At 45.5% G+C, this 143,537-nt stretch overlaps 2 protein-coding genes, 1 non-coding gene and 1 pseudogene across 21 annotated transcripts in view; 3 read left to right on the top strand and 1 right to left on the bottom strand.

Moving 5' to 3' along the window:
* Window positions 1-20,183: 20,183 nt before the first annotated feature.
* Window positions 20,184-20,399, bottom strand: LOC112610523. Its single transcript, XR_003116408.1, has one exon. It is a non-coding gene; the product is annotated as a small nucleolar RNA U3 (small nucleolar RNA).
* Window positions 20,400-45,161: 24,762 nt separating this feature from the next.
* Window positions 45,162-123,851, top strand: PRPSAP2 (phosphoribosyl pyrophosphate synthetase associated protein 2). 16 transcript variants are annotated; one of them, XM_025362186.1, is made up of 12 exons: window positions 45,162-45,292; window positions 55,450-55,545; window positions 55,783-55,933; window positions 57,241-57,293; window positions 62,231-62,297; window positions 68,348-68,520; window positions 73,527-73,642; window positions 79,557-79,612; window positions 103,858-104,006; window positions 118,540-118,610; window positions 121,103-121,249; window positions 123,120-123,851. In XM_025362186.1, exons 3-12 carry the CDS (start codon window positions 55,815-55,817, stop codon window positions 123,276-123,278), a joined length of 1,110 nt encoding a protein of 369 aa, XP_025217971.1. In that variant the 5' UTR covers window positions 45,162-45,292; window positions 55,450-55,545; window positions 55,783-55,814; the 3' UTR covers window positions 123,279-123,851. The 16 variants fall into 16 exon arrangements, with proteins under 16 accessions (XP_025217971.1, XP_025217975.1, XP_025217967.1 ...); XM_025362190.1 differs by having other exon boundaries at window positions 57,216-57,293; XM_025362182.1 differs by lacking the exon at window positions 55,450-55,545 and adding an exon at window positions 46,613-46,682.
* On the top strand, window positions 94,539-101,779 carry LOC112609219 (annotated as a pseudogene).
* A 17,076-nt stretch (window positions 123,852-140,927) lies between the features above and the next one.
* The window catches only part of SLC5A10 (solute carrier family 5 member 10), a 73,325-nt gene continuing 70,715 nt past the window's right edge, over window positions 140,928-143,537 (top strand). For all 4 annotated transcript variants that reach the window (XM_025363280.1, XM_025363281.1, XM_025363279.1 and 1 more), the window contains exon 1: window positions 140,928-141,073. In XM_025363280.1, the coding sequence (XP_025219065.1) occupies window positions 140,963-141,073 (111 nt within the window). In that variant the 5' untranslated portion in view covers window positions 140,928-140,962. The remainder of the gene's footprint in view (window positions 141,074-143,537) is intronic.

The following is a 143,537-nucleotide window of genomic DNA, read 5'->3' as shown; positions in this document are numbered from 1 at the left end:
CCACAGGAAAATCCTCTGACTATTGTATAATTTGACAAATTGTTGAGAACTCTGTACATGCAGTAGTAATTTGTCTCTGTATTCCGGACTTGATTTAGCTTTATTCTTTTTCTCATAGGCATTCTGAAATATTTATGATGAAGTGCATTGGTAATCTGATGTGGGAGTCCTGTGAGAAACAAAAAGAACTAATTACTAGCAAATTTACAACCACCAGCACATCCTTTCAAATTCTGTGCAACTTTTAAAAGAAGTAAAATAATGGATAAAATAATAATATGAACTTAATAATTTAAAAAATTCTATAATTGTTTTATTTCTCAATTCTTGCACATTTCATCAGTTGATCATTAACCCGATCATGTTAGTTCTGAATTCAAATGTAGTGAACACCTGCTTTGGTTCTAGAGTAATTAATCAAGCAATGTTCAAGATAAGTGGAGTTGGCCTTGATTGCTCAGGTGTTTATGTACAAGGGTTTTCCTGCAAGCATATTTTAGTTGTAACATTCCGGTGAATAATCAGAAGCCAATTTGGGGTAAGTACCTTAGAAATAAATAGCTGTTGAATAAGTATATATGAAATAACATTGTGTATGAGTGTTTAGTAAAGTAAGGAATGGCATTTAAATTTGCTTTGGTGTAAAAATCATTTGAATTTGTTTAATTAACATATCGCTTTTATTCTCCTTAAATGATTTCACTACAAATCAGAAGACCCAGTTCTTATAGGACTATTCATCAGGTTGTTTAGTTCAGCAGTACTTTGTGCTTTCTGATAAGATATGATCCAAAACCCAATGAGGCAAGTGAATTTTTAAAACAGATGTTTGTCTGAGGTTATAATTTATTAAGTGCTTAGAAATTTTCTAGAAAAAATGGACGCTCAAATAATACAAATTTAATTATTAAGATTATTAATAATATTGAGAAGGAAACTCTAATACTGAGATTCTACCGCAAAGAAAAACTTACATTTTTAATAATACTGTTCATTATTCTAATATAAACCAAATATATAAAGCTATATCTAATGTATTTCCACTTGATAACTTAAAAGTACTAATAACATTTTGACTGAGTATCTACAAGCACATATTTTGATCAGAAGTCTTCTGAGAAATTGAATATATTAGAAGATAATGATACATAGACATTTATTTTGCATGTAAAACTTCTCTTACTCACTGGTTTTTAACTATTATTGCACTGTCATTTACAATCTTGTATGCTAAATTAATCCCTAATGAAACATTTGCTTGATATTAATAGCATATGTCTACATCTAAAGTTTACCAACACATTTTCTAACAATTGCCTTGGATTGTTTTTTGAGATTTTTGTCTTTTGCAAATGTATGTCTAAACAAATACAGTTTAACAAAATACATTGAAAGATAATTTGAAATATCTAAATAATAACTCCATAGTTTAGTTTGGAAGAAAATTTGACTATTAGTAATCTTTATATATAAATACAGTTGTTCTTAGGGACTCCTACCCATTTGTGGGTCATGGTGGCCCCCTTAATGATCTGCAAAACACTCTAGAAATATTAAGTCTCTACTTAAGGCTGACAACACACTATTCTGAAGACTTTCATCTTTACCACTAATTAATGGTTACTTTCTGGTAACTTACTGATGGATACGTTTTTAAGGGTTACTAACATGTGTTATTTATAAGGCAAAATTATTGTTACTAAAATTTATGAGGCTTTGGAGTCAGCATTCTACCAAATATGTGGTAGTATTGCAAAACTAATTCTGCTTGAGGTATAATCAAATGGTTGAATTTCCTGCAATTTTAGTGGAGAGCACTTTAATAGGGTATTATTAATCTTGTGAATTGTTTACGGTTTTCAATTACTGCTACTCTTATGTTTGTTAGTATTTTTGTCAATTCTTTGATATTATATTTCATTTATTTATATTTTTTCTTTTACAATTTCAACTTTTATTACAGATTAAAAGGTACATGTGCAGGTTTGCTACATGGGTATATGGCCTGACACTAAGGTATAAATGATCTCATCACCCAGGTAGTGAGCATAGTACTGTATCGTATCGTTTATATTTGATTGCCATTTTGTCTCAAACTTTGCAGGTTTTCTGCATTGCATTTTTCTTCTTTTGGAAAAGCAGGAAGAGGGCTTTGGGTTATTTTGTCCTAAGAAATAAAGAGTGAGGAAAATTGTAAAAAGTTAGCCCGATTACTCAGTTATTTTATAATACATTAATTTTCTAATATTATAGGTCTAAAATCACACTGGAGTAAGTCTGTCTTTATTCCATTTCTCCTCGTGATGTATAAATTACTGTAGAGTAGACTGCACAGAAGGTTTACCTGATGTCAGAGTTACAGTTATCCCACTTAAAAAGCATGAGAAAAGATAGAAAAAACTATTGTATAACTATTTGGAGATTCCATTGCCATTGATAACATTCCGACACTGCAGTGTATTTTTTGATTTTTGTTACAAAGCTACAAGTAAATTTTCTACTGGTTCTTGAAGATATATAAGAAATACCATTAGCACTTGAGCCATTTTTTCTAAACAGATGATACTTAGAAATCTAATTGTATAGAGTTCACTCGTGCTAGTAAGTTCTATTAAGATAGAAAGCTACAATAGGTAGAAAGTTTTCTGTTGAGCTCTCTATGGAAAACTCTATTTTGAAAATGAATCCTTTTTGATTTAAACGATACAGAGGAGTCAAAATGGACACAATCTTGTTGTGGAGTCTCCTATTGCTGTTTTTTGGAAGTCAAGCCTCAAGACGCTCAGCTCAAAAAAATACCAAATTTGCAGTGGATCTTTATCAAGAGCTTTCCTTATCTCATAAGAACAACATTATATTTTCACCCCTTGGAATAACTTTGGTTCTTGAGATGGTACAACTGGGAGCCAAAGGAAAAGCACAGCAGCAGATAAGACAAACCTTAAAACAACAGGAAACCTCAGCTGGTGAGACCCTTACATCTCCTTACTTATACTGGATAAGATAAGGACACATTCATTTTTTAATATTAGAAGTTCAGGATAAAAAGTTTTAATAAGTGAAAATGTAATGAAAAGTAGAAAATTGTAATAAAATGGAGAATTGTAAATATAATTTTCATTTGTTTAGAATTATTTCCTCTAAAAAGTTACAAAAATTATTGAGAAATTGACATCTGTGTAAATGTAAAATTAAGTATATATTTGTACATTTTCTTCTGGTTTGTTTTAGCCAGTTTTAATTACTTGAGATTATATTGGGCGTGCATATGTGTGTGTATGTACTTAGTCATAAAATATACATCTATATACATACATATTATTTCACTATCACTATGTTGTGATCATTTTCCCATGTCATGGAACTGATTCAAAATACAATTTTAATTACTGTATCGTATTAGAAATACCATTACTTATTTAGCCTTTCTTCAGTACGTTGTCTCCAACATTTCTTTTTAAAAAAATGCATCTTATCTGTAACAAGACCAAGAAAAAACATTAATTTGTTCATTTTAAGAGCTTGTTAGTAGTTTTAAAAGGAAAATGGAAAAAAAGGGATTTAAATCATCAGAGGCCTTTGTGCTTGTGAATGCTGGTTGTTTTGTTGCAGTCTCCTCATGGTCTGTCTGGGATAGTGTCTATCCCTCTTACTGGGATACTATGCTTTTGTGCTGGCATCCCATTTGAAAGAATTGTTGCTCGGCTGGCGTGGTGGCTCACACCTGTAATCTCAGCACTTTGGGAGGCTGAGGCGGGTGGATCACTTGAGGTCAGGAGTTCGAGACCAGGTTGGCCAACGTGGTGAAACCTCATCTCTACTAAAAATGCAAAAATTTGCAGGGCATGGTGGCATGTGCCTATAGTCTCAGCTACTCAAGAGACTGAGGCTGGAGAAGTGCTTCAAACCAGGAGGTAGAAGTTGCAGTGAGCTGAGATCGTGCCACTGCACTCCAGCCAGGCAACACAACAGACTCCATCTCAAAAAAAAAAAAAAAAAAAAAAAAAAAAAAGTTGTTGCTCATCTCCTTAGCTATCTCATCCTCTCAGTTTCTGTAGTTGTTTTAATTTTCAACTTTTGGATTACTCTGAGATATTGTGTTCTAAATATAGATTTTTGATTTGGGAATTTAGTTGCTACAACTATAATTTCAGTATATTTTTCTTGTCACAGAGTAGCTGTATTTATAAATTTGCTTTCCTGAAAATACTATTTACAAGATTTTATTTGCTTCATTTTAAATAAAGACAATTTATACAGAAAAGAAGTTGGTGATCGTGAATTGTAAGAATTTTTCTTTGCAAATAGTGCATACTGAAGTCAATGTATTCCAGATTTAACTTGATTAATTTCAGCAAATCCCACTACACCACTCCCAGAAATGTTTAAATCACATGCTATAGCTTTGAAAAAGTAATACAATATTTGTGAAGATACATAAATTAGAGTCTGTGGAAACTAAATGACTTCAAATGGATACATCATATAGAGAAACACGGAAGTTTTAACAAGTGTGAATTGTGAACATGATAATCAAAGTAATAATAATAATGCACTGTCAAAAATACAGATAGCATATCAGCCACTGTTTCACGTGCTTAATGTATATTCTCTCATTTAATATTTATAGTTAGTTTGTTAGGTAAACAACCTTCTAATAAACCTCAGAAAATTGAGGCAAAGAAAGGTTAAATAATTTTCTCAGCACTAATTCCTAAAATAATTCAGTGACAATTAAGAATATAAGAGCAATATATTCTCATTAATACATTAATAAGAATATGAATTATTATATATTATGTAAGACTCTCAGTGTCCTCAGTTGTTCTTCTTTACTTCATTGTCAAAACATCTACTCTGAATTTACTTCCTCTGTTTTGCTGAACATCTGTTAATACTCCCTTTTACTTTACCTCTGATAGTGCTGATGACGAATGAAAGGCAAAATTGAAGGTGCTTCTTTTTTCCACAGGGTTTGAAAAGAGAACGGGACATGAATTCCTGTCCCAGTTCTGCAACTAAATGACCTTGTGATTTGGCACAAGTAATGTCACTTGTGAAGCTTCTTAATCTCTCTGGGCCTCAGATTCCTCATTGTAAAAAGAAAAGTTGAGGTTAGGTAATTTATTTGGACCATCTGGCTGAAATAATCTATAATTCTATGACTACCTTTGTTTTCATCTTTGGATCTCCCATATGCACACAAAATTGGCTTTTAGACTTTTACTAGTAGAAGAGAACATGCACTGAATTTTAGAACATTTTCTGGAGGTCTGGTACAATCAAATCAAGAGCCACATTCACCCATGACCTGTAGGTTATCCATGGCTCTATTTTAGAAAATGAAGGCCCTGGAGGCGGAGCAAGATGGCCGAATAGGAACAGCTCCAGTCTCCAACTCCCAGCGCGAGCGACACAGAAGACCGGTGATTTCTGCATTTTCAACTGAGGTACTGGGTTCATCTCACTGGGGAGTGCTGGACGATCGGTGCTGGTCAGCTGCTGCAGCCCGACCAGCGAGAGCTGAAGCAGGGCGAGGCATTGCCTCACCTGGGAAGCGCAAGGGGGAAGGGAATCCCTTTTCCTAGCCAGGGGAACTGAGACACTCAACACCTGGAAAATCAGGTAACTCCCACCCCAATACTGCGCTTTAAGCAAACAGGCACACCAGGAGATCATATCCCACACCTGGCCGGGAGGGTCCCACGCCCACGGAGCCTCCCTCATTGCTAGCACAGCAGTCTGTGATCTACCGGCAAGGCAGCAGCGAGGCTGGGGGAGGGGCGCCCGCCATTGCTGAGGCTTAAATAGGTAAACAAAGCTGCTGGGAAGCTCGAACTGGGTGGAGCTCACAGCAGCTCAAGAAAACCTGCCTGTCTCTGTAGACTCCACCTCTGGGGACAGGGCACAGTAAACAATAACAAATGCAGCAGAAGCCTCTGCAGACGCAAACGACTCTGTCTGACAGCGTTGAAGAGAGCAGTGGATCTCCCAACACGGAGGTTGAGATCTGAGAAGGGACAGACTCCCTGCTCAAGTGGGTCCCTGACCCCTGAGTAGCCTAACTGGGAGACATCCCCCACTAGGGGCAGTCTGACACCCCACACCTCACAGGGTGGAGTACACCCCTGAGAGGAAGCTTCCAAAGCAAGAATCAGACAGGTACACTCGCTGTTCAGAAATCTTCTATCTTCTGCAGCCTCTGCTGCTGATACCCAGGCAAACAGGGTCTGGAGTGGACCTCAAGCAATCTCCAGCAGACCTACAGCTGAGGGTCCTGACTGTTAGAAGGAAAACTATCAAACAGGAAGGACACCTACACCAAAACCCCATCAGTACATCACCATCATCAAAGACCAGAGGCAGATAAAACCACAAAGATGGGGAAAAAGCAGGGCAGAAAAGCTGGAAATTCAAAAAATAAGAGTGCATCTCCCCCGGCAAAGGAGCGCAGCTCATCGCCAGCAACGGATCAAAGCTTGACGGAGAATGACTTTGACGAGATGAGAGAAGAAGGCTTCAGTCCATCAAATTTCTCAGAGCTAAGGGAGGAATTACGTACCCAGCGCAAAGAAACTAAAAATCTTGAAAAAAAGTGGAAGAATTGATGGCTAGAGTAATTAATGCAGAGAAGGTCATCAACGAAATGAAAGAGATGAAAACCATGACACGAGAAATACGTGACAAATGCACAAGCTTCAGTAACCGACTCGATCAACTGGAAGAAAGAGTATCAGCGATTGAGGATCAAATGAATGAAATGAAGCGAGAAGAGAAACCAAAAGAAAAAAGAAGAAAAAGAAATGACCAAAGCCTGCAAGAAGTATGGGATTATGTAAAAAGACCAAATCTACGTCTGATTGGAGTGCCTGAAAGTGAGGGGGAAAATGGAACCAAGTTGGAAAACACTCTTCAGGATATCATCCAGGAGAACTTCCCCAACCTAGTAGGGCAGGCCAACATTCAAATCCAGGAAATACAGAGAACACCACAAAGATACTCCTCGAGAAGAGCAACTCCAAGACACATAATTGCCAGATTCACCAAAGTTGAAATGAAGGAAAAAATCTTAAGGGCAGCCAGAGAGAAAGGTCGGGTTACGCACAAAGGGAAGCCCATCAGACTAACAGCAGATCTCTCGGCAGAAACTCTACAAGCCAGAAGAGAGTGGGGGCCAATATTCAACATTCTTAAAGAAAAGAATTTTAAACCCAGAATTTCATATCCAGCCAAACTAAGTTTCATAAGTGAAGGAGAAATAAAATCCTTTACAGATAAGCAAATGCTTAGAGATTTTGTCACCACTAGGCCTACCTTACAAGAGACCCTGAAGGAAGCACTAAACATGGAAAGGAACAACCGGTACCAGCCATTGCAAAAACATGCCAAAATGTAAAGACCATCGAGGCTAGGAAGAAACTGCATCAACTAACGAGCAAAATAACCAGTTAATATCATAATGGCAGGATCAAGTTCACACATAACAATCTTAACCTTAAATGTAAATGGACTAAATGCTCCAATTAAAAGACACAGACTGGCAAACTGGATAAAGAGTCAAGACCCATCAGTCTGCTGTATTCAGGAGACCCATCTCACACGCAGAGACATACATAGGCTCAAAATAAAGGGATGGAGGAAGATTTACCAAGCAAATGGAGAACAAAAAAAAGCGGGGGTTGCAATCCTAGTCTCTGATAAAACAGACTTTAAACCATCAAAGATCAAAAGAGACAAAGACGGCCATTACATAATGGTAAAGGGATCAATTCAACAGGAAGAGCTAACTATCCTAAATATATATGCACCCAATACAGGAGCACCCAGATTCATAAAGCAAGTCCTTAGAGACTTACAAAGAGACTTAGACTCCCATACAATAATAATGGGAGACTTCAACACTCCACTGTCAACATTAGACAGATCAATGAGACAAAAGTTAACAAGGATATCCAGGAATTGAACTCATCTCTGCAGCAAGCAGACCTAATAGACATCTATAGAACTCTCCACCCCAAATCAACAGAATATACATTCTTCTCAACACCACATCGTACTTACTCCAAAATTGACCATGTAATTGGAAGTAAAGCACTCCTCAGCAAATGTACAAGAACAGAAATTATAACAAACTGTCTCTCAGACCACAGTGCAATCAAACTAGAACTCAGGACTAAGAAACTCAATCAAAACCGCTCAACTACATGGAAACTGAACAACCTGCTCCTGAATGACTACTGGGTACATCACGAAATGAAGGCAGAAATAAAGATGTTCTTTGAAACCAATGAGAACAAAGATACAACATACCAGAATCTCTGGGACACATTTAAAGCAGTGTGTAGAGGGAAATTTATAGCACTAAATGCCCACAAGAGAAAGCAGGAAAGATCTAAAATTGACACTCTAACATCGCAATTAAAAGAACTAGAGAAGCAAGAGCAAACACATTCAAAAGCTAGCAGAAGGCAAGAAATAACTAAGATCAGAGCAGAACTGAAGGAGATAGAGACACAAAAAACCCTCCAAAAAATAAATGAATCCAGGAGTTGGTTTTTTGAAAAGATCAACAAAATTGACAGCCCACTAGCAAGACTAATAAAGAAGAAAAGAGAGAAGAATCAAATCGACGCAATTAAAAATGATAAAGGGGATATCACCACCGACCCCACAGAAATACAAACTACCATCAGAGAATACTATAAACACCTCTACGCAAATAAACTGGAAAATCTAGAAGAAATGGATAATTTCCTGGACACTTACACTCTTCCAAGACTAAACCAGGAAGAAGTTGAATCCCTGAATAGACCAATAGCAGGCTCTGAAATTGAGGCAATAATTAATAGCCTACCAACCAAAAAAAGTCCAGGACCAGATGGATTCACAGCTGAATTCTACCAGAGGTACAAGGAGGAGTTGGTACCATTCCTTCTGAAACTATTCCAATCAATAGAAAAAGAGGGAATCCTCCCTAACTCATTTTATGAGACCAACATCATCCTGATACCAAAGCCTGGCAGAGACACAACAAAAAAAGAGAATTTGAGACCAATATCCCTGATGAACATCGATGCCAAAATCCTCAATAAGATACTGGCAAACCGGATTCAACAACACATCAAAAAGCTTATCCACCATGATCAAGTGGGCTTCATCCCTGGGATGCAAGGCTGGTTCAACATTCGCAAATCAATAAACATAATCCAGCATATAAACAGAACCAAAGACAAGAACCACATGATTATCTCAATAGATGCAGAAAAGGCTTTTGACAAAATTCAACAGCCCTTCATGCTAAAAACACTCAATAAATTCGGTATTGATGGAACATACCTCAAAATAATAAGAGCTATTTATGACAAACTCACAGACAATATCATACTGAATGGGCAAAAACTGGAAAAATTCCCTTTGAAAACTGGCACAAGACAGGGATGCCCTCTCTCACCACTCCTATTCAACATAGTGTTGGAAGTTCTGGCTAGGGCAATTAGGCAAGAGAAAGAAATCAAGGGTATTCAGTGAGGAAAAGAAGAAGTCAAATTGTCCCTGTTTGCAGATGACATGATTGTATATTTAGAAAACCCCATTGTCTCAGCCCAAAATCTCCTTAAGCTGAGAAGCAACTTCAGCAAAGTCTCAGGATACAATATTAATGTGCAAAAATCACAAGCATTCTTATACACCAGTAACAGACAAACAGAGAGCCAAATCAGGAATGAACTTCCATTCACAATTGCTTCAAAGAGAATCAAATACCTAGGAATCCAACTTACAAGGGATGTAAAGGACCTCTTCAAGGAGAACTACAAACCACTGCTCAGTGAAATAAAAGAGGACACAAACAAATGGAAGAACATACCATGCTCATGGATAGGAAGAATCAATATCATGAAAATGGCCATACTGCCCAAGGTAATTTATAGATTCAATGCCATCCCCATCAAGCTACCAATGAGTTTCTTCACAGAATTGGAAAAAACTGCTTTAAAGTTCATATGGAACCAAAAAAGAGCCCGCATCTCCAAGACAATCCTAAGTCAAAAGAACAAAGCTGGAGGCAACACGCTACCTGACTTCAAACTATACTACAAGGCTACAGTAACCAAAACATCATGGTACTGGTACCAAAACAGAGATATAGACCAATGGAACAGAACAGAGTCCCTAGAAATAATACCACACATCTACAGCCATCTGATCTTTGACAAACCTGNCTGACTGCTCACCCTCCCTCCAGGACAACTCCTTACCTAGACACCATTATGTCCACCCAGGGCCTGCTTGGACACCTGTGCCTGATGTTCACCGGGGGCTGGATGTCCTCCTCAGGCCTGATGTCCACCTAGGGCCTGATGTCTGCCTTGGGCCTATGTCCCTCTTGGGGCCTTGTGTTCTCCTGGTGACTGTATCCAGCTGGGGCCTGATGACTTACTGGGTCTTGTTGTTCACCTAAGGCCTTGTGTCCACCTGGAGTCTGGTGATCACCTGGGCACTGGCCGTGTACCTTGGGTCTAATGCCCACCTGGAGCCTACGTATCTACCTAAGGCGTGGTGTCTGCCTGCGGCCAAATGTCCACAGTGTGGTGTTCAGCATGGGCTTGCTGTCCAACTAGGACCTCATTGTTCATCTGGGGCCTGGTTGTCAACTTGGGGCCTGGTGTATACCTTGAGTCCAGGGCCCACCTGGGGCCTGATGTCTGCCTGGAGGACTGACGTCCTCCTGGGTGAGGTGGGAGCGTCTCTGGAGCTCAAGAGGTCAAGGCTACAGTGAGCTGTGATACGCCACTGCCCTCCAGTCTAGGTGACAGTGAGACCCTGTCTCAAACAAACAAAAAGCCACACAAATTATATAGCTATACAAAAATATTTTCTTTCTTTTTTTTTTTTTTTTGAGATGGAGTCTCATTCTGTCCCCCAGGCTGGAGTGCTTTGGTGCGATCTCGGCGCACTGCAAGCTCTACCTCCCAGGTTCACGCCATTCTCCTGCTATGCCACAAAGCCTGGCTAATTTTTTTTGTATTTTTAGTAGAGATGGGGTTTCACCAGGTTAGCCAGGATGGTCTCGATCTCCTGATCTTGTGATCCATCCGCCTCGGCCTCCCAAAGTGCTGGGATCACAGGTGTGAGCCACCACACCCGACCTAAAAATTAACTGAAGATTTAAATGGAAGACCTCAAAATATAAAAATTCTAGAATAAAACCTAGGAAATACCATTCTTGACATTGGCCTTGCCAAAGAATTTTTGGCTAAGTCCCCAAAAGCAACTGCAATAAAACCAAAAATTGACAAGTGGGATCTAATTAAACTAAGGAGCTTCTGCACAGCAAAAGAAACTATCAGTGGAGTCAACAACTTTCAGAATGAGAGAAAATATTTGCAAACTGTGTATCTAATATCCAGAATTGATAAAGAAAACTTAAATCAACAAGCAAAGAAAAAAAAAAAAAAAACACAAAAAACCCATTAACAAATGAGTAAAGAGCATGAACAGGCACTTCTCAAAAGAGGATATACAAGTGGCCAACAAACACAGAAACAATTCTGATCATCACTAGCCACTAGAGAAATGCAAATCTAAACTTCATTGAGATACCATACCATCTCATACCAGTCAGAACGGCTACTATTAAAAAGTCAAAAAATATGGCCGGGCGCGGTGGCTCAAGCCTGTAATCCCAGCACTTTGGGAGGCCGAGGCGGGTGGATCACGAGGTCAGGAGATCGAGACTATCCTGGCTAACATGGTGAAACCCCGTCTCTACTAAAAATACAAAAAATTAGCCGGGCACGGTGGCGGGCGCCTGTAGTCCCAGCTACTTGGGAGGCTGAGGCGGGAGAATGGCGTGAACCCGGGAGGCGGAGCTTGCAGTGAGCCGAGATCACGCCACTGCACTCCAGCCTGGGAGACACAGTGAGACTCCGTCTCAAAAAAAAAAAAAAAAAAAAAAAGTCAAAAAATAACAGCTGCTGGCGAGGCTGTGGAGCAAAGGTAACACTTATACACTATTGGTAGTGTAAATTAGTTCAGCCACTGTGGGAAGCAGTTTAGAGATTTCTCAAAGAACCTCAAACAGAGTTACCATTCAACCTAGCAATCTTATTCCTCGGTACGTACTCAAAGGAAAATTCTACCAAAAAGAGACATGCATTTGTATATTCATCACATTATTCACCATAGCAAAACTATGGAATTAACCTAGAGGCCCATCGATGGTGGAATGGATAAAGAAAATAAGGTAGATACACACTATGGAATACTACACAGCCATAAAAAAGAAGGAAACCATATCCTCTGCAACAGGATGGACACTGCTGGAGGCCATTATTCTTTTTTTTTTTTTTTTTTTTTGAGACGGAGTCTCGCGCTGNTCCCTCATCCCCAGTCACTTTATTCCATCACTTAGTTGTATTTTCTTCTTCACTGCTTCTCCGAAATTGTCTAATTTCTTTGTTTGTGTGTTTATTTCTTTTTTATTTTTATTTATTTATTTTTTTGAGACAGAGTCTCACTCTGTCGCCTAGGCTGGAGTGCAGTGGCCGGATCTCAGCTCACTGCAAGCTCCGCCTCCCGGGTTTACGCCATTCTCCTGCCTCAGCCTCCCGAGTAACTGGGACTACAGGCGCCCGCCACCTCGCCCGGCTAGTTTTTTTGTATTTTTTTAGTAGAGATGGGGTTTCACCGTGTTAGCCAGGATGGTCTCGATCTCCTGACCTCGTGATCCGCCCGTCTCGGCCTCCCAAAGTGCTGGGATTACAGGCTTGAGCCACCGCGCCCGGCCATTTTTGTGTATTTTTAAGTAGAGACGGGGTTTCACCAAGTTAGCCAGGATAGTCTCCATCTCCTGACCTCATGATCTGCCCGCCTCGGCCTCCCAAAGTGCTGGGATTACAGATGTGAGCCACCGTGCCTGGTGGAGGACATCATTCTAAATGACCAATGCAGGAACAGAAAACCTTACCATGCTTTCTCATTTATAAATGGGAGCTTAATAGTGAGTACATAGAGACACAAAAATAGAAACAATAAACACCGGGAACTCCAAAAGGGGTGAGGAAGGGCGGGGGGACAGGGCCTGAAGAGCTAACCATTAGGTACTATGCTCACTACCTGGGTGATGGGATCAACTGTACCCCAAACCTCAGCATCACACAATATACCACTGTAACAAACCTACACGTGTACCCCTTGAATCTAAAAGTTGTGTGTAGGGGGACGGGGGAGGAGAGAGGCAGAGAGAGAGGAAAACACATAACCTACCATGGTGTACTTCGGTGAGGTAAAAGGAAAGTTCTTTTAAGTAAAATGCACATGGCTACTGGTTTTTCAAAAAGACTATGAACCATCTGACTTTCACCAGTATTTTTTTTTTTTCTTATTTTTTTGGCTTCCTAATTCTGAGAGAACAAGCCTACGACAATCAGGTCTAGACACACAATATTTTGTGAAGAGTGTAAAGCAGACACATATTTACATTTGTAATTTTATAGATTTAATGATGAATGAATATAACTCTTCAGGCGAAATGAGTTTTGGGTTTCCTCAAATGTAAAATGCTTTGCAAACTAATGCAGGATGTTCATAAAAACAAACCAAAAAATCACTCCAACAGGAAATACTATCCTTGTGATCATGACTGGAAACTTCGTGTCTCTTCCCTGCAACCTCATTATGACCAGGTTACGTCATAGAAGGCCACTCCTTCTGAAAATGTGAATTGTCTTTTCATATCCACTCTAACAGCTGCCTCGGTTCATTTCTGTCAGGTGGGGGGCAGCGCAGGTGGCATCAGAGGTGTCATTCTTGAATGACGGCTCTTTTTAACTGCTATCTTCAATTTCCCATTACCATTCCTATCTCCTTTACGCTAAACCTCCTGCAAGCAGCCGCCTCCCTCTGGCTTCTCATTCTTTCCCGTGTCCTCAGCAGCGTGGTTGATGGGGTGGGGGAGGCTGTAACCGAGGGACTTCCTTCATGGCACGGTCCAGTCTCGGAACGGGGTGGGGGCAGAGTGGACAGGGTAGCAGGAAGAACAAACAGGGCTCTCAGGCCAGTTTACGCTTTGGGAGCCTCTATTATTGGTCAGTAGCGTGACAGGTTTTTCTTTAGTTTTTTGGGGACAGGGTCTCCCTCCATCACCCAGACTGGAGTGCAGTGGTGCTATCACGGCTCACTGCAGCCTCAAACTCCTGGGCTCAAGCAAGCCTCCCACCTCAGCCTCCCAGAGTGCTGGGATTCTTTTTCTTTTATAGCATAAACTGAAAAGAAGGTTAAGGCGAAGATACAAGATGTATATACTCTGGGCAGATTCTGGTTTTAAGACATCTGACTGCTGATATGACAGAAACTCCCAGCCCTGCTAATTTACTATCTGGGCTAGGTCTTGGCTGAGGCTAGGTTTTTGTTTTATTCTTTTTGTTTGTTTGTTTGTTTGTTTGTTTTAAGACAGAGTCTCGCGTAGCCGCCCAAGCTGGAGTACAGAGGTGTGATCTCCGCTCACTGCAACCTTCGCCCCCGGGGTTCAAGCGATTTTCCTGCCTCAGTTTCCTGAGTAGTTGGGATTACAGGCACGCACTACCACGCCCAGCTAATTTTTGTATTTTTAGTAGAGACAGGGGTTTCATCATGTTGGCCAGGATGGTCTCAATCTCTTGACCTCCAAAAGTATAAACTTTGAGAGGCTCTCACAGTTTATACTTTGGGAGGCTCCCTAAGTATAAATTTACCTCAGATCCCTGTTGGCTCCACTTTTTCTTTTCCTTCCTTCCTCCCTTCCTTTCTTCCTTTTTCCTTCCTCCCTTCCTTCCTTTTTCCTTCCTTCCTTCCTTTTATTTCCCCACCCATCTCTCTTTCCAATTTTTTTTTTTTTTTGAGACAGGGTCTTACTCTGTCGCCCAGGCTGGAGTGCAGTGACATGATCGCAGCTCACTGTAGCCTCAACCTCCCAGGCTCAGATGATCCTCCCACCTCAGCCTCCAGAGTAGCTAGGGATACAGGTGTGAGCTATTGTGCCCAGCCATTTTCTAGCTTTTCATTAAGGTAACTGACAAAACTGCTTGATTATAAAATTGTGCTTATTATAAAATTTGTGCTGCTTTAAGCTACTAAATTTGTAGAAATTTGTTACAACAGCAGTAAGAAACTAACACAATAGACAAAAGGTTTCAATAAACACTTGAGCAAACAAGATGTGCAGGCAGAAAACAGGACATGAAGAGATGCTCAATCTTATTAGTCATTAGGAAAATGCAAATTGAAACCAAAATGAGACACTACGACACTACATTGACTAGAATGAATAAAATTAAAATGACTGATCACACCAACAGTTGGCAAAAATAAGGAGGAATTGGAACTCTCATACAACTGGTGTGAAGGCACATGGTACAATCCCTTTTAAAGATGGTTTGACAGTTCCTTAAAAAGCTACACTGGGAAACCCCGTCTCTACTAAAAATACAAAAAAATAGCTGGGTGTGGTGGCGGGCGTCTCTAATCCCAGTTACTCAGGAGGCTGAGGCAGGAGAATTGCTTGAACCCAGGAGGCAGAGGTTGCAGTGAGCTGAGATCGCACCACTGCACTCTGGCTGCCTGACAGAGCAGAACTCTGTCTCAAAAAACAAAACAAAAAAGGACGCGTATGATCCAACCATTCCACTCCTAGTATTTACCCAAGAGTAAAGAAAGTTTATATCCTGCCGGGTGCGGTGGCTCATGCCTGTAATCCCAGTACTTTGGGAGGCCGAGGCAGGCAGATCACGAGGTCAGGAGATCGAGAACCATCCTTACTAACACGGTGAAACCTTGTCTCTACTAAAAATACAAAAAAAAAATTAGCTGGGCATGGTGGCGGGCACCTGTAGTCCCAGCTACTCGGGAGGCTGAGACAGAAGAATGGTGTGAACCCAGGAGGCGGAGCTGGCAGTGAGCCGAGATCGGGCCACTGCAATCCAGCCTGGGTGACAGAGCAAGACTTCATCTCAAAAAAAAAAAAAAAAAGTTTATATCCAAAGACATGCATATAAATTTCCATAACAGCTTTATTGGTAATAGCTAAAACCCAGAAACAACATAAATCCAACAGGTAAAGTTGGATAAACAAATTAGGATATAGCCAAAACAATTGAATATAATAATGATTATTACTATAGTTATGTATTTTTATTTCTATACCTTTAGGGGTACAAGTGGTTTTTGGTTACGTGGATGAGTTGAATAGTGGTGGAGTCTGAGATTTTAGTGCAACTGTCACCCAAGGATTGTGCATTGCACCCAATATGTAGTTTTTCATGTTTCACCCTCCTCCCACCCTCCCCCATCTGAGTCTCCAATGCCCATTATAACACTCTGTATGCCTTTGCACACCCCTAGCCTACTTTCTACTTATAAAGGAGAATATATGATATTTAGTTTTCCACTCCTGAGCTACTTCACTTAGACAATGCCCTCCAGTTCCAGCCAAGTTACTGCAAAAAAACATTATTTCATCCCGGGCGTGGTGGCTCACACCTGTAATCCCAGCACTTTGGCAGGCTGAGATGTGTGCATCACCTGAGGTCAGGAGTTTGAGACCAGCCTGACCAATACAGTGAAACCCTGTCTCTTCTAAAAATATAAAAATTAGCTGGGCGTGGTGGCGTGCACCTTAGTCCCAGCTACTCGGGAGGCCGAGATAGAAGAATTGCTTCGGCTGGGCGCGGTGGCTCAAGCCTGTAATCCCAGCACTTTGGGAGGCCGAGACGGGCGGATCACGAGGTCAGGAGATCGAGACCATCCTGGCTAACACGGCGAAACCCCGTCTCTACTAAAAAATACAAAAAACTAGCTGGGCGCAGTGGCGGGCACCTGTAGTCCCAACTACTCGGGAGGCTGAGGCAGGAGAATGGCGTGAACCCGGGAGGCGGAGCTTGCAGTGAGCTGAGATCCGGCCACTGCACTCCAGCCTGGGCGGCAGAGCGAGACTCAGTCTCAAAAAAAAAAAAAAAAAAAAGAATTGCTTCAACCCAGGCAGAGGTTGCAGTGACCCGAGATCGCGTCCCTGCACTCCAGCCTGGGCGACAGAGCAAGACTCCGTCTCAAAACAAAAACAAACAGAAGACAAAAAAACTCCCTATTATTTCATTCTTTTTAATGACTGAGTAGTATTCCATGGTGTGTATATACCATGTTTTCTTTATTGAAGATGACGATGAACATTGATTTATTGAAAATCAATTGATGGGCACTTAGATTGGTTCCTTATCTTTGCAATTGTGAATTGTGCTGTGATAAACATATGCATGCAGGGTTCTTTCTGATATAACAACTTACTTTCCATTGGGCAGATAACCAGTAGTGGGATTGCTAGATTGAATGGTAGATCTACCTTTAGTTCTTTGAGAAATCTCCATACTGTTTTCCATAGAGAAATATTATTTAGCAATGAAAGCAATGAACTACTGATACATGCTACAACATAGCTGAATCTCAAAATATGCTGAATGAAAGCAGACAAAAGGGCAGGTGTGGGGGCTCATGCCTATAATCCAGGACTTTAGGAGGCCGAGGCGGACAGATCGCTTGAGGTTAGGAGCTCAAGATCAGCCTGACCAACATGGTGAAACCCCATCTCTACTAAAAATACAAAAAATTAGCCGGGTGTGGTGGTGCACGCCGGTAATCCCAGCTACTCAGGAGACTGAGGCAGGAGAATCTCTTGAATACAGGAGGCAGAGGTTGTAGCGAGCCAAGATTGCACCACTGCACTCCAGCCTGGGCAACCAAGCAAGACTGAATCTCAAGAAAAAAAAAAAAAAAAAGAAGAAGAGGCCGAGCATGATGCCTTACGCCTGTAATCCCAGGACTTTGGGAGGCCGAGGTGGGTGGATCACGTGTGATCAGGAGTTCGAGACCAGCCTGGCCAACATGGGGAAACCGTCTTCACTAAACATACAAAAATTAGCTGGGTGTGGTGTGCAAGCCTATAGTCCCAGTTACTTGGGGGGCTGAGGCAGGAGAATCGCTTGAACCCGGGAGGCGGAGGTTGCAGTGGGCTGAGATCATGCCACTATACTCCAGACTGGGTGACAGAGTGAGACTCTGTCTCAGAAAAAAAAAAAAAAAAAAAACCACAGACAAAAAAAGAGGACATACGGTATGATTCCCTTGGTATAAAATTACAGAAAATATAACTAATATACAGTGACAGAGTGCAGATAGTAGCCGCCTGAGAATGGGGTGTAGGGGAAAGAGCAGAGGGAGGAATTACAAAGGAGCATGAGGAAACTTGGGGATGATGTATATGCTCATTATCTTACTGGTGCTGATTGTTTCGTGGGTGATACAAATGTCAGAACTTATCAAACTGTACATTGTAAATATGCAGTTTATTATATATCAACTATACCCCAGTAAAGTTTTTTTTAATTTAAAAAATAAATGGGCAAAAGGTGTGACAGACATTCACCAAAGAAATACAGATGGCAAGGCCCGGCATGGTGGTTCATGCCTGTAATCCCAGCACTTTGGGAGGCCGAGGCGGGCAGATCACGAGGTCAGGAGTTCAAGACCAGTCTGGCCAACATGGTGAAACCCCTTCTCTATTAAAAATACAAAAATTAGCCAAGTGTGGTGGTGGGCGCCTGTAATCCCAGCTACTCAGGAGGCTGAGGCTCGAGGATTGCTTGAACCTGGGAGGCAGAGGTTACAGAGCTGAGATCATGCCATTGCACTCCAGCCTGGGCGACAGAGGGAGACTCCATCTCAAAGAAAAAAAAAGGTAAAAGTACATTTTATGTCTATTTTATAACTTCCTCCCTAAAAAAATGTTAAGAGTCAAGATCTCGCTCTGTCTCCCAGGCTGGGGTGCCGTGGGGCGATCAAAGCTCACTGGCTCAAGCGATCAGCCTGTTCACCCTGCTGCGTAGCTGGGACTACAGATGGTGCCACCACGCCCCGTTCATTTTTTATTTTTTATTTTTTTCCCCCTTGGTAGAGATGGGATTCCGCTATACTGCCTAGGCTGGTCTCGAACTCACAGAGTGAGACTCCGTTTCAAAAAGAAAAAGGAAAACGCTAATTTTTTATTTTACAGCTAGGCGTCGTGGCTCATGCCTGTAATCACAGCACTTTGGGAGGCCTGGCCAATACGGCGAAACTCTGTCTCTACTAAAAATATAAAAATCAGCCGGGTGTGGTGGCGGGCTCCCCTAATCCCAGCTACTCGGGAGCCTTAAGCAGGAGAATAATTTGAACCCAGGATGGTGGAGGTTGAAGTGAGCCAAGATCGAGCTACTGCACTCCAGCCTGGGAGCAAGACTCCCGTCTCAAAAGAAAAAAAAAAAAAAAATTTGTTTTACTAAAGAAACATAAAAGAAATAAGCATAGCACCCAAGATTAATTAGGAGAATACTAAATTGCTTTCCTTTGTAACAGGCATGTGCGACCACGCCCACGGAATTTTATATTTTTATTAGAGACAGGGTTTCTCCATGTTGGCCAGGCTGGTCTCGAACACCTCGGCCTCCTAAAGTGCTGGGATTACAGGCGTGAGCCACTGCGCCCTGCCGAGAGTCTATTCCAGCTGCTAGAAGGCACCTGAGGCTGGGCGTGGTGGGTCACGCCTGTAATCCTAGCACTTTGGAAGGCCAATCCCTTGAGCTCACGAGCTTGAGATCAGCCTGGGCAATATGGGAAGACCCTGTCTCTAAAAAAATAAGACAGGGCACAGCGGTTCACGCCTGCAATCCTAGCACTTTTGGAGGACGAGGCGGGCGGATCCCCTGAGGTCAGAAGTTCGAGACCAACCTGGCTAACACGGTGACACCCTGTTTCTACAAAAAAAAAAAAAAAAAAAAAGCCTGGCGTGGCGTGCGCCTTGAGAGGACTTAGGCAGGAAAATCGCTTGAGCCCGCGAGACGGACATTGCTACGTCAGACAAAACAGACCCCGTCTGGGGGTGGGGTGGCGGGCGTGAAACGACGTTAAAAGAAGCAGCGGGAAAGTGAAAAAAGGCAGACAATAGCACCACAAAATCATCTCCGCTAAAACTAAAACTGAAAAACCACCCACACCGAACACACGATATATCGTAGACGATCTGGAAAGTAACACTTTCTCTACAACATCACAAACAAAGAAACACAAACGCCAAATTAAACACCCCGCAACAGTCTATCATTACACCACCAAAACAGAAAACCACTCAGACCGTGTTCTCTCCCTCTTACTCCCCAAAACGGAGAGAAGAACGATCATCAATGGCAAATGGCGGTTGCAGGGAAGCAACACCAAACGCCAGCTTCACGCTCAGGAAAGAACACTACGTCTCTTCCTCGTGGTTTTCGGTGCTCTACACATTCAGAGAAACTTCTCTAGTAACAAACTATAGAAATGATCCCTGAAAGTATAGTCTTAACGTTTAATTCGCAGCGTCTGCTGGGTCTACATCTGCTGCTAACTTTTAACTGATGGCGAGATACTTTCGCTATTCCCGATACCATTAGGAAACAAATAGAAAAATAATTTGCCAACAACATCTTTTCGAATATTATCACTTGACAAATTTTAACGTTTTAGGCGGAAACGTGATTTTAAAAAATTGTTTTAAGAAGTTTAAAAAACAGGCATGCTTAATTAGCATAATACCGAATGACAGCCAATCACAGCCTGAATTTTTAAAGCGAGAAGTGTGTGCTCCTGGTGTGCTGCGGCCGCCTGTAATCCGGTAATCCCAGCGTTTTGAAAACCCACACTGAGGCCCAGTAGGGAAGATCCTTTGTTCTATGAGTTCGAGATCAGTCTAGGCAATCTAGCCTAGGGATCTCGTCTCTACCAAGGGGAAAAAAGGAAAAAATAAATAAAAAATGAGCTGAGTGTGGTGGCACCGCCTACAGGCCCAGCTACTCCGGAGGCTGAAGCGAGATGATTGCTTGAGCTAGGGAAGCTGGCTGAGTCCGAAACTGCAGTGCCCTTTGACAGACAAGAGTGAGATCTTGACTCTTTTTTTTTTGTTTTTGTTTTGTTTTGTTTTGTTTTGAGACAGAGTCTCACTCTGTTGCCCAGGCTGGAGTGCAGTGGCGCGATCTCGGCTCCCTGCAAGCTCCGCTTCCCGAGTTCACGCCATTCTCCTGCCTCAGCCTCCCGAGTAGCTGGGACGACAGGCGCCCACCACTGCGTCCGGCTAATTTTTTGTATTTTTAGTAGAGACAGGTTTTCACAGTGTTAGCCAGGATGGTCTTGATCTCCTGACCTCGTGATCCGCCCACCTCCGTCTCCCAAAGTGCTGGGATTACAGGCGTGAGCCACCGCGCCGGACGAGATCTTGACTCTTAAAATCATTTTTTTGGGGGGATGGTACAAAAGAGACATAAAATGTACTTTTTTTTTTTTTTTTTTTTTTTTTTTTTTTAAGATGCAGTCTCGCTCTGTCGCCCAGGCTGCAGTTTGCAGTGGTGCGATCTCCGCTCACTGCAACCTCCAACTCCCAGGTTCAAGCAATTCTCCTGCCTCAGCCTCCCGAGTAGGTGGGACTACAGATGTGCACCGCCACGCCTTGCTAATTTTTGTATTTTTAATAGAGACGGGGCTTCACCATGTTAGCCAGGATGGTCTCTACCTGTTGACCTCGTGATCTGCCCGCCTTGGCCTCCCAAAGTGCTGGGATTACAGGCTTGAGCCACCATGCCCGGCAAAGTGTATCATTTTAACCACTTTTCACATATACAATTCAGTGGCATTAAGTACATTCATGTAACCAATGGCATGTAACCATCACCATTATTTATCTCCAGAACTTTTTCAACATCCCAAACTGAAACTCTACCCATAAAACAAACTTCCCTTTCCTCCCTCTGCCCAGACCCTTTTAAGCACTATTCTACTTTCTGTTTCTATGAATTTGATTCTTGTAGGTATCTCTATAAGTGGAAACATGCAATATTGTCCTTTTGTATCTGGTTTATTTCACTTAGAATTATGTTTTCAGGCCGGGTGCAGTGGCTCAGGCTTATAATCCCAGCACTTTGGGAGGCCGAGGTGGGCAGATCATCTGAGGCTGGCAGTTCAAGACTAGCCTGACCAACATGGAGAAACTCTGTCTCTACTAAAAATAAAAAATTAGCCGGGCATGGTGGCGCATGTCTGTAATCGCAGTTACTTGGGAGGCTGAGGCAGGAGAATCGCTTGAACCCAGGAGGCAGAGGTTTGTGGTGAGCCGAGATTGTGCCATTGCACTCCAGCCTGGGCAACAAGAACAAAACTCCATCTCAAAAAAAAAAAAAAGAGAAGAAATTATGTTTTCAAAGTTCATGTTGTAACATGTTGCAGAATTTCACTCCTTTTTCAGGCTGGAGTGCAATGATTCATGACAGCTCACTGCAGCCTTGACCTCCAATGCTCAGGTGATTCTCCCATATCAGCCTCCTGAGTAGCTGGGAATACAGACACATGCCATCACAACTGGCTAATTTTGTTTTTTTTGGTTTTTGTTTTTTGTTTTGTAGGGAGAGGATTTCACCACATCGCCCAGGCTGGTCTTGAACTTCTGGGCTCAAGGGAACCACCCCCCTAGGCCTCTCAAAGTGGTGGGACTACAGGTGTGAGCCACCACACTCAGCTGTTTTCTTTTTTTCTTTTTCTTTTTTTTGAGATGGAGTCTCACTCTGTCACCAGGCTGGAGTGCAGTGGCATGATCTTGGCTCACTGCAACCTCCGCCTTCATGGTTCAGGTGATTCTCCTGCCTCAGCCTGCCTGAGCTGGGACTACAGGTGCACGCCACCACGCCCAGCTAATTTTTGTATTTTTAATAGAGATGGGTTTTCACCATGTTGGCCAGGCTTGTCTCGAACTTCTGACCTCAGGTGATCCGCCCACCTCGGCCTCCCAAAGTGCTGGGATTATAGACATGAGCCACTGTGCCCGACTCCAGCTGTTTTCTTAATTACATTTTTGAATTGTTCCATAATTGGACCTGGTGCGGTGGCTCAGGTCTATAATCCCAGCACGTTGGGAGGCTGAGGTGGGCGGATCACCTGAGGTCAGGAGTTTGAGACCAGCCTGGTCAATATGATGAAATCCCATCTCTACTAAAAATACAAAATATAAAAATTACCCGTGCTTGGTGGTGGGTGCCTGTAATCCCAGCTACCTGGGAGGCTGAGGCAGGAGAATCTGTACTTCAGCCTGGGCAACAAGAGTAAAACTCTTCAAAAAATAAATAAATAAATAAATAAATAATAAGAAAACCCTCAACTGGTTTTGGTGAGTTGATCTTTTGTTCTGAAACTTTGCTGAATTTGCTTATTAGCTCTAGTAATTTTTGTATGTGTGTTATTTGGGATTTTCTATATTTATAGAGATAGTTTTGTTTCTTCTTTCCCAATTTGGTGCCTCTTATTGCTTTTTCTTACCTAAAGGCTTTGGCTACAACTTCTAGTAAGATGTTGACTAGCAGTGGTAAAAGTGAACCTCTGTGTCTTGTTCCTGATCTTAGGGGGCGTATGATGATAACTATGGGTTTTTCGCAAATACCTTTTATTTTACTTATTTATTTTTTTCTTTTGAGACGGAGTTTCGCTCCTGTTGCCCAGGCTGGAGTGCCATGGCACCATCTCGGCTCACCGCAACCTCTGCCTCCTGGGTTCAGGCGATTCTCCTACCTCAGCCTCCCAAGTAGCTTGGATTACAGGCATGTGCCACCACGCCTGGCTAATTTTGTATTTTTAGTAGATACATGGTTTCTCATGTTGGTCAGGCTGGTCTCAAACTCCCGACCTCAGGTGATCCACCCACCTCGGCCTTCCAAAGTGCTGGTATTATAGGCACAAATCACCACGCCCAGCCTAATTTCTGTTCGTTTTCTTTCTTTCTTTCTTTTTTTTTTTTTGAGATGGAGTTTCACTTTTGTTGTCCAGGCTGGAGTACAATGGCACCATCTCGGCTCACCACAACCTCCGCCTCCTGGGTTCAGACGATTCTTCTACCTGGGCCTCCCAAATAGCTTGGATTACAGGCATGTGCCATCGTGCCCAGCTAGTTTTGTATTTTTATTAGAGTCGGTGTTTCTCCATGTTGGTCAGGCTGGTCTCGAACTCCTGACCTCTGGTGATCCACCCGCCTTGGGCTCCCAAAGTATTGGGATTACAGGCGTGAGCCACCGCACCCGGCCTAATTTCTTTTCTTTTAAGCCACCTAGTTTGTGGGACTTTGTTACAGCAGCTCTAAAAAGTTAATGCAAGCACCTCCTATGTGCTAGACACTGCACCAAACACTGGAGACTTTAGTGGTAAAGAAGATGGCTAAGACTCTAGTCCTTAAGAGTGCTTAGGCCGGGCGCAGTGGCTCGCACCTGTAATCCCAGCACTCTGGGAGGCCGAGGCGGGTGGATCACGAGGTCAGGAGATTGAGACCATCCTGCCTAACACGGTGAAACCCCGTCTCTACTAAAAAAAAATACAAAAAATTAGCCGGGCGTGGTGGCGGGCGCCTGTAGTTCCAGCTAATGGGGAGGCTGAGGCAGGAGAATGGCATGAACTCGGGAGGCGGAGCTTGCAGTGAGCCGAGATCGCACCACTGCACTCCAGCCTGGGCCACAGAGCGAGACTCCATCTCAAAAAAAAAAAAAAGAAAAGCAAAAAAAAGGAGTGCTCAGTCCAGTGAGAGAGGCAGACTTGTCTTTCGCTGTCTTTGCTATGAAAAGAATTCTGCTTTTCCCAGACGCTGCCTGGACAGATCTTAGCTCGGCATTTAAGGCCCATCCTGACCACCCTTCCAGCCTCTCCACTTTCACATTCCTCTAACCACTGTTTGCAGTTAACGTTTTGGAAACGATGAACTCTTTCTGGTTCACCAAACAGGCAACGTTGTTCTGTGCCTCCTCTGACTCACAATGAGCCAGTCACTTGTCTGTCTCCCCTCTAGATTGCAAGGATAGGTCTTATGGATTTTTTATTTTATTTTTTTGAGACGGAATCTTGTTGTCACCCTGGCTGGAGTGCAGTGGTGTGATCTCAGCTCACTGCAACCTCTGCCTTGCAGGCTCAAGTGATTCTTGTGCCCCAGCCTCCTGAGTAGCTGGGATTACAGGCGCACACCACCATGCCCGGCTAATATTTTGTATTTTTAGTAGAGATGGGGTTTCACCATCTTGGCTAGGCTGGTCTTGAACTCTTGACCTCAAGTGATCTGCCCACCTCAGTCTCCCAAAGTGCTGGGATTACAGACGTCAGCCACCGCGCCCAGCCAGATCTTATGAATTTGTAAAATCACTCATATTGCTTACCAAACTGCCTGGCACAAAGTGTTCAAAGGCTGTTGAAGAAAATGAGATTAAAACAAATCTAAAATGAGCACAAGAAATCTTTTTGAGGTCACGGTAATGTTCTAAAATTGGATAGCGGTGGTGGTTGCACAACAGTTTAAATTTACTAAACGTTATTGAAGTCTATGTATAAAAAGAGGTGAATTTTATACTATGTAAATCACACCTAAATAAAGCTGTTAAACAAAGTCAAGCCTAGGCCGGGCATGGTGGCTCATGCCTGTAATCTCAGCAGTTTGGGAGGTTGAGGCAGGCGAAACCCCCCTGGGCTGAAACGATCCTCTCACCTCTGCCTCCTGAGTAGCTGGGACCACAGGTAAGTGCCACCACACTTGCGTACTTTTAAAATTTTTTGTAGAGATCCCTCTGTTGCCCAGGCTGGTCTTGAACCCCTTGGCTCAAGTAGTCCTCTAACCTCAGCCTCTCAAAGTGCTGGGATTACGGGCATGAGCCACCACATCTGGCTGTGATACCCATATTTTTACTGTACCCTTTCCATTTTTAGTTATGTTCAGATACACAAATATTTAGCATTACATTACACTTGCCTGCAGTACTCAGGACAGCAACAAGCTGTGCTAGTTTGTAGCCTAGAAGCAATAGGCTATACAGTACAGCACAGGTCTGCAGTAGGTTACACCATTCAGGTTTGTGATGTTTGCACAATGAAGGAATTGCCTCACAGCACATGTCTCAGAACATGACTGTATCTGAGGGTTCCACATCTGTGGATTCAACCAACTGAGGATGGAAAATATTTCGGAGAAAAAAAAATAAAAAGAAACAATACAAGGCAGGGCATGGCAGCTCACATCTGTAATTCCAGCACTTTGGGAGACTGAGGCAGGAGGATCACTTGAGCCCAGGAGGTCCAGGCTGCAATGAGCCATAATCACACCACTGCACACTCCAAGCTGGACGACAGAACAGGACCTTGTTTCAAAATAAAAATAAAAAGAAGGGAAAAAAGAAAATTCATAGAATGAACATTTAAGATTCGCTTTTCCATATACTGTTTTTAATATACACCAGTTTCCATATACACCAGTTTTTAAAATGTGCAAAGAACGAAGACGAGTTTCTTGCTTCTCCGGCTCCTCCCCGTGGTCACTCCGTGAACTACAATAGCTACCTAGGGCTGGCTCCAGACACCTGCTGCTAAGCGTGAGGCGAGGGACCCAGGTTAATTAATGCCTTTGGCGAGATGATAAATGCAGCCAACCAGCCTAGCCCTTTCAGTACCTATCACTTTTGGGGACTTCAGAATACAGAATACAAACAGTCCTCAGAATTAAGTTAGACCCGGATGTTCCTCGAAGTGAATTGGGAAGAGGTCACCAACCAAGTCACCTCCCTCTGATTATCATCTCTCACAACCGTCCCAAATCTCATCCTTCAAAGTCCTGCCACACCCAGATCCCTCTACCCATGCTGACACCACCCCGGATGGGGTATAGAGCCTGTGACTCAGAACAGGCCAATCAGTGCTGACGTTCCCTGGCTAAGTGATTGGTTCAAGGGTGGGCATGTGACTAAACCTGTCCCATCACAGTGAGCCCTGGGATTTTTCCTGAGAATGCTGGGAAAAAGGCTGTCAAATGTCCTGGAAGGAGACAGCTCCAGAAGCTGTCGGCCACCATCTAATGATTTGTCTGTAAATGGACGCAACACCGAGGAAGAATCACCAAGGATGGGGAGATAAAATAGGAGCCTGGGCTGGGCGCGGTGGCTCACACCTGTAATCCCAGCACTTTGGGAGGCCTGGGCAGGTAGATCACGAGGTCAGGAGTTCAAGACCAGCCTGGCCAACGTAGTGAAACCCCATCTCTACTAAAAATACAAAATTTAGCCGGGTATGGTGGTGCACACCTGTAGTCCCAGCTACTTGGGAGGCTGAGGCAGGAGAATCACTTGAACCCGGGAGTCAGAGGTTGTGGTAAGCCGAGATCACACACTGCACTCCAGCCTGGGCAACAAAGCCAGACTCCGTCTCAAAGAAAAAGAAAAAAGAAAAAGAAAAAGAAAAAGAAAAAAAAAGCCGGGCGCGGTGGCTCACGCCTGTAATCCTAGCACTTTGGGAGGCCGAGGCAGGCGGATCACGAGGTCCGCAGATCGAGACCATCCTGGCTAACACAGCGAAACCCCGTCTCTACTAAAAATACAAAAAATTAGCTGGGCGTGGTGGCGGGCGCCTGTAGTCCCAGCCACTTGGGAGGCTGAGGCGGGAGAATGGCGGGAACCCGGAAGGCGGAGCTTGTAGTGAACGGAGATCGCGCCACTACACTCCAACCTGCGAAACAGAGCGAGACTCCGCCTTAAAAAAAAAAAAAAAAAAAAAAAAAAGAGCCTGGTCTCATCATTTGATCTCTGGATCAATACTTGCCTGAACTGAATCCAGAACTATTTGGTTTTGTGAAAAAAAGTTCCCCTCGTCCTCTCCTCACTCCATCCTTCTTCCTCTCCTTCTTCTCCACTTCTTCCTTCTCCTCCTCCACTGCCTCCTCCTCCTCCTTCTCCTCCTCCTCCTCCTCCTTTCACCTTTCTCCTTTCTCTTTTCCTTTCCCCTTTTTGACTTAAGGTAGTTTGTGTTGATTCTTATTCTTATCCTGCAATTGAAGGAGGCCACCAGAGTGTCAGATGGCATGTGCTTCCAGAAGAATGGGCACTTGATTGGAAGGAGAGATGGATCAAGAAGGCAGGACTGCATGGAACAGTAGGACTTTATATTTTGATTTGAAGGCAGGTAGATTTTTTTTTCTTAGACAGAATCTCGTTCTGTCACCCAGGCTGGAGTGCAGTGGGCCGTCTCAGCTCACTGCAATCTCCGCCTCCTGGGTTCAAGCAATTCTGCTGCCTCAGCCTCCCAAATAGCTGGGATTACAGGTGCCCGCCACCACGCCCGGCTCACTTCTGTATTTTTTTTTTCTTTTAGTAGAGACGTGGTTTTGCCATGTTGGCCAGGCTGGTCTGGAACTCCTGACCTCAGGTGATCCGTCCACCTCTGCCTCCCAAAGTGTTGGGATTACAGGCATGAGCCACCGCGCCTGGCCTGAAGACAGGTAGATTTAAACAGGTGGAATGAACTGGCCAGTATATCATATAGGAAATAAAAGCAAAAGATGGATTTCTCCATTTCAGATTTTTTCTTCAATTTCCTATAATGAAAAGTTTCAAACACAAAGGTCGGAAGAACAGTTCAATAAACATTCACTTTCCCACCTCCTAGATTAAACGGTCATTAGCATTATTTACTTACCTTTTTGGTGAAACCACTTCAAAATAAGTTGCAGACATCATGACTGGAGGGAAAGCTTTCCCGGCTGGACTGCAAATACCTCCTCCAACCTCAAGATCTGATTTGGGCTCTGAATTTAGATGGGACTCCTGCAGGATCTGTGGTGTGGTGTTAAACCAGCCCAAGAATGCCCCTTGGCCTACTGCTCTTTTTTTTTTTTTTTTTTTTGAGACAGAGTCTCGCTCTGCCACCCAGGCTGGAGTGCAGTGGCGTGATCTTGGCTCACTGCAAGCTCCGCCTCCCGGGTTCACGCCATTCTCCTGCCTCAGCCTCCCGAGTAGCTGGGACTACAGGCGCCCGCCACCTCGCCCGGCTAGTTTTTTTGTATTTTTTAGTAGAGACGGGGTTTCACCGTGTCAGCCAGGATGGTCTCGATCTCCTGACCTTGTGATCCACCCGTCTCGGCCTCCCAAAGTGCTGGGATTACAGGCTTGAGCCACCGCGCCCAGCCGGCCTACTGCTCTTGACTTTCAGGGTTAGTGGTGGTATAACTAGTAGCTTATGGAGTGTAGTTCTACTGAAGAATGAGAGCCAGCCACTTACCTTTACAGAGCTGCTTGGCAAGCGGGGGATTTAAGCTGAGTGACCCCAGACCCATTGGCTTCCCGTTGCTGATATTACCAACTAGAGCATGTTCCATAGGCAGTGAGTAAGGATGTCTAAAGCTGTGTCTTGAGGGTCCAAGTTTTTTTTTTGTTTTTTGTTTTTTGAGACAGGGTCTCCCTCTGTCGCCTAGGCTGGAGAGCAGTGTCGTGATCTCAACTCACTGCAACTTTTGTGTCCTGGGTTCAAGCAATTCTCCTGCCTCAGCCTCCCAAGTAGCTGGGATTACAGGCATACACCACTATGCCCGGCTAAATTTTTGTTTTGTTTTCTTTTTTTGGGGGTGGAGTCTCGCTGTGTAGCCCAGGCTGGCATGCAGTGGCATGATCTCAGCTCACTGCAACCTCTGCCTCCCAGGTTCAAGCAATTCTCCTGCCTTGGCCTCCCAAGTAGCTGGGATTACAGGCGTGCGCCACCACACCTGGCTAATTTTTGTATTTTTGGTAGACACAGGGTTTCGCCATGTTGGCCAGGCTGGTCTTGAACTCCTGACCTCAGGAGATCTGCCCGCCTTGGCCTCCCAAAGTGCTGGGATTACAGGCATGAGCCACTCTGCCTGGTCAAAAATGATTTTTTAAAAAATAAACTAATTGTGTGCATTGTAGGATGTTTAGCAAAAAATACATAAAAATAAATAATTAAACAAACTAATCAACCAGGTATGATGTCTCATGCCTGTAATCCCAGAACTTTGGGTTTTTTCTTTCTTTCACTTTTTTAGGGGAGCCCTACCTCCTGCAAATCCCAGCACTTTGGGGAGGCTGGGGCAAGAGGATTGTTTGCACCCAGAAGTTCAAAACTAGCCTGGGCAACAAAGTGAGAGCCTCTCTCTACTATTAAAAAAAAAATTAGCTGAGTGTGATGGCCTGTGCCTGTAGTCCTTGGGAGTCTGAGGCAGAAGGATTGCTTTATCCCAGAACGCAAGACTACAGTGAGCCGTGATCCAGCCACTGCACTCCAACCTGGGCAACAGAGTGAAACACTGTCTCAAAAAAGAAACAAGAAACAAAAAAACTTCCTAATTAACGTTTATGCCTAAAATGCCTGTTAAATGAAATTTATGGGAAGCCATTGATTTGAACTGAGCTCATGCTCTAGGTCCCAACAGACAAGACCAAACCAGAATGGAGTTACTTGTGCTAAGTGCCACATATCAAACTGAACTTTGAAATGGACCAGTTTTTCAAAAAATAGGAAACTCACTGCAACCAATTAGAAGGGGCCCAGTTTACTTGAGCCGTTGTGATAAGGAAATTCTCCCTACTTTAACCCTGTAAGGAAAGTTCCTTTTTTTTTTTTTTTTTTTTTTTTTTTGAGATGAAGTTTCACTCTTGTCGCCCAGGCTGGAGTGCAGTGGTGCCATCTTGGCTCACTGAAACCTCCGCCTCCTGGGTTCAAGCGATTCTCCTGCCTCAGCCTCCCAAGCAGCTGGGATTACAGGCACCCACCACCATGCCCAGCTAATTTTTGTATTTTTAGTAGAGATGGGGTTTCGTCATGTTGGCCAGGCTGATCTCAAACTCCTGACCTCAGGTGATCCACAAGCCTCAGCCTCCCAAAGTGCTGGGATTACATACAGTCATAAGCCACCTCATCCAGCCTGAAAGTAACTTTGAAAACCAATTCGCTCCCCTACCCCGTTTCTGCTTCTTCCGCTTTTTTCTACCTTTAAAGCCCATCTCCTCTGCTCAGCCCATGGGAGCACCTTTTCTGTGGCATAGATGAGCAGCTGCCTGATTCATGAATCACTAAGGGAAGCCAATTCAATCTTTAAATTTGTTGAAATTTTGCTTTTTTTTTTTGAGACAGAGTCTCACTCTGTCGCCCAGGCTGGGGTGCAATGGCGCAATCTTGGCTCACTGTAACCTCTGCCTGCCAGGTTCAAGCAATTCTTGTGCCTCAGCCTCCCAAGTAGCTGGGATTACGGCATGCACTGCCACGCCCAGCTAATTTTTGTGTTTTAGTAGAGACAGGATTTCTCCAGCCAGGTCTCGAACTCCTGGCCTCAAGGGATCCACCTGCCTCAACCTCTCAAAGTGCTGGGGTTACAGGCATGAGCCACTCTGCCTGGCAGAAATTTTGCTTTTTGACATGATTTTAGAATGTGAGGCAGATGATGTTCATCTTATACAAACAGGCTGCCCCAAGAGAGAGTCCATGATTCCACCCCACCCCTGGACATTCCACACTGCCCTGAGGAATGAGGATGTAGGTCAGAACTGTCTCCCACCAGGAACAAATGGATGAAGAAGTTAAGGGTGTGTTAGGGAGAAGGGATTCCCTTCTTCCTGGATCGGCCACTTCCCGACTCTGTACCTTAGGCAAGTACTTCCTCCCTGCTCTCCAATACGTGATCACCCTGAGAAGAATGGATAAGATGTCTGTGTTAGGTGGCAGGTTTACTTTACCAGCCGTTACCTCTGATTTTCCTCTCAGAGGCCAGTGGTGGAGGGTTGCATTGTCATTACAGCATGCACTGCCACTTTCTGGAGGAGGACTGTCCTCCCTGCTCCATCAGCATCACGCTCGGCCACATGCTGTGGTTTAAATGTGTCCCCTAAAGTTCATATGTCGGAAACTTGATCCCCAATGTGACAATATTAGGAGGTCGGACCTTTAAGAAGTGAAGAGGCATGAGGGCTCTGCCTTCATGAATGGACTGACATTATTATCACAGGAGTGGGTTCCTTATACACGGATCAGTTTGGTCTCCTCTTGCTGTCTGTCTCTCATCCTCTCTTTGCCCTTTTGTCATGGGATGACGCAGCAAGAAGCCTTGGGCTAGATGCCAGCTCCTTAATCTTGGACTTGCCACCCTCCAGAACCGTGAGCCAATAAATTTCTGTTCATGATAAGCTGCCCAGTCTGTGGAATTCTGTTACGGCAGCACAAAATGGGCTAACACACCATATGACTTCCTCCGGCCAGTGCCTGTGTTAAAAAAGAGAGATTCGGCCAGGTGCAGTGGCTCACACCTTTAATTCTCGCACTTTGGGAGGCTGAGGTGGGCGGATTGCCTGAGCTCAGGAATTCGAGACCAGCCTGGGCAACATGGTGAAACCCAGTCTCTACTAAAAATACAAAAAATTAGCTAGGCGTAGTGGTGCACGCCTGTAATCCCAGCTATTCGGGAGGCTAAGGCATGAGAATCACTTGAACCTGGGAGGCAGAGGTTACAGTGAGCTGAGATCGTGCCACTGCACTCCAGCCTGGGTGACAGAGTGAGACTCTGTCTCAAACAAACAAACAAAAAAGGCCTGGTGTGGTGGCTCATGCCTGTAATCCCAGCACTTTGGGAGGCTGAGGTGGGCAGATCACAAGGTCAGGAGATCGAGACCATCCCGGCCAACACGGTGAAACACCATCTCTACTAAAAATACAAAAAAAATTAGCCGGGTATGCTGGCACATGCCTGTAATCCCAGCTACTTGGGAGGCTGAGGCAAGAGAATCGCTTGAACCCGGGAGTCGGAGGTTGTAGTGAGCCAAGAATGCCACTGCACTTCAGCGTGGCAACAAAACGAGACTCGGTCTCAAGAAAAAAAAAAAAAAGAGAGAGAGATTCATTCTGACACTTGTTAAACCACAGTAAGGCATACAATCTGAGCTATGTGATCAGGAAAAACATAAAGGATATTAAGGCAGACTTTATTCAAGGGAGACCATGATGGTAGGTGTGGGGACCACTGCGATGGGGTCTTGCAGTGGAGGAGAGTGATCGGGCTCAACTCTAAATGCAACATGGAAAAGTGGGTATTTATAGCCAAGGAACAGGGTTGAGCTCAGTAGATGGAAAATTACCCAGAGGAAACATTAGGGTAGGAGAGATTCTGGCTAAGCTGACATAACAGGACTCTTGCTGAAGACAGGCCAGGGTGACCACACATTAGCCGGAGGATGAGGAACCTGATCAGATATTGAGAGTGATTGAGCATGGGAGATTCTGGCTAACCTGACTTAGCAGAATCCTTGTGACAAATTGGACGATACAGATATAAACACAGAAGTACAAAAGTCAAGGCCTTGTTGAAAAAGAGTTCAGAGGAGTCTGAGTAGAGTTTGGTCAAGGAGAGAATCATTGTCCGATATGAACAGAAGTGACACAGGTCACTTCCCAGCAGAAGCTTTAAGGGTTGATGCATAATTGGCAAAAGTTCTCTTTTCTGTCTGCTGTGAGAAGGGCAGTGTCGCACTTAGGGGCACAGAGTGCAGGTGTGGTGGACCAGAGCCCTGGCTAACCCAGAATGGACCCATTGTTTGAGAAGTAATTTTTTGTGGTGTGAGCCAACGATGATTTGGGGTTCATTCGTCCCTGAAGCAGAACCATGCCCATCCTGACCAATAGCGAAATATGTATTCCTATCCACAGTGATGTCTTCCTAGACAGGACAGGCCTTCTGCGGGTGGCTCTGACAGCTTCCTAAGGCTGAGATGAAGTCTGTTTCCCTGCAGTCTCTGAATTGTCCCTGGCTCCTTCTTGGTGTTGAGCAGGGCCCAGCTGCTCCCTCTCACTGGACAGCCCCACAGTGATGTGTGGGTGGAGAAGCCTCTGCAGGGTCCGCGCCCCTGCCTTCCGGGAAGAGCTCTGCTTTATTTGTCACCAAGCTTACAGCTTATGACTGTTTCAAAGGCCTTCATTTAGGGGCGGAGACTGGTGGCTTATGCCTGAAATCCCAACACTTTGGGAGGCTGAGGCAGGTGGATCACCTGAGGTCAGGAGTTCGAGACCAGCCTGGCTAACATGCTGAAACTGTCTCTACTAAAAATACAAAAAATTTAGCCAGGCGTGGTGGTGTGCGCTTGTAATCCCAGCTACTTGGGAGGCTGAGGCAGGAGAATTGCTTGAACCTGGGAGGCCTAGGTTGCAGTGAGCCGAGATCACGCTGCTGCACTCCAGCCTGGGCAACAAGAGTAAAACTCTGCCTCAAACAACCACCACCACCAACGACAAAAAAACAGGGCCTTCATTTATATTTGAGACCTAAAGCAATTTTATTACATCTAAAATAGTTTTTAAGCCCTGCAAAATAAAAACTCATAAATGTTTAACCAAATGCCCACAAAATACAACTTTTTTTTTTTTTTTTTCCGAGACAGAGTCTCACTCTGTTGCCCAGGCCGGAGCACAGTGGCATGATCTTGTCTCACTGCAACCTCTGTCTCCCGGATTCAAGCGATTCTCCTGCCTCAGCCACTGGAGTAGCTGGGACTACAGGTGCCCGCCACCATGCCCGGCTAATTTTTTGTAATTTTAGTAGAGATGGAGTTTCACCCTGTTAGCCAGGATGGTCTTGATCTCCCGACCTCATGATCTGACTGCCTCAGCCTCCCAAAGGGCTGGGATTACACGCATGAGCCACCATGCCCAGCCTATAACATTATACACGATTTCTTCATCGTTAAATCTGATGCTTATAAACTTTTCAGGACAGTGGAAAACATGTGGCCTAAATTTTCTCACATTGCCGGAATTCCCCATGAAGCAAGATAAAAGGATTGCATGAAACCACAGTTGATCATAAAAAGTTGAGTGAATCATTTGTAGCCAAATGATTTCAGAAACAAAATCCTTTCAAATTTTATTTTACAGCAGAGTTTCGTTTTCTGCGCTATGTGGGTGTGTTTTTATACATTTGATAGGAGATGCATAGCGAGCATCCAGTGGCAAGGCTGGAAGGAATGTCTTCACGCTGTCTGTGGACCTTTGTGGGACATGGTTTGGGTCTCCTCCCTGTCTGTGATAGAGATGACTAGTACCTCCCTAACATCCACTCTCTCCTCCATCCTTAGAGACAGGGTTCCTAGGGCTGGGCGTGGTGGCTAACATCTGTAATCCGTGTAGCACTTTGGGAGGTTGAGGCAGGAGGATTGCTTTGAGCCCAGGAGTTTGAGGGAGCCTGGGCAACAGAGCAAGACCTCATCTCTACAAAAAAAAAAAATAGAAAAATTAGCCAGGTGTGGTACCACATGCCTGTGAATCCAGCTACTCTGGAGGCTGAGGTGGGAGGATTGCTTGAGCCCAGGGGCTTGAGACTGCAGTGACCTGTGATTGTGCCGCTGCACTCCAGCCTGGACAACAGAGCAAGACCCTGTCTCAAAGAAAACAAACAAACAGAGCTTCTAGACAGTGGTTCTCAAAGTGTGACCCTTGGACAGCAGCAGCCCCTGGGAACTTAACGGAAATGCAAGTTGTCAGGTTCCACTCCAGCTCTGCTGAATCGGAAACTCTGGCATTCGGCCCAGCATGCAATGGTTTAGCTGGTGATGATTCCCGCTCAAGTTTAAGAACCACTACCCATACTCTCTGAGGGCGGCAAAGTAATTCATGTCCCAGCCTCTCCTGCAGCAAGGTGTGGCCACTGCACTAAGTTTTGACAAGTGGGATGTAAGCAGACATGTTGGGACTTCCAAGGAAGGTGCCTTAAAATGAAGAAGCCCTTCAGCAGGACGTGGTGCCTCACGCCTATAATCTCAGCACTTTGGGAGGCTGAGGTGGGTGCATTGCTTGAGCTCAGGAGTTCGAGACCAGCCTGGACAACACAGTGAAACCCTGTCTCTACCAAAAATATGAAAATTAGTCAGGTGTGGTGGTGTGCAGCTGTAGTCTCAGCTACCTGGGAGGCTGAGGTGGGAGGATGGCTTGAGCCCAGGAGGTGGAAGTTGCAGTGAGCCCAGATTGCGCCGCTGCGCTCCAGCCTGGGTGACAGAGCCAGACCCTGTTTCAAAAATAAAAATAAAAATAAGATAAGCCCTTCTTTGGCCTTGTCCTCCAGCTGCTGACCTGGAATACAAATATGTAATGACTGGAGCTCAGGCAGCTGTTTTGAATCACGAGGATGAAGCCTAATCTTGAGGGTTGATGAACTGGAAAACTAATAAAAGCCCAAATTCCCGAGACTTCGTGGCATTGCCATGAATAAGAAAGCAATAACCTTTTTTTTTTTTTTTTTTTTTTTTTTTTTTTAAGACAGAGCCTCACTGGAGTACAGTGGTGCAATTTTGGCTCACTGCCCCCTCCATCTCCCAAGTTCAAGAGATTCTCCCACCTCAACCTCCTGAGTAGCTGAGATTACAGGCACCCACCACCATGCCTGACAAACTTTTGTATTTTTAATTAATTAATTATTTATTTATCGAGATGGAGTCTCACTCTGTCACCCAGGCTAGAGTGCAGTAGCATGAACTCGGCTCACTGCAACCTCTGCCTCCCAAGTTCAAGTGATTCTCCTGCCTCAGCCTCCCAAGTAGCTGGGATTACAGGCACCTGCCATCACACCTGACTAATTTTTGTATTTTTAGTAGAGATAGGGTTTCACCAAGTTGGCCAGGCTGGTCTTGAACTCCTGATCTCAGGTGATCCTCCCACCTCGGCCTCCCAAAGAACTGGGATTACAGGCATGAGTCACTGTGCCCGACCTGCATTTTATTTTTATTTTTATTTCTTTATTTTTTTTATTTTTTTATTTTTTTTTTTTGAGACAAAGTCTGGCTCTGTCACCCAGGCTGGAGTGCAGTGGCGCAATCTCAGCTCACTGCAACCTCTGCCTCTCGGGTTCACACCATTCTCCTGCCTCAGCCTCTCAAGTAGCTGGGACTACAGGTGCCCACCACCACGCCCGGCTAATTTTTTGTATTTTTAGTAGAAATGGAGTTTCACCGTGTTCTCCAGGATGGTCTTGATCTCCTGACCTTGTGATCTGCCCACCTCGGCCTCCCAAAGTGCTGGGATTACAAGCATGAGCCACCACGCCCGGCCTATTTTTATTTTTGAAGATGCAGTTTCGCTCTTGTTGCCCAGGCTGGAGTTCAGTAGTACCATCTCTGCTCACTGCAAACTCCGCCTCTTGGCTTCAAGCAATTCTCCTGCCTCAGCCTCCCAAGTAGCTGGGATTACAGGTGCCCATCACCACGCCTGGCTAATTTTTTGTATTTTTAGTACAGACGAGGTTTCACCATGTTGGCCAGGTCTTGAACTCCTGAACTCAGGTGATCCACCCGCCTCAGCCTCCCAAAGTGCTGGGATTACAGGTATGAGCCACCGCGCCCGGCCTGACTGTTTGTATTTTCAGTAGTGATGGAGTTTCGTCATATTGGCCGGGTTAGTCTCGAATGCCTGACCTCAAATGATCCACCTACCTTGGCCTCCCAAAGTGCTGGGATTACAGGTGTGAGCCACTGCGCCTGGCCTGTAATTGTTATTTTGTTTTCTGTTATATGCAGCCATCTCCTGATATATGATCTGGGCCGCCCTCTTAGATTTGAAGGCAGAATCAACAGGACCCTGATCTAACTGTTCTGAGCCCTGGAGCCTGAGCCCAGGCCTGTCTCCTCGGCTTCCTCCTGGATGGTGGGCTGCGACGGCAGTTACAGCATTGTCCATCCATGTCCCCAGCTCTGAGTCCCTCACCTTCCAGCCTCTCCTCAGCTGTCACCAACTGTTTGAGTTAGTTTCCCCAGGCCTCTCAGCTCTAAATGCCAGCAAAGGAGTGCAGTCACACACCGGGAAAGCCTGTGGGGGGTGGAAGTTTCCCAGAGCAGGGCCTCAGTGGAGACAGGATTTCTGCAAGCAGAGAAGGGAAAACCAGCACAGGCAGAGCTGCAGAGGTAGCAGACGGACTGGAGGGCAGCTGCACCGAGGGCAGGTGCCCAGAGGGAGTGGGAGGGAAGTCAAGACAGACAGTCCACAGGGACTGCGAGCAGGGCAGACGACCTGTCCTTCAGGCAGGCAGGTTTTAAAAAACAAACTTTAAGCCAGGTGCAGGGGCACATGTCTGTAGTCCCAAGCACTTGGGAGGCTGAGGCAGCAGGATCACTTGAGTCCAGGAGGCTGGGGCTGCAGTGAGCTATGATCACACCCCTGCACTCCAGCCTGGGCGACAGAGCAAGACTCCGTCTCAAAAAAAAAAAAATTAAAAATGAGTTATTTCTGTCTTCTGGATATATGTCCTTTGTCATCAGATATATGTAGTGTGAATATTTTCTCCCAATCTGTGGCTTTCGATATGCGCAGTTAAAAAAAAAAACCTGAATGTATTTAATCCTTTCAAAGGCTCTACAGCATTTTGGGAGAATGAGAGGGCTTCAATCTGTTACACACAGACTTAGAGTGATATGTCGCAGAATTACATCTAGGTAAGAAGCAATGTGATGCTGGGCGTGGTGGCTCACACCTGTAATCCCAGCATTTTGGGAGGTCAAAGCAGGCGGATCATCTGAGGTCGGGAGTTCGAGACCAGCCTGACCAACGTGGAGAAACTCTGTCTCTACTAAAAATATAACATTAGCCAGGCATGGTGGTGCATGCCTGTAATCTCCACTACTTGGGAGGCTGAGGCAGAAGAATCGCTTGAACCTGGGAGGCGGAGGTTCCAGTGAGCTGAGATTGCACCACTGCACTCCAGCCTGGGCGATAGAGTGAGACTCCGTCTCACAAAAAAAAAAAAAAGAAGAAGCGATGTGTTAGGTAAGAGGTAGGTGTGTTCCTGAAAAACATGGCATATCAACTAAATCTGGGTGAGTTAGCCCTCTAAGGGTGGCCATTTGCAAGTCTGTAACAGCTAAAGGACAGAGGTTTTTTTTTGTTTTTTTTTTGTTTTTTTCTGAGACAAGGTCTGGCCCTGCTGCCCAGGCTGGAGTGCAATGGTGCAGTCTCAGCTCACTGCAAGCTCCACTTCTCAGGCTCAAGCCACCCTCCCCCAGCCATCCTCCTGGTACTACTGATGACACTGTGCTGAGTCACAGCAGCGCTCCACCCACCAGGACTCGTTTTTCATTTCCATAATTGGAAAGTGCAGAATCAGGGGCAGATGAGTAGCTGGAACTACAGGCATGTGCCACCACGCCTGGCTAATTTTTTTGTATTTTTTGTAGAGATAAGAGTTTCACCACGTTGCCCAGGCTAGTCTTGAACTCGTGAGCTCAAGAGATCTGCCTGACTCAGCCTCCCAAAGTGCTGGGATTACAGGCGTGAGCCACCGTGCCCAGCCATGTGTGAATGTTGAGTCACACCTATGTGAGAGACAGCTGGGTGTGTGTGTGATGTATGAGTGTGTGTGATTCATGAATGTATGTGCCATCCACATGGGGAACATTTGAGTGTGAGTGATGTCTGCATGTATGTGTGAGATGCCTGTGTGTACGTATGACATCAGAGTCCTTCACTGGACATTGCAAAGGACCCTGGTGGGGCAGGGCCTCTTTCTTACTGAGTTCACAGAACGAAGTGTTATAGGGGCCTCCAAGTGCTGGTGGCCCTGTTGGCATGACTGGGTAGAGCTTGCCTGAGAATAAAATCACCAAAGAAAGACACAACCCTGGAGATAGTGGAGCACTGGATCTAGCCATATGAAGCTGTCCCCCAGGCTTTTTAGCTGTGGAAGTCAGCCTTGTCCCTCCTCAGTTAGCCCCTTTCCCTTTCCATTTAGCTGGTTCAAGCTGGGTTTCATTGCAAAAGTCCTGACTAATACAAACACTTATGATAGAATGTGAATGGGGAAATCTTCCATTTACTATGATTTCAAGCAAATGCCAGATTTGAATGCTCCAGAAGCAGGTACACCAGCCTTACCCCCTGGAGGCCCCAGGAAGCAAAGCCACCAAGGCAGGCCTCAGCACCAGCAGGCCTCCCTAGGAGGGGCTCCCAGTGAAGGGGAAGGAAAAACTGCTTGCAGGATGCTGGCATGCGGCCTCTCCAGCTGCGGCAGGGCCGTGCAGGTAGGGGAGAAGGTCAGCGGGCCCGAAGTTTGGCTTAGGGATTTAAAGAGGCCGAGCCAGAGATACAAGGTTTGGAGAGTGTTTGTTGTGATTCGGGCTAGAGGCCTGGGCGATGCCTGTCTTTGGCAGGGAGAGACCCAATCAAGTTGAGTTGGGGGGTACTTTACCGGGGATCATCAGCCCGATTCTGCACTTTCCAATTACGGAAATGAAAAAAAAATTCCTGGTGGGTTGGGTGCTGCTGGGAGCCAGCAGTGTCACCAGTAGTGCCCCGGAGAAAGCTGTTGAGAGTAGGGTGTCGGCAACGGGCTCAAAGCCCAGGTCTTGGCTAGGTGCTGCCACCAGGAGGAGGCGGCTGCCACAGAGGCCTGTGTGTGGGCTGTGCCAACCTTGCTGTGGCTTTGGTTTATTGACATTACCATAAATATGTTATTCTACTCCATCCACCTCAACAGTGACGTGAGGTAGGTGGCATTAGCCCATTTACAGATGAGGAAACTGACAGAGAGAAATGACTTCTAAGGTCTTACAACTAAAATGGTAATGCTAATGCTAACATGTGATATTATCACATATGACAATACTTCTTTATTTTTATTTTTTTAGATGGAGTCTCGCTCTGTTGCCCAGGCTGGAGTGGCAGGATCTTGGCTCAGCTCACTGCAGCCTCCACCTCCCCAGTTCTAGTGATACTCCTGCCTCAGCCTCCCGGGTAGCTGAGATTATAGGCCTGTGCCACCACGCCTGGCTAATTTTTGTATTTTTAGTAGAAACAGCGTTTTACCATGTTGGCCAGGGTGGTCTCAAACTCCTGACCCCAGGTGATCTGCCTGCCTCAGCCTCCTAGAGTGCTAGGATCATAGGCGTGAGCCACCGCGCCAGGTCTACAAAACTCCTTCTTTTTCTTGAGACCAAGTTTCACTCTTGTTGCCCAGGCTGGAGTGCAATGGCGCGATCTCACCGCAACCTCTGCCTCCCACGTTCAAGCAATTCTGCCTCAGCCTCCCGAGTAGCTGGGATTACAGGCATGTGCCACCACGCCCAGCTAATTTTGTATTTTTAGTAGAGACGAGGTTTCTCCATGTTTGTCAGGCTGGTCTCGAACTCCCGACCTGAGGTGATCCACCAGCCTCGGCCTCCCAAAGTGCTGGGATTTACAGTCATGAGCCATTGTGCCCGGCCCAAAACTCCCTCTTATATATTCAGAGAGCATGTATATTATAAATATTTAACCTACCTATTATAGCTTATTGGATACTAAAGCAGGACTTTGTTAAACTCTTAGCATGCAGTGGATCATCTACTGTGGTCACTGTATGAGGTGGGTGCTTTGCCATTCCCAGCTGTAGCCCCAGCCCTCAGCACTGGGCCTGGCATAAGTTAAGTACTTTATTGATATTTTTTGAGTGAATGAATGGAGGTGAAAGTCAGCAAGCAGGGCAGCCTGATTTGGACAAGTAATTTTATTTTATTTTTATTTTATTTATTTATTTTTTTTTGAGACAGAGTTTCACTTTTGTCACCCAGGCTGGAGTGCAATGGTGCGATCTCAGCTCACTGCAACTCCGCCTCTTGGGTTCAAGCGATTTTCCTGCCTCAGCCTCCTCAGTAGCGGGGATTACAGGCACCCGCCACCACACCCAGCTAATTTTTTTATATTTTTAGTAGAGACGGGGTTTCCCCATGTTGGCCAGGCTGGTCTTGAACTCCTGACCCCAGGTGATCTGCCTGCCTCGGCCTCCCAAAGTGCTGGCATGACAGGTGTGAGCCACCGCGCCTGGCTCGTGGACAAGTAATTTTAAAAGCCCAGAAGACACTGACTATTCACTTGGACAAGCTAAAAATAATGGATGGTGCCTGGTGTTGGGGAGGATGAAGAGACGTGGATGCTCTTCCACCTTCCTGGTGAGACTCCAAATTGGTACAAAATTTCAGGGAACAAAATTTTAAAAGGGCATATCCTTTGACCAAACAAGCTTACTTCTAGAAATTTAACACGAGGAAATATTTGGGCAAAGGTAGAAAGACAGGTTATGTATTAACAGCAGAAAGTGCCCAGAATGAGGGATTAGTTAAGAGAAAATAATGGTTCATCCATATCACAATAGCTCATAATCCCTGTGGCTAATAGAAAGTGGTTGTCAACTGTGTGCCAGATAACTCACGTGGCCATCAAGATACCCCTAAGACGTAGATGCTGTTATTATTCCTATTTTGTAGATGAGGAAACAGATATAGAGAGATTAAAAAACTTGTTGAGGTCACACAGCTGGTGAGGAGAGAAGGAATTTGATCTAGCTGCTGGTTCCCAAGTCTACAGTCTTTCATTCACGGCTCATATCATGATGATGTCAACCTGAATTCATCAACAGGGAATCGTGCCTGCAATAAATTGTTACAGGGAAAAGGCGTATTGGAAAATTCCAAGAGTGGCTACCTCTCCACATGGGATAATGGCAAATATCTTGTTAATTTTTTCTTCTTTCTCATTTGAATTTTTCTTACAACGTGTAAATATTATTATGCTTACAAAAGACAATGAAGTTCTTAGTCCCAGCTGCTGGGGAGCCCGAAGCAGGAGAACTGCTTGAACCCAGAAGGCAGAGGTTGCAGTGATCTGAGATTGCGCCACAGCACTCAAGCCTGGATGACAGAGTGAGACTCAGCCTCAGGGGAAAAAAAAAAAAAAAAAAAAGACAATGAAGTTCTTTTCATTTGGGGGGAAAATAGAAAAAGGAGAAAAGAGGCCAGGCACAGTGGCTCACGCCTGTATTCCCAGCACTTTGGGAGGCCAAGATGGGTGGATCACTTGAGGTCAGGAGTTCAAGACCAGCCTGGCCAACATGGCAAAACCCGTCTCCAGTAAAATTACAAAAATTAGCTGAGTGTGGTGGCGCACACTGTAGTCCCAGCTACTTGGGAAGCTGAGGCAGGAGAATAGCCTAAACCCGGAAGGTGGAGGTTGCAGTGAGTCGAGATTGCACCACTGTATTCCAGTCTGGACAACAGAGCAAGACTCCGTCTCAAAAAAAGAAAAGAAAAAGGAGAAAAGCTGGACGATGCAGGAAAGGACTCGATAGAAACTTCCAAGGCCTCCTTGGCTGTTGACCTGGCCTTGGCCTCCGCTGCTTCCTACAGCCAGGCCAGCTGCCATCCTCCTCCACTGGGGAAAAAGGGGCGTCTTGTTTTTCTTCCCTGATGACCAGACAGGCGAGGGCAGAGAGGCAGCTGCAAAAGCTTCCTCATTGTCTCATACTCATGGGCTCCATCTAAAGGTTACTCCTCACCCCTAACCATCATATGGCTGCTAATATTAGTGCTCATTTTTCCACTGAGGAAACAGAAACTTAGAGAGGTGGAGGGATCTGTCCAAGGTCATTTCCGCAATGAGGAGAGGAGGCAGGAAGCAGGCTCCATCCTAGTGATGGACAGCTAAGTCCCTGTTTTTTCATTTGCACAACCATTTGAAGGAGAATCCTGTGTTTTTTGTTACGCCATACTGCTGAAAAATTTCTATCAAACTATAGCAAAGATTCCTTTCTTTCCTTTAAAAAATGTTGAAGGAAAATGTCTTAGACTTGAGCGTCTTGATTTACAGTCAATATGCTGCAGTTTAGCCCTTGAATATGGCCGATGATGTGTTGCAGCAAGCTGAGCACTTCTATTACAAGCAAAGATTCTGACTACAAACCTCCAAGTGGGCAAGGGATTATCAAGTTTAGCAATGGACTAACCAAAAACTGCATTTGTGTAACTGACCACAGGCTTTACATTATGCTTTTGTTCCTTTCTTGCTCATAATCCATTGTATAACAAAATATGCCCAAACTTGGGCTTTAATAAAAAATTTCTTAGCTCTCAATTTTTTTGTGGTTTGATTGGGCTTAGCTAGGTGGCTCTTGCTTGGGGTCCTTCATAAAGTTGCAGTCAGGTGGTGGCTGGGGCTGCAGTCACCTGGTGGGTCATCTTGGCTGAACACCTACCATGGCACACTCCTATGACCTAAACCCCAAAAATAAAGAGAATGAGAGATTTGACATCAGTCTACAAGGGATTTCAATAGTCCTTGGAGAATGGATGGCGGATGGAAGAGTGGTATTGCTATAACAGAACAAACGAAACTACAAACTAAGTGCCACAGTGTGGGAAACTATTGAGGGGCAAGTCACCCCACTGCAGAACCCTGGATGTAGTGATACACTGGAGCTAGCTCATTCTGGTTAATGAGAGTGGATTTAAAAAAATTCAAGGCCGGGTGTGGTGGCTCATGACTGTAATCCCAGCGCTTTGGAGGTTGAGGTGGGAGGATCACTTGAGCCCAGTTCGAGGCGGCAGTGAGCTATGATTGCACCACTGCACTCCAGCCTGGGCAACAGAGCAAGACTCTGTCTCTTAGAAAAGTTTTGGTTTTTTTTTTCCAGTAATATCCTTGTATGGTGCAAACACTATATAATGCTGTGCTACTGCCCATTTTCTTTCCAGCAAGGAAAAGGCCTTCAATTTTCCAGACATTTCTTGAGTACCATACTTGTGCCAGGCCCTGGGAAACAGTGATCAGCAGGAGGAACAAAGAGCCTACCCTCATGGGGCTTACAGTGTACAGGGGCTTAGGTGGTGATATTTGTCCAATAACCACCCAAACACTTAATTAGAAATTGTGATAAGCCCAATGAAAGAAAAGTATATGAAACTTAATTGGGAAGGGGGTGGTTTAGGGAAGACTCGAAAGTGACAATGGAGCTATCAAGTTCAAGAAGGAGTTAGTTGGGGAGGGGGCTGCAGGAAGAAGTGCACGCCTGGAGGCAGGAACAGCATGTGTCCCAGTAGTTCAGGGTGCGGGGCCCGGGCTGGTGAGAAAGGGCAATGGAGAAGGAAGCAGAGGAGACCGTGCAGACACTGCAAGTGCTAGAAACCCGATCCATGCTGGCTTCAGAGAGTGGAGGGGAGGTTCTTCTTGGCTTCCATAATAGCAATGTCCAGCGACCTACCGACTTCAGATTCAACGCAAACGCATCTGGGCCTGGTCTGTATCCCTCCCTCTCTCTTCTCTCAGCATCTTCCTTAGGCGGTTCCCCTCCTGGCATCCCAACAACTGCAGCATCAGCAGGAGACAGTGAGCCTACTTCCACAGTCCTGGCGCAGGGATGGAGAAGATGTTTCGTGGGCTCCGATTGGCTCAGTAGCCTATCTTTGGAGCGAATCAGCGAGCGGAGAGGGATGAACTGCTCTGATTGGCCAGATCCAGTCACATGCCAACATGTGACGCGTGGAATCTACGCCAGCCGCAGCAGAGGGGTGGGGGTTGTGACCCGAGTTAGATCCCAGCGCAGAAGGGACGTGAGCCCAGCCGAGGTACCGCAGAAGAGGAATCAATTTTGGTATGCAGATAATCACTGCATGGGCCTTGCTCTTTGCGAAGAGGTGTGTCCCTGTAAAGTTGTCAGGCAAACGAAATGTTTCAAACGACTCCATTTCACGAAGTCTCAATTAATTTATGATTCGTTAGTTGAGATGTTTGTATTCTTCCTTTCTAAAATAAGATGTTGGACTGTAAAGACTCTAGCTAGCTCTGCAACCTCTGATGAATGATTTCATGCCTCATTATTGTCAAAAATCCAAAGCAGAATTGGAGAGATGATGTGGTATAGGGATTAGGTAAGTGAAGACTGGTGCAAAGCCTCTTGGGTCGAAATTCTGTCCATTGCTTTGTCATTGGAAAAGTTATTTAACGTCATCGTCTCAGTTCCCACAACTATTAAAACGCAGAGGATAACAACACCTACATTATGCTCTTGTGAGGATTAAATAAGTTACCGTTAATATATGTAAAGCACTTAAAAGAGGACCCATGTGATTGCTATTATTATGTTATCCATACAATAGAGAGTAAACATTACCTAAGTTGTAAAGAACTTAGGCAATGGATACCAAAAGCATTGTAATAATTTTATAATAAAAGAAAAAGCTCACGCCAGTAACCGCAGCACTTTGGGAGGCTGAGGCAGTCGAATCACTTGAGGTCAGGAGTTTGAGAACAGCCTGGCCAACATGGTGAAACCCTGTCTCTACTAAAAATACAAAAAATTAGCCGGGCGTGGTGGCGCACACCTGTTATCCCAGCTACTTGGGAGGCTGAGACAGGAGAATCGCTTGAACGCAGGAGACGAAGTTTGCAGTGAGCTGAGATCGCGCCAATGCACTCCATCCAGCCTGGACAACAGAGTGAAACTCCGTCTCAAAACAAAAAACAAACCAACCAAAAACATTTATAATAAATGTGTAATCATTTATTATACACCCAGAACTGTGCTACGAGCACTGTGTTGTCTTTTTTTTTTTTTTTTTTTTTTGAGATGGAGTCTTGCTCTGTCACCCAGGCTGGAGTGCAGTGGTGTGATCTCAGCTCACTGCAACCTCTGCCTCCAGGGTTCGAGCGATTCTCCTGCCTCAGCCTCCTGAGTAGCTGGGATTACAGGCACGCGCCACCACACCCGGCTAATATTTTTTGTATTTTTAGTAGAGTGAGTTTCACCATGTTGGTCAGGCTGGTCTCAAACTCATGACCTCGTGATCCGCCTGCCTCAGCCTCGCGAAGTGCTGGAATTACAGGCGTGAACCACCGTGCCTGGCCGTGTTGTCTCATTTAATTCTCACAACAGTCTTGTGGAATGGGTGCCGCTATCATGCTTGTTTTTCAGATAAGGAAACAAGCTCAGAGAGGTGAAATGACTTGTCCAAGGTTACAGGCCAGGGGAGGCTTGAACCCAGGTATTTGTAATTCCAAATGTCATACTCTGTCCACACTCCTTGTAACCTGCCTGGGCTGTCACATTTGGTGTGGGGCTCGCAGCTCTCCAGGGACCAGAACAGGCGCATCCCCGCCCACCGCCCCGCCCATCGTGCCAGCCCGACTCCACCCCTGTGGCTACGCCCACTGCCTCGCGCCTTCCCCATGGGTGGGCCACGCCCACAGCCCGCAGCCAGGTGCCTCCACTGTCCGGGCTCTAGCCCCGCCCCGCCCCGCCCCCGCCCCGCCCACCGGCCTCGCAGTCGCCGCGGACGCCGATCTTGTGCATGGAGTCGCCATTTTGCTCTTAGAGACGCCGCCAGGAGACCCAGCGCTTTCTTCCTTCTGCAGCCGAGGCTGCGGCGGGGCCGGGGCTGGGGTCGGGGCCAGGTAGGCGGGCGGGAGCCAGTGGCGAGCGGCGGCGAGGGTTGGCTGGCTCCAGCATTGCGGGGCACAGGTGCACGGGGCGGGGAGCCCGCGGCGCCGGCAGGCAGACGGGTCGGGGTCCCGGGGTGGTGGCTGCTTGGGGGCTCACGGGGGCGACCTCGCGCCCGCGGCCCTTCCATTTTTCTCTCTCTTCTTCCTCTTCCGTCAGGGGTCGGCGGGGGCCGGGCCGGGCGTTCGGTGTCTGGGCTCTCTCTGCTCCCTGAGGCGCCGCTGGGGAGTCGAACCCTGATGATGAGACCTGTGGTGAGCAGCTCTGAAAGCAAGCCCAGACCCAGCCATTCTCCGTCCCTAACCTGACACGGAGCCCGTGATTTTAATTTACCTGATTTTGCTCGTCACGAATATATCTCTCACCCCCTAAAGGATGATTTTGTCCAACTCAGAACTCACCCCAGCAGAGATTGAGGGGGAACCGTGATGAAATTTTTAAGTATTCTGCTCGATAATTTTTCTCTTACTTTAATATTGGCTCCGTTTGGGTGTTGAGCTTTTGAAAGGGATATGAAAATGCGGAATGGGGCTTTGGGGTTTGAGGAGGTGTGATCTCTAGTGTTTAAAAAATTTAATTGCACAAATAGAAATAATTCACCCACATTATTGAACCTCACTAAAGCATACCCTTCTTGTCCATATTCCTTTCCTGCTGCCCTGGTGTGTACCATTATTACTTAGTTGTGATTTGAGCTCTTTCCACTTAAAAGTCATTCATAGGTACTTTTGCGCAGTCATTTATTGAATTTCTATTCTGTGTTTTCCTTAATTACTTCGTTATGGAACCTTTACACAGGTCTGGTGTACTTGCTCTTTAAAAAGTCTTATGTTGGCTATCATCACTGAGCATATAGCTTTTTCCTTATTTTTTTAGGATAATTACCAGAAGCGGAAATACCAAATCAAACTTCTGTGTTCTTTCTTTGGCACTATTATATAAATTGTTTTCCAAACAAGGCATGTTTACAATAGACATTTTTCCAGATCTGGGTATTCGGCCGATTTTGCTCTCGGTATGCAGAATTCAGCGGAGTGCCAAGTCGTTTTCTGTGTGGGTTGAGAGACAGGCTGTGCAGCCCAGTGTTGCATACGACTAACTACTACAAATCATGCTGAGACTGAGCTATTTCTGCTGCTTAGAGGGTTTGCAGCCTTGAGTAAGTTTCTTCATCTGGAAACCTAGCTTCCCCTGTCTAAAATGAGTCTCATTCTAGTACTTCCTTCACTGGGTTGTCATAAGCATTGTGAACACTCAGAAGATGTTAGGCATGAGGAAACATTCTGTTGGAGAGGTAAGCAGAGCCTGGAATCATAGAGGAGTGGAAGAGTAATTTGGTTTAGAATTTGCCCTTCAGGTTCTCATCAGTATTGATATTAAAGACAGATTTTCTTGGAGTGAGGCACATCACTAATAAGCATACATAATAAGGTGTTTTGTTTTGTTTTGTTTTGTTTTATGCAGAGTCTCACTCTGTCGTCCAGCCTGGAGTGCAGTGGTGCAATCTCAGCTCACTGCAACCTCTGCCTTCTGGATTCAAGTGATTCTCCTGCCTCAGCCTCCTGAGTAGCTGGGATTACAGGTGCGTGCCACCACGCCCGGCTAATTTTTTGTATTTTTAGTAGAGACAGGGTTTCACCATGTTTGTCAGGTTGGTCTCAAACTCCTGACCTCGTGATCTGCCCACCTGGGCCTCCCCAAGTGCTGGGATTACATGCATGAGCCACCATGCCCGGCCAATAAACATAATACATTTTTATGCTTTTTTATTTTTTGAGACGGAGTCTTGCTCTGTTGCCCAGGCTGGAGTGCAGTAGCACGGTCTCCGCTCACTGCAACCACCGCCTCCCGAGTTAAGTGATTCTCCTGCCTCAGCCGCCCGAGTAGCTGGGGTTACAGGTGCATGCCATCACGCCCAGCTCATTTTTGTATTTTTTAGTAGGGGTTTCACCATGTTGGCCAGGCTGGTCTTGAACTCCTGACCTCAGGTGATCCACCCACTTTGGCCTCCCAAAGTGCTGGGATTACAGGTGTGAGGCACTGCGCCTGGCCGGTTTTTATATGTTATGATGCCTTTTAGTTCATCTTTCAATTTCATTTGTTAGTCATTGTGACTTATTGAGGTCAGGCATTATTCAGCGATAGTTAGTTTAACCTCTACTGTGTGGCAGCTGCACAGGGTATACAGCAGAGAATATCATGGTAAAAAAAAATCTCTGCTACCTGGTCCTTAAATTCTGATGGGGAAAGCTTTTTACCAAGGTTATATCTCTGTTGTCTGAAAGGTAAAGGCTGAGGCCCAGCAAGGACAAGTGATGTCCACACAGCCTAGTAACTGGAAGGCAAACCCAACTCTTCACACTTCTACTTCAGCCATCTTTAAGTAGAAGGTATTTATACAGTAAATGCTTTAGAGGGAAGACAACATAGTTCCATGTGAGTCTTCCTCATCTGAAATGTGGGTGAGTGGTTTTGAAATGACTGCTAGTCTGTCCAAAGGAAATGATCTCTCAGTGTGGCTTCTTCATTCATGAGACTTAACAGATTCTCAAATCTTATTCAGAAGAGGAGTGTGATTTGCTCTTTAAAAGGTGTTAAGATTCTCTGAAAACGGTGTGTTTTCATACATGTTATAAATCTCACACATTCTAGAGTAAATTTAGAATAAACATAAAGCAGTTATAGCTCATGGGGAAAATAAGGGAATGTTCTCATTTCACACTAAAACCTTGTGCTAACAAGCCTCCTGCCAGCCCCATCTTGATGATTATCATGTTTTTGAGGATAGTCTTTATAACTCTTTTCTGGAAACTTGGTAAAGAACACAGCCTTCATTACCTACAGGAGAAAGGAGAACTAAAACTACAAACAGGCCTTATGGCCGGATGCGGTGGCTCACTCCTGTAATCCTAGCACTTTAGGAGGCCGAGGCAGGTGGATTACCTGAGGTCGGGAGTTTGAGACCAGCCTGACCAACATGGAGAAACCCTGTCTCTACTAAAAATACAAAATTAGATGGGCGTGGTGGCGCATGCTACTCAGGAGGCTGAGGCAGGAGAACTGCTTCAACCAGGGAGGCGGAGGTTGTAGTGAGCCAAAATTGCGCCATTGCACTCTAGCCTGGGCAACAAGAATGAAACTCCATCTTAAAAAAAAAAAAGAAAAACAGCCCTTATGTTTGAATAACTTGTGAAATGAATAGTCACAAAACATGACTATGTTGATAGTCATTTCCAAATGGATGCTCCCCAGTCCACCCCACCGATGTCATTTTGAGGGTGGTCTTTGGTGAGGATTCTATATAGAAGCCTATATCTGAAGCCTAGAACATCAGAGACCATATGCAGGATGTTGCAGGCCATTTTAAACCATGAGAGATAAGGAAATACTTCAAGAAATATCCTGGAAAAAATACACAAACGCAGGAGAGCTATCTTGAAATAATTTGCAGGCTGTCCTGTGGAAAAGGACTTTGATGTTTCCCATAAATCTCTAAGGAGAGGCTAAGAACCACTGGGCAGAAGCTACAGGGAGAGGAATCTCCGCATGTTCTTTTTTTTGTTTGTTTGGTTTTTTTTTTGAGACTGAGTCTTGCTCTGTCACCCAGGCTGGAGTGCAGTGGTGCAATCTCCGCTCACTGCAACCTCCACCTCCCGGGTTCAAGCAATTCACCTGCCTCAGCCTCCTGAGTAGCTGGGACTACAGGTGTGTGCCAGCAGGCCTAGCTAATTTTTGCATTTTTAGTAGAAATGAGGTTTCACCATGTTGGCCAGACTGGTCTTGAACTTCTGACCAGGTAATCCGCCTGCCTCGCCCTCCCAAAGTGCTGGAATTATAGGCGTGAGCCACTGCGCCCGGCCACAGCATGTTCTAAGGAAGAATTCGGAATGATGGGCCCTCAGTGGATGTGGGCATCAGACCCTGGGGCTGTTCAAGCTTCTGTTGAGTGGTTCCTTGGCAGGATTCCTAGAGATGGGCTTTGAACAAAAGATTTAGGAGGAATGGGCTGAACTACCTCTAAGATATCTTCCTACCTCTAAAATGCTTTCATTCTAAGTATTCCGACTCCTATCAGGAATCCTGCTGTACTTTAAGGAGCTTCTTATTTGAAGGTTGGGGGGTGTAAAAAAAAGCCCCTCCCCCCATGTCTATTACTGTACTTACATGGTAGATGATCAAGATATTAGAAGTCAGTTCATAGATAGCATGTCTGATATGCAGGGCACTGTGTTAGTGCCTGGCAGAAATTTTACAGTCACCTGTGGGGTCAGTTTTCAGTGTTTTGGATGGCAGAACTGAGGCTAAGAAATTTCAAGTATCAGATGACTTATGCAAGTCCTCACTGTGAGTTTAGGGGAAATAGTTCAAGATGCAAACTTGAGCTTGACTCCAAATCCTGTATTTACAACTGCAGGAAGATTAGTTTGTTTTTGTTTCCTTTCATGGACCTGTAACACCCTTTTATTTATTTATTTATTTATTTATTTATTTGAGACCAGGTCTCACTCCCATCTTCCAGGCAGGAGTGCAGTAAAGTGGTGCAATCATGGCTCGTGGCAGCCCTGACCACCTGGGCTTAAGTGATCTTCTCGCCTCATTTTTTGATTTTTTTATAGAGATTAGGTCTCACTATGTAGCCGAGGCTGGTCTCAAACTCTTGGGCTCAAGCAATCAGCCCACCTTGGCCTCACAAAGTGCTGGGATTAGCAGCGTGAGTTGCTGTGTCTGGCCATACCTTTTGTTCTTAAACACAGATGTTGATTGGTTGAGAGATGGCTTTAGAAGTATTTAAGATCCCTTCCAGAATGTTGATGATTAAACGTATTATTTCTTTCATTTATACCAGCCACTCTGCTAGTAGCCTTTGCAGATGCTACATTGTCCTGTAAAAGGCGTTAGCAAACTTTTTCTGTAAAGGACCAGATAATAAATATTTCAGGCTTTGTGAGACATACTCAGTGCTATTGTTGTTATCTAGAGACAATTTGTAAACAAATGAGTGTGGCTGTGTTACAGCCTGTGTTACAGAAATATGCTTTTGAGGGACCTGATTTGGCCTGTAGGCTGTAATTTGCTGATCTCTGCCCCAAAGCCACTTCCATGGTAGATACCACTGTCCACCTTAGTCACTTTAGGGCTTTGGTTAGTTGTGTATACATTTCTGTTTATAAGCCATAGGTAAATGTAAGGTAAATTGCATTGTAGTCTGCCATATTTCCCATTGCAGATTCCTGGGTTTTGCCAGCTGGAATGCCTCTGCAGGAAGTGCTAGTGGGACTGTGCAAAATAGGTCTCTATTATAATTTCTTCTTGTGTTTTGTTGTTGTTGTTGTTTGTTTTGGATACCGGGTCTCAGTCTGTCCCCCAGGCTGGAGTGCAGTGATGTGAACACAGCTCACAGCTTTGGCCTCCAGGGCTCAAGTCATACTCCCACTTCAGCCTCCCAAGTAGGTGAGATAATAGGCATGCACTACCATGCTTGGCTAGTTTTAAAATTTTTTGTAGAGGTGGTAATGTCTCACCACATTACCCAGGCCGGTCGCAAACTCCTGGGCTCAAGTTATCCTCTGGCCTTGGCCTCCCAAAGTGCTGGGGATACAGGCATGAGCCACTGTGCCTGGCCAAGTCTGTATCTTCTAACCCAGATTGCCAAAATAGACTGGTTGGTGAAAAAGCAAGTTATAGATACAGTTGCACAATGACATCGTTTTTGTTTGAAACATCATATGTATATATATACACACACACACGTGTATATATATATTTTTTAAATTTTTCTTTTAAAAAAATAATTTTTCTTTTTATTTGAGACAGAGTCTTACTCTGTGGCCCAGGCTGGAGTGCAATGGCGCAATCTTGGCTCACTGCAACCTCTGCCTCCCAGGTTCAAGCAATTCTCCTGCCTCAGCCTCCCAAGTAGCTGGGACTACAGGCACGCGCCACCACACCCAGCTAATTTTTTGTATTTTTAGTGGAGACAGGGTTTCGCCATGTTGGCCAGGCTGGTCTCGAACCCCTGACCTCAGGTGATCCACCCACTTCGGCCTCCCAAAGTGCTGGGATTACAGGTGTGAGCCACTGTGCCTGGCCTTTTTTTATTTTTTTATTTTTTAGATGGAGTTTTGCTCTCGTTGCCCAGGCTGGAGTGCAATGGTGTGACCTTGGCTCACTGCAACCTCTGCTTCCTGGGTTCAAGCGATTCTCCTGCCTCAGCCTCACGAGTAGCTGGGATTACAGGCATGTACCACCATGCCTGGCTTATTTATTTATTTATTTATTTATTGTATTTTTAGTAGAGATGGGGTTTTGCCATGTTGGTCAGGCTGGTCTCGAACTCCTGGCCTCAAGTGATCTGCCTGCCTTGGCCTCCCAAAGTGCTAGGATTACAGGCATGAGCCACTGCGCCTGGCCTTTTTTTTTTATATGGAGTTTTGCCCTCTTCACCCAGGCTGGAGTGAAATGGTGCAATCTCTGCTCACTGCAACCTCTGCCTCCTGGATTCAAGTGATTCTCCTGCCTCAGCCTCATGAGTAGCTGGGATTACAGGCAGGTACCCCCATGCCTGACTTATTTTTATTTTTATTTTTTGTATTTTTAGTAGAGATGGAGTTTCACCATGTTAGTCAGACTGGTCTCAAACTCCTGGCCTCAAGTGGTCTGCCACCTTGACCTCCCAAAGTGCTAGGATTACAGGCATGAGCCGCTGCGCCCAGCCATATATATTTTTTATGGAGGTCACATGTATAAATGCATAGAAAAGGTCTGATGTCCCTACCAAACTGATAAGAACCCTCACTTCTGGGGAGGACCCGGGATCGAGGCTGGTGATTTTATCCTTAACTATCATGTTTCAGGTTTTTTTGGGGGAATGGAGTCTCGCTCTGTCATGCAGGCTGGAGTGCAATGGTGCAATCTCGGCTCACTTCAACCTCTGCCTCCTGAGTTCAAGCGATTCTCAAGCCTCAGCCCCCAGAGTAGCTGGGACTACAGGCACCTGCCACCATGCCTAGCTCATTTTTGTATTTTCAGTAGAGACAGGTTTCATCCTATTGGCCAGGCTGTTCTCGAACTCCTGATCTTGTGATCTGCCTGCCTTGGCCTCCCAAAGTGCTGGGATTACAGGTGTGAGCCACCGCGCCCGGCCATGTTTCAGGTGTTTATAGGGAGCATGTGTTTGTGTTTTACTTGTATAATTAACATTTGAGAATAATGAGGCCGGGCACGGTGGCTCATGCCTGTAATCAATCCCAGCACTTTGGGAGCCTGAGGCGGGCAGATCACGAGATCAGGAGATCGAGACCATCCTGGCTAACATGGTGAAAGCCTGTCTCTAGTAAAAATACAAAAAAATTAGCCAGGCATGGTGGGGGGCGCCTGTAGTCCCACCTACTCGGGAGGCTGAGGCAGGAGAATGGCGTGAACCTGGGAGGCAGAGCTTGCAGTGAGCCGAGGTCACGCCACTGCACTCCAGCCTGGGTGACAGAACAAGACTCTGTCTCAAAAAAAAAATAATAATAATAATGAAAAAGATTAGCTTAGTTTCAGCTCATTGATGATCTCCACCAGCCTTCCCAGAGGTCCCAGGTGAACATACAACTGTGGAAATGCAGTGGGCTTGCTGAGAAAGGGCCCCCCTGCCCACAGCCTGCTGGGTTGTTGCTGTTCCTCCCATCTAGCACCTCCATTACGTGATGAGGACACTCAGCCCTGATGACTTCTTTTTTGATTTTTGAGACAGAGTCTTGCTCTGTTGCCAGGCTGGAGTGCAGTGGCACGATCTCAGCTCACTGCAACCTGTGCCTCCCAGGTTCACATCATTCTCCTGCCTCAGCCTCCCAAGTAGCTGGGACTGCAGGTGCGTGCCACCACGCCTGGCTATTTTTTGTATTTTTAGTAGAGTCGGGGTTTCACCATGTTAGCCAGGGTGGTCTCAATCTCTTGATCTTGTGATCCACCTGCCTTGGCTTCCCAAAGTGCTAGGATTACAGGCGTGGGCCACTGCACCTGGTCAGCAGTGATGACTTCTAAGCGAGGGACCTTTTTATTTGTGGCCCACTGCCTGTCATTTGGGTGGTCACTTAAGTGTCCTTCAAGGTGATTATCTAGTCAGCCCGTGTTCCACTTGAGGAAAATGAAGATGAGAGGTCAGTTTTAGACATGACACAGGGCAGCTGAAAGGCCAGGAAAGGTTTTATGGTAAACAAGGATTACAGGAAAAGCTGGGAGTAGATGGGTCATTTATTCTTTGTTTAAGGATTAATCAGTCCTTGTTCTCGCTAATGGCTCTGCCATTTTTCTGTGTGTTAATCCAGGAGGAATTTTGTTGTCAGAGAATAAAAGGAGGTTGTCCATAATTGACTTTAAGCAGCAATCAGTAAAACATTGAGCTCTTCAGCTCCGCCTTTCTTGTAAGTTTATCATTTCTTCTCAGTGCTTGTGAACATCACGTGATAATGTATTTCCATAAATTTGGGACCCTGAAATCCAAGTGAACTTTCTGTTTGTCCATATATATCTAATATTTTAAAAATACTATTAGGATAGAAACTGATTTCCTTCAGCTGAAGTCATTTCCTTTAAAAAAAGTTCATTCAGGTGTATTTCATATCATATGGCAGTTTTTAATATGTGTTATATCCTTCTAGGCTCTGGAAATTGGAAAACCAAGAAGGTTTTGATGTTTTGTGTGACGCCACCTGAATTAGAAACCAAGATGAACGTAACCAAAGGTGGTCTGGTGTTGTTTTCAGCAAACTCAAATTCTTCATGTATGGAGCTCTCAAAGAAAATTGCAGAGTGAGTTATAATTGTACCATTAAAATCTATATTCGTTATGTAATGCTTTAAATTTGATAATCAGATTAGCGGTGATTGTTAAACTTGAAAGCAGGTATTTTATAATTATATGTGTATCTTCTTTTTCATCATGCAAGATGTTCATGTAACATGTCTCATCTGTATATATTAAGGGCTATTCTTTTTATAAACTATCCCATCTCCTACATATTCTTTCAGCAGACATTTATTGAGTGCCTTATAAGTGCCAGGAATTGTTTTAGGTGGTATATATATATAAAATTATTTGAGTATAAAGCACATTGGGGCCGGGCGCGTTGGCTCACGCCTGTAATCCCAGCACTTTGGGAGGCCAAGGCAGGTGGATCACGAGGTCAGGAGATTGAGACCATCCTGGTTAACATGGTGAAACCCCGCGTCTACTAAAAATACAAAAAATTGGCTGGGCGTGGTGGCACACACCTGTAGTCCCAGCTATTTGGGAGGCTGAGGCAGGAGAATAGCTTGAATGTGGAAGGCTGGCAGTGAGCTGAGATTGCACCACTGCACTCAGCCTGGGCAACAGAGTGAGACTCCGTCTCAAAAAAAAAAAAAAAAAAACCTTGACATGTATATTATATGAAATAACTTATAGCTTATAGTTTAGCATAATTTTAGATATTTATTAAACAAATATTGTACCCCTACTGTGTACTAGACCTTGATCTAGATGTTGGGGATTATCAGTGAATCAAGATCCATCCTTTTTATGAAATTGACATTTTAGTAGGAAGCCAAACAGAAATCAAGTCAACAAAACAAACAAGGTAATTTCAGATGAAGATCAATGCTATGAAGAAAACTGTGTGAAACAAATGATGGGGCAGGTTGTTCTGCTTTAGCATGTGTGCTGAAGTGCCTTTAAACTGAGGGGATGGTATGTGAGTTGAGAAACCTGAATGAGCCACCAAGTGAAGATCTGGAGGCGGAGCCCCCCAAGCAGAGGGGACGGAAGATTCCAAGGCCCTGCAGCTTGCAGGAGGGGTCCTTGGTGTGTCTCAGGAACATGGGCTGGAGTGCAGAGTGTCCAAGGAAGATGGCTGGTGAGGCAGGCAGAGAGGGACTGCATAGTCCTTCCTGGGAAAACGTGGGGTTGGGGTGAGGGGCTAGGTAATGGATTGACGTAACAATTTAATATTGACTTTAAATTTTATAAGAAGAATAACTTTATTTTATTTTACTCATCAATTTACACATCTCCTTAAATAGTAAAGATACTGGGTTTCTTCTATTACTTTTTCAGCTTTTTCCCCCTTTCTCTTCTCTAGGCGGCTGGGGGTGGAGATGGGCAAAGTGCAGGTTTACCAGGAACCTAACAGAGGTGAGCAATCTTGGGCATGTGGAACATTGACCTTTTCATGGAATGTGGCGTATTGGCTCAGTCCTTCATCCTTTACTATTGAAACAATTTGATTCAGTTGTACATTTCCATTAGCAAGAAGTCAGGCAGGCAAGGTAGAACAGAGTGGTTTTTTAGCTCTCACTAATACCAGCTAGATATGTAACCCTGGTGCAAGTCATTTCTGGGGCTTGAACTCCAGTTCTGAAACTTCATTCAGTAAAAGCTACAGACGTATTTGAACCAGCTGGTCAACTGAATGAACATGAGCTCAACCGTTGCTTAAATTTATATCACCTTAGGCAAGACGAGTAAATCCTGTCACCTTAGACAGGATGAGTAAATCCTGTGTGACCGCAGTTTTAGTTAGTTATTCTTTACCTGCACCTAAGTTGCCTTGGGTTAGACTTCATAAAATATTGTTAAGAAATACTTTTTGCTAATTGATACATGTCATTACATATTATCCCAAGTTGTAAAAAAAAGTATTATTTAATCTTTGTAGGGCCGGGTGTGGTGGCTCACACCTCTAATCCCAGCAGTTTGGGAGGCCGAGGCAGGCAGATTCCTCGAGCTCAGGAGTTTGAGACCAGCCTGGGCAACATGGCAAAACACTGTCTCTACTAAAAATACAAAAATTAGCCGAGAGTGGTGGTTTGCACTTGTAGTCCCAGCTACTAGGGAGGCTGAGGTGGTAGGAGCGCTTGAGCCCAGAAGGTAGAGGCTGCAGTGAGCCATGATCACACCACTGCACTCCAGCCTGGGTGAAAAAGTGAGACCCTGTCTCAAAAATAAATAAATAAACAAAAAGTAATCATTGTAATTTCTTTGGCAATGGTGAATATTTCATATTATTTTAGGCCAGGTGTGGTGGCTTATGCCTGTAATCCCAGCACTTTGAGACGCCGAGGTGGGTGGATCACCTGAGGTCAGGAGCTCGTAGACCAGCCTGGCCAACATGGTGAAACCCTGTCTCTACTAAAAATAGAAAAATCGGCCAGGCATGGTGGCAAACGCCTGTAATCCCAGCTACTTGGGAGGCTGAGGCAGGAGATTCGCTTGAGCTCAGGAGGTGGAGGTTGCAGTGAGCCAAGATTGCGCCATTGCACTCCAGCCTGGGGGACAAGAGCGAGACTTTGTCTCAAAAAAAAAAAGACAAAAATTATTTTAGCAGGAGCATTGGACAGCTTGCATGGACTTCAGAGTTACACACCTTATCCTTGACAAGTTATTTAACCTTTCTAAACTATGAATTAACTGTAAATTAGGGCTGTTTTGAGGATTAAGTGGGATAACTTGTGTGCCTAACAGTTTTTGGCACACAGTAGATGATCAATAAATACTTATTCCTGTTCCTTTTCCACTAGAAGATTTAAAAAATATATATATATGTTTTTTTTTTTTTTGGTAGAGCAAGGGTCTCATTATGTTGCCCAGGCTCATCTCAAACTCTTGGGCAAAAGCAATTCTCCTATTTCAGCCTCCCAAACTGCTAGGATTACAGGTGTGAGCCACCAGGCCTGGCCCCACTACAGGATTTTATCAAATATTTACGTATTTTAAAGCCTACAGGAGGCTTTGATAAAAAGGCAGAAGTTTTGCTGTTCCCATGTTTATCTCCATTACTGCCTCTTTCCTGTCTCCCAAGATCCCTGTGTGGCGTCAGTAGGGAAAAAGTATAATTAAACTCTGTAAGGAGAGTTTGGAGAAGATTCTTCCCCTAGAGGGAATTGAATAATGTTCTTTGTCTGGAGTCTAGGAGGGAAGGTGAAAGGGAGAGGCGGTGGCATAAGACTCCAGGAGGTTGGTCCACTCTCCAGGTTTCTGAATAAAGGGAGGGAAAATACTTGGTGTTTATTGGGAGGGAAGGAAGTAATATTTGTGGATTTCTTACTGTTACCAGATACTGAAAAACTGAGTTCAGGGATTGACGTTAGGTATGAGGTCCAGTTTGAATCCAGATCTCCCTGACTCTAAAGCTCATTTTCTTTTCGTTTCGTTTCTTTTCTTTTCTTTTCTTTTTGAGGCAGGGTCTTTTGTGTCACTCAGGCTGGAGTGCAGTGGCATGATCAGGGCTCACTGCAGCCTCTGCCTCCTGGGCTCAAGTGCTCCTCCCATCTTAGCCTCCTCAGTAGCTGGTACTACAGGTGGGCACCGTGCTGCCAGGCTAATTTTTTTTTTTTTTTTTAATATGGAGTCTTGCTGTGTCACCCAGGCTGGAGTGCAGTGGGGCAATCTCGGCTCACTGCCACCTCCATCTCCCAGGTTTGAGTGATTCTCCTGCCTCAGCCTCCCAAGTAGGTGGGCTTACAGTTGTGTGCCACCACGCCCAACTAATTTTTCGTATTTTTAGTAGAGACGGGGTTTCACCATGTTGGCCAGGTTGGTCTCGAACTTCAGACCTCAAATGATCTGTCCACCTCAGCTTCCCAAACTATTTTCCTACATTTTTAATGAAAATGTTCAAACATATAAAAAAGTTGAAAGAATAGTATAGTGAACTGCCACCTAGCTTGAACAGTTAACATTTTGCCATATGAGTATGTATGTGGGGAACCATTTGAAATTAAGTTGCAGGCCAGGCGTGGTGGCTCACACCTGTAAACCCAGCACGTTTGGATGTCGAGGCAGGTGGATGTCTTGAGCCCGGGAGGTCAAGACTGCAGTGAGCCTTGACTCACTGCACCATATTTGCACCACTGCACTCCGGCCTAGGCAACAGGGCGAGATGTGTCTCAAAAAAAGAAAAAAAAATGTAAGTTGCAGACACTTAATCCTTGAATACTTGACCATGCATCCTCTAGGAATAATTACTTTCACCTAAAGAAATATGATACCATTATCACATTGAAAGAAATTACAGGCAGGGCATGGTGGCTCACACCTGTAATCGCAGCACTTTGTGGGGTCAAAGTGGGCAGATCACTTGAGACCAGAAGTTCAAGACTAACCTGAGCAACATGGCAAAACGCCATCTTTACCAAAGATAAAGAAATTAGCCGGGGTTGGTGGTGCGTACGTGTAATCCTAGCTACTCAGGAGGCTGAGGCAGGAAGATCACTTGAGTTCAGGAGGTGGAGGCTGTAGTGAGCTGGGATCACACCACTGCACTCCAGCCCGGGCAACAGAGCAAGACCCTGTCTCAAAAAAAAAAAAAAAAAAAAAGGAAAATAAAATTAACTTAACAATTAAGGACAATTCTTTTTTTTTTTTCTGTGGCCTCAAGTAATCTGCCCGCCTTGGCCTCCCAAAGTGCTGGAATTACAGGTGTGAGACACCACACCGGGCCCAACAATGATTCTTTAATCATCTAATATGTGGCCTATATTCACATTTCCCTGGTTGTCCTAAAGGGTTTTTTTTTTTTTTATTTTTTTGAGATGGAGTCTGGCTTTGTCACCCAGGCTGGAGTGCAGTGGTGTGATTTTGGCTTACTGCAGCCTCTGCCTCCCAGGTTCAAGCAGTTCTCCTGCCTCACCCTCCTGAGTAGCTGGGATTATAGGCGTGCACCACCAAACCCAGCTAATGTTTGTATTTTTAGTAGAGACGAAGTTTCACTATGTTGGCCAGGCTAACCTTGAACTCCTAAACTCAGATGATCCGTCTGCCTGGGCCTCCCAAAGTGCTGGGATTACAGGTGTGAGCCACCACGCCTGGCCTAAAGGGTCTTTTATAGTTGTTTCCCCCCCTCCGCCCCAAACCAGGATGCTTAGTTCAAGGGAATTTTTTAAAATATATATATCTTTAGTCTCTTCTATTTTAGAACGATCTCCTCACCTCTTCCTTTTTCTTCCTATGACAGTGACTTGTTGAAGAGGTTGTCTTGTAGAATGTTCCATTATGGATTTGTCTAATTGTTTCCTTATGGCTGATCACACATATTTTGAGAGTAGGGATATTGTGTCTTATTTATCTTTGTTTTTCACAACATACAATATTTTGTACCTAATACATTCTCAATTTATGCTAATTGAATGAGCATATAATTTTCTTTTTCTTTGTTTTTTTTTTTTTTTTTGAGGCAGAGCTTCGCTCTTGTTGCCCAGGCTGTAGTGTAGTGGCACGATCTTGGTTCACTGCAACCTCCACCTCCCGGGTTCAAGCAGTTCTCCTGCCTCAGCCTCCCGAGTAGCTGGGATTACAGGCATGTGCCACTATGCCTGGCTAATTTTGTATTTTTGGTAGAGATGGGGTTCTCTATGTTGGTCAGGCTGGTCTCAAACTCCTAACCTCAGGTGATTTGCCCGCCTCGGCCTCCCAAAGTGCTGGGATTATAGGCATGAGCCACTGTGCCTGGCCTATAATTTTCTTTTTTTTTTTTTTTGAGATGGAGTCTGGCTCTGTCACCCAGGCTGGAATGCAGTGACCGGATCTCAGCTCACTGCAAGCTCCACCTCCTGGGTTTACGCCATTCTCCTGCTTCAGCCTTTGGAGTAGCTGGGACTACAGGCGCCCGCCACCTCGCCCGGCTAGTTTTTTGTATTTTTTAGTAGAGATGGGGTTTCACCGTGTTAGCCAGGATGGTCTCGATCTCCTGACTTCGTGATCCACCCGTCTCGGCCTCCCAAAGTGCTGGGATTACAGGCTTGAGCCACTGCGCCCGGCTTGGCCCATAATTTTCTATAAAGATACTACACTCAGAGTGGTACAGTACTCACTGTTTGTGTATATAAGGGGTGAGAATTACATGTTTACTTATTTCAAGTCAGAAATATAATTCCCTCTTAAAGCTGTGTTTTAAAAAGTGTGATTAATAGCAGTATGTTTATTATCCCTTGTAACATCTAAAGCCTACTGAGTTTTATAACAGTTTTTGTTGCCATATTTTATTACATTAGGGAATCATGCAGTTTTTTTGTGTATTTTGAAAAATTTGAACTATATGCCTTTCCCTCTCTTCTTTTTCCTTTTCCTGCCAGAAACAAGAGTACAAATTCAAGAGTCCGTGAGGGGAAAAGATGTTTTCATCATCCAAACCGTTTCAAAGTGAGTATCCAGCAGAAATGTTGCTTTCTGGGTTTCTGTTTAGGCATGAATGTTTAAAATAATGGCTGGGCGCGGTGGCTCAAGCCTGTAATCCCAGCACTTTGGGAGGCCGAGACGGGTGGATCACGAGGTCAGAAGATCGAGACCATCCTGGCGAACACGGTGAAACCCCGTCTCTACTAAAAAATACAAAAAACTAGCCGGGCGAGATGGCGGGCGCCTGTAGTCCCAGTTACTTGGGAGGCTGAGGCAGGAGAATGGCGTAAACCCGGGAGGCGGAGCTTGCAGTGAGCTGAGATCCGGCCACTGCACTCCAGCCCGAGCGACAGAGCGAGACTCCGTCTCAAAAAAAAAAATAAATAAATAAAATAAAATAATGATAGATGGCTAGCCAGGAAGAGTTACGATAGTCTTAAAATTAGTGTATCTTGCCGGGCGCAGTGGCTCAAGCCTGTAATCCCAGCACTTTGGGAGGCCGAGACGGGCGGATCACGAGGTCAGGAGATCGAGACCATCCTGGCTGACACGGTGAAACCCCGTCTCTACTAAAAAATACAAAAAATTAGCCGGGCGAGGTGGTGGGCGCCTGTAGTCCCAGCTACTCGGGAGGCTGAGGCAGGAGAATGGCGGGAACCCGGGGGGTGGAGCTTGCAGTGAGCTGAGATCCGGCCACTGCACTCCAGCCTGGGCGGCAGAGCCAGACTCTGTCTCAAAAAAAAAAAAAAAAAAATTAGTGTATCTTACCAATTTGGAATTTAGAAAACTAAGTTTTCTGACGTAACTGCTGACTTTTATGTGTTCTTTCAGTGTTTTTCTTTCTTTTCTTTTTCTTTTTTTTTTTTTTGAGACAAAGTCCCACTCCGTCACCCAGGCTGGAGTGCAGTGGTGCGATCTCAGCTCCCCGCAACCTCCTCCTCCTGGGTTCAAGTAATTCTCCTGCCTCAGCCTCCCGAGTAGCTGGTACTACAGTTGGCACCACCACGCCTGGATAATTTTTGTATTTTTAGTAGAGATGGAGTTTCACCATGTTAGCCAGGCTGGTCTTGAACTCCTGACCTCAGGCAATCCGCCCACCTCAGCCTCCCAAAGTGGTGGGATTACAGGTGTGAGCCACCGTGTCCAGCCACTCAGTGTTCTTAATGGGTAGAAGTAACCAAGTATTGGAGTAGAGGGTCTTTTTTTTTTTTAAAGACGGAGTTTCGCTCTTATTGCCCAGGCTGGAGTGCAATAGCACGATCTCGGCTCAACATGACCTCCACTTCCCAGGTTCAAGTAATTCTCCTGTCGCAGTCTCCTTAGTAGCTGGGATTACAGGCATGTGTCACCACACCTGGCTAATTTTGTGTTTTTAGTAGATACAGGGTTTCTCCATGTTAGTTAGGCTGGTCTCGAACTCTCAACCTCAGGTGATCCACCCGCCTCAGCCTCCCAAAGTGCTGGGATTATAGGCGTGAGCCACTGTGCCCAGAGTAGAGGCTGTTAATGATAATAGTATTCATTAAGTTTCCTAACAATTAATAGCCAGAATTTTATAAAACTTGCAGTGAAGCATTTCTAGTTACCTCCTCTCCCCGAAAGAAACAGAGGCTAGGGGAGGAGAGCTTTCTTAGGGTTCTTTTAAGCTTTTATTGCATATAAAAGTGATCATTACTTACTGTTTTGTTCCATAAATTAAATTAGCTGAGAGGATAAAAGACTGTACTGAAGGAATGTGTGTTCCTGTCTGGTGTGACCTTTGATATACCTGTGTTCTGGAAATTGTTTGGTCACATATGTTTAAGCTGGGTATAGAAGGTTCAGTGCGGTAAGGCTATCTCTGGCACTCTGAAAGGGAGGGTGATCACATGGAGCCCTACTTTTTTTTTCTTTTTTTTTTCTCTTAGAGATAAGGTCTAGATCTGTTGTCCAGGCTGGAGTGCAGTGGTGAGATCATAGCTCACTACAGCCTCAAACTCCTGGGCTCAAACTATCCTCCTGCCTCAGCCTCCCAAGTAGCTGGGACTACAGGCATGCACCAGCATGCTCACGTAATTTTTTCATTTCTTGTAGAGATGGAGGTCTCACTATATTGCCCAGCTGGTCTCAAACTTTTGACCTCAAGTGATCCTCCTGCCTGGACCTCCTGTATTGCTGGGATTCCAGCAATATAGAAAGTGAGCCTATCACACCTGGCCTTAAAGCCCCACTTTCCATTGTGTGTTTGTCCACAAATGTCCCCAAATGCTTCTGTGTATGAAGTTCTTCACTCAGAACAATTTTTAATGTCTAGAAATCAGTTTTTCTAGTGCATAATTTTTTTTTTTTTTTTTTTTTTTTTGAGTCGGAGTCTTGCTCTGTCACCCAGGCTGGAGTGCAGCAGTGCAGTCTCGGCTCACTGCAAGCTCTGCCTCCTGGGTTCACACCATTCTCCTGCCTCAGCCTCCCCAGCAGCTGGGACTACAGGTGCACGCCGCCAGGCCCGGCTAATTTTTTTGTATTTTTAGTAAAGACGGGATTTCACCATGTTAGCCAGGATGGTCTTGATCTCCTGACCTCGTGATCTGCCTGCCTTGGCCTCCCAAAGTGCTGGGATTACAGGCATGAGCCACCGTGCCCGACCTAGTGCATTATTTTTTAGCTTAGAGAGTCCAAAAGTTGCTGCATGCTTAATTTGTATATATACATATATAATAAATACCAACGAAAAGAGAAGAAGAGGGAAATTTCGGGAGACTTTAGTCTTAGAACACACATTTTTTCACCTAAATTTTGAACATTTTCTGTCCTGGTCTTTGGTTCATTGGGATGAAGTCACAAAACCCCCATCTCTCCTGGGAAGAGGAGTGGCGGGGGAGACCTGTCCTTGCATCCCAGTGCCCTGGCAAACAGGTGTGCTCTGAAGGAGAGATGCTGTGGAGGGCCTTTGCCACGGTGCCCTGGCTTCACCTTCTGCTGTGACACCCAGGATTCTCAGCAGAGCTGGAGGTGGAGGCGCTGAGCGCTAATTGCCCCTGCTGCTGCTGTCCTCTTTCCAGGTCTGCCGCCAAACCAGGGTGGAAGTGGAGGACTCCCTTGTGCCCACATCTTAACCCTTCACCTCCAACATCAGGGCAGGGAAGGTGTGGACCCAGAACAACTTACACTGCTTCTGGCTCCTTGGTTTCTGTGTCTGTGGTACTTTTATCTCCTTACAGACAAGTGTGATTCCATTGGATAAATGCACAAAGGTTGTGTGGATTACCCAAGTAGATGAGTAGGCATTGAGGGCCCCCCTTGGACTTAGAATTTAGGACTTCAGAAGGGTGACTGCTGATCCTTCTCATTTTCAAGTCCTTCTGGTTCTTTATTTTTGTACATTTCAATACTTATCCTGTGCCTCTGCCTTTTGTCAGTTTCATATTCCTGTAATCGGAACCACTCAGCACCCCTTTCATTTTCTCTCTCTCTCTCTCATTTTGCATTGTTCCATACCTGACGTAAGCTTGTGTTAACTCGGGTTCTCAGTCTTGTCCATGTTGCAGAGTCTGGACCTCATGGTCTTCTTTGTGAAATACCATGAAATAACATTTAGTGTTGAGGGCCAGATGTGGTGGCTCATGCCTGTAATCCTAGCACTTTGGGAGGTCAAGGTGGGCATATCAGTTGAGGCCAGGAGTTTGAGACCAGCCTGGCCAACATGGTGAAACCCTGTCTCTACTAAAAATACAAAAAATTAGCTGGGCATAGTCATGAGGGCCTGTAGTCCCAGCTACTCAGGTGGCTGAGGCACGAGAATTGCTTGAACCCGGGAGGCAGAGGTTGTAGTGAGCTGAGATTGCGCTACTGCATTCCAGCCTGGGAATGGAATGAGGCTCCATCTCAAAGAAAGAAAAAAAAAAAGACTGGGTGAGGTGGCTTACACCTGTAATCCCAGCACTTTGGAAGGCCGAGATGGGTGGATCAGGAGTTCAAGACCAGCCTGGCCAACATGGTGAAACCCCGTCTCTACTAAAAATACAAAAATTAGCTGGGCATGGTGATGTGCGCTTGTAATTCCAGCTACTTGGGAGGCTGAGGCATGAGAATCACTTGAACCCAGGAGACGGAGAGTGCAATGAGCCAAGATTGCACCACTGTACTCCAAGCTGGGTGATAGAGTGAGACTCTGTCTCCAAAAAAAAAAAAAGCCTGTAATCCCACCACTTTGGGAGGCCCAGGCAGGCAGATCACCTGAGGTCGGGAGTTCGAGAGCAGCCTGACCAACATGGAGAAACCCTGTCTCTACTAAAAATGTAAAATTAGCTGGGCATGGTGGCACATGCCTGTAATCCCAGCTACTTGGGAGGCTGAAGCAGGAGAATTGCGTGAACCTGGGAGGCAGAGGTTGCGGTGAGCCGAGATCGTGCCATTGCACTCCAGCCTGGACAACAAGAACAAAACTCCGTCTCAAAAAAAGAAAAAAGATTTAGTGTGGTCAGATACATCTTATACTCTGTTTTACTTCAGATTAGTGGTAGCACTGAAAATAAAGTAGAAATTTAAAATTAAGAAAATTCCATCCATTTACTGAAGTTTTCCTGTATTTCAAACAAGACTTTCCTAATTTGAGTTCAGTAATGGAAAGACTTGTTCCAGCTCACAGAACAATGGTGCTCCTGGGAGTGTGGTTTGGAGCCTTGGGGTGTCTTTACCTTCACTGTCAGTTCCTCCACTGTTATCTTTCCCATAGAATACTTTTCTGAAAATCTTTTTTTTTTTCCCTAAGTGAATTAACACAGGGTGAAAGTCTGTTTTAACTCATCAGATGTCAGACTTATTGGATAGTGACAGAGAACCTACTCACCCAAATGTTCTGTGTTTCCATTCACTCCTGTCGTTAACAAATATTTATTTTGAATGTCTACAATATGCGAGTTACAGTTAGTTACATGTATTCGAGATGCCTCCATGATTAAAACAGAGAAAGATCCTTGTCCTTGTGGAGTTTATATTCCAGTGGAGGAAGACATACAGTGAGCATAATAAAGAAATAGATTATCTAGAAGGTGATGAGTGGTTTGGAAAAAAAAAAGACAGCACGGTGAGATGATGGTGGCAAGAGGGCAGAGCGAGGCAGACAGGGTAGGCCTCATTGTGGAGGTGACATTTGAACAAAGACCAGAGAAGTTGAGGGAGAGACTAGGTGGAGAGGAAGGCATTGCAGGCAGTGGGAACACCCAGAGCAAGGCCTTAGTGGTGTGAGCTGCCTGTGGGAGGACTGACCAGCGCCAGGTGTGGCCGGGCGGGAGGGGAGGGGCAGATCCTCAAGTTTGGACTGGAGTTGTAAATTTGAGAGTTGCCACCATCTATGAAGTTGTGAAATTAGATGAGAAGCCCAAAGGACAAGAGGAAACAGAAGGAGAGGACACGTGAGCAAGTCCTGGGACATGAGGCTGGAGAGAAGAACCAGCAAAAGAAACCAAGGGTGGAAGGAGGAGACCAGAGAGGGGCATTCTGAAAGCCAAGTGACCGTGGACGTGGATGTGGCCGCATGGAGGCCACTGATGACCTTTACGAAAACAAAGCTTCACTGGACTATCTGGGAGAGAATGAGAGTAGATAAGTTGGAGGTAGTGTAGATGACTCTCTTGAGATGTACAGCAAAGGGGATCAGAGGGAAGAATGGTTGTGAGTCGCATTAATAGAAGTAACAGAATGTTTGTGGCCAATGGGTAATCAGTGCTGAAGGCAGGAGAGGAGGGAGAATTGCTGACATAGGTGTGCCATTTGGAGGGATTAATTTTAGGGCCACTGGCATGGAAATTTCCTCTAACTGATGACTGAGGGCAGGCCAACTCCTGGGGCACAGATGCACATAGTGGGAGCTTGTGGACACGCTCCTCTAACAGAGTATTTAAGTAGGGTCGTCAGTTGAGAGCGGATGATGGGGCATCTTATGGAGGCCTGAGAAAAGAGGAATTTATTGGTTGGTTTTTTTGCTCCTTGCACCTTAGGTTATGTAAAGGCATGAGTAACACACTGCTGACACTTTTTGGAACAGGGAATACTGTATTGTAGAGCCCTTGATGAGATTTGCTGTGTCTTGGTTACAGGGATGTGAACACCACCATCATGGAGCTCCTGATCATGGTGTATGCATGTAAGACCTCTTGTGCCAAGAGCATCATCGGTGTGATACCTTACTTTCCTTACAGCAAGCAGTGCAAGATGAGAAAAAGAGGCTCTATTGTCTCTAAATTGCTGGCTTCCATGATGTGCAAAGCTGGTAAGAGTGGCAGATGTTTCACAATTAATTGGGAGCCTGGGAGCTTTATTTGTTCATTCTCTCTCTTTTAAGACAGGGTCTTGCCCTGTCACCCAGTCTGGAGTGCAGTGGCATGATCATAGCTAACTGCAACTTGAACTCCTGGGGTCAAGCAGTCCACCAGAGCCTCCCAAGTAGCTAGGACTATAGGCACACACCACCCTGCCTGCTAATTTTTAAATTGTTTGTAGATATGGGGTCTTAAGGCTGGTTTTGAACTGCTGACCTCGAGGGATCCTTCTGCTTCAGCCTCCCAGAGTGCTGAGATTATAGTCATGAACCACCACACCCTGCTGGAGTTTTATTTTTACCTTGGAAATATCAAAGTAAAGGCTGAGCGCAGTGGCTTATGCCTGTAATCCCAGTGCGTTGGGAAGCTATGTGGGATGATCTTTGAACTCCTGGGCTCAACTGATCCTCCTGTGTAGTTGGAACTACAGGCACATACCACCATGCCTGCCTAGATAGGCATATATTGGAAAAGATATATATTATTCTGTGTTAGGCATTTTCAGGTAACATCCTAAGTATTTTTCCTGTGTTTCTAATTAACCTTCATAGTTGTTATTGTGTATGTATGTCGATACATTTGTGTGTGTTTGCACACTTGTATAAGTGTATATGATTTTATTTTATTTATTTATTTAGAGACAGAGTTTTGCTCCTGTTGCCCAGGCTGGAGTGCAATGATGCAGTATCAGCTCACTGCAACTTCCGCCTCCCAGGTTCAAGCGATTCTCCTGCCTCAGCCTCCCAAGTAGCTGGGATTACAGGCATGCGCCACCATGCTCGGCTAATTTTGTATTTTTAGTAGAGACGGGGTTTCTGCATGTTGGTCAGGTTGGTCTTGAACTCCCAACCTCAGGTGATCCGCCCGCCTGGGCCTCCCAAAGTGCTGGGATTACAGGCGTGAGCCACTGTACCCGGCCTATGATTTTATTTTTTATTTAAATTTTTATTCTATTTTGTTTATTTTTTTTGAGACGGAGTCTTGTTCTGTTGCCCAGGCTGGAGTGCTGGTGCCGCCTTGACTCACTGCAACCTCTGCCTCCTGGGTTCAAGCGATTCTTGTACCTTAGCTTCTCGAGTAGCTGGGACTACAGGCGCCTGCCACCACACCCGGCTAATTTTTGTATTTTTAGTAGAGATGAGGTTTTGCCGTGTTTGCCGAGGTCTCAAACTCCTAACCTCAAGTGATCCACTTGCCTTGGGCTCCTAGAGTGCTGGGATTACAGGCACAAGCCGCCACACCCAGCCTGAATGTATATGATGTTAGAAAGTACGTATTATGGAGCATTTTCACAGAGTGAATAGAAGTCCCCATATCACTGCATTTTAACACAGGTACTTATTGTAGAATAAACCATCTTTTTTTTGTTTGTTTTTTGAGATGGAGTCTTGCTCTGTTGCCCAGGCTAGAGTGCAGAGGTGTGATCTTGGTTCACTGCAACCTCTACCACCCGGGTTCAAGCAGTTCTTCTGCCTCAGCCCCCCAAGTAGCTGGGATTACAGGCACACACCACCATGCCCAACTAATTACTATTATTTTTATTTTTTATTTTTGAGTCATTCTCACTCTGTCATCCAGGTTGGAGTGCAGTAGTGCAATCTTGGCTCACCGCAACCTCCACTTCCTGGGTTCAAGCAATTCACCTGCCTCAGCCTCCCAAGTAGCTGGGATTACTGGCGCCCGCCACCACGCCTGGCTAGTTTTTGTATTTTTAGTACAGATGAGGTTTCACCGTGTTAGCCAGGCTGGTCTTGAACTCTTTTTTTTTTTTGAGAAGGAGTCTCGCTCTGTCGCCCAGGCTGGAGTGCAGTGGCCGGATCTCAGCTCACTGCAAGCTCTGCCTCCCAGGTTTACGCCATTCTCCTGCCTCAGCCTCCCAAGTAGCTGGGACTACAGGCACCCGCCACCTCACCCGGCTAGTTTTTTGTATTTTTTAGTAGAGACGGGGTTTCACCGTGTTAGCCAGGATGGTCTCGATCTCCTGAGCTCGTGATCCGCCCGTCTCGGCCTCCCAAAGTGCTGGGATTACAGGCTTGAGCCACCGTGCCCGGCCTTGTCTTGAACTCTTGACCTCAGGTGGTCCACCTTCTTTGGCCTCCCAGAGTGCTGGGATTACAGGCGTGAGCCACCATGCCCAGCCCAGAATAAACTTTTAAAGATATTTTTTCAATAAAGGCAAACGTAAAACAAAAATTTAAAAACTAGGCAGGGTGCGGTGGCTCACGCCTGTAATCCCCATACTTTGGGAGGCCAAGGTGGACAGATCACCTGAGGTTGGGAGTTCGAGAGCAGCCTGACCAACATGGAGAAACCCTGTCTCTACTAAAAATACAAAATTAGCCAGGTGTGGTGGCACATGCCTATAATCCCAGCTACTTGGGAGGCTGAGGCAGGAGAATCACTTGAACCCAGGAGGTGGAGGTTGTAGTGAGCCGAGATCCCACCTTTGCACTCCGACCTGGGCAACAAGAGCAAAACTCCATCTCAAAAAAGAAAAAAATTTTAAAAACTCAAACTGAAGCAACCTCAGGAGCCTACCCCATTGTAAACACCATGACAGGCAGCTGGTGAGGGGAGCAGGCTTGCCTGCTGAATCTTCAGGAAAGGGCCATCTTCTCTTCCAGCCTTGCTTGATGGGCCACCAGGCTTACTTCCTGTTCTTTTGGGCAAGTTAATGCTTTAAACAATTTTTCATATTGAATTTTCCTTACACTTTTCTGGTGATCATTACAAAGGCAGTGAAGATTTTCTGTTTTCTCCAATTTCCAGGCTGGTGCAGTTTGTCTTGATTTCTTTTTTTTTTTTTTTTTTCCTGCGGATCTCAGTCCTGTTGCCCAGGCTGGGGTGCAGTGGTGTGATCACCACTGCTCACTACCAGGAGGTAGCCTTGACCTCCTGGGTTCAAGTGATTCTCCCACCTCAGCCTCCAGAGTAACTGGGGACTACAGGCATACACCACCGTACCTGACTAGTTTTTTGTATTTTTAGTATAAATGGAGTCTCATCATGTTCCCCAGGCCATTTTCAAACACCTGGGCTCAAGTGATACTCCTGCCTCAGCCTCCCAAAGTGCTGGGATTACAGGCATGAGCCACCACACCCGGCTGACTTGTTATCTTAAATTGGGCTTTGCCATGCCTGTTAAAGAAACTTCAAGAAGATATGATCTGCTCTAATAGAAATTTTAAAGACTCTTCCGTATTACTATTATCTTTGTTATGTTATGACTATTTTTTATTTATTTATTTATTTTGAGATGAAGTCTCACTCTGTCGCCCAGGCCGGAGTGCAGTGGCATGATCTCAGCTCACTGCAACCTCCACCTCCCGGGTTCAAGTGATTCTCCTGCCTCAGCCTCCCTAGTAGCTGAGATTACAGGTACTTGCCACCACACTTGGCTAATTTTTAGTATTTTTAGTAGAGACAGGGTTTCACTATGTTGGCCAGGCTGGTCTTGAACTCCTGACCTCAGGTGATCCTCCTGCCTCGGCCTCCCAAAGTGCTGAGATTACAGCTGTGAGCCACCGCACCTGGCCAAGACTTTAAATTGATGTGAAAATCAGGCATCTCACAGTACTAAAAAATAAATAAATAAATAAAATTCTGAAAAATACAAGTGCTGAGTTTTTTTGATGGTAGAGCAATTTTTTATTTTTTTTTTGAGACCGAGCCTCCCCCTTTCGCCCAGGCTGGAGTGAAATGGTGCAATCTTGGCTCACTGCAACCTCAGCCCCCCAGGTTCAAGTGATTCTCCTGCCACAGCCTCCCGAGTAGCTGGGATTATGGGCACATGCCACCATGCCTGGCTAATTTTTGTATTTTTAGTAGAGACAAGGCTGATCTCCAACTCTGACCTCAGGTGATCTACCCGCCTCAGCCTCCCAAAGTGCTGGGATTACAAGCGTGAGCCACTGTGCCCAGCCTTATTTTTTCTTTTTTTGAGACAAGGTCTCACTCTGTCACCCAGACTGGAATGCAGTGGCTTGATCTCAGCCCACTTGCAGCCCTGACCTCTGGACTGAAGCGATTCTCTCACCTTAGCCTCCTGAGTAGCTGGGACTACAGGCATGCGCCACCATGCCTGGCTAATTTTTGTAGTTTTTGTAGAGACGGGGTTTTGCCATGTTGCCCAGGCTGGTCTCAAACTCCTGAGCTCAAGCAGTTTGTCAGTCTTGGCCTTCCTAAGTGCTGGGATTACAGGCATGAGCCACGATGCCTGATCATGAGACCAATTTTTTTTTTTTTTTTTTTGAGACAGAGTCTCACTGTGTCACCCAGGCTGGAGTACAGTGGCACGATTGTGGCCCACTGCAACCTCTGCCTCCCGGGTTCAAGTGATTCTTCTGCCTCAGCCTCCCAAGTAGCTGAGACTATAGGCGCACGCCACCACACCCAGCTAATTTTTGTATTTTTAGTAGAGACAGCGTTTCTTCATATTGGTCATGCTGGTCTTGAACTCCTGACCTTGTGATCCGCCTGCCTCGCCCTCCCAAAGTGCTGGGGTTACAGGTGTGAGCCACAGCACCCCGCCAGAGAACAATTTTTTAATAGTAACTTATTATATATAGTATTTTATGTAGTACCTATTTCGTACAGTGCAACTTGTTTTTAAACTATTTATAGGCTGGGTGCAGTGGCTCATTCCTGTATTCCCAGCACTTTGGGAGGCTGAGGCAGGAGGATTACTTGAGGTCAGGAGTTCGAGACCAGCCTGGCCAATATGATGAAACCCCATCTCTACTAAAAATACAGAGTTAGCTGGGCGTGGTGGCATGCACCTGTATTCCCAGCTACTTTCAAGGCCGAGGTGAGAGGATTGCTTGAGCCTGGGAGTTCAAGGCTGCAGTTAGCTATTATCATGCTACTGTACTCCAGCCTGGGTAACAGAGTGAGATCCTGTCTTAAAAAAAAAAGAAAACAAAACTATTTATTGCTTGTGTCTGCTTTATTTTCAAAGGTCTAACTCATCTTATTACTATGGATTTACACCAGAAGGAAATTCAGGGCTTCTTCAATATTCCTGTTGACAATTTAAGAGCATCTCCCTTCTTATTACAGTATATTCAAGAAGAGGTGAGCTAGCTCAAACTTTTTTATTTTAACATTCTGATTAAGGTTGAAAGATGTATTTCCATTTCCTTAGGATATCCCTAAAGGGTTAAAACTTGATGTATTCTACCTAAAGTACCATTATACTTTATAGATATAATCCAGCATAGTTTAGAATTCTGAATCTGCAGTTTGTTTCTTTAGCTAAGCTCTTAAAACTGCTTTTTCTTTTGGACCTCAAGTACCTAGAATTGGACAAGGTATGATTGTAATGAGTAATTCACTCTCATTACTAGTCTATGCTTGGTCCTGGTTCTGTTTTATATATCCATCTATCCATCCTGTCTGTCTGTCCACCTAGTTATAATAGTCAGCATCCATGATCCCCCCTCCCAGCAGGAAAACTAGAATCACCAGAATGACTTAGAGCTGCTCGTGGGCTCCTTCTCTCTCCTCTCCCCTGCCTCCTTACGCCCTAGGGAACCACTGTCCTGAAGTGGTGTTGAATTTATCCAGTGCTTTTTCTGTATCAGTGGAGATGGTCATGTTTTTTCCCTTCATTCTATTAATGTGGTTTATTACCACCCTTGCATCCTGGGGTTACATTTGTTTTTCTTTGATATGAGTTAGCATTTTTGTGACTTGCTATTTAAGAAAGCTTTTAAAATGTTAATTGATATTGTACTTAGCTATTTTGCTTTTAGCTGTTTTTCTTTCTTTCTTTCTTTCTTTCTTTTTTTTTTTTTTGAGATGGAGTCTCGCCCTGTCACGCCCAGGCTGGAGTGCAATGGTGTGATCTCAGCCCACTGAAACCTCCACCTCCCAGGTTCAAGCAATTCTCCTACCTCAGCCTCCCGAGTAGCTGGATTACAGGCATGCACTACCACCCCTGGCTAATTTTTTGTATCTTTAGTAGAGACGGGGTTTCAGCATGTTGGCCAGGCTGGTCTTGAACTCCTGACCTCGTGATCTGCCCGCCTTGGCCTCCCAAAGTGCTGGGATTACAGGCATGAGCCACCGCACCTGGCCTTAGCTGTTTTTCTTATATAAATTATTTCTCTCTTTAATAACTTTTCTAGAGAGCTTCTTTTTACAGTACTTTATTTAAAAGATGGCAGTTTATAGGTTTCTGAGGAACTTCTTTCTGGTAAGAGTACAGGGCTTCCCCATTCTCCAGCAATTGATATAAGTCCTTATAGAGAAAATGAATTTAAGTATTTTTGAAAGAGAAAAATGTAAAATATTCTGCTTTTTTTTTCTTTAAAGTTACACACAAGAAACATAAAAACTCTAGTCCAGGCGCAGTGGCTCACGCCTATAATCCCAGCACTTTGGGAGTCCGAGGCGGGTGGATCACTTGAGGTCAGGAGTTCAGACCAGCCTAGCCAACATGGTGAAACTCCGTCTCTACTAAAAATACATAATTAGCTGGATATGGTGGTGGGCGCCTGTAATCCCGGTTACTTGGGAGGCTGAGGCAGAATTGCTTGAACCTGGGAGGTGGAGGTTGCAGTGAGCCAGGATTGTGCCATGGCACTCCTGCCTCGGTGACAGCGAGACTTTGTCTCATAAAAAACAAAAAAGAAAACAAAAATACTCTAACAAATTCAAAAAAATAATAGAGACTTTAATTTTGCCTGAAAATTTTTTTTTTTGTTCTTTGAGATAGGGTCTTTCTCTGTTACCCAGGCTGGAGTGCTGTGGTGCCATGATAGCTCACTGCAACCTTGAACTCCTGGGCTCAAGAGATTTCTCCCACCTCAGTCTCCTGAGTAACTGAGATTAGAGGTGTGCCACCACACCTAGCTAATTAAAAAAAAATATTTCCAGAGTTAGAATCTTGCTATGTTACCCAGGCTGGTCTCAAATTCTGTGCTTGCCTTAATTTTACCTGAATATTATTCTCTGTTGAGAGAGATGGTGAGATAAAATTGGCAAATGTCTTGATAGGGAAGGATGAAGAGGTTTAGGCGGAGAGAGAGTGAGAGGGTGAGCACTGAACATGGTTCAGTTAGCAACCAGCCATGCGGAGAAACCTGTCATTTTGGAAGAAATAGAGCAGTCGTTATAGACTTATATGGGTTGCTGTCGACATCTTGTGGTTTTAGGGATGTTTCCATTCAAGACACAGGCATGTTGTGTGCCAGTGTCTCAAGGCACAAATGGCGATTGCATCTCTTGAGGGATGCCCAGTGGGTGAGCCTAAAGAACGAAGGCTGGGGCACCCTTGTGCTGGTCGCAAGGTCAGGCTGGAAGCCTAAGCTTAGTCGTTGCCTGTAGTGCAGGCTTCTACCTCAGGATGACATTGCCTTCTACTTGAAAAAATCCCCACTTTAGTTTCATTGTTGAGAAGAAGTCAGGGCTGGGTGTGGTAGCCCATACCTATAATCCCAGCACTTTGAGAGGCTGAGGAGGTTGGATCAGTTTAGTCCAGGAGTTCAAGATCATCCTTGGCAATATGGCAAAACCCTGTCTCCACAAAAACTACAAAAATTAACCAGGTGTGGTGGTGCATGCCTGTAGTCCCAGCTACTCAGGAGGACGAGAAGTGGGAGGATTGCTTGAGCCTGGGAGGTCGAAGTTGCCCAGGTGGTCGAGGCTGCATTGAGCTGTGATCTGGGTGACAGAATGAGATTCCGTCTTAAAAAAAAAAAAAAAAATTAATGTATGGGAACTCGGTGTTAAAAAGGAATTTTTGTCATATTGCTTTTTCTTTTTTTTTTTTCTTTTTTTTTCTTTTGGAGACAGAGTCTCTCTTTGTCACTCAGGCTGGAACACAATCTCGGCTCACAGCAACCTCCCCCTCCCGGGTTCAAGCGATTCTCCTGCCTCGGCCTCCCGAGTAGCTGGGATTACAGGCATGCACCACCACACCTGGCTAATTTTGTATTTTTAGTAGAGACAGGGTTTCTCCATGTTGGTTAGGCTGGTCTCGAACTCCCAACCTCAGGTGATCTGCCCACCTTCGCCTCCCAAAGTGCTGGGATTACAGGCATGAGCCACCACACTTGGCCTAATTGTTGTATTTTTAGTAGAGATAGCGTTTCACCGTGTTGGCCAGGCTGGTCTTGAACTTCTGAACTCCAGAGATCTGCCTGCCTCAGCTTCCCAAAGTACTGGTATTACAGGCGGGAGCTACCACACCTGGCCTGTATTGCCTTTTTATAGTATACGTATCTTGTCTCTTTTGTTTTTATGTGTTAGAGTCTCTTAAAGCAGGGGATAGATATTCATGTTTCACTGAATCTAAGGTGCTGTCAGTCCAGGCTTACATTATTTTATGTCACCAAGAAAGAAGAAAACACTGCTAATTATACTGTGGCACCATGCCTTCTTGTCACTTAGTGATCCTATTCTGCAGGTTTTGATGCTGACACTTTCATCTCTGATAGCTCATACTTTCTCTATATCTTGTGTTTGTCACTGGAATTTAAGCACCTTCTGCCAGAGTTAGAAGGAACATTCTGGTACTAAGATACTTGTTGCCTTGAAACTTTTGCTATCTATTCTTTCATGGTTTTTTGGTTTTTTTGTTTTTTTGTTTTTTGAGACGGAATCTCGCTCTGTCGCCAAGGCTGGAGTGTAGTGGCGTGATCTCGGCTCACTGCAAGCTCCGCCACCCGGGTTCACGCCATTTTCCTGCTTCAGCCTCCCCAGTAGCTGGGACTACAGGCACCTACCATCATGCCTAGATAATTTTTTTGTATTTTTAGTAGAGATGGGTTTCACCGTGTTAGCCAGGATGGTCTCAGTCTCCTGACCTAGTGATCCGCCTGCCTCGGCCTCCAAAAGTGCCGTGATTATAGGCGTGAGCCACCGCGCCCGGCCAACTTTTGCCATCTATTCTGAGGGCGTCTGTCAGTGTCTGTTGCCTTCCGCTGCGTTGCTGGGGATGTGTCAGGCAGTCCTTTTCCAGTTCAGTCCTTTTCACAGTTTCACCTACTGGTAGGGATCTTCCTTTCTTAAGTTTCATAAAGCATTTGATTGTTGCCTTGCAAGAAAATGTGGAATTGTATCATTTTTCCAGTGATAAATATTTGATTCATGAATATCAAATTACACCCTGATGGTCCCTTCCTGTGTCTTTCTGCATACATGATAAGTTTTCTTTTCTTTTTTTTCTTTTTGAGACGGAGTTTTGCTCTTGTTACCCAGGCTGGAGTGCAATGGCGCGATCTCGGCTCACCGCAACCTCTGCCTCCCAGGTTCAAGCGATTCTCCTGCCTCAGCCTCCCGAGTAGCTGGGATTACAGGCATGGGCCACCATGCCCAACTAATTTTGTATTTGTAGTAGAGAGGGGGTTTCTCCGTGTTGGTCAGGCTGGTCTTGAACTCCCGACCTCAGGTCATCCACCCACCTCAGCCTCCCAGAGTGCTGGGATTACAAGCATGAGCCACCACATCCGACTTGATAATTTTTCATTTTAGTGAAAAATTTATTGAAAAGAATCATAGTAATTCTTTCTGGAGACATTTTAAATGGTTCAAATGATTGTCCTGCCTCAGCCTCCTGAGTAGCTGGATTACAAGTGTGCACCACCACGCCTGGCTAATTTTTTTTTGCATTTTTAGTAGAGAGGGGGTTTCACTATGCTGGCCACGCTGGTCTTGGCTCAGATTTTCTGCCTGCCTTGGCCTCCCAAAGTGCTGGGATTGTGGGCATGAGCCACAATGCCTGGCCATCTTTGGGAATTTTTTTTTCATCTGTTAAGTATTTCATCCCTTCTATTTCTTTTATTATTTTCCTTTGGGAACTATTAAGTCCTGAAAATTTTGGATCTAGTCTTTATAACTTTTAAGAACTTATTTTACTTTTTGCATACTTATATATAGCATTCTGGGGAAATTCCTTGGCTTGGTCTTCCCTGGTTTGTTCTTAAAGTTGTGTTTATTCTACTGTTAAGCCAGCCAGCTACTGGGTTTCTTTAGACCATAATAACTTCCTCCTCCTAGATTTATTTGTGGTTCTTTTTCATAATAACTTGTTCTTTCTTGTTGTATATAATTTTCCGTTTTAACCTCTGTAGAGACAATAGACTTGTTTTTGTTAGAGTCTCTTCTTTTAGGTCCTTTATTGTTATTAACTGTTTTCTTGGTTCTATCTTTTCTTGGCTGGGTTTGGTAATGTTTGATGAGACAAGGAAGTACATGAAAAAGTTTAGAAAGACTGCCAGCAAAAATAATGAAAGTGCTGAAATGGAAATATATTTTACTGCCTTACTTCCTGAGAGTGTTGGATAAATTAGGCTTTCCTGTAGATACAGCTGAGACATGTGATTATGCCGGCTGCAACTGTACTAGATTATTCAAATTAATCATTTTTTTGTTCATTTGCTAAGTAGTTATTATTTAGTGCTTGTTATGTGGTAGGCATTGTTTTATACATGGTGCTAGATGTTATTAACTGCTCATATTAAAATTCATTGGTGTAATTGAAAAAAAAACAATGAGAATATAGTTAATATATTTTTTTAAAATAGTGCTGGGCTGATTATCCTTTAACAAATTGGTTGCTTCAACATGTTATGACTGCGATATGTTAAATAGCCATTTGTTTGGACTGCACTAATTTGGAATTTGACAGTCAGCTTGTACTCAGATTGAATTGGATATCCTTGTACTTTGAAATTACATGTAATTAGGAATCTTGTTGACTAGATATATAGAAACATCTTTACACTGCATTATTAGTATTTGCTGGCAGAGATATGAGCTAATCACCAATTATCCCTGCTTTTTTCCTAAAAGAAGTCTGTGTGGCTCACACGTTAGTAATATTTTTTCGTAGACAGGTTTCTTTCTTCGTTTTCCAAAGAAGAATTTTACTTTGAACTTTTTCTTTTTTTAGAAAACTTTCAACTAACCAAGCAGTTTTGGGTCTGTTGGAATTTTCCTTTTTGTCGACATGCAGTAATATCTGACTTCTTGTCTGTCACAGATCCCAGATTACAGGAATGCAGTAATCGTGGCCAAGTCTCCAGCATCAGCGAAGAGGTAGGTGGGAATCTCACAACCTCTTTCTGGATCTACTTCTAAGGATTGTATCCCTGATGAGTTCCAGGCATTCTAATTTGAACTTCAGTGGTTCCCAGTGATACCTCTTATTTTTCTTCCATGGACTGGTATTTTAAGATTGTTCTGTCAACTCTGTTTATTAAGTAAACATTTTAATTTACTCTTTTTTTTCCAGTCCCACTCTATTATTGCCAGACATATTTCTTAAGTTATCTTCTACTTACACTTTCTTTTATTTCTTTTTATTATTTTTATTTATCTTTTGAGATGCAGTTTTGCTCTTGTTGCCCAAGCTGGAGTGCAGTGGCGTGATCTTGGCTCACCACAACCTCCACCTCCTGGGTTCAAGTGATTCTCCTGCCTCAGCCTCCCAAGTAGCTGGGATTACAGGCGTGCACCACCATGCCTGGCTAATGTTTGTATTTTTAGTAGAGATGAGGTTTCACCATGTTGATCAGGCTGGTCTCAAACTCCTGACTTCAGGTGATCCACCTGCCTCAGCCTCCCATAGTGCTGGGATTACAGGCGTGAGCCACCACACTAGGCCTTATTTTTATTTTTATTTTTATTTTTATTTTTAATAGTAGAAACAGAGTTTCGCCATGTTGTCGAGGCCGGTCTTGAACTACTGAGGCTCAAACGATCCACCCACCCGCCTTAGCTTCCCAAAGTGCTAGGATTATAGGCATGAGCCACCACACCTGACCTCAATCATATTTCTTGACCAAAGCAATCCAGGTCTGGGGAATGCAATCTAGTGTTTTCCCCAGACCCAGATTGATAATCACATGTCAATCTTCGAGTCTGGCGTTTACAGTACTGGCGAATATCTACAGTACTAGTAGACAACTTTGTAGTTGTTTACTGCCCCTTATTTGAGGAACTCAGAAATTGATTAACAGAATTTTATCCACCTGAGAGGTCAGTTATTTGTATATGTTAAAGGTGACATTTGGCAAAATCGATACAACCTGAGGTGTACCAAAGGGGCAGTCTTGAGAGTCAGTAGAGTGAGTTACATGTAACCTGGAGTAACTCATGTGTCACTAATGCATACTTAAAATTGTATGTTGGTTGAGAGGATTTCATATACCAGTATTTTGTGGAGAAGCCACTCAATTGGAGAGGGAAAGAACAAAATCACTTGTAGGAATAAAGCCTTTTTTCTAAAAAAGCCCTTTTAAAGTTATTTTTCAGTTTAATACCTTTGTTCACTGGATTGTTGTTGAGTCCTGTGGAATGAAAGTGTAGGGTGCCTCCACCCTGGGTCCGTGGGCTAGCAGTATTGAAGGATGGAGGAGAACTTGCATACAGTAAGCTATTGATTCCAAAAGTATTTCACATAGGTCATTGGATATTATAAATTAAGAATAGCACTTTAATATGTAGACTTAGTATATTAAATAAAATAAATGGGCATTTGAGATAAAACCATTACATGGCTGTGTTCTTGTGGCTGACTTTCCCAACCCAGCCAGGCCTGTGTTCACCCACGTGTCCTTCAAGAAGTTATATCACCTGGTCTCCTCTTGTCCATTTGATTAAATTTTAAGAAACAGATTCAATTTTACAATGTAAACATTTCAAATAGCTTTTTCAAACATTTGTTCAAAGGCTGAATTAATTTTACTTAGTAATTTTTCTCTGATATACATGCTTTAAAAAAATTTAGATGAAAAATCACATAATATACAAACAATCATTTTAAAGTATAGAATTCACTGGCATTTGGTGCATTCACAATGTTGTGTAACCACCACTTAGCTCTATTTTCAGAACATTTTTGTCATTCCAGAAGAACACCTAGTACCCATTCAGCAATCATTCCTTATCCCTTCACCTTCTGTCCCTTGGCAGCCACACTATGTGGCCTTTTGTGTCTGGTTTCTTTCACTTAGCGGTTTTCAAGGTTCATCTGTGGTGTAGCATGTAGTATCTCAGTGTTTTTTGTTTTTGTTCGAGACAGAGTTATTGTTGTTGTTCGAGACAGAGTCTTGCTCTGTTGCACAGACTGGAGTGCAGTGGTGCGATCTCAGCTCACTGCAACCTCCTGGGTTCAAGCGATTCTCCTGCTTCAGCCTCCCAAGTAGCTGGAATTACAGGTGCGTGCCACCACACCTGGGTAATTTTTGTATTTTTAGTAGAGATGGGGTTTCACCATGTTGGTCAGGCTGACCTTGAACTCCTGACCTCGTCATCTGCCCACCTCAACCTCCCAAAGTGCTGGGATTACAGGCGTGAGCCATTGCGCTTGGCCAGTACCTCAGTCCTTTTGATTTCTAAGTAATGTTGCATTGTATGTGTATGCTAGTTTGTTTATCCATTCATCTGTTGATGGACACTTATTTTTTTTTTTTTTTTTACCTTTTGGCTATTATGAATAGTACTCCTATGATCATTCGTGGATGAGTTTTTGTGTGGGCATAAATTTTCATTTTTCATTTCTTGTGGATATATATTAGGATTGGAATTGCTGGGTCATATGGCAGTTTTGTTTATGTTTTGAGGAACTACCAGTCTCTTTTCCACTGCAGCTGCCCATTTTACATTCCCACCAGCAGAGTGTGAGGGTTCCAACTTCTCTACATCCTCACCGACACTTAATTCTCTAATTTTTTTCATTATAATCATCCTAGTGGGTGTGAAATGGTACCTTATTGTGGTTTTCATTTGCATTTTCCCTAATGATTGATGATGTTGAATATCTTTTTTTTTTTTTAATGAGACAGGGTCTCACTATGTTGCCCAGGCTGGGCTCAAACTCTTGGGCTCAATCAATCCTTCTGCCTTAGCCTGTTGAGTATATACGTATATATGTGTATGTATATATAGGTACCTATATATGTGTATATATGTGTGTGTGTATATACACATATACGTGTGTGTGTATATATGCGTGTGTGTGTGTATATATTATTTTTATATATATATATATTTTTTTTTTTTTTTTTTGAGACAAAGTGTCGCTATGTTGCCTAGGCTGGAGTGCAGTGGCACAATCTCGGCTCACTGCAACCTCTGCCTCCCAGGTTTAAGCGATTCTCCTGCTTCAACCTCCTGAGTAGCTGGGATTACAAGTATGCGCCACCATGCCCAGCTGTTGAGTATATTTTTATGTGCTTTTTGGCCATTTGTATATATTTGGAGAAATGCCTGTTAACACCCTTTGCCCTTTTAATAATTGGATTGTCTTTTTGTTGAGTTATAAGCATTCTTTATATATTCTACATACTAAACCTTTGTTAGATACATGATTTGCAGATATTTTCTCTCTTTCTGCGGATTGTCTTTTCACTGTCTTGATGGTATTCTTTCACACAAACAGGTTTCAATATTGGCAAAGTTCAATTTATCTTTTTTTTTTTTTTTTTGAGACGGAGTCTCGGTCTGTTGCCCAGGCTGGAGTGCAGTGGCATGGTCTCGGCTCACTGCAACTTCTACCTCCTGGCTACAAGTAATTCTCCTGCTTCAGCCTCCTGAGCAGCTGGGATTACAGGTGCCCGCCACTACACCTGGCTAATTTTTTGTATCTTTAGTAGAGATGGGGTTTCACCATGTTGGCCAGGCTGGTCTCAAACTCTTGACCTCGTGACCTGCCTGCCTTGGCTTCCCAAATCAATTTGTGTTTTTTGTTTGTTATTGCCTCTGCTTCTGATGTCATATCTAAGAATCCATTGGCCAGGTGCAGTGGCTCACTTCTGTAATCTCAGCACTTTGGGAGGCTGAGGCAGGAGGATCACTTCAGCCCAGAAATTTGAGACTAGCCAGGGCAATATAGTGAGACCTCGTTTCTAAGGGGAAAAAAAACATTAACTGGATGTGGTGGCATGTGTCTGTGGTTCTAGCTACTTGGGTTGCTGAGGTGGGAGGATTGCTAGAGCCCAGGAGGTCAAGGCTACAGTGAGTTGTGATTGCACCACTGCCTTCCAGTCTGATTGACACAGCCAGATCCTGTCTCAAAAAAAAAAAAAAAAAGAAGAGACCATTGCCAAATCCGAGGTCATGAAATTTACCCCTGTATTGTCTCCTAATGATTTTAGTTTTTGCTCGTATATTTAGGTATTTGATATTTTATTTATTTATTTATTTATTTTTGAGATAAAGTCCGGAGTCTTGCTCTGTTGACCAGGCTCCAGTGCAGTGACATGATCTTGGCCCACTACAACCTCTACCTCCTGGGTTCAAGCAATTCTCCTGCCTCAGCCTCTTCAGTAGCTGGGATTACAGGCACGTGCCACCACGCCTGGCTAATTTTTGTATTTTTAGTAGAGACAGAGTTTCACCATGTTCGTCAGGCTAGTCTCAAACTCCTGACCTCAAGTGATCCACCCACCTTGGCCTCCCAAAACGCTGAGATTACAGGCATGAGCCACCGTGCCTGGCTGGTCTTTGATCATTTTGAGTTAATATGTGTATATGGAGTAAGATGGGCATCTAGCTTCATTCTGAGCATGTGGAGATGCAGTTATTCCAGCTCCATTTGTTGAAAGACTACCTTTTCTCCATTATATTGCCTTTGCTCTTTCATCAAAGATCAGTTGACGATATTTATGTAGGTCTATTTCTGAGCTCTCTGTTTTGTTCCATTTATATATTTGTCTGTTCTTTCACCAATCCCACACTGTCTTGATTACTATAGCTTTTTTTTTTTTTAAGACTGAGTCTCTGTTACCTAGGCTGGAGTACAGTTGCTTGATCTCAGCTCACTGCAACCTCCACCTCCTGGGTTCAAGCCATTCTTGTGCCTCAGCCTCCCGAGTAGCTGGGCTTACAGGTGTGCACCACTATGCCTGGCTAATTTTTGTGTTTTTAGTAGAGACGGGGTTTCGCCATGTTGGCCAGGCTGGTCTCCAACTCCTGACCTCAAGTGATCTTGACCTCAAGTGATCCTCCCAAAGTATTGGGATTACAGGCGTGAGCCACCACACCCAGCCACCATAGCTTTTTTATTTTTTTTGAGATGGAGTTTCACTCTTGTTTCTCAGGCTGCACAATCTCAGCTCACTGCAACCTCTGCCTCCCAGGTTCAAGCTACTCTATTGCCTCAGCCTCCCAAGTAGCTGGGATTACAGACGTGCACCACTTCACCTGGCTAATTAGTGGAGATGGTGTTTCACTAGTTGATCAGGCTGGTGACCAACCAGATCTCCTGACCTCAGGTGATCCACCCACCTTGGTCTCCCAAAGTGCTGGGATTATAGGTGTGAGCCATCACACTTGGCCCTCTATAGCTTTTTTTTCTTTTGAAACGGAGTTTCGCTCCTGTTGCCCAGGCTGGGTTACAATGGCACGATTTCGGCTTACCCCACAACCTCTACCTCCTGAGTTCAAGTGATTCTCCTGCCTCAGCCTTCTGACTAGCAGGGATTACAGGCATGAGCCACCACGCCTATCTAATTTTGTATTTTTAGTAGAGACGGGGTTTCTCCATGTTGGTCAGGCTGGTATTGAACTCCTGACCTCAGGTGATCCGCCTGCCTCAGCCTCCCAAAGTGTTGGGATTATAGGCGTGAGCCACTGCACCCGGCCCTCTATAGCTTTTCAATAGTCTTTTTTTTTCTGGAGACGGAGTCTTGCTCTGTTGCCCAAACTGGAGTGCAGTGGCACAATCTCAGCTTACTGCAATCTCCGCCTCCTGGGTTCAAGCAGTTCTCTGCCTCAGCCTCCCGAGTAGCTGGGATTACAGGTACCTGCCGCCACGCCCAGCTAATTTTTGTAGTTTTAGTAGAGATGGGGTTTCACCATCTTAGCCAGGCCAGTCTTGAACTCCTGACCTCATGATCCACTTGCCTCAGTCTCCCAAAGTGCTGGGATTACAGGTGTGAGCCACCACGCCCAGTCTTAATAGTCTTCAAGTTGGGTGTTGTCACACCTCCAACTTCGTTCTTCAATATTGTGTAGGCTATTCTGGGTCTTTTGCCTCTCCATATAAACTTCAGAATCAGTTTTTTGAAATCTACAAAATAACTTGTTGGGATTTGGATTGGGATTTGCATTAAATCTGTAGATCAAATTGGGAAGAACTGGCATATTGACAATATTGAGTCTTCCTATCCATGAACATGGGATATCATTTTTTAAAAATTTGTCTTTGATTTCTGTCATCAGAGTTTTCCCCATATAGATGTGTACTTTTTTTTTTTTTTTTTTTTTTTTTTTTTTAAAAGAGACAAAGTCTTGCTGTGTTTACCCAGGCTGGAGTGCACTGGTGCCATCACAGCTCACTACAGCCTTGAATTTTTGGGCTAATGGCAGTCCTTTCATTTCAGCCTCCTAAGTAGCTAGGACTATAGGTGTGCACCACTATGCCTGGCTAATTAAAAAATACATTTTTTTTTTTTGTACAGACAGGGGTCTGACTGTGTTGCCTAGGCTGGTCTCCAACACCTAGGCTCAGCCTCCCAGTGTTGGGATTGCAGGCATGAGCCATCACTTCCAGCCCATATTTTGTTATATTTATGCCTAAATAAATATTTCATTTCTTTGGGTATCGCTTAATTTTTTTTTTTTTGAGACGGAGTCTTGCTCTGTTGCCCAGGCTGGAGTGCAGTGGCCGGATCTCAGCTCACTGCAAGCTCCACCTCCCGGGTTCACGCCATTCTCCTGCCTCAGCCTCCGGAGTAGCTGGGGCTACAGGCGCCCGCCACCTCGCCCGGCTAGTTTTTTTTGTATTTTTTAGTAGAGACGGGGTTTCACCGTGTTAGCCAGGATGGTCTCGATCTCCTGACCTCGTGATCCGCCCGCCTTGGCCTCCCAAAGTGCTGGGATTACAGGCTTAAGCCACCGCGCCCGGCCGGGTATCGCTTAAATTTTTAGACATTGTTTTCTTTAGTGCTGTGAGCATATTTATGATAGCTAATTTATTCTGTCTCGTTATTCTGACATTGGGCTTTTTCAGAGATTGTTTCTGTTGACTGCTTTTTTCCTGTGTATGGGCCATGTTTTTCTTTTTTTTTAATTTTTAAAAAACTTCTTACTTTATTATTTTAATTTAATTTTTATTTTTTTTTTAATTTTTTAATTTTTTTTTTTTTTTTTTGAGACGGAGTCTCGCTCTGTCGCCCAGGCTGGAGTGCAGTGGCCAGATCTCAGCTCACTGCAAGCTCCGCCTCCCGGGTTCCCGCCATTCTCCTGCCTCAGCCTCCCGAGTAGCTGGGACTACAGGCGCTCGCCACCTCGCCCGGCTAGTTTTTTATATTTTTTTAGTAGAGACGGGGTTTCACCGTGTTAGCCAGGATGGGCTCGATCTCCCGACCTCGTGATCCGCCCGTCTCGGCCTCCCAAAGTGCTGGGATTACAGGCTTGAGCCACCTCGCCCGGCTATTTTTATTTTATGACAGAGTCTTTCTCTGTTGCCCAGGCTGGAGTGCAGTGGCGTGATCTCAGCTCACTGTGACCTCTGCCTTCCGGGTTCCAGCGATTCTCCTGCCTCAACCTCCTGAGTAGCTGGGATTACAGGAGTGTGCCACCACACCCAGCTAATTTTTGTATTTTTAGTAGAGACAGGGTTTCATCATGTTGGCTGGGCCAGTCTCAAGCTCCTGACCTCAGGTGATCCACCCATCTCGGCCTCCCAAAGTGCTGGGATTACAGGTGTGAGCCGCCGTGCCTGGCCAAAACTTCTTTCTTTCTTTTTTTTGAGACGGAGTCTCGCTCTGTCGCCCAGGCTGGAGTGCAGTGGCACGATCTCGGCTCACTGCAAGCTCCGTCTCCCAGGTTCACGCCATTCTCCTGCCTCAGCTTCCCGAGTAGCTGGGACTACAGGCACCCGCCACCACACCTGGCTAAGTTTTTGTATTTTTAGTAGAGATGGGGTTTCACAGTGTTGGCCAGGGTGGTCTCGATCTCCTGACCTCGTGATCCGCCCACCTCGGCCTCCCAAAGTGCTGGGATTACAGGCATGAGCCACCGTGCCCGGCCCAAAACTTCTTACTTTAAAAAAGAATACAGAAACAAGATCTTGCTGTATTTCTGGACTGGTCTCAAAACTCCTGGCCTCAAGCAATTCTCCTGCCTTGGCCTCCCAAAGTTCTAGAATTAAAAGTGTGAGCCACCATGCCTGGCCCATATTTTCCTTTTTGTCTGCATGCCTTGTACATTTTAGTTAAAAACAACATTTTACATTATGTAATGTGAAAAATCTGAGCATCAGATTCTACCTCCACCAATTCTCAGTGTTTGTTGTTGCTGTTGTTTCTGTGATACAGTTGTTTACTGGCTATCCTGTGCCAGTTCTGTAAAGACTGTATTCTTTGTAGCATTCAGCCACTGAAGTCTCTGGTTGGTTAGCTTACTGGCCAGCTAATGATTGGACAGAGATTTCCTGAAATGCCTTGAAGCAATAAATCTCCCACTTTCTTCAAGGTCTGTGTGTGTGTTTGTGCATGTCTTGAATTCTCCCAGCAGCTTACAACTCTGCCTGAGCCTTTACTTTCTGGTTGCACAGTGCCTTGAGGTCAGCCAAGGTTCAAGGTTAGGGGCTTTTCAGGTCCTTTCTGGGTAAGCGCATGTTTTTTACATGCAGGAATAAGCTTTTCAAGGCCCATATGGCCATCTCATTCCCTAGATTTTCCTTTTTTTTTTTTTTGTCTAGCCCCTTGTTTTACTCAACTGGCATTGTCACTTCAGGCCGCTGCAGTGTTGAACAGTTGCTGTTGATTGTTCATCTACTCTGGAGATACGACTGTTCACACAGAGTGAGCTCTAAGTCTGGTCATATTCTCCAGCCCTGAGTCTCAGCGAGCTGCCAGATAGGCATAATAGTGACGGTTATCTGAGAATGGGTTTCTTGAGAAACTCCAAACCCGTTCTTTTCCCACCAGTGGTTGCTAGTCTTCTGGTTTCTCATGGCCACCATGTTTATGAGGTTTCCAATTTTTGTCTTTCACACAACTGGAGAGAGAGGCATGGGAATAGGCAAGTTAAAACACACAAAGTTTCTTTTCTTTTCTTTTTTTTTTTGTGACAGGGTCTCACTCTGATGCCCAGACTGGAGTGCAGTGGCATGATTATGGTTTACTGCAGACTCGACTTCCTGGGCTCAGGTGATCCTCCCACCTCAGCCTCCCAGGTAGCTGAGACCACAGGCATGCAGCACCATGCCTGGCTAATTTTTGTGTTTTTTGTGGAGATGGGGTTTCACTATATTGCCCAGGCTGGTCTCCAACTCCTGGCCTCAAGTGATCTGCCCATCTTAGCCTTCCAAAGTGTTGGGATAATAGTCGTGAACCAGCGTGCCCAGCCCAAAGTTTGCTCTTTAACAAGATTCAGCTGTTTTTCTTAAACACTCTTCAGATTGTTGCAAGCCGTTGGTTAACTTCCATAGTTATGTAAAAGTTATTTTTTGCAAATTTTTTTAGAGTTTTTCTTTCTTTCATGGAGGAGCAGATTTTTTAGGGTCCTTATTCTGCCATTCTAGAGTGGTGCTTCTCTATAGTGTTTTTTTGTTTGTTTTTGTTTTGTTTTTGTTTTTGAGACAGATTTTTATACTTGTCACCCAGGCTGGAGTGCAATGATGCCATCTTAGCTCACTGCAACCTCCACTTCCCAGGTTCAAGCGATTCTTCTGTCTCAGCCTCCTGAGTAGCTGGGATTACAGGCTCCCATCATCACACCCAGCTAATTTTTGTATTCTTAGTAGAGATGGAGTTTTCACCGTGTTGGCCAGGCTGGTCTGGAACTCCTAACCTCAGGTGATCTGCCTGCCTCAGCCTCCCAAAATGCTGGGATTACAGGCGTGAGCCACCACGTCCGGCCCTCTATAGTGTTTTGAGTATCTCCTTATATAGCTGTTTTAATGGTTGTTCTAAGTATTTTATTACATATACAAAACATATTACAATATACTGATGTCATTTTATCAGTTTGAGTGAAATATAGAAGCCATATCTCTCTCTCTCTGTCTCTTTATTCTCCCTGTTTTTAATATATTTGTCTTAAATATTTCCTATACATACATTTATAGCAGTATCAGGCTGTTAGAATTTTTGCCTTTAGCTCACAGTAACCTCCACCTCCCAGGTTCAAGTAATTCTCCTGCCTCAGCCTCCTGAGTAGCTGGGACTACAGGTGAGTACCACCACGCCCAGCTAATTTTTGTATTTTTAGTAGAGATGGGGTTTCACTGTGTTGGCCAGGATGGTCTCCATCTCTTGATCTCACGATCTGCCCACCTCGGCCTCCCAAAGTGCTGGGATTACAGGCATGAGCCACCGCGCCCAGCCAGAAGTTTTGGTTTTAAACATCAAACATAATTTAGAAAAGTCAAGAAATGAAGGAAAGCTTATTATATTTACAAGTATTTTTGGTTCCTTCTTCCTTCCTGATATTCCAAAGTTTTGTTTATTGTTTCCTTTCTGTTTAGAGTACCTCCTTTTGCCTCTTTTCCATATAGTTCTGTTGGTAATACAGTTTGCTGGTTTTCCTTCATTTGAGAATGTCTAGAGTTCTTTTTCGTTCTTGAAGGATATTATTGCTGGGTATAGGATTCTGGAGTAACAGTTCTTTTCTCTCAGCACCTGAAAAGTTTGTGTGTCACTTTCTTCTGGCCGCTATGTTCTAATGAGAAGTTGGTTGTCATCTGAATTGTTTTTCAAGATTTTTTGTCTTTAGTTTTCAAAAGTTTAATCATGATATGTCTTGAGATTGCTTTGGGTTTATCCTGTTTGGTGTTTGCTGGACTTCTTGAAGCTGTGGGTTTATGTCTCTGACCAATTTGGGAAGTTTTTAGCCGTTGTCTTTTTGAGTACTTTTTTAGTCCTACTGTCGTTCTCTTTTTCTGGGACTTTATGACATAAATGTCAGATCTTTTTTTTTGAGATGGAGTTTCACTGTTGTTGCCCAGGCTGGAGTGCAATGGCGTGATCTCGGCTCACCGCAACCTCTGCCTCCCAGGTTCAAGTGATTCTCCTGCCTCAGCCTCCCAAGTAGCTGGGATTATAGGCATGCACCACCACGCCCAGCTAATTTTGTATATTTAGTAGAGATGAGGTTTCACCATGTTGGTCAGGCTGGTCTTGAACTTCCGACCTCAGGTGATCCACCCACCTTGGCCTCCCAAAGTTCTGAGATTACAGGTGTGAGCCATTGCGCCCAGCTGATCTTTTATTACAGGTCCATGGGATTCTGTTTTTTTTTAATTTTCTAGTCTTTTATATTTTTATTTTTTAGAGGGTCTCACTATGTTACTCAGGCTGGTCTTGAACCCCTGGGCTCAAGTGATTCTCACACCTTAGCCTCCAGAGTAGCTGAGACTGCAGGCACATGCCACCATGCCCTGCCTCAGTCATTCTTGTCTCTGTTGTCCAAACTGGCTAATTTCTGTTGTCTACCTTCCAGTTCACTGATCGTTTCCTTGGCCTCCATTACTATTTTCACTGTAACTTCCATTCTGCTATTGAGTATATCCAACTGAGTTATTTATTTATTTTTTTTGAGACAGGGTCTCTTGCCCAGGCTGGAGTGTAGTGGTGTGATCACAGCTCACTTCAACCTCTGCCTCCCAGGCTCAAGCAATCCTCCCACATCAGCCTCCTGAGTAGCTGGGACTACAGGCGCATGCCACCATGTCTGGCGAATTTCTTTTTTGTATTTTTGGTAGAGACGGGAGTTTTACCAAGTTGCCCAGGCTGGTCTTGAACTCCTGAGCTCAAGTGATCTGCCCACCTCAGCTTCTCTAAAGTGTTGGAATTACAGGTGTGAGCCACTGCCCCCAGCCCAACTGAGCTTTTTAATTTGGTTATTGTATTTTTTAAGTTCTAAAATTAGTTTTTAGTTCTTTTTTTTGAGACAGAGTCTGGCTCTTTTGCCCAGGCTGGAGTGTAGTAGTGTTATCACGGCTCACTACAACCTCCACTCCCTGGGTTCAAGTGATCCTTATGCCTCAGCCTCCTGAGGAGCTGGGATTACAGGCGTCTGCCACCATGCCAGGCTAATTTTTTTTTTTTTTTGAGATGGAGTATCGCTCTGTCCTCCAGGCTGGAATTCAGTGGCGTGATCTCGGCTCACTGCAACCTCTGCTTCCTGGGTTCAAGTGATTCTCCTGCCTCAGCCTCCCAAAGTGCTGGGATTACAGGCGCGAGTCACCGCACCTGGCTGCTAATTTTGTATTTTTAGTAGAGACGGGATTTTGCCATGTTGGCCAGACTGGTTTCAAACTCCTGGCCTCAAGTGATCTGCCTGCCTCGGCCTCCCAATGTGCTGGGATTAGTCATGAGACACTATGCCTGGCCTTGGGTCTTTTTTTATACCTTCTATTTTTTTGTCAATACTTTCTTTATTTAGACTTCTTGTTTTTTATTCCACACATGCTCTTAATTGCTGCTGGTAGCACTTTTCTGATGGCTGCTCTAAAATCTTTGTTACACAGTTTCAGCATGTCTGTCACTTGGTGTTCGCATCTGTTAATTGTCTTTTTTCATTCGTATGGAGATTTCACTGGTCTTTAGTGTGGCGAGTGGTTTCTGATTGGAATCTGGACTTTTGGATATCATGTGTGAGATTCTGGGTATCATTTAGGCCTTCTGATTTTGCTGGCTTCCCAGGACTCTGGCAGGGAAAGTGGTGGTGCTGGGGCTCGTTTCTGCTAGGTAAGGGTAGAAGTCTAGATTCCCCACAGGGCCTGTGTGTACCACGTAAGGTAGTTCTTGTTACCCATGGGTGGAAGTGCTCCCTCCATTTCCTCCACTGACGCCAAGGAAAAATAGCATCATTCTCATTGGGTGATAGTGAAATTCCTGACTCCACCAGGCTGCCTCTGATACCACTGCAATGGAGAGGGGAGGGGCGCTTCTTTACTGCTGGGTTGGGGGTAGAAGTCCAGATTTCACTCTCCACTGACTCTGGCAGTTGCTTCTTACTGCTGAGTGAGGGTGAAAGTCCCAGCTCCCTATTTGGCCTTCTGTGAAAGCACCCCATCAGGTTTGGGGTGCCTCATTATAGCCTGGCAAGCCAGGAAGTACAGGCTCACCACTCAGCCATTACTCATGCAGCGAAAATGTGGCGGAAACATGGGCTGCGGCTTTCCTGCCTGTGTGGCTGGAGTAAGGCAGTTATTGTCTAAATATTTTCTCACTCACTAGGTTGCCCTTTTCTTAGTCCTTTGACTAGGGAGAGCTGACATTTGTTGGAGCTTTTTTTGTCTTTGCCCACTGGCATTTTTGGGTCGCTGCTTCTCCAGCTACAAATCTGGAATAATAAGGCAAAAAGAATGCCCAAGGAAGCCACCACCATGACGTTCCTCAGGTCCTGAGGTCCCTTGCTAGTCTGCCTTCTCTCTACCTTTTAGAGTCTTCTCATTTATTATTATTATTATTTTGAGACGGAATCTCGCTCTGTCGCCCAGGCTGGAGTGCAGTGGTGTGATCTTGGCTCACTGCAAACTCCGCCTCCCGGGTTCACGCCATTCTTCTGCCTCAGCCTCCTGAGTAGCTGGGACTACAGGCATCCGCCACCACGCCTGGCTGATTTTTTGCATTTTTAGTAGAGACGGTTTCACCATGTTAGCCAGGATGGTCTCTATCTCCTGACCTCATGATCCACCCATCTCGGCCTCCCGAAGTGCTGGGATTGCAGGTGTGAGCCACCGTGCCTGGCCAGAGTCTTCTCATTTTTGTTTGTATGTAACATCCAGGGGTTTTAGTTGTGGGTAGTAGAAGGAGTATAATAATCCACTCTAGTGGAAGTGGAAGTGACAACGATATGTTTTGATACTTTTTTTTCCTTGAGACAGGGTCTTGCTCTGTCATCCAGGCTAGAGTGCAGTGGTACAACCACGGCTCACTGTAACCTCCATCTCCTGGGCTCAAGAGATCCTCCTACCTTAGCCTCCTGAGTAGCCAGGACTGCAGGCATGTGCCACCATGCCCAGCTATTTTTTTCTTTATTTTTGTAGCAATGGGATCTCCCTATGTTGCCAGGTCTGGTCTCTAACTCTAGGGTACAAGTAATCCTTCTGCCTTGGCCTCTTGAAGTTCTGGGATTACAGGCATGAGTCACGGCGTCTGGCCTTGATACATTTGTTTTTTCTTTCCCACTGAATGCCAGAAGAATATGATGAATTTTCTGTTGACTTTCCCATCTGGGTGGACTTTTAGTAACCTCTAGAGTCCTCAGTTTACTTCTGTCACCCATGTGTTCACATGGGGATGGATGTGGTAGCCTTTTGCTCGGTTTCTTCGGCTTTTGTCAGTGATGTTTGTCATTCATCTGTTCAGTTGTTTATTGAGAACCTATTGTGCTGGGGCTGGTGAGGCCTAGGAGGATGCCCTGTAGGAGTGCATGTGTAGCATCAGATGTTTTTTATCTATGCTATGTTATTTGATCTTTGCAACCTTGGAAATCAGCAGTTATAATCTCTCACAGATGAGGAAACAGACCCACAGAGATGAAGGAACTTTTCCAAGGTAGTTCTGCCAAATGTTTCCTTGAAGGTGGTTGTGCAACTATTTACTTCCAAGAATGTTTTCTGTAAAAGTGATTAGGGGACTTGAGTGTTGGCCAAATATGATGGAAACTGGGCCAGGTGCCGTGTCACGCCTATAATCCCAGCACTTTGGGAGGCCGAGGCGGGTGGATCACCTGAAGTCGGGAGTTTAAGACCAGCCTGACCAACATAGTGAAGCCCTGTCTCTACTAAAAATACAAAATTAGCCAGGCATGGTGGCGCACGCCTGTTCCCAGCTACTTAGGAGGCTGAGGCAGGAGAATTGCTTGAACCTGGGAGGCAGAGGTTACAGTCAGTCAAGATGGTGCCATTGTACTCCAGCCTGGGTGACAAGAGCAAAACTCTGTCCCAAAAAAAAAAAAAAAAGAAATTGACTTGCCCCTCTCCACTCAATCTTTACTGAGTACATACTTGAGTGATGCTGTGCCAGCCATTGTGGATGTGGTGGTGACCAGTGCAGGCATGACTGTGTTCCCATGGCACTTGCAGACTGCCCTCATGTGCTCTTTGACTGGTGGGTCAGTTGGGTAGATTGGAACAAAAGAGCCAGTCTCTTTTTTTCCCAGTTTCAGTAATCGAATCCACATAGATCATACTACATTAAATGAATGTTTTAGAGGCCGGGCGCGGTGGCTCACGCCTGTAATCCCAGTACTTTGGGAGGCCGAGGTGGGTGGATCTCCTGAGGTCAGGAGAATCGCTTGAACCTGGGAGGTGGAGGTTGCGGTGAAGCCCAGATCGTGTGCCATTGCACTCCAACCTGGGCAACAGGAGCGAAACTCCGTCAAATAAATGAATGAATGAATGAATGAATGAATGTTTTAGTATGGAGATGAGTGCTACAAAAGGCTCAGTTTTTGTATGGAACAGGTAGTAAAATAACACAGTCAAGGCTTAGGATTTTAGTCTGTGAGTTTAAGGTATTGTGAGTGGGCCAGGCTTGGTGGCTCACGCCTGTAATCCCAGCACTTTGGGAAGCTGAGGTTGGAAGATCATTTGAGCCCAGGAGTTTAGGAACAGTCTGGGCAACATGGTGAAACCCCGTCTCTACCAAAATTACAAAAATTAGCTGGGTGTGGTGGCATGTGCCTGTAGTCCCAGCTACTCAGGAGGCTGAGGTGGGAGGATCACTAGAGCCTGGTAGGTGGAGGTTGCAGTGAGGTGAGATCACACCTCTGCACTCCAGCCTGGGTGACAGCCAGACCCCATATCAAAACAACAACAAAAAAAAATAAATAAAAAATAAAAAGTAAAAAGGTATTGTGAGCAAGAGCTCTGTCGACATGGCATCGACACAGTAAAGTCAGTTCTGGCTGTCTCGTATCCCATAGCTATGTGGTGGTGATTTTCTTGTATTCTGATGTCCTGATAAACACATTCACCCAGACTTCGAGCAGAAGATGGCAGTTTCTGGCTCAGCCACATGCGAATTTTGATCTGATTATTTCTAGTTCCCCCCTCCAAGTTTTTCATTTGGCAGCTAACTTTAGAAAATAGCTGTAATCAATTTAGAAGTCAGACTGGGGCTGACTTTTATCAGTCAGGAAGGTATTAAATTAGCAGTCCAAGACATGAGCTTCCACTTGTGCCTTAGCCAGTCTTTGTGAGAACCTTGATCAAGGCTATCTCTCCAAGCTTCAGTTTCCTGGGGAAAACACCTGCTTGGCTTATCTTACAGGGTTAATAAGCATCAAAGAACTTACTGAAGGACTTTATAAATTAAGTACCATTATGTAGAATGGTGGTGGTTTATTTATTTATTTTTTGAGACAGGGTCTCCCTCTGTCTCTCAGGCTGGAGTGCAGTGGTGCGATCTCAGCTCACTACAACCTCCGCCTCCTGGATTCAAGCGATTCTCCTACCTCAGCCTCCTAAATAGCTGGGATTACAGACGTGCGCCACCATGCCCAGCTAATTTTTGTAGTTTTGGTAGAGATGGGGTTTCATCATATTGGTAAGGCTCGTCTCGAACTCCTGACCTCAAGTGATCTGCCCGCCTCGACCTCCCAAACAGAGTGTTGGGATTATAGGCATGAGCCACCACGTTTAGTGGCTAGTGGCTTTAGAATCCTGAAGTTATTGATGAAGAGGTCTAAGTGCAGAGCTATTGTTTTGGTGTTATTTGACAATGAGCAGTTGTTTTGACTAGAAGGGATCATCTGAGAAAGTGATGCTTTTGTAAGGAACAGAACTTGCTTGAATAAGTTGTTTGAAATTGTTTTCTCAGAATAACTGAGTGAATAGGAAACAAAAGGATAGCTGAGGCCCTGTGTCTTGTTCTTTCTCACCCACGATGTAAATTAACTCATTATCGTACAATCAGGATCAAGTTGCTTTAGAATTCCTCTGTGACTGTCAGTGCATGAAACAAAATGACACATCAGAAACCATCCTGATTCATTTTGGAATCAGAGGGGAATGCAAAGTATCTGATTAAGTTTTATGGAGTATCCAGAAACTCTCATTGCTGTGCAGGTAATGATTTTGTTTATTTTTTATTTTACTTATTTATTTTTTTTGAGAGAGTCTTGCTGTTGTCGCCTGGGCTGGAGTGCAATGGCACGATCTCGGCTCACTGCAACCTTCACCTCCCGGGTTCTAGCAATTCTCCTGCCTTAGCCTCCCAATTAGCTGAGATTACAGGTGCCTGCCACCATGCCTGGCTAATTTTTTTGTATTTTTAGTAGAGACAGGGTTTCACCATGTTGACCAGGCTGGTCTCAAACTCCTGACCTCAGGTGATCCACCCGCCTTGGCCTCCCAGGGTGCTGGGATTACAAGTGTGAGCCACCATACCTGGCCATGATTTTATTTATCTTAAGGGCATTGTGTTTTGTAGAGGTTGGTAGAATTGAAATATTATTCTAGGAACTGGCAAACCTCCACAGATCCCAGATGGAAAAGACTTCCTTAGAGGATAACTAACAGGTCAGTTATTTGGCACCAATTTTGTCTGCAAAGCCAATCTTGAATTTCAGGGAGGAACTAATAATCTATGTGATGCCAACTCTTTTGAAGACTCTGCCCCATTGTTCTGTCTGAAATTTTTTTCTCTTGAGAATTTTTTTTTTTTGAGATGGAGTTTTGCTCTAGTTGCCCAGGCTGCTGATGGCACAATCTCAGCTCACCGCAACCTCCGCCTCTTGGGTTCAAGTGATTCTCCCTCCTCAGCCTCCCGAGTAGCTGGGATTACAGGCATGTGCCACCACACCTGGCTAATTTTTTTGTGTTTTTAGTAGAGACGGGGTTTCTCCATGTTGGTCAGGCTGGCCCCAAACTCCCAACCTCAGGTGAGGTCAGGCCTCGGCCTCCCAAAGTGCTGGGATTACAGGTGTGAGCCACTGCTCCTGGCCACTCTCTTGATAATTTTTTAAAAACGATTTTGATTTTTTTTGTAAGGACAAATTCAAAGTTATGTGAATACTAAATCTTAAATCTTGGGATATTTATCAAATGTTATTAAAATATTCCCTGTTTATGATGCTCCCTCTTTTCCCTAAGGACAAATATTCTGTCTTACACACACACACATAGATAAATATATTTTGCTGACTTTGCTGTTTTTGACCTGAACAGTCCTGCTCCCATGAAGGTTTATCATCTGTTTCTTGGAAATATAAATTAAATTCCTTATAGATAGGACCAGACCAATAAATGTTTACTTATGTGTGTCTGAGATTGTTTATTTGAGACAGGGTCTTTCTCTGTTGCCCAGGCAGGAGTGCAGTGGTGCAATTATAGCTCACTGCAGCCTTGACCTTCTGGGCCCAAGCGATTCTCCCACCTCAGCGCCCCAGTAGCTGGGACCACAGGCATGCACTACCATACCCAGCTGATTTTTTTTTTTTTTTTGAGATGGAGTCTTGCTCTGTCCTCCAGGCTGGAGTGTGGTGGTGCAATCCAGTATCTGCCTACTGCAACCTCTGCCTCCCGGGTTCAAGCGATTCTCCTGCCTCAGCCTCCCGAGTAGCTGGGACTATAGGCGCATCACCACACCCAGCTAATTTTTGTATTTTTAGTAAGAGATGGAGTTTCACCATGTTGGCCAGGATGGTCTCGATCTCTTGACCTTGCGATCTGCCCATCTCAGCCTCCCAAAGTGCTGGGATTACAGACGTGAGTCACTGTGCCCAGGCCAGCCAATTTTTTTATTTTTATAGAGTCGAGGTCTCCCTATGTTGCCCAGGCTGGTCTCAAACCCCTGGGCTCAAGCCATTCTCCTGCCTTCATCTCGAAGTGCTGGGATTACAGGTGTGAGCCATCACCCAGCTTCAGAAAGTATCTTGAAAAATAGAATGATTTAAGCATGAATTTTTTGTTTGTTCATTTTTCAGTAGAGATGGGGTTTCACCATGTTGGCCAGGCTGGTCTTGAACTCTTTGTCCCAAGTGATCTGCCCATCTCAGCCTCCCAAAGTGCTGGGATTACAGGCGTGAGCTGCCGTGCCCAGCCAAATTTAAATTTTTTGAAATAATTGCTAACACTGTAGCAAAGCTTTCCTTAGTTGTGTAGTGCATACAGGAAACCTGGTTGATGTGAAATTTCTAACAGCTCATAAGAGTCTACATACTGATAGTATTTAGTATTTTCTAGTGCCCTGCTCTTCACATGTCATGTAAATGCCTTGGCTGTATCTAGTATAGATAGTACTAGTGGGATTCAGTATAACCCCTGATTGTTTGTTTGTTTTTAGTAATTCTTGTGAGCAGTTAGATAAGAACTTGTTTTGAATTTTTGGTGCTGGTAAGCCAAGACTGCGAGAACTTGTTGGATTCTTAAACACTTGAACATTTACCATGCATTAGGTGTTGAGGATGGAAGAAAGAGTAAGACTCAGCATGGCCCCCAGGAATCAGGTCCAGTGAGGGATGCTCTGTGGCCAGGGACCTAATGAGATAAAGTATAAGGTGGTAAGGAGGAGGGAATAGGTTAAAAGTAAAAATACGGAAAAATAATATACTGTGATAACATTAGTTCTTAAAAAAAAAAAAAAAGCTGGAGTGGCTGTATTAATATCGGACAAATCAGAGCAAATAATTTTGCCACGGTTGAAGAAGGTCTTTTCCTTATGATAAAGGGGTCAGTTTTTCAAGAGGACAAAACAGTTCTAAACATTTATAAACTAAATGACAGCATTTCAAAGCATATGAAGCAAACACTGATAACTGCGTATATCCATAATGATAGTCAGTGATTCCATTATTCTTCTCTTAGTAATTGATAGAATAAGGAGACTGAAAATCATTAAGGATGCGGGAGACTTGAACAACCCTGTCAGCCTGCTGGATCTGACTGACAGTCATAGCACACCATCCAGGGAGAGCAGAATGTATGTTCTTTTTTATTTTTTTTTTTATTTTTTATTTTTTATTTTTTTTATTTTTTTTATTTTTTATTTATTTATTTTTTTTGAGACGGAGTCTCGCTCTGCCACCCAGGCTGGAGTGCAGTGGCCGGATCTCAGCTCACTGCAAGCTCCGCCTCCTGGGTTCACGCCATTCTCCTGCCTCAGCCTCCCGAGTAGCTGGGACTACAGGCACCCGCCACTTCACCCGGCTAGTTTTTGTATTTTTTTAGTAGAGACGGGGTTTCACCGTGTTAGCCAGGATGGTCTCGATCTCCTGACCTCATGATCCGCCCGTCTCGGCCTCCCAAAGTGCTGGGATTACAGGCTTGAGCCACCGCGCCCGGCCCTATGTTCTTTTTTAGTATAAACACTTACAAAGATCATATTCTTGTGAGCCATAAAATAAGCCCCAAATTAAAAATTATGCAAGCCATACAAAATATATTCTCTGACCACACTGGAATTAAGAATAATTCTAATAACAGAAGTATCTTTGGAAATGTCCTGAATATTTAGTAACTAAATAACATACTTTTAGGTAACCCATAGGTCAAAGAAGAAGTCAAAAGTGAAATTACAAAGTATTTAGAACCAAATGAAAATGAAGACACAGCACAATGGCTCACGCCTGTAATCCCAGCACTTGGGGAGACCAAGGCCGGCAGATTACCTGAGGTCAGGAGTTCGAGACCAGCCTGGCCAACATGATGAAACCCTGTCTCTACTAAAAATACAAAATTAGCCGGGCGTGGTGGCACACATGGGAGGCTGAGACAGGAGAAATCACTTGATCCGGAGGCAGAGGCTGCAGCGAGCCGAGATCACACCACCGCACTAGCCAAGATCATGCCACTGCTCTTCAGCCTGGGCGACAGAGCAAGACTCCATCTCAAAAACAAAACAAAACAAAAAAAGCCAGCTGCAGAGGGAAGGAGCTCCTGCAAGAGGCCACGGAGCCAGCGGATGGGAGGCCTTGAAGCCAGCGACAACCCACTCAGCCGAGCTGCTGCTTTTGCGTCGCGCCAAGGACACTCATGAGGACCATGATACTTCCACTGAGAATGCAGATGAGTCCAACCATGACCCTCAGTTTGAGCCAATAGTTTCTCTTCCTGGGCAAGAAATTAAAATGCTGGGGGGGCTGGGCGCGGTGGCTCAAGCCTGTAATCCCAGCACTTTGGGAGGCCGAGACGGGTGGATCACGAGGTCAGGAGATCGAGACCATCCTGGCTAACATGGTGAAACCCCGTCTCTACTAAGAAATACAAAAAACTAGCCGGGCGAGGTGGCGGGCGCCTGTAGTCCCAGCTACTCGGGAGGCTGAGGCAGGAGAATGGCGTGAACCCGGGAGGCGGAGCTTGCAGTGAGCTGAGATCCGGCCACTGCACTCCAGCCTCGGCGACAGAGCGAGACTCCGTCTCAAAAAAAAAAAAAAAAAAAAATGCTGGGGGGACCAGGCGCGGTGGCTCAAGCCTGTAATCCCAGCACTTTGGGAGGCCGAGATGGGCGGATCATGAGGTCAGGAGATTGAGACTATCCTGGCTAACTCGGTGAAACCCCGTCTCTACTAAAAAAAAAAAATACAAAAAACTAGCTGGGCGAGGTGGCGGGCGTCTGTAGTCCCAGCTACTCGGGAGGCTGAGGCAGGAGGATGGCATAAACCCGGGAGGCGAAGCTTGCAGTGAGCTGAGATCCGGCCACTGCGCTCCAGCCTGGGCGACAGAGCAAGACTCCGTCTCAAAAAAAAAAAAAAAAAAAAAATGCTGGGGGAAGATGAAGAAAAACTTTTAAAAATGTGAACGAAACTGTTCTGATTTGCCTCAGAGAAGGATCTCCCAGAATGGAAGGAGTGAGGCATCAGCGACATCAAGCTCCTGAAGCACAAGGAGAAAGGGACCATCCGCTTCCTCATGCAGAGGGACAAGACCCTGAAGATCTGTGCTAACCACTACTTCACGCTGATGATGGAGCTGAAGCTCAACGTGGGTAGTGACCATGCCTGGGTCTGGAACACCCATGCCAGCTTTGCCAACAAGTGCGCCAAGCCAGAGCTGCTGGCCATCCGCTTCCTGAATGTTGAGAAAGCACAGAAATTCAAAACAAAGTTTGAAGAATGCAAGAAAAAGATCAGAGAGAAAAGAAAGGATCAGGCAAAAATGATCATGCCAAAAAAGTGGCAGAAGAGCTAAAAGCTCTTTCAGTGGAGGAGGAGACCAAGGAGGATACTGAGGGAGAAGCAATAAATCATCTTATTTTATTTCCTTTTCCTCCCTTTCCTTTCCTTTTCAAATTTTACCCTGCTCCTCCTTTCGGTTTGTTTTTATTCTGTTTCATTTTTACAAGGGATGTTATATAAAGAACTGAATTCAACATTCAAAAAAAAAAAAAGATTAAAGCATCAATCAATGAAATAGAAAACGAAAACCAGAAAAAAACTAAAAAGCTGACTCTTTGAGACAATCAATAAAATTGATAAACCTTTATCCAGACTGGTTAGGAGAAAACAAGACACAAATTACCATACTACTGTACCAAGTGTTGATGAAGATGTGGAGGAACTGAATCTCTGATGCTCTGCTCATGGGCCTGTAATATGGTATAACCACTTTGGAAAACAGTATGGCCTTTTTTTTTTTTTTGAGATGGAGTCTTGCTCTGTCACCCAGGCTGGAGTGCAGTGGCACTATCTCCACTCACTGCAAGCTCTGCCTCCTGGGTTCACGCCATTCTCCTGCCTCAGCTTCCTGAGTAGCTGGAATTGCAGGTGCCCACCACCACGCCTGGCTAATTTTTTTGTATTTTTTTAGTAGAGACAGGGTTTCACTGTGTTAGCCAGGATGGTCTCAATCTCCTGACCTCGTGTTCCACCTGCCTCGGCCTCCCAAAGTGCTGGGATTACAGGCATGAGCCACCGTGCCCAGCCTGTGTGGCCTTTTTATAAAGAATTAAATATACACCTACTATATGATCCAGCCATTCCACTCTTAGGAATTTATCAGGAGATAAGAAAGCATGTGGCTGGGCGCGTAATTCCAACACTTTGGGAGGCCAAGGTGGGCAGATCACCTGAGGTCAGGAGTTAAAGACCAGCCTGGCCAACATGACAAAACCCCGTCTGTACAAAAAATATGAAAATTAGCCAGGCGTGGTGGCATGTGCCTATAATCCCAGCGACTTGGGAGGCTGAGGCAGGAGAATCGCGTGAACCTGGGAGGTGGAGGTTCACGCCACTGCACTCCAGCCTGGGCAACAGAGTTAGACTCTGTCTCAAAAAAAAAAAGAAAGAAAGAAAGAAAACATGTGCCCATACAGAGATCTGTGTATGAATGTTCAACCGGAAAACTCAGCAATACATAAATGGATACACTGTGATCTATTCACACAGCAGAATATTACTCAGCAATGAAAGGGAATGAGCTATTGATATGTTATTCCATGGATGAATCTCCAAAACATGCTGCGTAAAATAAGACAAAATGGCCATGTAGTTCACACCTGTAATCCCAGCACTTGGGGAGGTCGAGGTGGGCAGATCACTTGAGGTCAAGAGTTCGAGACCAGTCTGGCCAACGTGGTAAAACCCCATCTCTACTAAAAATACAAAAATTAGCCAGATGTGGTGGTGCATGACTGTAGTTCCAGCTATTTGAGAGGCTGAGGCCGGAGAATCACTTGAGCCCGGGAGGCAGAGGTTGCAGTGAGCTGAGAAATCCCGCCACTGCACTCCAGTCTGGGCAACAGAGCAATACTCCATCTTTTAAAAAAAAAAAGACAAGCAACTTTATGATTTCACATGAAATCTAGATAGGTGAAACTATGGTGACAGAAAGCAGATCAGCCGTTGCCTGGGGCCGGAAGGAAAAATCACTAAGGAGCATAAGGAGACGCTTGTGGTGATAACGTTCCTTGTCTTGATTGTGCTGATGCTTATGTGGGCACATACAGCCTTCAGAGCTCATGAAATTATATACTTTAGATACACACAGTTTCTTGTATCTCAGTTTTACCCCCCTAAAACTATTAAGAAATTTGTGCTTAATACTTTGGTGAGCATTTTATGCCCTTTGCCCCATGTAGTTGGTTCTCACTGGTAGTTAGGCAGAGGCAGCTAGAATTAGCAGCTTCAGGTGAGACAGAGCTGAGCGGAGGTTCCTTCACTCAGTCAGGCTCTCCCAGCCGGTGGCTTGTTAAGCCTGGTCTGTTAGACCAGGCCAGGCCGCTGCCCTTCTTTGGTGCTGCTGCCAAGGGAAGTGTTTGGCATGTGGGGTCTCTACAGTTAGTCCTGGGTCCTAGTGTGAGGCTGTTTTATTCTCTTTTCTTTATTCGTTTGGGAGACAACATTCTACTTATGTTCTCTTAATGTTTTGTCCCCTAAGCATTAGCAGAACCCAGGGCTGCATGAGTTTTGAGTTTGTGTCTGGTGTTTTCTCTCAGGGCACAGTCTTTTGCTGAGCGCCTGCGCCTGGGAATTGCAGTGATTCATGGAGAGGCGCAGGATGCCGAGTCGGACTTGGTGGATGGACGGCATTCCCCACCCATGGTCAGAAGTGTGGCTGCCATCCACCCCAGCCTGGAGATCCCCAGTAAGTGTGCTGCTGCCTCTTTCCCATTTTGCTCTGATTTTAAGGCTGACTAAACTCTTGTGTGTGTGGTTTTTTCCCTCATTCTTCATTTTTTTTTAAGTTGCCAAAAACTGATTAACACCTTTCTTGGCCGGATAGTTGCGAATGCACTTCTGATTACCTTGTAAATTGCAGGGCCCTTTAGAAGCAGTCTGTCCTTCTTTGCAAGACCTGTGAAAATGTTTGGACTATTGAGACAGTTACGATGCTTCAGGGAAGTCCATTCATTCATTCAGCAGTATATCCTAGAGTGTAGCTGAACATAAGCAAGAAGCTTTTTTATGTACAAAGTTATTGACTGTGATACTGTTTTTAATGCAAAATATTAGAAAGGTTTAAATGATTTACCAGAGGGTAGAGCTTGGTAAATTATATTGTGTCAGTACAGCTAATTATGCAGTCCTTTGAAATAATCAAGACTATCTGGAAACGAGAAAAATATATGGAATATATATGAACAAGGCAGAATACAAGATTGTATACCTATTTGTCTTAGTTCAGGCTGCTATGACGAAATACCTTAGACTGGGTAATATAAACAACAGAAATTTATTGCTTACAGTTCTAGAGGCTGTGAAGGGCAAGATAAAGGCGCCAGCACTGACCTTGTGATGGGCTGGGCACGGCAGCTCACGCCTGTAATTCCATCACTTTGGCAGACCGAGGCAGGTGGATCACCTGAGGTCAGGAGTTCCATACCAGCCTAATCAACATGGAGAAACCCCGTCTCTACTAAAAATACAAAATTAGCTGAGCATGGTGGCGCATGCCTGTAATCCCAGCTTCTCAGGAGGCTGAGGCAGGAGAATCGCTTGAACCCGGGAGACGGAGGTTGCAGTGAGCCGAGATCACGCCATTGCACTCCGGCCTGGGCAACAAAAGCGAAACTCCGTCTCAAAAAAAAAATGATAAAGGCACCAGCAGATTTGGTGTCCATTGAGGGCCTGTTCCTCGCAGATAATACCTTCTTGCTGCATCCTCATATGGTGGAGAAAGGTGGAAGACTCCCTCAAGCCCTTGTCTCTGACAAGGGCACTGACACCCTTTGTAGAGCAGAGTCCTAACAAACTAGTCACCTCCTAAAAGCCCTACCTCTTAATACCACCACAGTGGGTTCCAACATGAATGTGGAGGGACACAAAAATTCCGACCATAGCATTTTGCCCCCGCCCCTCAAAATTCATGTTCACCTTACATGCAAAATACATTCATTCTATCCTAATAGCCCCCAAAATGTTAACTCCGGGTAAGTCTTAACTTAGTTTCAGTATCACCTCAAAAGTCTGAAGTCCAGAGTCCCATCTAAATATCATCTAAATCAAATATGGGCAAGACTTCAGCTCTGGGATTCACTCTGAGGCACATTTCTCTCGGGCTGTGAGCCTGTGAAATCAAACAGGTTGTATGCTTCCAAAGTGCAATGATGGGACAGACATTGGATAGACATTCCCATTCCAAAAAGGAGAAGTGAGGCCCGGTATGGTGGTTCACACTTGTAGTCCCAGTGTTTTGGGTGGCCAAGGTGGGTGGGTTGCTTGAGACCAGGAGTTCAAGACCAAAAGGGAGAAGTAGGAAGAAAGAAGTGACAGGAAAACCCAACCAGACAAACAACATTAAATCTTAAGGCTTAAGAATAATTTTTGACTCAAAGCCCCACCTTCCACAAAAACTAGGGCAGGGGTTGGTCCTGCAAAGCTCTAGATGGCCCCACTCCCACAGCTTTGCTGGGAGCAGCCCATGCAGCAGCTCTCAGTCATTGGAGTCTCATGTCTGCATCTCTCAGGCTGGAGTTGCATGCTAGTGGTTCTACCAGTCTTGGGTCTTGGGGTGGCCCTGCTCCCATGACTCCACTGAGCTTTGCCCTAGTGAGGGCTCTCTGGTGGCCCTGCCCGTGACAGTTCTCTGCTTGGGCCCTGGCATTCTTTGGGGCATCCTTTGAAGTCTGGGTAGAGATAGGTGTGCCCCCACAGCTCATTCACTCTGTGCACTGTGGAGATGGCACTGCACGGACACCACTGTGGTTTGTTGCCTGTGCCTTCCAGAGGGGTGGCCTGAGCCATAGTTGGGCCTGCTTGAGCTACAGCTGGAGTGGGTAAGGAGCACTCTGGAATGTGGGAAGTGGAACCTTGAAATCGTTCTGCCCCCAAGACCCCAGCATTCTGGGCTTATGATGAAATGGGCAGCCACAAAGATCTCAGAAATGCCTTTGGGGTCATTGCTTTACTGTCTTGATGAATAGCATCGGGTTCTTTTATTTATTTATTTATTTGTTTGTTTATTTTTTTGAGACAAGTTCTCATCCCGTCACCCAGGCTAGAGTGCAGTGGTGTGATCGTGGCTCATTGCAGCCTCACCTCCTGGGCTCAAGCAGTCCTCCCACTTCAGCCTCATGAGTAGCTGGCACTACAGGCACTTGCCACCACACCTGGCTAATTTTTGTGTTTTTTGTAGAGACAAAGTTTTACCATGTTGCCCAGGCTGGTCTTGAACTCCTGAGCTCAAGTGATCCACCCGCCTCAGCTTCCCAAAGTACTTAAGGTGTGAGCCGCTACTCCTGGCCATCTGGCTTCTTTCTATCCATACTAATATCCTTATCAAATGTTTGCTTGGTGGCTGGGCACGGTGGCTCACACCTGTAATCCCAGCACATTGGGAGGCCAAGACAGGCGGATCACGAGGTCAGGAGATCAAGACCAGCCTGGCCAGCATGGTGAAACCCCATCTCTACTAAAAACATAAAAATTAGCTGGGCATGGTGGTGCGTGCCATAAATCCCAACTATTCGGGAGGCTGAGGCAGGAGAATCGCTTGAACCAGGGAGTCAGAGGTTGCAGTGCGCCGAGATCCGAGATTGTGCCACCGTACTCCAGCCTGGTGACAGAGTGAGACAACATCTCAAAGACAGATCTTGATCTGTCTTCCAAGCTGGAGTGCAGTGGTGAGATCAGAGCTCACTGCAGCCTCGACTTCCAGGGCCCAAGCCATTCTGCTACCTCAGCCTCCCAAGTAGCTGGGACTATAGATGTGTGCCACCAGGCCTGGCTAATTTATTTTATTTTATTTTTATTTTTTTTGTAGAGATGGAATCTTGCTTTGTTGCCTAGACTGGTCACAAACTCTTGAGCTCAAGCAATCCTCCTTCCTTGGCCTCCCAAACTGTTGGAATTATAGGCCTGAGCCATTTCATCCAGGCTTGCTTTTACATTCTTTTTTTTTTCTTTTTTTTTTTTTTTTTTTTTGAGATGGTGTCTCGCTCTTTCACCCAGGCTGGAGTGCACTGGCACGATCTCAGCTCCGCCTCCCAGGTTCATGCCATTCTCCTGCCTCACCCTCCCGAGTAGCTGGGACTACAGGCGCCCGCCACCATGCCCGGCTAATTTTTTGTATTTTTAGTAGAAACAGAGTTTCACCGTGTTAGCCAGGATGGTCTCAATCTCCTGACCTCGTGATCCACCCGTCTCAGCCTCCCAAAGTGCTGGGATTATAGGCGTGAGCCACTGCACCCGGCCTCTTTTACATTCTTTACAAGATGGCCAGGCTGGAATATTTGGAAATGTATTTTCAAAATATTTAAGTTCTACTTCCCCTTTGATGATAAATCTCATCTTTAATTCATCTTCTTGGATTTTAGTATAAGCAGTCAAAAGCAGCCATGCACCCTCTTTTGCCAAAGATTCTATTTCACTGCCCTTTTTTTTTTTGAGATGAAGTCTCACTCTGTCACCCAGGCTGGAGTGCAGTGGTGCAATCTCGGCTCACTGCAACCTCTGGCTCCTGGGTTCAAACAATTCTTGTGCCTCAGCCTCCCGAGTAGGTGGGACCACAGGCACACACCACCACGCCTGGCTCATTTTTGTATTTTTAATAGAGATGACATTTCACCGTGTTGGCCAGGTTGGTCTCAAAACTCCTGACCTCAAGTGGTCTGCCTGCCTCGACTTCCCAAAGTGCTGGGATTACAGACATGAGCCACCACACCTGACCTCTTTTTTTTTTTTTTTTTTTTTTTTTGAGACAGTGTTTTATTCTCTTGCCCAGGCTGGTGTGCAGTGGTGTGATCACGGCTCACAGCAGCAGCCTTGGACCTCCTGGGCTCAATTGATCCTCCCACCTTAGCCTCCCAAGTAGCTGGGACTGCAGGCGTGTGCCACCATGTCTGGCTAATTTTTGTGTTTTATGTAGAGATGGGGTTTTGCCATGTTGCCCAGGTCGGTTTTGAACTCTTGGGCTCAAGGGATCCTTCCACCTCAGCCTCCCAAAGTGCTGAAATTACAGGTGTGAGCCACCATGACCAGCCTACTATCTGTTTTTCTACTAGCATTGTGATCATGACCACTTAGATCATTTCTAAGAAGATTGAGGCTTTCTTTACAGCTGTTCTCTTCTTCTGAGCCTGTCTTAGTCTGTTTTGTGTTGCTATAACAGACTACCTAAGACTGGGTATTCTATAAAGAAGACACATTTATTTAGCTCATAGTTCTTCAGGCTGGGAAGTTAAAGAGTGTAGCATCACATCTGGCAGTTTCCGGTGAGGGCCACACACTAGGTTGAAACATGGTGGAGAAGAAAAGTGAGCAGGCGGGTGCAGAGAGATCACATGGCAAGAGACGAAATGAGAGAGTCTGGGAAGCCAAACTCGTTTTTGTAATAACCTGCTCTCATGGGAACTAAGTGCCCTGAGAGCAAGAACTCACCCCCATAGGAAGGCATTAATCCATTCATGAAAGATCTGCCTCTGTGACCCAAACATCTCCCACTAGGTGCCACTTCTCAATAGTGCATACTGGGGATCAAATTTTTTCTTTTTCTTTTTTTTTTTTTTTTTTTTTTTGAGACGGAGTCTTGCTCCATTACCCAGGCTGGAGTGCAGTGGTGTGATTTTGGCTCACTGCAACCTCGCCTCCCAGGGTTCAAGAAATTCTCCTGCCTCAGCCTCCTGAGTAGCTAAGACTACAGGTGCCCGCTGCCACACCCGGCTACTTTTTTGTATTTTTAGTAGAGATGGGGTTTCACCTTGTTGCCCAGGCTGGTTGTGAACTCCTGAGCTCAGGCAATCCACCCACCTCAGCCTCCCAAAGTGCTGGGATTACAGGTGTGAGCCACTGCACCTGGCCCAAATTTTTAACATAAGTTTTGGTGGAGACAAAGTAGATCCAAACTATAGCAGAGCCCTCACCAGAGCTCCCCTTTACAGTCTGTACGTAGCAATACAGTCTTTTTCTAGCCTTTTCCTCTTCTAGCCTCTACCCATTACCCAGTTCCAAAGCCACTCCTGCATTGGTAAGTATTTGATACAGTAGCAACTCACTTCTCAGTACCAATTTCTGTCTTAGTTTGTTAAGGCTGTTATAACAAAATACCTTAGACTTGGTAATTTTTTTTTTTTTTTCTTGAGATGGAGTTTCGCTCTTGTTGCCCAGGCTGGATTGCAATGACGCGATCTTGGCTCACCACAACCTCCACCTCCCGAGTTCAAGCGATTCTCCTGCCTCAGCCTCCTAAGTAGCTGGGATTACAGGCATGCACCACCACGCCTGGCTAATTTTTGTATTTTTAGTAGAGACGGAGTTTCTCCATCATGGTCAGGCCGGTCACTAACCCCCGACTTCAGGTGATCTGTCCACCTCAGCCTCCCAAAGTGCTGGGATTACAGGCATGAGCCACCGCACCCAGCCACACTAGGTAATTTATAAACAACAGAAATTCATTGCTCACAGTTCTGGAGGCTGGGAAGTCCTGGATCAAGGCACCAACAGATTGGTGTCAGGGGAGGGCTCACTCTGCTCCTGAGGTGGCACCTTGTTGCTGTGTCCCCACATGGTGGAAGGAGCAAGGCAGCTCTCTGTAAGGGCACTAATCCTGTTCATGAAGGCAGAGGCCTTGAGACTTAATCATTTCCCAAAGGCCTCAGCTGTTAATACTATCACATTGGGTATTAGGTTCCAAAATAGCGTTTTGAGAGGACACCATCTTTAGACCACAGCACTCTCTTTGTCTATGCAAGGACCAGGAGGGAATATGAAGAATGAATGTAGCTGGGTTGGGGTGGTAGTTATGTATGAATTTGTTTTTGTGTTTAAGAAACTTCTCCATGCCTTAATAACATCTTCTCAAAAAAAAAAAAAAAAGCCGCCTTCGAGGTGTTGGGGAGGAACCCTAACCCCCTACTCTCATAGATTCAATGTTTGGTGGCATATGGACTAAACTGTCAAAAGACAGATGAGGAAGAGGAAAGACAGTTTAACCACATACATACAGATGTGTGTGATGAAACTCTTTTGTGTGAGTCACAAAAATGTGACTCAAAAAGTGGTTAGAATGTGGGGCTTATATAGTATCTTAATAGGGGAACAGGAGGGGCAGAAAAGGCCTGTGTGGGAAAACAGATGACTTCCTTTTTTTTTTTTTCTTTTGAAATGCTCTTTTGCCCAGCCTGGAGTGCAGTGGCGCAATTATGGCTCACTGCAACCCCTGCCTCCCAGGTTCAGGCGATTCTCCTGCCTCAGCCTCCCAGGTAGCTGGGACTACCGGTACGTCCACCACGCCCAGGTAATTTTTGTATTTTGTTTTGTTTGTTTGTAGAGATGGGGTTTCACCATGTTGGCCAGGCTGGTCTCAAACTCCTGACCTCAAGTGATTCGCCGGCCTCAGCCTCCCAAAGTGCTGGGATTACAGGCGCCCGGCCCAGATGACTTCTTAATAGGGGAAGAAGAGGAGGGAGGGGACTGATGGGAAGTGGGTGCTGAGGAGAATAGATGGGAGGGAGGCTAGTTTTTGACAGCATCTGTTTAGGTGTGGTCTGGACTTCTTCTAGTCTTAAGCGATAAGAGTCAGTCTTCCCTGGTGTTCCCAGGGAGGGGATTTATCACAGTTGAGTTCTTTTGAGTAATTTTTGAGGCTCTGCTTTTCAGCATATAAGGGACTTCAGGAACTCAAATGCTTTCAGCTCAAAATAATTTTTAGGTCACAGAGGTATGTTCTGGACTGTCAGGTTTTTGCCTTGCCTAGGAGTTTGCTCATTTATAAATAGAGAAAAAAAAAAAAAACAGAGAAGGAACTAGTGTGGCTGGGATAGCCATGAAGAAGCTGGAATTCCAGCTGTACTTTGTAGATTGCAGCTGAGGTAGAAATGGAAGGCCATCTGGGCAGGGATTAAATCTCCTGAGGGGTGGGGGACTGAGCTTGAGTTTGCGTCTGGCTCCATCACTTATCGGCTATATGTCCTTGGGCCTGTTGCTTTTCTAAAAAAGAGCGACAACAAGAGGCCGTCCTCAGAGTTGACCCATGAGATAGGCCAAGATGGTGGAGAGCCCAGGACGAGCCCTCAGGACCCAGCGCTGCCTGCCTTATGTGAGTGAGATAGGACTGCAGTGATGAGATGTTCAGTGATGGGCCATGGTGTGGCCAGGAAGACACTAACTTGACTACCAGGAGGCCCCAGAAGGGAGGAGGTGGACTAAGATAGCAGTATCTGCGCGGAGCCGACCGAGGAGGACTTTGAATACCAGTAAATACACTCGCGTCCTAGGTGGCGGCCAGCAAAGGCTCTTGATCTAGGCCATTTAGTGTTCAGCAGGCCAGGCCTGCATCTGTGTTTGGGATAGGTTGCATGGAAGAGAAGCTGGAAGTGCAGAGGCCAGATCCGGGAGGCTGATGAAGTTGAGCAGGCACATGGGAGGGGAGCTTGATCTCTTGGGCTGTGCTGTCTAGCCGAGTGGCCACCGACTACGTGTGGCTCCTGCACACTGGGAATGGGGTGGGGAGGAGTGGGAGTGTGAAGGACACACACCCCTAATCTGAAAACCTTATTGTAAATATCTCATTAGTGAAGTTGTATTGATTCTGTGTTAAAATGGTAATATTTTGATATATTGAATCAAATCAAACATGTTATTAAAATTAATTTTACCTTTTTTTGTGCTTTTGTAATGTGGCTACTAGAAAATCTAAAATTGCTTATGTGGCTTACATTCGTCACTGTGTATTTCTGTTACGCATTGTTGCTCTAGGGGGTGGTAGCAAAGGGAGTGAAAGGGACAGAGCACTTTGAGAAATGTTAAAAAGACGACGGGAGGGAGGCCAGGTACATTGGTGCACTCCGTTAATCCCAGCACTTTGGAAGGCTGACGTGGAAGATTTGCTTGAGCCCAGGAGTTTGAGACCAGCCTGGGCAACATAGCACAACCCCATTTCTACAAAAAGTTTAAAAATTATCCAGGTGACTGGGTACGGTGGCTCACGCCTGTAATCCCAGCACTTTGGGAGGCCGAGGCGGGTGGATCATGAGGTCAGGAGTTCGAGACCAACCTGACCAACATGGTGAAACCCTGTCTCTACTAAAAATATAAAAATTAGCTGTTTTTGGTGGCGCGTGCCTGTAATCCCAGCCACTCAGGAGGATGAGTCAGGAGAATCACTTGAACCCAGGAGGCGGAGGTTGCAGTGAGCTGAGATTGTGCCACTGCACTCCAGCCTGGGCAATAGAGTGAGACTACCTCTCAAAAATAAATAAATAAATAAAATAAGCCAGGCATAGTGGTGTGCCTGTAATCCCAGCTACTTGAGAGTGAGGTGAAAGGATCACTTGAACCCAGGAAGTCGAGGCTGCAGTGAGCCATGATGGTGCCACTGCACTCCAGCCTGGGTGACAGAGTGAAACCCTGTCTCTAAAAAAGATGGCAGGAGGGAATGAACATTTTTAATGTTTTAGTCTCCAGTACAGCCCTTTTAATTGAGTGATGATTTTCCATTTTATAGATAAACAGGGTCAGAAAGAGCAAGCAACTTCCCTGCAGTCACATAGTGACAAGCTGGACTTGTCTGACTAAAACCTGTGCTTTTGCTACTGTGCTCGTGGGTCTCTTGGACTTAGTGATGGGGATTTAAGGAGGAGAAAGGCAGGAGATAGAGCCAGGGTTCAGGATTTGGGGCTGGGAAGGTGTTAATAAAGTGTTTGGCTCAGGGCCTCAAAGCCTTTTGCTTGTGTGTGCATTTCTCACAGCCTCACATGCCCAGGCTGTTGGTGCTGGGGATTAGGCCTGGGGCTGCTGCTCCCTTTTAGAATTCTTGCCTGGCCTCAGAGGGGCCTGTATCTAGGAACCTCAGCAGAACCCTGCAAGGGCTGGCTGGGACCATTGGTGAGATGTGCCATGCCCAGGAGGCATGGACGAATATATGTTCCTTTTCAGTCCTGCAAGCGTGTGGGCTGTGATGAGGAACGCGTTGGCAGTCTTTAGATGAACGCTGCTCCTTTGGAACTTGCTGGGTGTTAGCTTTCGGTGTGGCCTTAGGGAGTGGACTCTGGACTGCAGACACTGAACTAGAGGTTTCCCATTTGGAAATGAGGTCTTGGGACTGGATGATCTCTATGTTCTTTCTAATATTTCTTTTTTTTTTTTTTTTTTTTTTTGAGACGGAGTCTCACTCTGTCGCCCAGGCTGGAGTGCAGTGGTGCAATCTTGGCTCACTGCAAGCTCCGCCTCCTGGGTTCACGCCATTCTCCTGCCTCAGTCTCCAGAGTAGCTGGGACTATAGGTGCTCGCCAGTACACCTGGCTAATTTTTTGTATTCTTTAGTAGAGACGGGGTTTCACTGTGTTAGCCAGGATGGTCTCGATCTCCCGACCTCGTGATCCGCCCGCCTTGGCCTCCCAAAGTGCTGGGTTTACAGGCGTGAGCCACCGCGCCCAGCAATATTTCTTTACTCATGTGATCTTTATGTTTCATTCATAATTTTAATTATAATGTTTCTAAGTTTATGTTTTGACTCAAGTAGTGATCATTACAGGCCGTCTTTGGGAATGCAGAATTTTAGTTTCACAGATCCTAAATATTGGATTGTTTTTATACATTTGATGATTTGACACCCTACATAGAATGGTTTTTTAAGGTACTAGCAAATAATATATGAAGGGAAAAGAAAGCATTCTTCCTGCAGCATATCGAATATAAAGATTTTGTTATTTAGTATTAGATTCTAAAAATTATTTTGTATCCTCTGATTTCTTATAGATAAAACTATGCCTACTAAAAAACAATGAAAATACTTTTTCAGAATATAAACACTATATATAATATTTGAAAATATTACAATCCATAGAAGTTAGAAGAAAATAATAATTAGTGCTTGATCTCACTATTCAAAGACACACCACTTTAATTTGGTGAGCCTCCTTTTAGTTTTTCATAGAGCTGTGATGCATGCTTAATGCATAATTGTGCATGTTGCTGCCTCCTCCTCCCAGCTTCCTGATGTGTCGTCTCAGGTCATCAGAAACTTCCAAAAGAAACAGCAATTTCTTTTTTTTTTTTTTTCCTTTGAGACTGGGTCTCACTTTGTCACCCAGGCTGGAGTGCAGTGGCACAATCACGGCTCACTGCAGCCTTGACCTCCCAGGCTCAAACGATTTGTCTACCTCAGCCTCTTGTAAACAGCATTTTTATGGCTGTCTAATAACCCATCATATGAATATGGCTTAGATTGCCCAACTACAGCCTAATTTGGGGTTTTTATGTTTTCTTCTGTTCTTTGCCCATATAATGTGGCAGTGAATATAATAAAACACTTTTCCCACACTTTGGCTTATTTCATTTCAAGCTTCTAAAAGTGAGATTAATGAGTCAGAAGGCATGACTGTAAGGCTTTTTGTCAAATTGATTTCCTAAAGGGCAATTCATTATACTTTTTCACCGGCATTGAGGTCAAGTGTCCTGGGAGTAGGAGTGTTGAACATGTAGAAAGTCACTTCAGTTCTGGAATTTATCTTGCTTTGCTTTGTTTTGTTATACTTTTTTGTCCTCTCCTGATGCTCACCTAGGGTCACACATTGCCTCTGGTTGTCATATGTCTTTCGTCTCTTTCAATCTAGAGCAGGGGTTCTCAATTAGGGAGTGGGCATTGGTCTCCTAGAGGACATTTGGAAATGTCTGGAGATAGTTTTGATTGTCACAACCAAGGGGGTGGCTACTGGCATCTAGTGATTAGAGGCCAAGCATGCTGCTAAACTTCTCACAGTACACAGGGTGTTCCCTTGCAGCATAAATATATCTGACCCAAGACGTAAGCAGCTGAAAAGCCCCGATCTAGAACAGTCCTTTCACTTCCAGCCTGGGCGACAGAGCGAGACTCCATCTCAAAAAAAATAAAAGAAAATTGAAGTCAAAGTCATATAACATAGAATTAACCATTTTAAAGTATAAAATTTACTGCCTTTGGCCAGGCGTGGTGGCTTATGCCTGTAATCCCAGCACTTTGGGAGGCCAAGGAGGGCGGATCACGAGGTCAGGAGAGCGAGACCATCCTGGCTAACACGATGAAACCCCGTCTCTACTAAAAATACAAAAAATTAGCCGGGCGTGGTGGCGGGCGCCTGTAGTCCCAGCTACTCAGAGGCTGAGGCAGGAGAATGGCGTGAACCAGGGAGGCAGAGCTTGCAGTGAGCCGAGATCGCGCCACTGCACTCCAGCCTGGGCGACAAAGTGAGAGTGCGTCTCAAAAAAAAAAATTTACTGCCTTTCAGTATATTCACAGTTTTGTGCAGTTACCATTTCTTTCTAGTTTCAAAACTTCTCATTACCCCAGAAGAACACCCTGCACCCATTAAGTAGTTTCCCCATGCCCCCTTCCCCCAACCCCTGGCAACCACTCATCTCCATTCTCTTTCTGTGGATGTTTGCCTACTCTGGACATTTCATATAAATGGAATCATATAACGTGGGCTTTTGTATCGGGCTTCTTTCTCTGAGCATGTTTTGAGGTTCATCCATGGGACAGCACGTGTCAGTACTTCATTGCTTTTGATGGCTGGATAATATTTCATTGTCAGCATTTGATAGGAATTTGGGTTGTTTCCACTTTTAGCTATGCTGCTCCGTACATTCATGTATGAGTTTCTGTGTGGATAGATGGTTCATTTCTCATGGTCTATACCTGGGATCAGAATTGCTGGATCTTTTGATGTATGTTTAACTTTTTGAGGAACTGCCAGCCGTTTCTCACAGCAGCTGCACCATTTTATATTCCTACCAGTAATGTACAAAGGTTCCAGTTTCTCCACATCCTTATCAACACTTATTTTCTACTTTTTTATTGTAGTCAGCCCAGTGGGCATAAAGTGGCATCTCATTATGATTTTGATAAACATTTCCCTAATGACTACTGATTTCATTTGTATATCTTCTTTGGAGAAATATCTATTGAAATCCTTTGCCCGTTTTTGAACTAGGTTTGTCTTTTTATTGTTGAATTATAAAAGTTATTTATATATTTTGCCATATATGTAAGTGTATATATATATAATTTTTTATTTTTTTATTTTTATTATTTTTTTTTGAGACAGGGCCTCGCTGTCTCACCCAGGCTGGAGTGCAGTGGTGCAGTTGTGGCTCACTGGAGCCTTGACCTCCCGAGTTCAAGTGATCCTCTCACCTCAGCGCCCCCAAGTACCTGGGACTACTGGCATGCACCACCATGCCTTGCTAACTTTTGTATTTTTTGTAGAGACAGGGTTTCGCCATGTTGCTGAGGCTGGTCTCAAACTTCTGAGCTCAGGCAGGCAATCTGTCCGGCTCAGGCAGGCAATCTGTCCGCCTCAGCCTCCCAAAGTGCTGGAATTACAGGCGTGAGCCACCATGCCCAGCCTACTTTATATATTTTGGACACTAGACTCTTACCGGATACATGATATGCAAATATTTTCTGCCATTCTATAGGTTATTTACTTTTTTATATTTATTTATTTATTTATTTTGAGATGGTGTCTTGCTCTGTTGCTCAGGCTGGAATGCAATGGCACAGCTCCTCTCACTGCAACCTCCACCTCCTGGTTTTAAGCGATTCTCCTGCCTCAGCCTCCCAAGTAGCTGGGATTACAGGTATTACTGCTGCACCACTGCCATCCACCATGATACTGGATATGCTACCAAGGGTAATTAGGCAAGAAAACAAAATGAAAGGCATCCAGATCAGAAAGGAAAAGTAAAACTATCTCTATTAGCAGATGACATGATCCTACCAGGTGCGCCACCATGCCTGGCTAATTTTTGTATTTTTAGTAGAGACAGGGGTTTCACCATGTCGGCCAGGCTGGTCTCAAACTCTTGACCTCGTGATCTGCCCACCTCGGCCTCCCAAAGTGCTGGGATTGTAGCCATGAGCCACCGTGCCCAGACCTCTTTTTTATTTATTTTTTATTGAGACAGGATCTCACTGTGTCACTCAGGCTGGAGTGCAATAGCATGATCTTTGCTAAGTGCAGCCTTGGAACCTCCCAGGCTCAAGTGACCCTCTTGCCTCAGCCTTCTGAGTAGCTGTGACTACAGGTGCACACCACCATGCCTGGGTAATTAAAAAAAGAAATTTATAGAGATGGGGTCTCACTGTGTTGCCCAGGATGGTCTTGAACTCCTGAGCCCAAGCAATCCTGTCTCCTCAGCCTCCCAAAGTGCTGGAATTATAGGTGCAAGTCACCACGCCCAGCCACAAAAGATTTTAATTTTGATTAAGTCCAATTTATATTTTTGTTGCTTTTCGGTATAATACCTAAGAATTCTATTTTCTTTCTTTCCTTTTTTTTTTTTTTTCTTTTTTATTTTTTTGAGACAAGGTCTTGCCATGTTGCCCAGGCTGGGCTGCAGTGGCATGATCTTGGCTCACTGCAACCCCCACCTCCCAGGCTCGAGTGATCCTCCCACTTCAGCCCTCCGAGTAGCTGGGACTACAGGCATGTGCCACCACCAAACCTGGCTAATTTCTGTATTTTTTTTGTAGAGATGGTGTTTCACTGTGTTGCCCAGGCTGGTCTCAAACTCCTGGGCTCAAGAGATCCACCCAGCTCGGCCTCCCAAAGTGCTGGGATTACAGGTGTGAGCCACCGCTCCTGGCCAAGAATCCTATTTTCTTAAATTTCTTTCAGTGATGATTTGTAGTTTTCACAAGTCCTTGGTTAAATTTATTCCTAGTATTTTATTCTTTTGCCTCCTTTTGTAAGTGGAATTGCTTTCTTAATCCCCTCTTTTGATTGTTCAATGCTGCTGTGTAGCAACTGATTTTGTCTGTTGATTTTGTACTTGGCAACTTGACTGAATTCGTATTTTAACTTCGGTGGGTGTATTTGTGGATTCTTGGGGATTTTCAGTAGGTAGGATCATGTCATCTGCTAATAGAGGTGGTTTTACTTTTCCTTTCTGATCTGGATGCCTTTCATTTTGTTTTCTTGCCTAATTACCCTTGCTAGCATATCCAGTATCACGGTGGATGGCAGTGGTGCAGCAGGCATCCTTGTCTTGTTCCTGATCTTAGGGGAAAGCTTTTGACCTTGGGCCATAAAGTGTCAAGTCAGCTGTGGGTTTTTGTAGTTGCCCTTTATCAGATTGAGGAAATTCCCTTCTATTCCTAGTTGGTTGAATGTTTTTATCTTGAGATATTAACTTATTTAAAATTTTGTTTTACTTTTTAATATAAAAACTTTGGTGTGTGTGTGTTTTATTCCAACCAGTGCTGATTCCTAAAGAAAAGCCCCCAATCACAGTTGTGGGTGATGTTGGAGGAAGGATTGCCATCATCGTGGTATGTAGACCTCTTTTATTATTTTAATTCTAGTATTTGCCGTTGTTATTCTGTTGATTGATTGATGACTTGATTGATTGATTTTGTGAGTCTTGCTGTCACCCAGGCTGGATTGCAGTGGTGTGTTTTCGGCTCACTGCAACTTCTGCCTCCCAGGTTCAAACGATTCTCTTACCTCAGCCTCCCAAGTAGCTGGAATTACAGGTGCCTGCCACCATGCTTGGCTAATTTTTGTATTTTTAGTAGAGATAGGGTTTCACCATGTTGGCCAGGCTGGTCTCGAGCTCCTGACCTCGTGATCTGCCCGCCTTGGCCTCCCAAAGTGCTGGGATTACAGGCGTGAGCCACTGCACCTGGCCGCCACTGCATTTAAAAAACAAAAAAAACTTTTTATTTTGAAGTAATTATAGATCCACAGGAAGTACGGGGAAATATACAGGGACCTCCTGTGTATTCATTGCCCAGCATCCTCCATCTTGCTTAACTATGGTACAATAACACAGCCTGGAAATTCTCAGTGCCACAGCCACAGAGGCCCTTCAGACAGCACCAGTTGTGCATGCAGTGTATATGTGTGTGTGTGTGTGTGTGTGTGTGTGTGTGCGCAGTCTTATCATGGGTAGCTTTGTGGAACCACCACCACAGTCAGGACACAGAATTGCTCCTTCACTGCAGGGCACCCTCATGCTTTCCTTCATAGCTACACCCACATCCTTCCCACCCAATCTGCAACCCCTGGTGTCTTTGTCCATTTTGTGCTGCTGTAACATGTAAGACTAGGTTGTTTATACAGAATAGAAGAAATTTATTCTCTAACAGCTCTAGAGGCTGGATGTCCAAATCATGGCACCAGCATTTGGTCTGGTGAGGGCCTTCTTGCCGCGTCCTCACATGGCAGAAGGCAGAAGGACAAAAAGGAATGAACTTGTCTTCAGAAGGGCAGGAAAGAGGCGAACCCACTCCCACAAGCCTTTTTATAGCGACATGAATCCATTCCTCACAGCAGAGCCCTCACAACCTGAACACTTCCCCAAAAACCCCACCTCCCAACACTGTTGCACTGGGGAATACGTTTCCAACACATGAATTTTGGAGAGACAAAAACATTCAAGCCATAGCACTGGCAACCCATGATCTGTCCTCTGTATTTCTAATTATTATTTCAAGAATGTCATATAAATGGAATCTATGGTTTATAACCTTTTGAGTTTTGGTTAACCTGCCATGATTACCCTGAGATCCATCCAGTTTGTTTTGTATATAAATATTTTATTCCTTCTTATTGCTGGGCAGTATCCCATGGCATAGAGGTACCAGAGTTTATTTGTTGAAGGATATTTGGATGATTTCCAGGTTGGAGCTATTATACATAAAACTCACTATGTACATTCATGTATGGGTTTTTGTGTGAACAGAGTTTTGATTTCTCTGGGGTAATTGCACTTATAAATGCAGTTGTTGGTTTGCATGGTAGTTGCAAATATAGTCTTATAAGAGACTGTCAAACTGTTTGCCAAGGTGGCTGTACCATTTTACTAGTAGTACTTTTTAAGAGTGTGTGTGTGTGTGTGTGTGTGTGTGTGTGTATTTTTGAGGGGGTATGGTCTGGGTCTGCTGCCCAGGTTGGAGTGCAGTGGCTTGATCACAGCTCACTGCAACTTCCACCCCATGGGCTCAAGCAATCCTCCTGCCTCAGCCTCCCAAGTAGCTAGGACTACAGGTACGTACCACCATGCCTGGCTAGTTTTTGTTTTTGTAGAGACTGGGTTTCACCATGTTGCTCAGGCTGGTCTTGAACGCTTGAGCTCAAGCAATCCTCCCACCTCAGCCTCCCAAAGTGCTGAGACTACAGATGCGAGCCACCACGCCTAGCCTTTATATGTATATTTTTGATCATAGTAACTTCAGTATGCAATAAAAGAGTAGAAACCACTGAACTGTATATTTTATTATTAAAAACAATAATCATTATTATTTTTTCCATTATAATAACATGTAAAAAACATATTTCCCATATGCTCAGTGGAGAAAATTTGGAAATAAGGAAGGTAGCAAGAAGCAGCAAGGGGAAAGAGGCAACCATAATTCTATTACCCAGAGTCGAAAACATCTTTTAACACTTTTTCTGTGCATTAAAAACAAAAAAAGAAAATCATATCTCCATCATTTCTGGTGCGATCTGCATTGTGACAGCACAGTGTTGGCCAGTTATGGTTCAGAAAACAGTGCTACCCCTGGGAGCCTGGAGTGTGGTGGGAGATAGCCCGAATAGTGAGTGGCAGGTGCTGTGCAGGAGGAGGCTCGTGTGAAAGTCCTGGAGGGATGCCATGGGGCACGGTGATGGGGACGTGGGGCTGTGCTGTCTGCACAAGGCCAAATGGAAGAGCAGATTTTTCGCAATAAATGTAGGCAGACCCTTTTTTTCCCCTGGTTGTCTAACCTATTATTGTAGAAGTGCTCATATACATTCTTTTCCATCTGTGCTTTGACAGGATGACATCATTGATGACGTCGACAGCTTTCTTGCTGCAGCAGAGACCCTGAAGGAAAGAGGTGCATATAAGATCTTTGTGATGGCAACTCATGGCTTGTTGTCTTCTGACGCCCCCCGGCTGATTGAAGAGTCTGCCATTGATGAGGTAACAGGGTCTGGGTGTGTTCGTGAGGACAGCTGCCTGGGCTTCTGGCACATCATGATCTTTAGTTACAGAGAGTAGGGACAAGACTGAGATTGTGGTTAAGAAAGGAATCAAGGGCTGGGCATGGTGGTTTATGCCTGTAATCCCAGCACTTTGGGAGGCTGAGACAGGCGGATTACCTGAGGTCAGGAGCCGGAGACTAGCCAACAGGGGGAAATCCCCTCTCTACTAAAAATACAAAAATTAGCCTTGCATGGTGGCGGGCACCTGTAATCCCAGCTACTTGGGAGGCTGAGGCAAGAGAATCGCTTGAACCCAGGGGGCAGTGGCTGCAGTGAGCCGAGATTGTGCCACTGCACTCTAGCCTGGACAACAGAATGAGACTCTGTCTCAAAGTAAATAAATAAATAAATAAATAATAATAATAGTAATGTATACAACTCATTAGTTTTTAGAATGCTTGGAGTTAGGCCGGGCGCGGTGGCTCAAGCCTGTAATCCCAGCACTTTGGGAGGCCGAGACGGGTGGATCACGAGGTCAGGAGATCGAGACCATCCTGGCTAACACGGTGAAACCCCGTCTCTACTAAAAAATACAAAAAACTAGCCGGGCGAGGTGGCGGGCGCCTGTAATCCCAGCTACTCAGGAGGCTGAGGCAGGAGAATGGCGGGAACCCGGGAGGCGGAGCTTGCAGTGAGCTGAGATCCGGCCACAGCACTCCAGCCTGGGCGACAGAGCGAGACTCCGTCTCAAAAAAAAAAAAAAGAATGCTTGGAGTTGTGCAGTCATTACCATAGTTGATTTTAGAACATTTTCTTCTCCCTAGAGAGGAACACCATACCCATTAGCAGTCACTTCACATTTTCTCTCACTGCCATTAGTCCCTGGCAACCACTAATCTGCTTTCTGTCGCTCTAGATTTGCCTGTTCTGGACATTTCTTATCAATGAGATTACACAATGTGTGGTCTTTTGTGCTGGCTTCCTTCACTCAACATAATATTTTCAAGGTTCATCCATGTTGTAGCATGAATCAGTACTTCATTCCATTTTATGATCAAAGAATACTCTCTTACATGGATAGTCCACATTTTGTCTCTCTTTTCATATTTCATGTCGATAGAAATTTTTTCCGCTTTTTAACTTATGCATGGTGCTGCAGTAAACATTTGTGTACAGGTTTTTGTGTAGACATCTGTTTTCCCTTCTCTTGGATGCGTACCTAGGTTTAGTACTGCTGGGTCGTACAGTAACTTCATGTTGAAACTTTCAAGGAGCTGCCAGACTGTTTTTCAAAGCAGCCGCACCATTTTACATTCCTACAGCAGTGAGTGGGGGGTTCCAGTTTCTCTGCACGCCTCCAATACTTGTTATTATCTTTTTTTGCCATACCTGTCCTAGTGGGTGTGAGGTTATCAAATCTTAACCTAAGAAACACAGGCTGGGTGCAGTGGCTCACGCTTGTAATCCCAGCACTTTGGGAGGCTGAGGCGGGTGGATCACGAGGTCAGGAGATCGAGACCATCCTGGCGAACATGGTAAAACCCTGTCTCTACTCAAAACACAAAAAAATTAGCTGGGCATGGTGGCGGGCGCCTGTAGTCCCAGCTACTTGGGAGGCCGAGGCAGGAGAATGGCATGAACCTGGGAGGCGGAGCTTGCAGTGAGCCGAGATGGCGTCACCGCACTCCAGCCTGGGTGACAGAGCGAGACTCCATCTAAAAAAAAAATTGAAACATTGACTTGAGACATAGATCCACTGTTTTCCCGTCATAGCGAGCCTCAGATTTGAGAAGCTATCACATTTCCAGACTAAACCATGAAGCTACTTGGCTTTCTGATGCTCTGGTTTTTTTTCTCTTGCTTCACAGGTAGTGGTCACTAATACAATTCCACATGAAGTCCAGAAGCTCCAGTGCCCCAAGATTAAAACTGTGGATATCAGCATGATCCTTTCAGAGGCGATCCGTCGGATCCACAATGGGGAGTCCATGTCCTACCTTTTCAGAAACATAGGCTTAGATGACTGAACAGCTTTCCTTTAGGAAAACTCCCGAGGGCCAAACTGGAAACATAAGAGTGACTGCTTGGTGGGATAGATTTCACAGGAACCGTCATGTTTGTTCCTCCCTCTCCCCTGTAACCTCTCTTCTTGTTGATTCCTATGAAGATAGACCAACTTTTTATGTCGGTTTAGGTGTTCGTGAGTTTGGGGAGCCATTTTTATAAAAGAAAAACTTTATTCTCCTCTTTTGAAAAGGTAAGACCTTGTTTTAGTTTTAACTGTTTAAAAAATAACACTTGGAATAAGATTTGTAAGCTCACAAAGTCTTTTTCTGAAGTTGCTTGAGCCAAGTGCTTAAAAAGTTAATAAAATAAAATGATCTGTATGATACCTGCAGTTGAAAAGCCAAAAAGATTATACTGTCAAGTCCAGTAAATGACATTTTTAGAGATGCTTTTGTAGACAAGCATATGGAATATGTGATTGTATTTATTTTCCGCAACTAAAAAAGGAATAAAAACTTGTGTTTGTGTGTTTTTCTAAAACTTTGTGTTTTGGCAATCATTTTATAACTAAAATAAAATGAAAGCTGAATCTACACACTGTGAATGTTGAAATGTTTATCAGCTTGTTTTCTCTTCTGCAGCATTGTGCGGGGATGCAGTAGCCTCCCAGAGATGTGTAATATTCTCTGTTCTGACAATTTGTCCAAGGCCCTGAAAGTTCCCGACGTGTTGTCATTTGACTGAGGAGGGAGAGGAGTTGGAATCTCAGGATGCAAGGCCGCAGGCAGCAGGGGAACCAGTGAGCACCATCTGCCATTGGTCTTGGTGTGGCTTTGCCTCTCTTCCACGGCTGGCTGTTCTCTGTCATGCTCTAGGGAGATGAGATGCTGGGAGATGCGTCCCAAAGGGCAAGTGACATGACCCTTGTTGCTATCAAGGGTCTAAATATCATCTGTCTTTAGCGTTTAGGACCCTGAACTTCCCCACAGAGTCCATTGGACTCTCCTCCCCTGGAGCACTGGCAATGGGGTTTACACCCACCTGTCCTCCACTCAGCCTGACTTACGAAGGAAAATGTAGACTTGCTCATAAAAACTAATTTTTCTTCCTCCCCAAACACCTTAAACCTTTGCTTTCTGCTTTTCTTGTTAGAATCTGGAATAAAATAGTAGTTTATTTAGCACAAAATTAAGATCAGTCACCAGCCATGCTGGCCTTCCCTGTGCTCCACAGACAGCAGCGTGGCCCGTGGGCTTGCCCCAGTAGGCCAGGGCCTTGTTTGTGCAGAAGCACCAAGGGCTCTGCTTCTGGAAGCTGCCCAAGTATTCCATGGGCTCCTGCACCCCCAGCAGTGCCACCCTCACACCTAGTTTACTTCTGAGGAAACGGCTTTGGGAGAAAGGCGTTCTCTCCCCACGTTTTCAAATCCAGTTAATGATAGAGCTATTTACTTTGAAAAAGTGTCCTTGCTTTCTGTGAACCTGTTCCTAGAAATGAGGCCTCTCGATCTTCGGAATGAATTGGCTTAGGCCATGGGATGGGAGCTGGCGGCTTCTTTGCCAGGGCAGCTCTGTCCGTTGCAGGCTGGAGACCACCCAGTTTCTACATTTGGAAGAAGAGCTTTGGGAGCAAGGTGTCACCGCCCATGAGATTGGAGCCTGCCTGTGGTGCCGGGACCTCCCACTGTTGCTGTGAAATGAGCTGAAGAGGCTTCGGTAAGTCTCACAGCTCCAGCCTCTGCTGGGTTTGGGTTTGTTCCTACCTTCTGCTCTTTGGATGCTATCTAACCATTTGCTACTATAGATGACGGTTGAAGTCACCATGTGGTTTGGCTTTATAGCAAGTGACAGGCACTTCCTGAACAGCCATGGGGCGCCCCCTGGGGTGGCTGTGCTGACACAGTGGCCCTCCATGGTTTGGGAATGGCGGTGCCGCACTAGCAGGGAGGACGGGTTCTGCTCCGGGTTCCTTGGAGATGCAGTGGACTCTCAAGCTCCTTCAGTGAGAGGTTTCCTCCTGCCACTGTGTCCAGGGAACTTTGACCTCCGTGGTTTTTCCTGGCATGTCATCCTTCATGAAGAAAAGTCATAGAATAAAAAGAAATAGATTACTGTGTGAGTTACAATGTGCATAAGCCTCTAAAACATTATGCTAAGTGAAATTAACCTGACACAGAAGGTCATATATTGTGTGATTCCATTTATATAAAATGTCCAGAATAGCCAAATCCCTAAAAACAGAAAGCAGATATGTAGTTACCAGGGGATGAGTAGATAGACATGTAGCTGATGTAGTTATCCAGGGAAGTGGTCCCCAGCCTTTTTGGCACCAGGGGCTGGTTTTATGGAAGACAATTTTTCCACAGATTGGGACAACCGGTGGGGGATGGTTTGGGGATGAAACTGCTCCACGTCAGATCATCAGGCATTAGATTCTTATAAGGAGTGTGCAACCTGGATCCCTTGCATGCACAGTTCACAATAGGGTTCTCACTCCTATAAGAATCTAATGCTGTCACTGATCTGACAGGAGGTAGTGCTCAGGCAGTAATGCTGACTTGCCTGCCGCTCACCTCCTGCTGTGCGGCCCATGGTCCTGGGGTTTGGAGACCCCTGACCCAGGGGATATAGTGGGTTATAGGGAGAAACTTCTTTTTTTTTTTCTTTGAGATGGAGTTTTGCTCTGTTGCCCAGGCTGGAGTGCAGTGGTGTGATCTCAGCTCACTGTAACCTCTGCCTCCTGGGTTCAAGCAATTCTCCTGCTTCAGCCTCCCGAGTAACTGGGACGACAGGCGCATGCTACCACGCCTGGCTAATTTTTTATATTTTTAGTAGAGACAGGGTTTCACCATATTGGCCAGGCTGGTCTCAAACTCCTGACCTCGTGATCCGGCCACCTCGGTCTCCCAAAGTGCTGGGATTACAGGCGTGAGCCACCGCGCCTGGCCAGGGAGAAACTTCTTTTTTTTTTTTTTTTTTTTTTTTTTTTGNGGACTACAGGCGCCCACAACCGCGCCCGGCTAATTTTTTGTATTTTTAGTAGAGACGGGGTTTCACCGTGGTCTCGATCTCGTGAGCTTGTGATCCGCCTGCCTCGGCCTCCCAAAGTGCTGGGATTACAGGCGTGAGCCACCGCGCCCGGCCGGGAGAAACTTCTTAATGGGCACAGGATTTTCTCTTGGAGCGACAGAAATGTTTTGGAACTAGAGAGAGGTGGTGAGTGCACAACATTGTGAATGCACTAAATGCCACTAAATTATTCACTTTTTATTTTATTATTTATTTTTTGAGACAGGTACTCACTGTCACCCAGGTTGGAGTGCAGTGATGCAATCGCAGCTTACTGCAGCCTCCCAGGCTCAAGCGATCCTCCCTCCTCAGCCTCCCAGGAGGCTGGGATCACAGGCATGTGCCACCATACCCAGCTAAGTTTTGTATTTTTAGTAGAGACTGGGTTTTGTCATGTTGTCCAGGTTGGTCTCGAATTCCTGGGCTCAAGCGATCCTCCCGCCTCAGCTTCCCAAGGTGCTAGGATTACAGGTGGCAGCCACGGCACCTGACTAAATTATTCACTTTAAAATGTTAATTTTATGTTTTGTGAATTTCTTCTTAATAAATTTCAGTTCCACATGTAAAAAGCTTGGGAGTTGTGACTCCAAGCTAACAACAAGTAAAAAGCTCAACAAACTGAAAATTCAACGCTACTTAGTTAGATCCATAGGAGAAGTGAGGTCATAGGGCAAACCACTGCTGCCATAATCAAAGAGACAGAAATGCAAACACTGAGAACAATGTACAGAAGTCTTTTCAGGAGCCAGAGTCAGGAAACCTGAACTGTAGTTGACAAATTGTTAGAGGCTAGGTGAGAACAAGTCTGAGAGTTAAAAACTTCAGGAGGACCCCATCATATGGGGACCCCATACTTTTGTGAATTTTACCTTCTCGAGAAGAATCCCCTTGAGCTTCCAGCAGGGAGATGGAAATAGGAATCATTCTGAAAGCTTCAGAGCACTGTGCTCTTCTTGACAAACTCTGCCCTCGGGAGAAGCTAGTTAACCAGAGCCTAACATTCTGGGGTTTTATCAGAGCCTAACTGAACTAGGAGAAGGGTAAAACCTAATTCTAGCCAGCTCTAACTTTCCATGTGGGAGAAGAGAAATACTCAACTAAAGCTCACCCTAGCCAACCATGTGGGAGAAGGCTAGTATCCAATCCCAGCCCACTCTCGCCATCCTTTCCTACCTAAGGGTAGAGAAGAAAATCTGAGAAAAGCTCAGTGACATTCACAGTCCAGAGGCACCGGCTCACCAGAAAAGACTGAGACCTAATTGTAGGACCTCCTCCCACACCTCACCACCACATCACTAAAGGCATATTTGTAGCAGTCCCTTTTACCCAATGCATCACTTCCAGCCATCAAGAAAAAAATTACAGGGCATGTTAAAAAGCAAAGAACAGTTCAAAGAGACAGAGCAAGCATCAAACCAGACCTGGCACAAGGGATGCTGAAATTACCAGATACGGAATTTTTTTTTTTTTTTTTTTTTTTTTTGAGACAGAGTCTTACTCTGTGTCACCCAGGCTGGAGTGCAGTGGCATGATCTTGGCTCACTGCAACCTCTGCCTCCTGGGTTCAAATGATGCTTGTGCCTCAGCCTCCCGAGTAGGTGGGATTACAGGCGCATGCCAGTTAATGCCCAGTTAATTTTTGTATTTTTAGTAGAGATGGGTTTCACCAAGTTGCCCAGGCTGATCTTGAACTTCTGGCCTCATGTGATCTTCCCACCTCTGCCTCCCAAAGTGCTGGGATTACAGGCGTGAGTCACTGTGTCTGGCCAGACATGGAATTTTTTTTTTTTTTTTGAGACGGAGTCTTGCTCTGTCACCCAGCCTGAAGTGCAGTGGCATGATCTTGGCTCACTGTAGCATCCGCCTCCCAGGTTCAAGTGATTCTCCTGCCTCAGCTCCCTGAGTAGCTGGGAATATAAGCGTGCGACACCATGCTAGGCTAATTTTTGTATTTTTAGTAGAGACAGGTTTTGCCATGTTGGCCAAGCCGGTCTCGAATGCATGACCTCAGGTGATCTTCTGCCTGACTCAGCATCCCAAAGTGTTGGGATTACAGGCCTGAGCCACCATGCCCAGTCAAGGAATTTAAAACAACTATGATTAAAATGCCAAGGGTTCTCATTAAGCAGACAGCATGCAAGAACAGATGGGCAATGAAAGCAGAAAGGTAGAAATCTTAAGAACAATAAAAAAATGCTACAGATAAAAACACTAACAGAAATGAAGAATGCCTTTGATAGACCTAGTAGTAGTCTGAACATGACTGAGCAGAGAACCTCTGAGCGTTAGAATATATATATATATTTTTCTTTCGAGATGGAGTCTCACTCTGTCGCCCAGGCTGGACTGCAGTGGCGCGATCTCGGCTTACTGCAACCTCCACCTCCCAGGCTCGAGCAATTCTCGCACCTCAGCTTCCCAAGGAGCTGGGATTACAGACATGCACTATCATGCCCAGCTAATTTTTGTATTTTTAGTAGAGACGGGGTTTCTCCATGTTGGTCAGGCTAGTCTCGAACTCCCAACCTCAGGTGATCCACCCGCCTCGGCCTCCCAAAGTGCTGAGATTACAGGTGTGAGCCACAGCGCCTGGCCTCACTTTAGAATATCTTAATAGAAACCTCCAAAACTGAGAAGCAAAGAGAACAAAGACAAAAAAAAAAAAAAAAAAAGAATATGTGGAGCAATTACAAAAGGTGTAACATACATGTAAATGGGAATAGCAGAAGGAAAAGAGAGATAGGAAGAAAAGAAATATTACACTGCAAGTTTCCTCAAATCAATGTCAGACACCAAACCACAGATCCAAGAAGGTCAAAGAACACTGAGCAGGATAAATGACAAATGAAACAAAACAAAAACCCTGCACATTAAGTATGACATTTTCAAATTACAGGAAATCAAAGACAAAGGAAAAAATCCTGAAAGAAGTCAGAGGAAAAGAAAAAAATCTGAAAGAAGTCAGAGGAAAAGAAAAAAATCTGAAAGAAGTCAGAGGAAAAGAAAAAATCTGAAATAAGTCAGAGGAAAAAAGTATGTTACCTATAGAGAAGCAAAGACAAAAATGACATGTGACTCCTCAGAAATCATGCAAGAAGCAAAAGAGTGGAGTGAAATATTCGAGTGTTGAAAGAAAAACACTACCAACCTAGAATTCTGTACCCTGTGAAAATATCCTTCAAATGTGAATGAGAAATACTTCCTCGGACAAAGAAAAATTGAGATAATTTATTGCCAGTAGACCTGCCCTGTAATAAATAAATCCTTTTTTCTTCTTTTTTTCTTTCTTTCTTTTTTTTTAAATTTATTATTATTATTATTTTTTTTTTTTTTTGAGACAGAGTCACACTACTCTGTTGCCCAGGCTGGAGTGCAATGGCGCGATCTTGGCTCACTGCAGCTTCCACCTCCTGGACTCAAGCAAGGATCCTTCCACTTCAGCCTCCTGAATAGCTGAGACTACAGACACTTGCCACCATGCCTGGCTAATTTTTTTGTATTTTTTGTGGAGACAGGGTTTCTCCGTGTTGCCCAGGTTGGTCTCAAACTCCTGTCCTCAAGCAATCTACTCATCTTGGCCTCCCAAAGTGCTGGAATTATAGGTGTAAACCACCGTGCCTGGCCATAAATTCTTTTAAGGAAATAAGGAAAATAATATAGATCAGAAATTTGAATCTACACAAAGAAAGAAAGAACATCAAAGAAGGAGTAAATTCACATGACTTGAGCTTATACCTATGTCTTCTGCACAGATTAGGTAATGGAACACTAAACCTTTTTTTTTTTTTTTTTTAGACGGAGTCTGGCTCTGTCCCCCAGGCTGGAGTACAGTGGCACGATCTCAGCTGACTGCAAGCTTCATCTCCCGGGTTCACGCCATTCTCCTGCCTCAGCCTCCCGAGTAGCTGGGACAACAGGTGCCCGCCACCACGCCCAGCTAATTTTTTTAGAATGGTGTGAACCCGGGAGGTGGAGCTTGCAGTCAGCCGAGATGACGCCATTGCACTCCAGCCTGGGCAACAGAGTGAGACTCCGTCTCAAAAAACAAAAAAAAAATAGAACTTTAGGACAGGCATGGGGGTTCACACCTGTAATCTCAGGCTGAAGTGGGAGGATTATTTGAGCCTATGAGTTCGAGACCAGCCTGGACAACACAGGGAGACCCTGTCTCTATAAAAAATTTTAAAATTAGCCGGGCCTGGTGGTGTGCACCTGTAGTCTCAACTACTCTGGAGGCTGAGGTAGGAGGATTGCTTGAGCCCAGGAGGTGCAGGTTGCAGTGAGCTGAGATCACACCACTGCACTCCAGCCTGGGCAACAGAGCAGGACCCTGTCAAAACACCAAAACAACAACAACAACAAAGCAAAAAGCAAAAAAAAAAAACCAATAAGAAAACAATTTTAAAATGTGTGAAAGATCTTCTCAGACATACCATTGAATAAAATATAAAGATGGCGATAAGCATATGAGATGCTCGACATTACATGTCATCATGGAATTGCAAATTCAAACAACAGTGAGACACCACTGCAAGCCTATTAGAGTGGCCAAAATCCAGAACACTGACACCACCAAATGCTGGGGAGGATGTGGAGCAACAGGAACTCTCATTCACTGCTGGTGGGAATGCAAAATGGTATAGCTACTTTGTTGGGATTTTTTTTTTTTTTGAGACAGTGTCTCGCTCTGTAGCCCAGGCTGGAGTGCAGTGGTGCCATCTTGCTCACTGCTACCTCTGCCTCCTGGGTCCCGGTTCGAGCAATTCTCCTGCCTCAGGAGGCAGAAGTTGCAGTGAGTCGAGATCGTGCCACTGCACTCCTGCCTGGGTGGCAAAGTAAAACTCTGCCTGAAAAAAAAATATGTAAAAATGGACAATAACAAGTATTCATGAGAATGTGGAGAAACTGGGTGCCTTGCTGGTGGGAATGTAAAGTGGTGCAGCTCTTCTGGAAGACAGTTTGGCCAATCCTCAAAGTTTAACATAGAATTACCACACAAGCCAGCAATTCCACTCCTAAGTGTATGCCTAAAGGAATTGAAAGCAGGGCTTCTTCCAAAGTACCATTAGAAGTAAAAAAAAAAAATTCGGCTGGGCGAGGTGGCTCACACCTGTAATTCTAGCACCGTAGGAGGCTGGGGTGGTGGACCACTTGAGGCTAGGAGTTTAAGACCAGCCTGGCCAACCTGGCGAAACGCTGTCTCTACTCAAAATATAAAATTTAGCCTGTAATCCCAGCCACTTGGGAGTCTGAGGCATGGGAATCACCTGAGTCCGGGAGGTGGAGGTTGGTTGCTTTGAGGCGAGACTGTGCTCCTGCACTCCAGCGTAGGTGACAGAGTCAGATTCTGTCTCAAAAACAAAACAAAAGCAAATGTTTTTAATTTAAAAAAAAAATTTAAAAAGGAAGCAGGGTCTCCAAGAGATACTTTCACCCCAGTGTTCATAGCAACTTTATTCACAATACACAAAAGGTAGAAAAAACTCAGATATCCATGCAATCGATGAATGGATAAACGAACTATGGCATACACGTACAGTTGACAATTATTCAGTGAGAAGACAGAGCAAAGCGCCGACACACACTACAACATGGATGAACTGTGAAAACATCCTAAGCGAAAGCACCCAGACACAAAAGACCACGTATCGTGTGATTCCACTTACATAATATACCTGTTTCGGAAAAACTTCCAAACCGGGTTTTACCTTTGCTCTCACACTGCAACAAACGCAGAAGACTTTTGTGACCAAATGTGGGGATGTCTCCCCACCAATAAACAAGCAATCAATTCTGCAGCAGACACCAGCAAGGTGCCCTCCAATTCAATTCTAACACAACATACCCAGGGTGAGGGCTCAGTTCCCAAGGCTGACTCCTCCTTCCCACCAGTCCGGGCCTCTGGAACTTCTGATCCACAAGCTTCAAGTTGGGTAACCACAACCGCCTCTTTGGATTCAATTAATTTGCTAGAGCGGCTCACAGAACTCAGTGTAACACTTACTTAGGAGGCTTACTGGTTTATTGGGAAGGGTATTTTAAAGGATACAAAGATAGCCAGATGAAGAGATACACAGGGTGAGGTCTGTGTTTTAATTTAATTTAATGTAACTTAATTTAGGAGAGCACTGTTTTAATTTAATTTAATGTAACTTAATTTAGGAGAGCACTGTTTTAATTTAATTTAATGTAACTTAATTTAGGAGAGCTAAGTAATTAAACATGAGGCCAAAGTACATAAGAAAGTGGCAGTCTTTTATTGCAAATATGCACACACTCTCGGGCGAAGTTCTCTGGTCCTCAGGTTTGGGGGGCCAGGGAAGTCGCGCCGGCGCTCTCGGGTGATCTTCTCCGGTTCAAAAATGCGGGGGCCGAAGAAGTCACGGCGGCTCCTGCCAATGGCAGACTTTTATGCATTGGTACTGGAAGGGGGAGGGCAGTGGGCAGGATAAGGGCGTGATAGGGGCGTCTCCGTAGGCGTGGCCGGGTAAGTTTGGCTCTCTTCGGATTGACATCACCTGGCGCATGCTCGGTTGATCTGCATCTTCCTGGGGCGGGCTGCATTTTCCCGCGCGGGAATGTTGGTGAGGAAGAACTCGGAAGCAACATGGATTGTGCCTTCTTGTTCACCTTCCTCCATCTTGTCCTTTTTCCTTCACCCAAACAGTCTGGAAGGGTCCTGAGCACAGGAGCTTCTGTCCCTGCAGTTGGGGAGTGCCACCCTCCCAGCACTGGAGATGAGTTCTCCTTCACCTTCCTGCCTGCCTCCACGTGTTCAGCCATCTGGCAGCTCTCTGGACCTAGTCTTCTTGGGTTTTTCTGAAAGCTTCCTGAGATCAGCATTCCTTCCCCCAGGGTGTGGGGCAGGACCCACTCTGGAATGAGGATTGTATGACCTACAATTAGAAAGGCAGGGGAAGATTAGAGGCCGCCTTGGGGCAGGCGAGAGGAGGGCAGGAGAAGGTCAGAGAGATTCTGTTTCCTGAGGCCTGACATGCCAGATGTGATAACAATAGAATGTAGCAAGGGCTATGGAGTTGAGTCAGGAACCCTGGGTGGAAACCTATGTATATATACACCACCACAACACTAGAGAAGGCAACTCCTACATACCTGTGATACCACAACACCAGAGAAAGGCAAATCCACAAAGAGGGAAAGTAGACTGGTGGCTGCCAGAGGCTTGGGGAGGGGGAATGAAGAGTGATGCTTAATTGGTACAAGGTTTCATTGGAGGGGATGAAAAATGTTGGAATAGGCCGGGCGCGCTGGCTCATGCCTGTAATCCCAGCACTTTGGGAGGCTGAGGTGGGTGGGTCACCTGAGGTCAGGAGTTCAAGACCAGCCTGGCCAACACGGTGAAACCCTGTCTCTACTAAAAATACAAAAATTAGCCAGGCGTGGTGGTGCATGCCTGTAATTCCAGCTACTTGGGAGGCTGAGGCAGGAGAATTGATTGAACCCAGGAGGCGGAAGTTGCAGTGGGTCGAGATCATGCCATTGCACTCCAGCCTGGGTGACAGAGCAAGACTGCGTCTCGAAAAAATTAAATAAATAAAAAGAAAAATGTTGGAATAGGTAATGGCGATGTGTGCACAGCATTGTGAAGGTGCTGGAAGCCACAGACTTGTACACTTTAAAGGGGTTAAAATGACAGATGTTATGTTAAGTTCTCCCTCGATAATGATAAAAACATTATGTTAGTGTTCTCCCTCGATAATGATTAAAAAAAAAAAAAAAAAAGGAATAGGCGGGCCAGGCGCCGTGGCTCACGTCTGTAATCCCAGCACTTTGGGAGGCTGAGACAGGCAGATCACGAGGTCAGGAGATCGAGACCATCCTGGCTAACACGGTCTCTACTAAAAATACAAATAAAAAATTAGCTGGGCATGGTGGCGGGCGCCTGTAGTCCCAACTATTTGGGAGGCTGAGGCTGGAGAATGGTGTGAACCCGGGAGGTGGAGCTTGCAGTGAGCCCAGTGCAGTGCCACTGCACTCCAGCCTGGGCGACAGAGCAAGACAGAGCGAGACTTCGTCTCAAAAAAAAAAAAAAAAGAAAAGAGAAAGAAAAGAGGCTTCTGGGATTGAAGGGCCTCAGCGGCCCCAGCATCTGAAGATTCCTCAGTTCCCTGGGCTCCTTGGACCTCCTGCAGTGATGTGGTGAGGGGAGACCCTGTGTCGGTCACGGAGGAGCGGGGTGGCGGGGGGGGTGGGGGCAGATACTACTGTGTCATGTGGTGGCACAGCCACGAGCCCAGCAGGGCCAGGGAGGCCCAGAAGAGGGAGGAGCCAAGGAAGCCTTCACAGAGACAGTGATGTCTCAGTACCATCTTGAAGGATAAGTACCAGTTCACCAAGCAGACTGAGAGGTAGGGGGACTTGAGGACACCCAGGGAGGAACTGGGGGCAGCAGGAACTAGAGCTGGGTGGGGGCAGGGCCAGGTTCCAGGGCCCCTGGTGCCGAGCCCAAGGCCTTGCATTCAATCTCTGGAGCAGTAAAGGCCGTTGAAGGTAAGTTTGAAACAGGCGTGTCATGTCCAGGGTTAGGCTTTTAGGGTGTTCTGACATCCTGTGCGTGGTGGTCAGATTCAAAAGGATAAGACTGGAGGCCGGTGATCCGTCCCTCCCCGCCTGTGCTGGGCGCCTGGTCTGCATCGGTTCCGTTACCTCCCAGCAGCCCTTCCCGGCTGCCTTCACTTCCCTCCACTCTGCTGCTCTGCTGGCTGAGCTCCGGGTTCTCCCATCCAGGTGTCCACTTGACCACTCCCCTCGAGGGCCTGAGGCTGGACAGTCCAACCTCCATCACTGCCCGCCCAAACCCACCCTCTCCCCAGGCTCACTGGGCTTGGCTGGGACCCCAGGGGCTGAGGGGGGCGGTCATTCATTCCCACTGAATACCTGTCATGAGCCATGCTGGGTGTTAGAGTTTAATATTAAAAGGGCAGATTCAAGAGCTGGACAATTTGGGTTCAAAGTCCTCCTCTGTCTCTTAGTTGCTGTGTGACCTCGAGCAAGTTCCTCTCTTTCTCTGTGCCTCAGATTTTCCATCCTTCAAAGAGTTGGGAGATGGCCGGGCGCGGTGGCTCAAGCCTGTAATCCCAGCACTTTGGGAGGCCGAGACGGGCGGATCACGAGGTCAGGAGATCGAGACCATCCTGGCTGACATGGTGAAACCCCGTCTCTACTAAAAAATACAGAAAACTAGCCGGGCGAGGTGGCGGGCGCCTGTAGTCCCAGCTACTCGGGAAGCTGAGGCAGGAGAATGGCATGAACCCGGGAGGTGGAGCTTGCAGTGAGCTGAGATCTGGCCACTGCACTCCAGCCTGGGCGGCAGAGCAAGACTCCGTCTCAAAAAAAAAAAAAAAAAAAAAGAGTTGGGAGAGTTGAGGGTGGACCATGCGTGCACACATGGGACCGCTCAGTAGGTGTCCGTAACCGTGGTAAAGATGAGGCTGTGGGCTGGCCCCTGGGGTCCCAGCCGAGCCCACTGAGCTTTGGGAGGTGGGGGGTTGGATGGGGAGTGATGGAGGGTGGACTCTCAAACCTGAAGCCCTCAAGGGGAGTGGTCAAGAGGGTACCTGGATGTGAGAACGTGGTACTCGGCCAGCAGAGCAGCGGCGTGGAGGGAAGTGAAGGTCACCTGGAAGGGCTGCTGGGAGGTGACCAACCAACGCAGATGCAGGTGCCCAGGACAGGTGGGCAGGTGAGCATTCCGGAAATGGTTGTCCAGGACCCACCACCCTTCACAAAGCACCTGGCAACACTGTCCTTGAGCCTCCCTATCAGTGGCAGGAACCTGCCTGACCTGGCTGGTGAGGGGAGCCCAGGCAGGGTCGGGGACACCCCTGGGGGTCAGCTTGCTGGTCTAAACCAAGGCCAAGGTCAGAGGTCTTACAAAAAAGCCCAACCCACACCAGAGCGTAAAAAGTGATAACTTGGGCCAGACACAGTGGCTCACGCCTGTAATCCCAGCACTTTGGAAGGCTGCTTGAACCCAGGAGTTTGAGAACAGCCTGGGTAACATGGTGAGACCCTGTCTCTACAAAAAAACACAAAACTTTGCTGGCTATGGTGGTGCATGCTTGTGGTCCCAGCTACTTGGGGGGCTGAGGTAGGAGGATCGCTTGAGCCCAGGAGGCTGAGACTGTGATTGCACCACTGCACTCCAGCCTGAGCAATAGAGCCAGACCTTGTCTCAAAAAAAAAAAAAAAAAAAAAAAAGTGATAATTCTCCTTTCTCCTCTCCTTAGCAGTTTGGTGTGTGTCCTTCAAAACACTGTGACTGTTCAGTACCTTACATTGTACATAATGAGAGGATAAACATGGATATAGATCTATATTCTGTAGCTTGCTTTTTTCACTTACAAGTATATCATCCTTGGCCGGGTGCGGTGGCTCAAGCCTGTAATCCCAGCACTTTGGGAGGCTGAGACGGGCGGATCATGAAGTCAGGAGATCGAGACCATCCTGGCTAACACGGTGAAACCCCATCTCTACTAAAAAATACAAAAAACTAGCCAGGCGAGGTGGCGGGCGCCTGTAGTCCCAGCTACTCGGGAGGCTGAGGCAGGAGAATGGCGTAAACCTGGGAGGCAGAGCTTGCAGTGAGCCGAGATCCGGCCACTGCACTCCAGCCTGGGCGACAGAGCGAGACTCCGTCTCAAAACAAAACAAAACAAAACAAAACAAAAAAACAAGTGTATCATCCTTCCATGCCATTATATAAAGCCACCTCATCTTTTCAATGGTCATGGTGTTGCATGGTTTGGAGGTCTCATAATTCACTCACCACCTTCTCTGGGTGGTTATGTAGGAAATTTCCAAACTTTTTGGCTGCCCTGAGCACCCTTGCCCTTGCAGCTTGGGACTGTTGGGGAGTGTTTCCATCAGGGCAGACAGGCAGACAATACTTAGCAGGAATAAATGATCAGTCTTGTGCTTATTGCAAAAGCAGGAGCAACAAATAAGCTGGAACTAGACCTGGCAGGCAGGCAGAGAGAGGCCCTGGAGGGGTTCGCTGCAAGCTGCCACAGATGACCGTGGGCTCCCTTCACTCACGTGCAGTCCGTTCCAGTGCTGCCCAGCTCATCCCACGGTTGGTCATGCCTTGGTCACAATTCTGAAACACTTAAGAAAGAAACTCATAAACTCATAGATGTCCCCCATACACAAGATACAAATGGCTCCAGTCATCCCGCTTAGGCTCCGCTGACCCCTCCACGTCCCGTTCCTGGTTCTTATGAGTCTGAGGGACTTCTTCTGGGGATGGAAGCGGCTTAAAGGGGGGTGGTACGGATGACTTCTCAGCTAGAAGGATCTCCATCTTTCTTTTTTTTTTTTTTTTTTTTTTTTGAGACAGAGTCTCGCTCTGTCGCCCAGGCTGGAGTGCAGTGGCCAGATCTCAGCTCACTGCAAGCTCCGCCTCCCGGGTTTACGCCATTCTCCTGCCTCAGCCTCCCGAGTAGCTGGGACTACAGGCGCCCGCCACCTCGCCTGGCTAGTTTTTTTTGTATTTTTTTAGTAGAGACGGGGTTTCACGGGGTTAGCCAGGATGGTCTCGATCTCCTGACCTCGTGATCCGCCTGTCTCGGCCTCCCAAAGTGCTGGGATTACAGGCTTGAGCCACCGCGCCCGGCCAGGTCTCCATCTTTCTTGGGGTGAGTGAAAAGGTGACCCTGCTGGGTCAGGTGGGGTGGGAATGTGGGTGTGATTGGGTTCCAGGTGGCATTTCATCTTCCGCAGACATGGCTGGGCTTGTTTGGTACTTCTCCCTCCATGTCCTCTGCCACCACCCTCCTCCTGTTCCCGTCCTTCAACAAATCAGTCTCAGGCCCTTAAGAGCACCTTTGGCCGGGCGCGGTGGCTCAAGCCTGTAATCCCAGCACTTTGGGAGGCCGAGACAGGCGGATCACAAAGTCAGGAGATCGAGACCATCCTGGCTAACATGGTGAAACCCTGTCTCTACTAAAAAATACAAAAAACTAGCTGGGCGAGGTGGCGGGCGCCTGTAGTCCCAGCTACTCGGGAGGCTGAGGCAGGAGAAGGGCGTGAACCCGGGAGGCGGAGCTTGCAGTGAGCTGAGATCTGGCCACTGCACTCCAGCCTGGTCGACAGAGCGAGACTCCGTCTCAAAAAAAAAAAAAAAAAGAGCACCTTTACTGGTGCTTTCTTTCCCCAGGCATTTTTTTCTCTTTTTTCATTGTTTTTTTTTTTTCCCCTTTAAACTCAGGGGCAAAAATCCCTAGGACTTTTGATCCAAAGATGGCAATTATCACTAAGTGGTTTATTTCCTTCTGAGACCTAGCCAAGGCTCTCAGAGCCAATGCTGCTGGTACAACTACTCTATCTTAATGAGATAGGTTGGATAAGTGTGGATCCTTCCAGCTGGGTCCTTCTGATCAGTGGAAAGCAGTCTTTTATTTTATAACACATTCCGAGCAATGGCTTGGGAAGTAAACACCATCTGAGACTGGCTGGCCGGAGGCAAAGGGAGATGGCAGGCAGTTGAGCCTGCCTGTGGGTTCTCTCAGCAGTGACTTCCTTTTTCCCTTCCTTCTTCTACCTAGCCCTGTATGTGAGGGGATTAACTGGGTTTTTTTGTTGTTGTTGTTTGTTTTGTGAGATGGTGTCTCCCTCTGTCACCCAGGCTGGAGTGCAATGGCGCAATCTTGGTTTGCTGCAACCTCTACCTCCTGAGTTCAAGCAATTCTCCTGTCTCAGCCTCCCAAGTAGCTGGGATTACAGGCACGTACGACCATGCCCGGCTAATTTTTGTAATTTTAGTAGAGACGGGGTTTCGCCATGTTGGCCAGGCTGGTCTCAAACTCCTGACCTCAGGCGATGCACCCGCCTTGGCCTCCTAAAGGCATGAGCCCCCCAAAAGCATGAGCCACTGCGCCTGGCCGAGGTGATTAATTTTTACCTGCACCTCAGGGTTATCCAGTAACAGGCTGGCTGGGTTTGCAGGCCAGCGTGTTCCTGGTGGCAGTCGCTCACTCATTAACACTTCTGGAAGTGTTGCTTGTCCGGTTAAACTGCAAATGCTTTGCAAAGTCATGTCACTGAGCAGAGGTGTGAGACTGCCAGCCAGCCCTGCTGTGTACACTGACAGAATTAGTGAGCAAGCATCCCACTCTGATGGAATCCAAATGGAACCGTCACTGTCACTGCGGTGGAGACGGTGGGGCCACATCTGCACTGAAACCCGCTCTGTGTCTTCAACGGCTGTGTAACGGCGGATGGCCATTTCCTTGAGTGGGATGAGACATTGCCTACTCGGTGTGGCTGCTGTGAGCGTGAAATGGGATCATGTGCAGAACAGCCATGCATGGTCCTTGGTGTTTGATAGACATTGGGTCCCTCTGTGGTCCCAAGCAGACACTGGGGGCGGGGGCCGAATGGATGGTCAAGTTGAGGGGCTTGGGGCTGTTTCACTGGTCTAGAAAAAGACAGCAGAAACGTTGGCAGCAGGACTTTATTGTCCAACACAGGGCTGTCTCTGAGCCTGAGCTGTGTTGGCTGGAAGTGAGCCATAATGCAGGTGTCACCCTCCCAAACCCTGCTCAGTCCACTCACAGCCCGATGGCCAAGGGAGGACACGGCTGCCCACCACGGCAGTGTCTTCAGAGGTAAGGCATTCGTCCCGACGCTCTATGCTTCTTATACAAATTAGATATAGCTGAAGCCACCCATTAAGCAACCCAGCCTTTCTGGGACTATTTGGGTTGCCCCTGGGTCCACTAAACACAGTTAATTTTCCCCAATCCCCCTCCGAGTTCAAGGATGTGGGGAAAAGAAAGAGATCAGCCTGTTACTGTGTCTATATAGAAAGAAGTAGACATAAGAGACTCCATTTTGTTCTGTATTTGAGATGCTGTTAATCTGTGACCCTACCCCCAACCTTGTCCTTGCAAGAGACATGTGCTGTGGTAACTCAAGGTTTAATGGATTTTGGGCGTGCAGGCTGTGTCTTTGTTCCTAGAAAAGCTAGGTATTGTCCAAGGTTTATCCCCATGTGATAGGATGAAACAATGCTGCTAAAAGGTTTATCTCTAGGCACAGGATTTTCCTTTAAACTTATTCATGTCACAGAGATCCTTGTTCTTACGTCTTACTGCTGATTTCCTCCCTAAAAACGATCCTATTGTCCTGCCACTCCCTTATCTTTAAGATGGTAAAGATAATTATCTATAAATACTAAGGGAACTCAGATACCGGTGCCAGCGTGGGTCCTCTGTAAGCTGAGCGCCGGTCCCCTGGGCCCCCGCTTTTCTTTCTCTATACTTTGTCTCTGTGTCTTATTTCTTTTCTCAAGTCTCTCGTTCCACCTAACGAGAAACACCCACAGGTGTGGAGGGGCAGGCCACCCCTTCAAAGGAGGCTCCCTCCCCTCCTCCTCCCACTCGCTTCTCCCAGCCTCCCTGACTCCTACGCTCTGGGATCTGCTCCCCACCATGGGATGAGGAAGCCGAACGGCATGGTGACGCAGCTGCCCTGCACGCAGCCACACCATGGGCTGGAGATGCCACTGTCCGCTCGGTTTAATGATCAATTAGCTCCCTGCCAGGAAGTCCTTTCTGACCTGGTTTGCCCCTCAGTCCCTCGGGCTCGGACCTAGTGCCTGCAGCAGGACAGCCATGGCCGCCAACTCCACCAGCGACCTCCATGCTCCCGGGACGCAGCTAAGCGTGGCTGACATCATTGTCATCACTGTGTATTTTGCTCTGAATGTGGCCGTGGGCATATGGGTAAGGGGAACTGTGGTGGTGGCGGCCAACTGGGCTCTCAGGGCGGGTGCTTGGGATGGGAACCGGGGTCCAGCATGTCCCTGTGGTGTCAGCATTGGTCCCACCTGGTGGCCTGGTGATCCTGTGGTCCTCCTCCCAGCCTGGGGCAGATTTGCTTGGAGACCTTGACCAAGCCCCTTTCTCTGTTTGGGTAATGGCGTCTCCATCTGTAAAGTGAGGAGAAGGAAGGTCTCTGTAACAGGTAACTGGGCTTTTGTGCTGCTGCCCAGGTGGAGTCCTTGGGTGTGGCCATCAGCCTCCTGGTCCCAGTCTCCATGGTGTCAGTGACTCCCATCTGCTTGAACAACAGGCTCCCAGGGATTCCCTGGCTGCACCCAGAGCTGCTGCATCAGAATCCGGAGGAAGGGAGGGCCCTGGGAGCTAGGGGTCTTTATTTTTAACAAGCTCCCTGGGATTCATATCCTGTGGCCTAGCTCTAGATCATAAGCCGGTTCTTCCTCCTTTCGTAAGAGTGAGAAGTGAGCAGTGATCTGACCCCACGCACAGATTCCAGGCACAGCGGGGCCCTTGGAGACAGGCTGTGTCATGTGCAGATGGAGAAGCCAAGGCTCTGGCCCTGCGGCGAGGGAAGGGCTCCTCTTTGGTCTATCGTGGAAGCCTTCCTGAGGGAAGGTGGACACAGCCTGGTCCAGGTCACCTGCTCCATGCTTAGTGCCTGGAGGTTGGGCTCCACTTCCTTAGTCCCAGAGGTCCCCAGGCTGGCATCCCTGAGCCCTGACAGTCTCCTGGGGAGAATGAGTACTCCTTCTTCTTGTTTTTTTTTTTTTTTAACTGAGACGGAGTCTAGCACTGTCACCCGGGCGGGAGTGCAGTGGTGCTATCTTGGCTCACTGCAACCTCCACCTCCTGGGTTCAAACAATTCTCCTGCCTCAGCCTCCCAATTAGCTGGGATTACAGGCGTCCACCACCACGCCCAGGTAATTTTTTGTATTTTTAGTAGATACAGGGTTTCACCATGTTGGCCAGGCGGGTCTCGAACTCCTGACCTCATGATTTGACCGCCTTGGCTTCCCAAAGTGCTGGAATTACAGGCGAGAGCCACCGCACCCGGCCGAGTATCCCTTCTTATCTACCATAACCCCTGGCCTAAGCACGAAGGCCTGGCAAACAGGAGACTGGTCACGTCCCCTTAGTTTTCTGGGCCTCAGTGTTCTGATCTGTGACATGGAGACACCACCTACCTGGGGTGAGGTCTGCTATCAAGAGGCCTGCACAGGACCAGACCTTACTGCTGCCATTGGTTCTACAGTGGTAGTGGTGGTGGTGGTGGTTGTAGCAGTGGTGATTATAATAGTAGCAGCCGCAGTCATTAAAATTAATTATCACAGGTTGGATTTCAAAAATCTAAATCCTAAAATCTGAAACATTTTGAACATCAACATGATGCTCAAAGCAAGTGCTCATTGGAGCATCTCAGATTTTAGATTTTTGGGTTGGGGATGCTTCACTGGCAGGTATTCTGCAAATATCCCCAAATCTGAAAGAGTCTGAAATTCAAAACTCTTCTGGTTCCAAGTATTTCGGATAAGGGCTCCTCAACCGGTATGTGATTAAATATTAACTCACAAGTAGCCCAGTGCTGGCCATCGGCAAAGCCGAGTTCAAGTCTCGGCTCTGCTCTGTGTACTTAAGTCACTTAACCTCTGTGGTCTTCAGTTTCCTCAAACACGCAATGTGGGTTTCTGTGCAGCCCACATCTCAGGGCTGTTCCAAGGAGCAAGGCGCCAATAGAAGTGAAAATCTGTTGCAAACTGTAATGTGCTATATTCCTGTGAGAGTTGGTGGCTAGAATTCAGTGGAAGAGGTGCCCACGTGGGGCAGAACAGGCAGTGGAGGGTTTCTGGATGAGGGGAGGTAAGGGCCAGGTAAGATCTGAGAGGGAAAGAGGAGGGGAGACAAGGCTGTCCTGGCTAGCACAGGTGGGGTATTTCGTCAGAAGTGCACGTCTAAGAAAGATGTTCTGGGCACCTGAGGCCAGGCCCTTTGTAGCCCAGTGACTTGGGTCACCAGCCCTTGTTGCCCATGACCCACCTCTCCTAGCTCAGCCTTGCTGTTTGCAGGTTGGTGCCCCTGGCAGTAGGGCTGTAGGATTTCTGCCCTGTCCCTCCAAGCAGGCCAGGCTGGCCCGGTGGGGAGTGGCTGGCCAGAGAGCAGTGAGCACATCCAGAAAAGATCAGAACCAGACAGGGAGGATGCTGGAGCTGCATCCCACAGGGAGAGGCAGACAGAGCAAGCCAGGCAGGTGCAGCCCTGCAAAGATGTTTAGATGGTGGGCCTGGGAGAGTCTGCGGCGGGAGCCTTTAAGGAAGAGATGTTCCTGGAGGTGGGGACTTTGAGCTGAGCCTTTGCATTCATTAAAGTATCTGTTAACAAGTGACAGAAAACTACTTTCAAATGAGCTCT

Source organism: Theropithecus gelada, chromosome 16 (assembly GCF_003255815.1).
Source record: "Theropithecus gelada isolate Dixy chromosome 16, Tgel_1.0, whole genome shotgun sequence".
Lineage (NCBI taxonomy): Eukaryota > Metazoa > Chordata > Mammalia > Primates > Cercopithecidae > Theropithecus > Theropithecus gelada.
The sequence above is the reverse complement of the archived record's forward strand: the minus strand, read 5'-3'. Positions and strand labels throughout refer to the sequence as shown.

Bases quoted from the DNA above. Each gene is read 5' to 3' on its own strand.
- PRPSAP2 (XM_025362182.1), top strand. From the start codon at position 46,640: ATGACTTGTCCAAGGTTACAGGCCAGGGGAGGCTTGAACCCAG. The intron at 55,934-57,240 runs GTGAGTTATAAT...TCTCTTCTCTAG, and splicing joins CTCTCAAAGAAAATTGCAGA to GCGGCTGGGGGTGGAGATGG. The intron at 104,007-118,539 runs GTAAGTGTGCTG...TATTCCAACCAG, and splicing joins CCCCAGCCTGGAGATCCCCA to TGCTGATTCCTAAAGAAAAG.